This window comes from Corapipo altera, unplaced genomic scaffold, assembly GCF_003945725.1.
Source record: "Corapipo altera isolate COAL_440 unplaced genomic scaffold, ASM394572v1 61411, whole genome shotgun sequence".
Classification (NCBI taxonomy): domain Eukaryota; kingdom Metazoa; phylum Chordata; class Aves; order Passeriformes; family Pipridae; genus Corapipo; species Corapipo altera.
Genome location: NW_020884875.1, coordinates 27764989 through 27908210, shown reverse-complemented (window position 1 = coordinate 27908210; position 143222 = coordinate 27764989). Strand labels below are relative to the sequence as shown.

At 39.6% G+C, this 143222-nt stretch overlaps 4 protein-coding genes across 14 annotated transcripts; 3 read left to right on the top strand and 1 right to left on the bottom strand.

The window, feature by feature from the left end:
- The first annotated feature begins 4020 nt into the window (after positions 1-4020).
- On the top strand, positions 4021-47526 carry TUT7 (terminal uridylyl transferase 7). Of its 4 annotated transcripts, none has more exons than XM_027634582.1 (29): positions 4021-4120; positions 6024-6550; positions 12875-13050; positions 13569-13685; positions 14424-14601; positions 15108-15196; positions 16133-16184; positions 17737-17806; positions 18672-18798; positions 19541-19660; positions 29139-29270; positions 30036-30216; positions 30579-31717; positions 31844-31994; positions 32677-32763; positions 33098-33198; positions 33715-33772; positions 34492-34595; positions 36480-36569; positions 36658-36771; positions 36880-36957; positions 38170-38347; positions 39050-39097; positions 39215-39306; positions 39776-39891; positions 42559-42878; positions 44578-44654; positions 44805-44868; positions 46508-47526. In XM_027634582.1, exons 2-29 carry the CDS (start codon positions 6055-6057, stop codon positions 46573-46575), a joined length of 4623 nt encoding a protein of 1540 aa, XP_027490383.1. In that variant the 5' UTR covers positions 4021-4120; positions 6024-6054; the 3' UTR covers positions 46576-47526. The 4 variants fall into 4 exon arrangements, with proteins under 4 accessions (XP_027490383.1, XP_027490385.1, XP_027490384.1 ...); XM_027634584.1 differs by lacking the exon at positions 4021-4120 and adding an exon at positions 4687-4701; XM_027634583.1 differs by lacking the exon at positions 4021-4120 and adding an exon at positions 4697-4810.
- A 3351-nt stretch (positions 47527-50877) lies between these two features.
- Positions 50878-57851, top strand: ISCA1 (iron-sulfur cluster assembly 1). The gene is made up of 4 exons (XM_027635035.1): positions 50878-51026; positions 53116-53169; positions 54884-54989; positions 55443-57851. The coding sequence occupies exons 1-4, from the start codon at positions 50946-50948 to the stop codon at positions 55589-55591; spliced, it is 390 nt and encodes a 129-aa protein (XP_027490836.1). The 5' UTR covers positions 50878-50945; the 3' UTR covers positions 55592-57851.
- Positions 57852-75113: 17262 nt separating this feature from the next.
- GOLM1 (golgi membrane protein 1) lies at positions 75114-111154 on the top strand. Of its 4 annotated transcripts, XM_027635032.1 has the most exons (12): positions 75153-75214; positions 75491-75568; positions 81147-81247; positions 82093-82271; positions 86192-86371; positions 95544-95598; positions 96599-96701; positions 102271-102409; positions 104710-104839; positions 106087-106374; positions 108498-108611; positions 108968-111154. In XM_027635032.1, the coding sequence occupies exons 4-12, from the start codon at positions 82143-82145 to the stop codon at positions 109027-109029; spliced, it is 1200 nt and encodes a 399-aa protein (XP_027490833.1). In that variant the 5' UTR covers positions 75153-75214; positions 75491-75568; positions 81147-81247; positions 82093-82142; the 3' UTR covers positions 109030-111154. The 4 variants fall into 4 exon arrangements, with proteins under 4 accessions (XP_027490832.1, XP_027490834.1, XP_027490833.1 ...); XM_027635031.1 differs by lacking the exon at positions 75491-75568 and having other exon boundaries at positions 75114-75214; XM_027635033.1 differs by lacking the exons at positions 75491-75568; positions 81147-81247 and having other exon boundaries at positions 75115-75214.
- Positions 111155-112681: 1527 nt separating this feature from the next.
- On the bottom strand, positions 112682-136971 carry NAA35 (N(alpha)-acetyltransferase 35, NatC auxiliary subunit). 5 transcript variants are annotated; one of them, XM_027635026.1, is made up of 23 exons: positions 136844-136971; positions 135432-135575; positions 133781-133814; positions 131979-132093; positions 130847-130921; positions 129578-129745; positions 129111-129177; positions 128371-128414; positions 127728-127778; positions 126884-126967; positions 125978-126092; positions 125287-125465; positions 124140-124199; positions 122774-122880; positions 122478-122544; positions 121592-121690; positions 120140-120318; positions 118213-118349; positions 117090-117157; positions 116717-116857; positions 114961-115083; positions 113772-113852; positions 113047-113106 (listed from the first exon to the last, which is right to left on the bottom strand). In XM_027635026.1, the coding sequence occupies exons 2-23, from the start codon at positions 135553-135555 to the stop codon at positions 113047-113049; spliced, it is 2178 nt and encodes a 725-aa protein (XP_027490827.1). In that variant the 5' UTR covers positions 135556-135575; positions 136844-136971. The 5 variants fall into 5 exon arrangements, with proteins under 5 accessions (XP_027490830.1, XP_027490826.1, XP_027490827.1 ...); XM_027635028.1 differs by lacking the exon at positions 136844-136971 and adding an exon at positions 136674-136697; XM_027635027.1 differs by lacking the exon at positions 136844-136971 and adding an exon at positions 136281-136641.
- Positions 136972-143222: the final 6251 nt, after the last annotated feature.

The following is a 143222-nucleotide window of genomic DNA, read 5'->3' as shown; positions in this document are numbered from 1 at the left end:
GCAAGACACCTGGGTCACTGAGTACTCTGTTCTCCTGGCCAGAGTAAGGCGTGCTGTAGCCAAACACAGGCTCCAGAGGGTGTGGTGTGGGCAGGCTACCACGCAGGCCTTCCTTGATTGACAGCCCAGCCACATGGCACCCATGGCCATGTGAGCTGCAGGCCATGTGCTTGCCAGTCTGCCATGTGCTCTTAGCAGGCCTTATCATGTACCTGCAGGCCTCAGCCCAGCCCTCCTGCCCCATTAGCACAAGTATGGCAGGTTTTGGATCCCAAAGTGCCCCAGTTTATCTCACAAAATGACAGAAAAACACAATCTTTTATTTCTTGGTGGACAAGCTTCTGTAAAGGAAAACAGTATCTTTTGTATGACAACAATAAAACACACCAAAAGATATTTAAAAGATATACAAAATACTTGTTTGAGCTAAAAGAGCTCAAACTGGAGAAATTGGGAATGTAGTGACTTGCTCTAAGCTGGACCAAAAAGTCTGCAGCAGATTCAAGATCAGCACTCAAAAAATTCAAGAGACTACATCTCTTAAAAAATAAAATATGATTCCGTGATGCCCAATACTGTGATTTGTTCTTTAAGCTCAGTCTTATAATTTATATGCATCTGGCTACTCTTACTTGACTTAGTGAGTTGTAGTGTTTTACTATTTTTCAATTTCTCTCTGTTTTCTTTTATTACAGACAAATTTAGGAAGATTTGCTAGCTAGCTTTCCCATTTCAGTATATTTGTATATTAAGTATATTAAGTTTACTTTTTCTCATAAAAACTGACTAATTGCATCTTCATGCTACCTATTTAGAAAACAATCTCAGCTGATGAAAATCTGGATTTTCCAAGTACCAAGTGTGTTTAGGACATATGACACTCTTAGCTCACTTCCTCTTCTTTTGTCTGATCATAGAAAATGATAATATTTGAGTATATAATAATCCATCTAATGGAAATCTAAACAAGAATCTGTGAGTTTTATAAAAACTACAGGAATTTTAGTTTAATAAAAATTGCAGAAACTTTAGACAGTCTTCTATATGTGCACTAGTGAGGAGCTTCCATAAAACCAAAAACTGTTTCACTCACCACAGTTACTATGACATGAAACATGCTCAGCCTCCAACCACTCAACAGTGTTATGGAGAAAAGAGGCAAGACAGGGCTCAGAAACATTTTTGTGTTTGGTACCTGTGCTAGTTTTGGCTGGGGTAGAGTTAACTTTCTTCACAGTGACTAGTATGGGCTGTGTTTTGGATTTGTGCTGAACACAGGGTTGATAACATAGAAATATTTTTCTTATTGCTGAGCAGGGCTTACACAGAGCCAAGGCCTTTGCTGCGTTTCTTACTGCCTCACTGGCAAGGGGGCTGCGGGTACATGGGAGCTTGAGTGAAGACAGCCAGAACAGGTAAACACAGTCGACCAAAGGGATATTCCAGACCTTATGAAATCTTGCTCAGTATATAAAGCTGGGGGAAAGGAGGAAGAAGGGGACATTTGGACTGCTGGTGTTTGTCTTCCCAAGTAACTGTTACTCATGATAGGACCCTGCTCTCCTGGTGATGGCTAAACCTGCCCATGAGAAGCAGTGAATTAATTCTTTGTTTTTCTTTGCTTGTGTGTGTGGCATTTGCTTTCCCTATTAAACTATCTTTATCTCAACCCAAGAGTTCTCTGGCTTGTACCCTTACGATTCTTCCCCTGATCCTGCTGGTGAAGCAGCGAGCGAGCGGCTGCACGGGGCTTGGTTGCTGGCTGAGGTTAAATCATACCAGTCCCCCAGCCACATCTGCTCACAGTAATTGTTTTGGTAAGTTAAGGTGTTCTTCCATTACAGGCCCTCTCCAGAAATTGTCTTACCAGGAAAGGGTAACGGAAGGGAAGGCGAAAGTATCTTGCAAGTGTTAATACAAAGCACCAGGCTATAAACTCTTGTATGGAAAGGTGCCATAAATGATTTTTTGAAATCTCTGCTATTTACTTCCCTTCAAAACCTGTATACTGATAAGGGATGATCAAAATATAGAATGGTGATAAAAGATTGTAGCCTTAGATACTTACTAGAGTTAATTTTAGATAGAATACTGTTAAATTGCCTTGCTTGCTTGTGTTAAATCACAGACAGGATATAGTTAACTTTATAATGAGAACTCTAGCAGGAGCAGAAAACCTTGGAGTTTCAATAAGGAGCTTAGAGTCTTAAGAAGAGGGACCTTGAAGACTGATAAAGAGGGGTTCCTAGAGATGATACTGGTTTTGAGGTAATTGGACAATGCCAGCTGAGCAGTTCTTAGCAAAGGTGAAAAGTTTAGGGCAGAGGAAGACTGCTTACTTCATCCAAAAGACCCCCAAATGAAGATCCCGAAGGCGTGTTCTGAGGTGGAGTTGGAGGTGTGGTATATGTTAATGATTTCCTCTCCCAATTTTCAGGAATTTGCTGACACAGTTAATGCATATGAAACAAGCTAATGTATATGTAACACAACAATGCATATGTAACATTGTATCTCTTAAAAGGGGCTGCATGTTTGGCTAGATTACTCCCCATGCATCCCGGCCGCTGCAATAAACATACCTGCTTCAATACCCTTTGTGAGTTTTGGGGTTTGTTTCCTGCTAGTCAGTATATATGCACGTTTTGCTAGTGAAGTCTGAATTAGAATGGGAAGGTGAATTCTCATGAGGTTTGCTAAGAGCACCTCTTTTCCATAAAGATGAATACAAAAGAGCAGCAGGAAGAGACTTTCCTAAACCAGGCAGTAATTAGGTAATGAAGAGGGCATGCAGAAACAGGATGAAATTGTAGGAGGAAGAGGCTGAGCAAATGCAAGCAATATTCACAAAATGCACAGATCACTTAATCCAGTGAGAAGGGTAACTTAGTGCGACAGGCAGTAGAATTTTTTTTTTCCTACAAGAAACCAGGCATGTGTCCATTCCCGCACCTGCTCCGGGTTTTCCCAGTTCCTGTAATTTGTATTTATGTTTCTCATGGGTAGTTTGCTCTGAACATTAGCTGCTACAACTGGGGGTCTTGTTTGATGAGACACACATGCTGTATGACTGGGTTGGTTTCAGTACCTGGTGGTGCAGCAATGTTTTCAGTTCTCCCATGAAAGAGACAACAACATCACATTCAGAAACTATTAGGCAGTTCTTGATTACATTGTACTAGTTTTGTGACTGCTGTGCTAATCCATTTATTTTCCATTGCATTTCCTGGGAGATGAGTGCAATGCACACAATGCACCTCTTCAACACCCAGGAAGTGATCCTCCCTCTGTACTTGGCGCTGGTGAGGCCACATCTCAAGTACTGTGTCCAGTTCTGGGCCGTTCACTTCAAGAACATTGCTATGCTGGAGGGAGTCTAGAGAAGGGCAGTGAAGCTAGTGAAGGGTCTGGAACACAAGTCCTATGAGGAGCAGCTGAGGTAGATGGGGTTGTTTAGTCTGGAGAAGAGGAGGCTCAGGAGTGACCTTATCCCTCTCTACAACTACCTGAAAGGAGGCTGTAGCCAAGTGGGTATTGGTCTCTTCTCCCAGGCAACTAGCAGTAGAAAAAAAGGACATAGTCTTAAGTTGCAGGGAAGGTTTAGGTTGTACATCAAGAGAAATTTCTTCACAGAAAGGGTGATTGGGCTTTGGAATGGGCTGCCCAGGGAGGTGGTAGAGTCACCGCCCCGGAAGTGTTTAAAGAAAGACCAGACACGGCACTTAGTGCCATGTTCTAGTTGACAAGTTGGTGTTCAGTCACAAGTTGGACTCGATCACCTCAGAGGTCTTCTCCAACCTAATTTATTCTGTGATTCTGTGACTGGAGTTGGGTCCCGCAGAAAACGAAGTGGCGCGTTCGCCTGGCTGTCGGTATGACTTTCCCGCGCCCAGTCCCAGAGGAACCCTCGAACCCTCCCTCTTTATAGCTGCTTCCCGCCTCCTCCCTCTCCCTCCCTCCTCCTCTTCCCTCCCCGTCCCTGTCCCGCCCCGCCGGGCCGGAGGGCGGGCCCACGCAGCCGGAAGAGTCGCGCAGATCGGACGCGCCGAGGGCCCAGCGTTGCTTCCGCCGCGGCACAATGGCGAGCGCCGGGTGGCGGCCGGGCCAACGGTAGCGGGCGGTGAGTGCCCTTCTCTCAGCGGTCGGCGGCGGGGCGAGGCTTTTCCTAACGGCGGGCGGTGTTCCCCCAGCGTTCTGTCCTCCTTGCCCGCCCGTGCGCCTCTCTCCCTCCCTCCCTGGCCGGCCCGTCTCTGCCGCGGCCCCTCCGCCCGCGGGCTCTGTCCGGCTGAGGCGGCGCGGCCGGGTTGTTTGTCGCCACAGCCCCTGCACCGGGGTCAGGGCGGGCAGGAGGGGGTTGGGGGCCTTCGTCAGCCGATGTGAAGACGGGGAGAAGGGAGTCGGGAGCTGCGGCGTGGGAGCAAGGGAGTCCTGGCCCACGTAGCGTGTTTCGTGCGCCGGTATCGTAACGCCTCCGCCTGCGTCCCGCTGGCAGCTTGACCGGCGCTGCCTGGTGCTTCTGGCCCCGCAGGAGCCTTGTCGGGCCCATCTGTGATGCCGCTGACCCTCTAGGGCAGCCCCCCCTTCCCCCTGCCCGCACCAGGCTCGCACCTTCAGTCGTGGTTGGGAGCCGGAGACGAGCGCAAACTGACTTTTTGCTTCGTTCCAGTACAGGGAAGTGTCGTCATCCATCCTGGCGGCAACGTGTGCGCGTTGCTTCTGGGGATGACTCTAAAACAAGCTGGTTTTAGGTTGCTCTGAAATTCGGATTTGACAGGGGTTTCTTTCCTTAAATAGGAAGCAAGTACACTTTGTGCATTTGGAACTTTTCTTTCAGCACTTAGCCGTAGTAGCTTCAGTTTCATAGTTGTACATAACTGCCTAAGAATTGTGATCTTTAGGACAGGAATCCTACTTGTTTTGTTGCTTGTGTAGGAGCAAAAAAACTGCTTAAGAGGGGGATAGAACTGAAAGCCTCAGGCCTATAGCAAGCAGATACTGAGATGCCTAAGAGTTCCTTTGTGGCCTGCAGAACTTAAAAAAAAAGGTAAGAAAATCAGGTACCCTACTTCAATATTAAAGACAACAGAAGGGCATCTCCTGCTGCTTAAGTGCTTCTTGAAAATGCTCTACAGCTTTATCTGCATCTTTAAGCACCTGTGCATATTTTGGGAGAAAACCTTTTTTATTTGGTTGTAAATCATACAATATTCAGTGTTGATGAGACCACTGCTGCTTATGTGATTTATGCAGTCTCTTCCAGTAGTTCCCCTTTTCACAGTCCACATGGGTTTATGCCAGCATGGGAGTTACAGCTCCCTGGAAATGTTTCACAGTAAGAACAGGAATGTGGCTGGGGAAGGGGGTGGAGGTACACAAGCTAATCAGTAGCCCAGATGTTTTAGGCAATGCTAAAATAATGTGAACGTGAGTACTTAATACTGAGTGCTGTGAGACCTCACATTGATGGTCTGGGTAAAATGTGCAGAGTCCCCAGGGAGTGCATTGTTTCTAAATAATTGTATCATATTTGCCGGACAGCTAGATTGCAGCTCAGCTTCTTCATCTCTGTCTCCTCTGATCATCACAATTTTCATTCTGAACAGGGTGAACGGTTTCGAGGTGAACAGTTATGTAGAATGGCTTTGAGGCCATCCTTGTTGCCATCTCCTACGTTATCGACATGCCACAAAATTCCTTCAGTCATTCTTTCAAAACTTTCTGTACTGAGCTGAAACTCTGATGTACACTCGTGAAATTAACTATGTCTTTTAAAGGCATCTAGACCTTAATGCTGGAAAAGCCATAGGCTGCCTCTGCATTTTATGAACAACCTATAGGTCTTAGACATTTTAAGAGAAGAAACCTAGCTGAGTTTTGTACTGCCTTTTGTTTGTTTCTGCCAAGACTTGCTTGCCTTATTTCAGAGCCAGGGCTTTGACTGTTGAGATTTCTGGAACAAATAAGAGCTAGTGTTTATTGCTTGACTGTTTTTAAAATACAGCTTTTAACTTTTTGATTTCTAGGTAAGAATCACTAAGTTGAACAGCAATAACCATGGGAGATGCTGCAAAACCTTGCTTTGCCAAACAAAATAAGGAACAGGACATGTTGCATCAAGAAGAATTAAAAGGAAGTCCCTTACAGAAAGACTACCGAGCCATCGATGAATATGGAAATGGCCATAGCAGTAAAATAGATACCTGCCTGCAAAAGAGAAAGGGAACACCAGGTCGTTATGGAAGCAATCTGAGGCGAGGGCCACATAGTGTTTTGAGTAGCCCAAACTCACTTAAAAACACAACTTCCAGTCAAGCATCAAAGTTAAATGATACCCAAAGAGACCAGATGAAGAAGTGGGTATCTGATGACCACCATTGTGCTTTCGACACCTGGAGAGAGTACCGATCTGTTTCCCGGATTCCTGTGCATGGCAGGACAAGAAAGGGCTCTTTTCATGAGCTAGAAGGTGCTGGAAAAAGAAATGTAAGACCACAACTTCAGGAAGACTTAATGAGCGAAGATGTGCCAGATGTGCAGAAAGGAACTTCTGGTAATTGATATGTTTGTTTGTTTTTACATAGCTATCCAGTGAAGTAGCTTCCTACATGAGTTACTGAAAAGTAAAATTTCAAGAATTCACTGTTAAAGCAAAAAATTGTTTTGTCATATATTGCAAACTATTGATTGCACTGTACTGCAGCATTGTAAACAAATTGTTACAGCAGATGGTACAGAACTTGTTTTATAAATTGTGTTGTCCTTGTAAACTGGTTTGTAAGTGGTAGGAGTGAGTAGGTTGCAGCATCTGTGGTGTTCCTGTTTGCAGTTTTCCCTGTACAATTGAGTCGTCAAAGCTGGTAAGGGATGTTCCAATTAAGTCGATACAGTTGATACAGATTTTGGAGCTACTTCTAAGGTCTGTAATAGCGTGTCTTAATTAAGATTGAGAACAATGCCTTGTTAGTATTGTGAGGACTTAATACAGCAATAACACAAATCTAATTCTCCATATATATTGAACTTTCCTGTGCACAGTTGGTACTAATAATGAGAGTACAAGCCCAAAGCATTGAATTGCAAGGAAGGACAGGCTAAGGGAGTACAAAGTGATCAGTACTCTAACATCTTCATTTAATGCAAGTAAAGCAGAAAGAGGAAGCTCTAAAGAAGAGGCTAAGATTAGATAAAATAAGAAAGACTAAGAAAGACTAAGGCACAGATGAGGTGCTACTAGAACACCTATTGACAAGAAATCTGTATTGTTTTAGTTAAGACTGGGAGCCAAAGACAGCACTGATCTGACCCCCCTGCTCAGAGGAAAAGCTATGCTGGTTGATACCAGGGAGTCCAGGAATTAAATGTCCTTTCTGTTGATATTAACTGTCACTAAAAAGATAAACTGTGAGCAGGTGCCCAGTGTCTCATTAACAATAAAACCTCTACGCTGGACTTCCGGAGGGCAGATTTTGACCTATTCAGAAGTCTAGTCCAGAGCATACCCTGGGAAACAACCCTTAAAAACAAGGGGGTCCAGGAGGGATGGATGTGCTTCAAGCAGGAAGTTTTGAGTGCACAGGAACAGGCCGTACCAGTGTGCCGAAAGGCAAGTCGGCAGGGAAGACAACCAGCTTGGTTAAACAGGGAGATTCTGAAGGAAATCAGGGATAAAAAGAGAATTTACCGACTGTGGAAGAAAGGGCTGGCTACTTACGAAGAATTCAGGAAGACAGCTAGATCATGCAGAAAGAAAATCAGGGATAAAAAAGCGCAATTTGAAGTTAAATTAGCCACTTCTGTTAGGGATAACAAAAAGTCCTTCTATAAATACATTAATAACAAAAGGAGGAGCAAAGAAAACCTCCATTCTTTGAGGGACTTGGAGGGAAACATAGTTAATAGAGATGAGGAGAAGGCTGAGGTACTTAACACCTACTTTGCCTCAGTTTTTACCAGTAGGACAGGAGGCCCTCAAGGCAACCGGCCTCTGGAGCTGGTAGACAGAGATAGGAAACCAAATAGCCCCCTTGTATTCCAGGAGGAAATAGTTAGTGACTTACTGAGTCATCTGGATCCTCACAAGTCTATGGGACCAGATGGGATCCATCCTAGGGTAATGAGGGAGCTGGCAGAAGAGCTTGCCAAGCCGCTCTCCATCATCTTCCAACAATCCTGGCTCACTGGGGAGGTCCCATATGACTGGAAGTTGGCAAATATCACCCCAATCCATAAAAAAGGCTGCAAGGCTGACCCTTGTAACTACAGGCCTGTCAGCCTGACCTCAGTGCCTGGCAGAGTTATGGAGCAGATTATCCTGTGTGAAATCACACAGCAGCTACAGGATGGACAAGGGATCAGACCCAGCCAGGATGGGTTTAGGATGGGCAGGTCCTGTCTGACCAACCTGATCTCCTTTTACGATCAGGTGACCCACCTGGTGGATGAGGGAAAGGCTGTGGATGTGGTCTATCTAGACTTCAGCAAAGCCTTTGACACTGTCTCCCATAGCATACTCCTGGAAAAGCTGGCAGCCCATGGCTTGGACAGGGGCACTCTGTGCTGGGTCAGGAACTGGCTGGAGGGCCGGGCCCAGAGAGTGCTGGTGAATGGAGCTGCATCCAGCTGGCGGCTGGTCACCAGTGGTGTTCCCCAGGGGTCTGTGTTGGGTCCAGTCCTTTTTAACATCTTTATCGATGATTTAGATGAGGGGATTGAGTCCATCATCAGCAAATTTGCTGATGACACCAAATTGGGAGGGAGTGTCGACCTGCTGGAAGGCAGGAGGGCTCTGCAGAGGGATCTGGATAGACTGGAGAGATGGGCTGACTCCAATGGAATGAAGTTCAACAAGGCCAAGTGCCGGGTCCTGCACTTTGGCCACAACAACCCCCTGCAGCGCTACAGGCTGGGGACAGAGTGGCTGGAGAGCAGCCAGGCGGAAAGGGACCTGGGGGTGCTGATCGACAGGAGGCTGAACATGAGCCAGCAGTGTGCCCAGGTGGCCAAGAACACCAATGGCATCCTGGCCTGCATCAAGAACAGTGTGGCCAGCAGGAGCAGGGAAGTGATCCTTCCCCTGTACTCTGCGTTGGTGAGGCCACACCTTGAGTATTGTGTTCAGCTCTGGGCCCCTCATTTCAGGAAGGATACTGAGGTGCTGGAGCAGGTCCAGAGAAGAGCAACAAGGCTGGGGAAGGGACTGGAGCATAAGTCCTATGAGGAGAGGCTGAGGGAGCTGGGGTTGTTCAGTCTGGAGAAGAGAAGGCTCAGAGGCGACCTCATCACTCTCTTCAACTACCTGAAGGGAGGTTATAGCCAGGTGGGGGTTGGTCTCTTCTCCCAGGCAACCAACAATAGGACAAGGGGACATGGGCTCAAGCTCTGCCAGGGGAGGTTTAGGTTAGATGTTAGGAAGAAATTCTTTACAGAGAGGGTTATCAGGCATTGGAACGGCCTACCCAGAGAGGTGGTGGATTCACCATCCCTAGAGGTTTTTAAAAAGAGATTGGATGTGGCCCTTAGTGCCATGATATAGTAATTGGAGTTGGATCAGGGGTTGGACTTGATGATCTTGGAGGTCTTTTCCAACCCAATCTATTCTATGATTCTATGATTCCATGATTCATTGTTAGAAGTAAACTGCAGACAGTTCAACCTTGTATGAGGAGAGAACAAAATCAGAATGCTTTCACAAGTTTATTCTCAAACTTAGTGGATCTAATGAACTTTTTTCTGTGAAACTTCAGGAACTCACTGAAATACATTTTTGGAACCACTGACAATCATACTTAAGAACTTACGCAGGGGAAGTGAGCTACTAATATAGGGAAAGGGCAATTGTCTCTTAGAAGTGGAATTGAAAAAACTGGTATACAGCTTTAATCTTGAGAGTCTGTTTTGGAATGAATAAAGTAATCTATTTTAAGTATTTGAAAAGTAACAGAGATAAGTAGTAGTAAGTATGGATTTGTTAAGTAAAAGGTATGTCAGGTCCCAGTTTGTTTCTATAAAGTCCCTGTGGACATGGGAAAAGCAGTTGGTAGGTATTGCTGGTACTATATTGTACTACTTTAGATATTCCTATGTGACAGTTCTGTAAGTAAACTAGAGGAAAATTCTCTGAATTAAATTAATGTAAGAGACTTGCAGAGCTAATTAGATAACTATACTCAGAAAATAACTAAAGATTTTGTCAAAATTATAAGAAGTAGTGAGGGAACATCTAGTGAGTGAGGATTCTGTCCTACTCAGTGTTTATTATACTACTCTAATGATGAGCGAAGACTCCACGCTTATTAATTGTGTGCTGTTAAAATTGAGTATGCTGTGGAGCTGGTAGGAATGGAATGCAGAAAAGCAGGAAGGTCAATTAAAATAACTTTGCAGAATTGGAGAAATGACCTACATATAGGATGAAATACAAAGGACATAAATGCCATTGTTATAGTAGGTGTATCAACTGTACAAATAAAGGAGGAAAAGTTATTATAAGGCAGTACTTTTTCCAGAGAAGAATCTGAAATCATAGTGAATTGGAAGATGATAACAACTGAAGTGTCATGGTGTTGTGAGGCATGAAAAATACAGCCTCGAGTACCCCTTTTTCTAAAAGCTTTTTGTAAACTCAGTTGCAGTACTGTGTCCAGTTTTGGCACCCCAGTTGTATGAATAAAATGGAAACAGTTAAAAGAAGGGCAAGAAGATTGTGAAAACATACAGAAAACAGAAACTACTCAAAACTGTGAACAATGCCCAATCTTTCTGTGAAATGATAGGGTAGGGAGGCATGATTCTGCTGTCTAGGAAAGTAGTAAAAACCTGATGTAGTAATCTGTCTTGTTTCTTTCCAGTAGATGAGACACAAAACAGTGGGCCCAAAATTGAGCAAGAAAGATTCAGATGAGGAATAAAGGGAAAGTTTCCAATGGTAAAGCTAGGAAAAAGGTAGCTGAAGGCCTTTAAGAACTGGTTACCTGAGCATTGCTCAGGATTGACAAGGTTCCTTTCATCGTACTGTGAAACAGCTCACCTCTTGAGGTCCCTTCAGAAGCTCTACTTCTATGTCAACTAGCAAAGAATTATTAAAAATGCTTCTTTTACCATTTTCTTTTACTTGAAATATTTTTTGCAGTTGTCCTTTTCCATTACCTTCATGTCTTTTTACCGTAAGTAAGGAGTTTACAACATCTCTGAGGCACTGATTTTTTTGCTGGAGCTTTATCTTTAACTTACCTTTAGTACTTTATTTAATCATTAGCCTATAATTAGGTTGTCACTGTTGTAACTACCAAATATGAGATGTATTTATTTACTTTTAATTTTTTTTAAAGTTAATTAGTGGTTACAGAAATAATTGATAAGTAGGTAGTTGTCACAGTCTTTCGTGTAAAGATATTAATTTAATACACCTTTTTTTCAGTTTCTGTCTACACTGATCAGTTAAAAACATAGTCAAACAGCTGTGGAAGGTCTTAGAAATTTGAGCAGGAGAGTCAATGCAAAAATGGAAGGGTTGTGTAAAGTTCAGAAGCTCAGACTTCTGTTCTGCTCCTTGGAAGTTCCTTTGGAGTACTGCCCCTGCAACCTATTAAGCCTTAGTTCTGTTTATTCTTGCTTAAATGTATGCTGCTGCTGAAAGAAGTTATATTACCATTCTTGTCCTGGTCCTGTTTACGCTGCTAGCACATGCATGCTGTTTAGTGAACTGAATCAAATAACTGAAAGTACACAACCATGTTGTTTCTCTTTTGCCAATTATTAAAAACAAAAATTGTGGTCACAGAAAAGAAACTTTTTAAATGTATTTGGTAGAGCAGCTGGGTTTTATCTGGGAATTTTATTGGGTTTTTTTTTTAATTATTACAAATTAAAACTTCATGTTATAATAAAGATTTGGGAGTCTAAGGAAGTTACATAAACTTTCTTAGGAGAATGGAACTGTAGAAATTCCATGCATCTGGATATCCTGTATAGTTGTACAAGTGAAAGGTAAGATCTGCAGTCAGTGTGAAAATCTGACCTATGTGTATTCATTCCTGAGATGATTTTTACAGGTATGCTTTGGACCAATAGCAATTTCTGCTTCAAAATGATGACAAAAGCTGCTTAAAAGTAGATGTGGTATTTACATTAATTTGTTCAAGAACTTTTGCTGTAAACATAACAAGCTTTCTAAGCATTATTAATATGTTTTGCAGCTTTATTAAGCAATGTGTGCAAATACTTAACAAGTCTATTCTTTATTGATTTCAGTAGCCAACAGGGCTTCTTACTGTTTTCAGTTGTCTATTTAATAATGTGAAGGCAATATTAATGCATATACTGATTTAATTGAAAGGCAAATGACATTATCACCAGTAATAACCATTTGTTAATAAGTTGTTATATGTCATGTAAGCCATAGTGCTTTTAGCCTTTACAATTTATTCAATCTGTGATACTTGTAGTGGCCAGTGGGTCTAACTTATTCTTCTACCAAAGCCTGACCAGGCATCCTGAAATCTTTGGATATATTCTGCCTTATCGTTATGATGACATACAGGTACATTTCAGCTAGGCAGCGAAATCTATTGCACTGAGTTTTGATTTTTTGCCAGTTCTAACAGAGGTGTCTGAATAAGGTCATTGTTTTCAATGGGACAAATCAGTAGGGTTTTTTGTAGTTCATAACAAAGGTACTGTAGATTTTGAAACTAATATACACTCTTATTAGTATCAGACTTGCACAGAAGAGATTATGAAACCATACAGGGTAGATGAATTGTACCTTCTTTGATTTGCACATAAATAGAATGGTAATTAAGGAAAAATAAATTTAAAAATGCTGTGTGGTACTCTGCAGTTATTTGATATATTTACTCTCATAACTCTTTATAAGAAATGAAGAAACTTAGAAAACCAAGAAGATCAAGAAGAACTAGAAAAGATGAGTGTGATCAAGATGAATTGGATGGTCCAGTCATAGATGAATCTGGGCTGTCAGCAAAAGAACTTCTCGGGCTGCAGCAAGCTGAAGAACGATTGAAGCGAGACTGCATTTATAGGCTGAAGAAGGTGCCACTGTCTTTACTTGTATAGATCTCTCCTATTTTTTTTATTCTGTAAATACAATATAGAGAGTATGCTTTGAGCAATTTCTCTGATTGTAGCTAGAAAGTTTAGTTACAGAATTTTAGTAAAATAAAAATGGTTTCTGTTAATGAATGGTCAAGTGAGGTTATCCTTTTGGGTTTTTTACTACAATAAGTCTTTGACAACAATTTACTGGATGCTCCTTTAGTTCACGAATTAACACCAGATGTTAATTAAAATGCTGGAGCAGTTGTTTGTTTAGTTAGTATATTCTTTCATGGGCATTGGGTATTTTCTACTGTAAAACATAAGGTGATTGACACAGTAGCATCATTATTCTGGCATTATATTTGATATGCAAACTTTTTGACTGTAAATATGGAGTTAGGGAAGTTAGAGTGGTTCTGGATTTCAGAGTTAGTCATTCAACTTAGAAAGGCTATTGAACGAAGATAATATCTTTGTATATTTTAGGGTTTTTTTTATTATCTTTATTTTAGCAACCTCGGAGCTACCCATCAGCAAAATATACCTGCAAATTGTGTGATGTTTTGATTGAATCAGTGGCTTTTGCTCATAAGCATATTAAAGAGAAAAGACACAAGAAAAGCCTGAAGGTGAGTTAAGGACAAGAAAAAGTATAAAATGCATATTTATGATACCTTCCTTACCCCACTAATGACAATGAAACTGCACTGCTTTTGAAATAATTCCTCATTCAGTTTTTGCTATGTTTCAATCTTTTTAAAAACTATTACTTGGTGATACTGGTAAAAAGATTAAACTTTGGGACCTGGACTTTGGAATGAGCAGTAGCAATAAGGAAATGTAGTTGGTATGGCAGAATTCAAAATTATAACCTATATGTCAGAGTGAATATTTCAGTTCAGAAATACTATAAAAATTAAGAACTCATTGATTAAGAACTTGTTTATATTCGAAGAAAATTGGGTTTGTTTTGAACATAAGCATCAAAATAATTTCTAGCACAGTGTCAATTTTACTGGTTTTTTTAATGAAATATCTTCTGTTCCTTTTACTTTCTCCACTTGAAGTAGACAAAAATATGTCCTATGCAGGTTTTCTGTTTCTTCCTCTTTAACTCCTTCCTTTTCACACCTCATAGGTGAGGAAAGAATTAGTGATTTTTTTTTTTTAACATACCAAATACATGTATATATACCTCTGCACATTACTGAAGGCTCCTGGAGTATCAGATTCTTTATTGCTTCTGATTACCTACATTATCTGGAAAACCTCTGGTGGTGTTACTTGGGGTGAGATGTTGGTGTTCATTCTAGTACATTAAGCAACTCGAGGAAACCATTAAAATATCAGTCTTATTATCTCGAAAGGAAAAGCAAGAAGAACAGCTGCTGACCGCTCTGCCTCCTCCAACGCCTTCCCAGATACAAGCTATTGGTGTTGCTATTGAAAATGCAGTGCAGGAGTTTGGCTTAAATAATGAAGATCTAGAAGAAAGGCTCAACATTAAAACAGTGATGGAAAACTTACTGCGTCAAAAATTGCCAGGTATTATTTGCAATTCGTTCTAAGTGTTAGATATGCCAACTTAAAGACAAAACAATGACAACAAAAACTGAACAAACAAAAAAAAATCAACTAAAAGAACACAAACCCCAGACAGCTTGTAAAATGAAAACTGAATTAAAAATCTTAGCTAGCTAAACTCTAAAACAGTGTATTTAGTTACTAGTCTGTTGAATGACATGATGTAGAATGACATGAAACCATGTTTCAGAATTAAATTACAATGGTGCTCATGACCCAAACAGACCTGCAGTAAAAAGTGAAGATGAAAAGGACATGGGGATCATTTGACCTTCATGGTAAGCCTTTACTAGCAGCAGCGTGGAAGGCAGGATTTACTAACAGTTCTGGGTTTTTGGAAGACCTTCTTCTTTTCCTGGGGATATCAAAACCAGTTGTAGGTTTAAGATCTATTGACAATGCTGTGAAGTAGCTACAGACTTAGAATTAGGCATAGAGTAAATGCAGTATAATTCTTTTTGTTGCAGAGTGTTCATTAAGATTGTATGGCTCCTCCTATAGCAGATTTGGTTTCAAAACTTCAGACATAAACATAGATACCCAGTTTCCTGCCCATGTAAGTAAGGCTATTTTATTAAGTATGTCTAAGTAGTTTTAAATGTTTGTATCTTATTTAGATTGTAGTTTAAATATATCTTACAGTGTGGTAGTAACATTTTTTCTGAAAACCCAGTGAGTAAATAAAGCAGGTCTGGTCTTGGGATAGCATTCCTTTCTTCATATAAGAGTAGTGATCAGGCAATATAATACAACTTCGTGTTTTGTTGAGACTTCCTTCTGAAAAACTGAAAACATTTAAACATCTGTGCTCTAGCAGTCCTGTGAGACAGATCATTATTTATTTTCTCTTACATATGGATTAAATGGCACTTCTGTGATCTAGTTTCTGTTGTGATCTTGTTACTGTGCTGATGTATTCACATATATGCATGTGTTGACTACTAGGTTGTATTTGAACCATGAATCCATATTACGTGTTTTATAGGTAGACTAATTTAAAGTCTTAATTTGTCATGCTGCTTGTTTCTATACATCTTTGTGCTTGAACACTGAAAAGGAATTAAGGACTTGACTCCATACATAAACTTTCTCCTGCTGTAGTTGATCTGACAGTACCATTGTTAAAATTTAGCATTTCCTTTAGGAAACAAGGAATGATCCAAGTTCTTAAAGTGCATTTGATTTTAAAAAGTTGCGATTGCAGTCTGTGACCTGATGTAGATCCGCTATGTGAGAATGCAGTCATATTTAAGCATTGAAATAGTAGTTCTCATAGTGGTTTTTTCCCAAAACCAGGTCTTTGATAGAGGTAAAAATAACTTTACTTACAGTTGCTCAGAATTTTTTTTCCTTCAAAATAAGAAGAGTTCCTGTTCCTTTTGATACAACTTAATAATAGCCAAATACACCTAGAGGCAATGTTTTAAATTTGAATTGTAGAAAATCACCTTTTTGACAGCTATGAAAACAGCTTTATTCCTTTTATTGACAGATGACTCAACCAGATGTTCTCTTACTTGTGCAAGAAAGTCTCCAGAGCAGTGGTAAGAAAAAAGTTGCTGCCTTCTCAATTCCACTAAATTATTACTGCTTAGTATTGTTGAGTTTCATCTCTGTTGAACAGATGTGCCACATGCTATCCCTTTTTTAGAAAGATGTGAAACTGAAAAATACTGCAGGACAGAATACATTGGCAGAACTGCTTTTGATTTGCTATTCAGTGTTATGAGAGTTGAACTTCCACTAATTGTGCTGGTGTGAGAAATTCCTAGTAGGAAGCTTTCTTCTACATTGTAAGTGAAGATGTCATTACACATGAGGTAGACTGCTGCCTTTCTTTCCCCAGACTGCTCTATTAGCCATGCATAGTACAGAAAGTAGCCTAAGCTCCTTAGCATGTAACAGAAACTTGGTACTTTCACATGTGGTCTCTTTTCCTGTAATTGTGCACATGCCTGTTAGTGCAGTGAGGGCCATGTGGAAATGACTGCATACACACATATGGGGTTTTTTTCGGGTAATGAATGCAACTCTATGCATTAATACAGGGAAATGAAGTTTAAAATCTTTTTAAAAGAGTGCACTTACTCAAACCAACTCAAGCATATGCAGCCAAAAAAAATGAAAATATGCAGAAAAAAGTTCTGTACTTTTTAAATGCAAATTGCAAAAAGCTTCACTGCTTTTTTGCCCTGCTTTATGTCCGCAGTTGGGAAGTCAGACCATATCGTTCCGAACATGTATATTAAACATGCATGTATTTACTGATCTAGATTTTTCTCAGTGCCACCCCCACCGTTATTGTATGTACATTTTATTGTCTGGTCAAATGACCATTATGGAGAATTTTTCAGCCACCTTGTCATTTCAGAATTTTTGAGTTGAGTTTCTAGAATTGTTTCATAGTTTTCTCTCTTCCTGGCCCAGCGAAACAGTGAGGCATCAAAAAATGAGCCAAGTTTGAAGCAATAAACACTACTCAGAGAAAAGACTGCAGCAGGATTTGTACACTAACAGTGTTTAGATTAAAATGAAACTGAATTGTATTTGGAAAACTGTATAAAGAACAGGAGGAAAAAAGATTTTAAAAGCATAGCAAAAAGACATTGCATCATGTGGCAAGCCAGTTCTGTACTTATATTGAGCATCGTCAGATAACCAGGGAAAACAAACTTTGACTTTTTCTATATAGTACTGACTTAACACTCTGGATTTTTATTTTTCATGCTAGCATTGTTCCACAGGTGTCATTTGTCTGTATGTATGCCTAAATTATTGAAACCAGCTCTTAACCTAAATACACCTCCTTAATTACAGCTATTGTGTCTGTGTATATGTGAACTTTGAAAAGTTCCATTTTTCTTCAGTATTTTCTTAACAGTGCTTATTGTATAGACCATACTCTTCCCATCGCATGTGAAACAGTTAATCCAGTCATTCTTGTAAATCATCAGATATACTTTTTTGTTTTTCTCAAAATTAGTCATTGTATTAGGAGCTGAAATTCTAGCTGTACTCCTCTAGTTCCATCCAGTTCAACATATTTTTTTGTCAACACCATGCTTAACATGGCTTCTTTTTCTTTCTCCTATCTAGAATCTTTTACAGAAGTTGATGCAGATTTCCATGCTAGAGTACCAGTGGTGGTGTGCAGAGAAAAGCAAAGGTCTCAGTTGTCACTTTGTGTGTTCTAATAGTATATAGCAATGTAAATTATGTGTACCAACATCTGATAAATGACGTTTCTGTACTAAATTATTACAGTTCCATGGATCTTGAAACACAAACTAACACTCATGGGCAAGTCATTCCTAGCCTAGAATAAGAGGGTAAGGGTTGTTCTGTCGTCAGCTGTGTATTTCCCAATCCCTTCAACCATTATGGCTTCCAGCATGTACCCTTACCCTTCCATTTGGGATAATTGCTTAAGCAGAAACTTTCCTTTCTTATAGATAGCTTACATACCATATTAAATTATAGATTTCTGTAAGGACAAGATCAGTTCGCTTAGCTTTGCTAGTATTTTGAGAACAAGTGAAAGATATTTTATTTTGCCCATTTAATGGATATCAGTTAAGATTCATGAAACATTCTATAAACAGCTACTGATAAAAATATTACCTGTTATTTGCTGCTACCTTTATTTTTTCATGTTTGAAAATATTTAATGTGCTATGTAAACAGCACAGAAACTGTTTTCTGGTGGTTGTGGTATGGGGAGATATTTTGTTTCATGAAGGAAATTAATACTGTAACTTTTTCAGTTCAGTAAATTAATATCGTTAGAAAAAAATACTTAAATTTGAATTGTATTTTAAAACACTTTTACAGGAAATTATAATGCATATATCTTCAACCTAACCATAAATCAAATTAGTATTGCATGCTGCTTTTCATGCAGAGACACAGTCTTTGAGAGGTTTTCAGGTCTTACCTTATAGCCTTCTGCTACACTGTTCTGTGAGATATTATCTGGCCTACGGGTGTTGTTACAAAACCTTCAAGATCTTTTGTTTCTTTTTGGGTTTTAGTGGCCTTATTTGTAAAGTGAGTGCAGGGAATGAGAATGCTTGTCTGACAACAAACCATTTGGCTACACTTGGAAAGCTGGAACCTGCTGTCATACCTTTAGTGACTGCCTTCAGGTACTGGGCAAAGGTAAGAGTCATTTGTGTTCCCCCATCTGTGAATAAATATTGAATGAGTTTCTATGTTATGCTGGTAAGACTGTTGTTATAGTTGAGAAAACAATTGTTGAAACAGTCCTTGGAAAAAGAGTTGAAATAAGGGTATAGATTTTTATAAATTGTAAATTATGTAACTATCATTTGTCTGCAATAATGTTCTGCTAAATTTCAAAAGGAGAATTTTAAGCTTCATTCAGTAACATGCAGACTGTAAGAATCCTGCTTTTTTGCTAAAATAATCAGAGGAATGTATATGAAATGGAATTGCGAGTTCCCCATAAACTTAATCCATCGTGAAAAAAAATAAAGGAAAAAACTACTTTTCTCCATTGTAGATGAAAACCATCTTGTGAGTAAACAATGTATTCTAAAACTTTGTGTGCCCACCATTAAAATATTATTTAATTTAAAAAATTGAAAAACTTTTGTCTTGTACTGTAGCTACATAAAAGGAGTCATCATTTTCTGAAAATGGCAAACCAGACAGCATATAGCACAGTCTTCATTCTATGGCTCTTATACTGAAAATGTTACAGTAGTAACATATCTGCAGTAAATATACAGGCCTTGAGAACAAATTCCATCCATTAAAAGCTCAAAGATATCTGAATTTCTGTCAACATTTAATGTGTAATGCTTCTGAACCATAATTAAAAGAATATTTTTCATGGTATCACTTCAAAATCTAATGACTGCACAATTCGTTTTTGCAGCTGTGCTGTGTTGATCGTCCTGAAGAAGGAGGCTTGTCACCTTACGTGTTCGCTTTAATGGTTATTTTCTTCCTACAACAGAGGAAAGAGCCTTTACTACCTGTCTATTTGGGATCATGGGTATGTGTATTTATACAGTGAATAGTGTGAATGAGAGGACCAGTTGCTTGTGGTGCTTTGTAATCTGTCAGCTCTATGCTATTCTGAGCAAGCCATAAGCAAACCATTTCTGCAGGAATTAAGAACGTGAAGTCATCCAGACTACACCTAACCTTTCTATGCCTGGCTGTAAGATTGCATTTCATAACCTTAGCCATCAAATTAAGTGCTCTATTGCCCCTTTTGTGAATAAGGAGAGCTGGACATTAAATAATGCATTTTGCAACAATTTTTTTATTTTTTTTATTTTTGGCCCTTCTTCCAGACTCTTGTGAACTCAATCCACATAGCTACATCCCAAAACAGTATCTTGGAGTTTGACATCTAATTCTTCAAAACATAGACCATATTTGGGGAGCACTCTGGTGCTTAGAAGTTTAGAGCATGTATTTCTTGGTTTTAGAAACTGAAATGCTTCTTAATATCAAGAGTTGTATTATGGATGCAAATCCAGAATCCAGTTCTCCAGGACACCATTTAGGTGTTATATTCATGGCACCCATTTTTGTTCCTTTAATCTCGTTATATTAAGTGTGCATGTTCCAGTGTCTGTAACCAATTACATGGGCCTTGTAGTTAAGAATTTACTTCAGTACATTAGTGACTCATTCCAAAGCATCTCCACTCTCTGGATGAGAGAACTGGATGAGTAAAAACGTCCTATTGTATATGGTGATGTAAGTAAAAGATACATGTTTATGGTTGTCTAGTGTGCAAAGACAAGGTTGCATGATACAGAATCACAGAATGGGTCAGGTTGGAAGGGCACAGTGGGTCATCTGGTCCAACCTCCTGTCATGTGGGGTCTTTATATAATAAAGAAATGGAGTCAGCTCTCCGATGAGATGGTAATCAAAGAGAGTTTAATTCAAACCCGGCACTGTTTTTATCCCTTAAAACCATGTGACCTTGTGACCAGTGACAGTACATATTTCCACGCATGTCCCCTGGGCTTCCCTGCCCTGGGTGCTTCCTCTGCACCCTTGGACACACCTCCACATCACCCCCTTCTCAATTATTTAAGGCGGTCATGAAAACAGTGCAAAAACAACAATGCAAACAATAGAACAGTACATTATAAACTACCATAGCTTTGCAATGACCCAATACATCGCTTGCTTTGGCCTCTTATACATCTATTGTAAACCTTTTAAAGCCTTCTTATATTTCTAGGGGGTAGTGCAACTTGGAAAAACAACTTTATTAACCTAGGGACCTTAGCCCAACCGTGCGTAGACTTACAACTTTTATTAATCTGAGGGTTTAAATAACTGGGGAGTTCAACTTTATTTCTAAAACAGGGTAAACTTAGCAAAACTAAATTCTCTTAAAGTGACCATGTGGCGGAGGTAGTGTTATTTTTGTGAGGTGTTTGGTGTTTAAGGCACTTGTCCAGTCAAACAACTCTCTTATTTACTCACACATTCTCTGACGGCCGTCATTCCATTCATCATACACACACTCATGGATTTTGTATAGACTCTGCATTTTGCCACACTGGTCATCCTTATATGTAAACTTGAAACGTAAACATAACCTTTTTATAACTTCTGCGTTACTCTGGTTCTTGCTGCTGTGGTTGTGTACCTAGGTAGGGTCTATAACACAACTGGAAGGAATCCATTTCAGCTCCTTTCCTGTAGCCACACAGGCATAACCTCGCCCCCAAGTCACGAGGTCCATCGGTCCCATCCACTGCCCTGAAATCAGATCTCTACCATGGCTGGTGGTTTGGGAGAGGCAAAAGCTTGAGGCCTGTGCTGCCTTTTAGGCCTGCTTTTTTCAGCATTGTCACAGTTTAAAAAATTTATGACATATGTGGCTTTCCACAGGCGCTCTTGCAGACTGATTCCCCTCTTTTTTATTTTGTTAACATGTCTTTCAGTGTGTGATGTGCCCTTTCAACAATTGCTTGTCCAGTGGGTGAGTGTGGAATACCTGTGGTGTGAGAGATTCCCCAGTCTGATAGGAAGTTTCTTACCTTTTCTGAGATGAAAGCTGGTCCATTGTCGGTCTTAATCTGTTTTGGGGTACCAAGGGTCGCAAAACAACTGAGCCAGTGTCTTATTACATCCTTGGCCTTTTCCCCAGTGCGTGCTGTGGCAGTTATGTATTGTGAATGGGTGTCAACTGTTACATGTATGTATTTTAACGTACCAAATTCAGCTATGTGTGTGATATCTGTTTGCCAAATCTCATTTGCCATTAACCCTCTGGGGTTAATGCCTTTCTGAGATGGCATAGGTGTGATTGGCTGGCAGTCTGGGCATGACATGATTATGTCTTGAGCCTGATTGAGCATTATTTGAAATTGTCTCTTCAGTGAACGTGTGTTTTGGTGGAAAAACTAATGAGGTGATTTTGCTTGCTCTAAGACTCTAGGTACGGTGTTAAACATAGCTGCTTTGTCAGCCTCTCGGTTCCCATCAGCTATTGGTACTGGCATTTCTGTGTGTGACCTTGTGTGCATTATGTATGTCATGGTTTGAGAGCCCCAAAAATCCAATTTCCTAGTCCAAGCCCCCTCCCACATCTCAACCCAGTGTGAGATGGTTTTTTACAGACACTACACAAAATGGGGGAAAGGGAATATATTACAATGACTGTACAAATAAATACTACAATATATTATATACAATCTCAATTATCTCTACCATGACATAAAAGTATTTACAATGGATCAAATCTCTTCTCCCTTCCAAATAAAAGTCCAGGAGGGAAGAAGGAAAGATCCTTTCCACTTTCAGAGCAGCATTGTCTCTAAGGCAGCAGACATCTCTTCTTTCTTCCATTCAGCAGCTGTAGCGGGACTCTTGTAGATGGATCTCCTCCCCCCCCTCTCTTCCATGGACTGAGATATCAGGGACCAAGCTCGCGTCACCACATCATACCACGAAGTGCAGGGGCATCTTTGTGACGGTCTCTTTCCTCAGGGCATTCAAGCTCCCTTGCAGAGCTTCCATGCTCTGTCTCAGGCTGCTAGCTTAGCAGCAACAGCGGGGGGGGGGGGGGGGAGCCAAGGTCACCCATCCACATTCCATCTGGTCATCCCGGTTCAGTTTTCCAGGACTCCTGTGCTTCTCAGCTCCTCTCTGCAGTGCATGCTGCACTTCACCCCTCTCTTCTAGGAGGTGAGGGGTCTCCAAGGAATTTGGGGGTTTTTTGGTTTCAGTTCTTACCCAAACTTTCTCTCTGTAGAGCTTAACTCTGCTCTCTCTGCTGCTGGTTCTCGTTCTCTTCAGACAACTCTGTGTCTTTCTTGGCTGCATGCTGTTTGCTGTTCCTTATCTCTTCTGGCTCTCTGCCACTTTCTCCGGCCAGAGTTGGTTTTGCCGCTGCTTCTGCTGCTCATGGTGGAGAAAAAAAACTTCTAGCTTCTCAGTCACAGACCTCAGTCCAGTTTAACATTGTTCTAAGTCCCTGCAGCCCCCAGCTGGGGGCTGGGTGGGCCCAGCCCCCAGTGGGGCTGCTGCTGCTCCTCCTCGTGGCTCTACAACATGGCCACTTCTTCAACAACTACAACTACCTTCTCTTCCGTTCTGCTTGTGATATGTTTATATTTTGCAGAAGCACTCATTGGCTAAAACTTTCAAGGGTCACCACCCCCTGGGGTTTTACCATTTCATAACTTCAGGGGGAAAACTGTTTCCCTCCACCACAATGTAAAAATCAAACTTTCTGTGATTGACAAGAAACCATACAGAACGCATTTCAAACAACAGGTGAGGGTTAGCAACATCTCGAAGAAACGAACTCTCAAGACGGGACACTAACCCTACAGCATAACAGGAATCTGTGACAATAGTAACAGGTTGTTCAGAAAACTTTCCCAAGGCAATACATATGGCAGCCTGTTCCAGAACCTGTACAGAACCCTGGTTCATGGTCTGTACCTCTCGTTCCCATTGTCCTGTGTCAGGGTTTACCCATGCCACTGCAGCTTTTCGGGTCTGCCCAGATGCGTCTGTGAAGACCGTAAGGCCTTTCGCTGGTTCATGTTTGCATGTGGTTGTGGCTTTTAAAGGTAAATTACTGATTTATGCCCACAGTCTGTGTTTAGGGAGATGAATTGAAATGTCACTGTCAAAGCCTGCCAAGGCAGCCTGGAATCCTGCATCCTCCGCTAGCATCCAATCGAGGTTGTCCTTTGTAGCTGGGATGTAGATGGTTGCAGGATCTCTCCCATCCAGCTCCTGTAGTCGTTCTTTGCCTTTAATGATAAACTTGGCAAACATTTCATTAGTAGTCCACACAGTTTTAGGTGGTGTGTGGGGCAGAAACAGCCACTCTAGAATTACAGTGGGTCTTTTTCAGTCTGATCCCACTGAAACAAAACTGCGAATGGCTGGTACCTGCTGGGAACAAGGGCAAGGCAGATTTGTAGTTCAGGATTTCTCCTTCTGCCTTGCCTGCCTTCTATTGCCTTGGCACAAGTGTCTAACGCCTGCTTTGCCTCTGCTGTCAGAGACCAGCTAGATGTTAGGTCTGAGTCCCCCTTAAGCAGCTCAAATAGAGGGTGTAGCTCCTCTGTGGTTAGGCCCAAAATAGGCCTTAGCCAATTGATGGCCCCCAGAAGTTTTTGCAGCTTGTGTAAAGTTAATTGTCTTTTACCTCGAGCTGCAGTGGCTGTGGAGAAATTTCCTACTGCATGATTTTCCATCCAAGTTATGTCCAGGGTTGCGATTGCTGCATTTTTTCTGGAGTAGCCTGTAACTCGGCATCTTGGACAGCTTTGAGTAGAGCAGTAACAACAAATTGCAGTTCATTTTCTGTGGCCATGGTTATTAATATGTCATCTATATAATGGTGTATGATGGCTGTTTGATATCTTGTTGGGCTGTTTTGCATCCCCTGAGGAAGGACAACCCAGCAATACCTCTGCATGGGCTGTGCATTGTTCAAGGCAGGGATGGAAAAAGCAAACCCTGCTGCATCCTGAGGGTGTAGGAAGATGGTAAAAAAGCAGTCCTTTAAGTCAATTACCATTAGTGGCCACTTTACTGGAAGCATAGCAGGTGAGGGAAGTCCAGGCTGCAATGCTCCCATAAGTTCTATGACTGCATTTACTGCTCTTAAGTCTTGCAGCATTCTCCACCGGCCACTTTTCTTGGGGATGCAAAATACAGATGTATTCCAAGAACTGGTTGTTGGCACATTATGACTTGCCTCAAGCTGCTTCCTCTCTTGTTCGTGAAAGCGGGTGGCAAAGAGGAGGATGGCGAGCAGCACGATGGCAAGCAGTGCAGTGCCCATGGCACCCTTGGTACAACTTGGCCCATTCCCCACTGCTTAGGTACTTGTGGGGTGTTGCTGCTAAGGGTCTCCAAGGGCAATCCCTTTGAAAGTGGTCAGGGGCACCACATCTAAAGCAACTCGCTCTGAGTCTGGCCCCTTAGCTGGGCACTTAGGGCTATGGCTAAAGAGGCAGACTGGTGCTCCACAGAGCCAACTCCTTGGCAGGGTCAAACCAGCTCAGCAATGCTACAGCTTTCCTTTTTAGGAAGGGCCTGCAAAGCTCTTTTACAGTCTGGGTTTGCCTTCTCAAAAGCCAGTTGCCTATAAAGCATCTCTCTGACTTCATTGTACTCAACTTGCCTGTTTAAAGCAGATTGCAGCTGATCTAGGGATTGTGAATATGATTCAGTAGAACCTTGTAACACTTTTGTGGATGACGGGTTGCTATTCTGGTCTGTGGTGGGTAGCTTTCTCATGGCTTTCAGGGCTTGTTTGGCTATTACTTCGTACACCTCCCAGGGATAGGTTGACTGGGCATCTGCTGTGCAATTAACCTTCCCCGGTTAATTGGTTTGCAGTTATGCCTGCTTGGATGTTGGTTGCACATGTAGCACAATTCTCCAGGTAGTCAGTTAAGCAGACTATACGGAGTGTTGTTAAGAACTAATTTCATTAGGTTCTTCTAGTCATGTGGGGTGAAAAAATAGATGGAACTCGATGTCTCCCAATACGTGAAAGTATTGGTTAAGGACACGCCAGTACCTCTTACCAATTGCCTCAATTCCTTTGTCACCTCATATGGCAGAGGCTGGAATTGAGGGGGCTGACGTTGGCAAAAAACGACTGAGCATGCATGAATAACCTGCAGGTCTCCCACTCAAAATGCCTCCTCCTGACATTGTTCCCCCTTGTCAACTGACCTTTCCCCGTTTGCCTCCTCACTCCCTCCCCGTGGAACCATCCCTGGTCCCTCCTCCTCATCCCCCCATGTCCCTCCCCCCTGTGGCTCCAGTAAACCCGGTTCCCTGGGGAAGGGGGGGGGGGGGGGGGGGGGGGGGGGTTAGGGGGGGGGGGGGGGCCACCCCCCGCCGCGCCTCCTCGTGCCTATGGCTGGAGCAGGGCGGCGCTGGGGCTGGAAGAGACGGATCGACTTCCAATCCATTTGGTGTGGAATATGGTTGTGCCTGTGCCGGCGCACATAGTCGCTGATCATCTACAGCGTGGGGTGGCAAATAGGCTGGGTTCCCCCCCTCATTGCTGCAACAGAGCCCCCTGCATGCGGGGCTGGGATCCCACATTACAGGCTCTGTTCCCTCCCAGCGCCCCGTGTTCCTGTGGCTATCAGCACCCAATCCGTAACTTAACTCACGAGCAGTTCCCTCCCCTCCCAGTAAACCCTGTGCGTTTGTGTTTCTACTCATATGTTTTGGGCTGCGACTAGCAGTGTGGGTGGGGGGTGGTGTGTTGGTGTTGGATGCTTTTACTGTCCGCTTGTGGGCTCTGTGTGGTGCAGACATTATGACTTGCCAGGCATTGCCTGAAATGGCATTGTTAGCTTGGGGGTCTCCCCCCTGAGCTTTCAGTTTCATGAGGTTTCTTATCTTGTCCCATATTTCTATGTGCAGAGCTTCTACCAGTGGCAGCTCTGGGACTGCTGCTTTACTGAAACGTAAAAGCTCTGTTAATTCAGCCCTTGTGGCTTGTATATGGTAAGGTCTTAGCAGGATAGATAATGCGTCTGTTTTTTGTGAAATCTTGGTGGAGAAAAAACTTCCCATGTTTTTTACCTTATTCTTGCCGCTGTCGATGCACGTGTGTGGAGGGGTCCTTTGTTTTGCAGCTCCTGAGTTTTACTTTTGGTTTCTGGATTGGCTGTTCCTTCAATGCTTTTTTTCTTTTCGGCGTCTCCATTGGCGTCCAGTGCTGTCTGGGTGTCGGCTGCTGCTCTGGTGGCTTGGGGGCGGCGGCGGAGGACCTCCCAGCGCGGTGCGTCGGTCGCGGTGGCAGCGGCGGCGGTGGTCGCCGCGGCGCATGAGGTTCCCTTACAGTCTGCGGCGCTCCCAGCGGCTGGTTCAGCGGCGTGGAGGCTGTTTGCGGCGGCTGTAGGCACGCACGGGCTGCCAGAAGGCGGCTACCAGCTCCCACAGTCCGCTGGGCAGGGTGGGGGCTCAGGCGCTGCGGTGGGCTCATGGTGCGGCTGCTTCGGGTCCCGTGCTGCTTTTAGTGTGGGCACGGGGCTCGCAGAGGCGGCGGGCGAGTGCGGGTGGGCAGGGGGCTGCACGGAGCAGCGGCGCTTCTCCACTTGGCGGAAAAGCGTGCTAGTGCGGGGTTCGTGGGGTCTCACAGGTGAGCTGGCGGTGTTCAAGCAGCAGCAGCGCTGCTTTCGCGCTCGGTGCTTAGTGCCCGGCAAGCAGTGGGCGGCAGGAGTCCCGACGGGGTTCTGCGTGCTCCGCCACTTCGGTTTCTGAGCTGTGGGCTCACAGCTGCTCAGGGAGCAGCCCTGGCCACGGTGTTGGTTGCTGGCGCTGTTTTTCAGCTCACTCACCGCTCAGGTGGTTAGTCGACCCCGCTCCGCTCTCTCCACAGGTGCTGTCCCAGTTTCTCCACTTTTTCTTTTTCTCTATTCCTGTGCACTTTCCCTAATCTTTTTTTGAGCTCTCTGTACTACCTGTGTTTCTCAGTATCAGCTGAGACAACAGCTTAAAGACGTCTGATTTTTTTTCGGTGAAAAATTCCCATATTCTAAAAATGAATACGATAACCGGAATTTACCGATATTCCCCTGATTCAGGGATTTCTATTCTGGCCTAACGTAGGTTCTAAGCCCCAAGTTCGGGCGCCACATGTCGCATGGGGTCTTTATATAATAAAGAAATGGAGTCAGCTTCCCAATGAGATGGTAATCAAAGAGAGTTTGGTTCAAACCTGGCGCTGTTTTTATCCCTTAAAACCATGTGACCTTGTGACCAATGAGGGTACATGCCTCCTACAACCTCCCTGCTCAGGCAGCGTCATCCTAGAGCATGTGGCACAGGATTGCATCCAGACAACTCCTGAATATCCCCAGAGAGAATACACAACCTCTCTGGGCAACCTGTTCCACTGCACAGTCACCTACACAGTAAAGAAGTTCTTCATGTTCAGGTAGAACTTCCTGTTCATCTTTTTCTGCCCCATCTTGTCCTGTTGATTGGCACTACTGAGAAGAGCGTAGCTGTGTCCTCTTGCACCCTCCCTGCAGATGCTTGTATACATTGATGGGATTCCCCTCTCAGCTGTCTCTTCTTGAGGCTGAACAGGCCCAGCTCTCTCAGCCTTTCTTCGCAAGGTGATCCAGTCCTTTAATCAACTTTGTAGCCCTCTGCTGGACCTGCTCCAGGAGGTCCATGTCTCTCTTGTCCTAAGGAACCCTGAACTGGGTACAGCACTCCAAACGTGGCCTCACTAGGGATGAGTAGAGTGGCAGGATCACCCCCTCAGCCTGCTGGCAATGCTCTTCCTAATGCACCCCACAATACCATTGGCCTTCTTGGCCACACGAACACACTGCGGGCTCATGGACAGCTTATTGTCCAGCAGGTCCTTCCCCAAAGAGCTGCTTTCCAGCAGGTCAGTCCCCAGCCTGTGCTGGTACCTGAGATTATTATTCCTCCCCAAGTCGGGACCCTGCACTTGCCTTTGCTGAATTTCAGACAGTTTCTCCCTGCCCATCTCTCCGACCTGTTGCGGTCCTTCTGAAGGGCTGCACAGCACTGTGGGGTATCGGTCACTCCTCCCAGCTTTGTGTCATCAGTGACCTTGCTGAGGAGGCATCTGTCCTTTCATCCAAGTCATTGATGAAAAAGTTAAATAGCAGTGGACCCAGTATTGAACCCTGGGGACACCACCAGTGACAGGCCTCCAACTGGACCCTGTGACACTGGTTATGAACCTCTTGGGATCTGCCATTCAGCCAGATCTCAATCCACCTCACATTTGTCCACATTTCTGGAGTGCGTAGTCTTCCAAAAGCATCGAGCTCTAGCGAGCTTTTTATAGAGAAGTATGTGGAGAAGAGAGAAAAAGATTGGGCCATATTTGAGACCTGTAACAGCTATTTTTAAACTTTGCTCTGTTCTCATTTGGCTTACTGTCATAGGGAGTGGCAGTAAGATTTAAAGTTCGTATGATGCTTAGCTATATGTTTCTTTTTCTGGTTCTTTAGATTGGAGGATTCTCATTAAACAAATTAACTAATTTTCATCTGAAAGAAGTCAAGAGTGATGCTGTGGTTTGGGAGCATAACCCTACTGATGATTCTGATTTGCCACAAGAAACTTCTCCTAGAAGAGGCAAGGTTGGAACTTTTAAATTTATTTCTGTAGTAGTCTAGCAATTGGTTTTGTTCACAAAAAAGAACCATCTTCTATTTTAGTTTTGTATTTGTTTCAAAACCATGAGCTGAACTAAGCAATTGCATGACTGCTTGCCTTGCTATCCTTACCTATTGGTAAGGATATACCTATAGGATATCCTTACCTATTGGCTAAGAAGCTGGCAGGCAAATAGATGTTATTTCAAACTCTTTGATAAGACCCTGGGTTTTAATCTGTCATGGGAGAATAGTTTATACAGTTGGAGCAGTTTTATCTGAGAAGTAGGTACAGCATATGGAAAATATTTCCTCTTTGCTTTGAACTCTTCCTTATTTCTACTATGACAACTTTGTAAGAAACGGTATCACTATATGATTGCATGTTATGCAAGTTAACAGTACAGCCTAGGGTTTGCTAAAAAATGAGCTTTATAATCCATTCTGTCCTGTTAGATGAGATATGCTACTTTCCTGGAAATTTATAAATTATGGCATAAAAACTTAAAGAAGCAATTGTTATCATTGATGCTATTCTTTACCATTGCTGGAGTCTTTAATTTTGAAGTTTCATAATCTGATTTTATACTATGCCTTCCAATTTTTTAATTGCAGTTATATTGCAATTGCAGGAGTATAGTAGCAGTGATAAATTCTGTCATACTACATTGCAGATGAAATACGAGGCAGCGTAACAGTTGAACAGCTGTGGACTAAATATTATTTAAGATTTTCTTCTGTAATTGACAGGTTCCCTTAGTATTTAATTTAGGTCAGCAGTGTTCAGCACCTGTTGGTCAGCTCTGGCTTGAACTGCTTCGTTTCTATGCCTTGGAGTTCAATATGGCTGATTTGGTGATTAGCATACGACTCAAAGAAACAGTGTCTCGTGAATCAAAGGACTGGCCTAAAAAGCGCATTGCTGTGGAAGGTATCTTAACAAACTTCAAAGAACTGTTGTTTTAATTTTGTAGAGTACTGACTTCGCTATTGACATTGCGTGTTATAACTTGGAAATTTTCAATATTGACTTGTGCTTTCCAATATACTAGAATATGTCTTGAAAAGAATCAATTTAAGTAGTATTTCTCTTGCATATTATTTTCAACATTATCAGAAGTAATTAAGTGAACTTAAAAATTGTCTTCAGCACAATTCGTAGATCATATGTCCTTACACAGTGTTTAAGAGTAACTTAACAGTAGTATATTCAAATTCTGTAAAGCTTTAAGTGTATTCTTTTTTTTAAAAAGTGAACTCCTTCACTGCTGACTCACTTCTTCTTTTTACTAGACCCATATTCAGTCAAAAGGAACGTGGCGAGAACTCTGAACAGCCAGCTAATGTATGAGTATATTCTTCACTGCCTGAGAGCAACTTACAAGTATTTTGCCTTGCCTCATAAAAGAAGTGCAAAATTGAGCAAAAGACCCTCTTCAAATGCCAGTGAGGAGAAATCCCAAATGCCAAACCATGGGAAAGGTGCTATAAAGCACGAAGATTCTGACTTGCAAAACTTGGATGGCAGAACAAACACAGCAGTAGTGGAAGACTGTGTAAAAGAGACTACATGCACTCCCAAGGAACATAAAATTGGTCCTTCAAAACTGTGTGATGGCTCAGAAAGTTTCACAGAAGAAGAATTGGCTGATGATATAAGTCATTTGGGAATTACCCATGAAGACTCAGACTGTATAATTGAGGAAATTATTTCTCAAGATAATGAGGATTTTAAACCAAGTTGTGAAGAGACAGAGAGTGGAAATGAAGATGAAGAAGAGGAGGAAGAAGAGGAACATGAACAATCAAAAAGACAATGGAATAATATTTTGTCTGCTGAGCAGAGAATAGATGAAGACAGTGACAGTGGAGATTTCCTAGTTACAGTGAACGAGCATGATGTGGAGACATGTAGTACTTCAGACTTAGAAGGTTTTCAGTATGCTGCACTTACAGAGAATGATGGGTTTGGCTTAGAGTGCAGTGGTATAATGGATGACAAGATTGACATCGATGAGGATAGCAGTGAAGGTACTGATGAACTGGATGAATCCCCAAAAAAATTCATATGTTCAGCATGGAGTCAAATATCCCAAATTATTGACTCAGATGATGAAGAGGAAGAGGAAGAAGCACCAAGCCTTCAGAGAGAATGCAGTGTTACCATAAGAGCTGGAGATGAACTAGATAACACATACACTGGATCTGGAGAGGATGATGCACTGTCAGAGGTAGAAGGTGGTTTTTCCATCCTAAGTAAATATGAGAATAAACATTTCAAAGAAAATGTAGATGGATCTCTGCGGGTTAATTTGAGTCAAGAAGATCTTAATGAGAAGAAAAGCCATCTTGAAGACAACACAGCAACAGAGCAGTGCTTAGAATCTGAACTTTTTTATGAATTCAGTAAACAAGCTTTTACAAAGGGCAAGGTAAGCAAGCTGTATCAGAACATAAACATATTGCTTATGTTCTATTAGAAGTTATATGAAAGTGTTGCTCAAATTTATTAAAGGACTATAGTTTTTAAAACCGGTCTTTGCTTTCTGTTCATGCAGTCTCCTACAGTAGTATGTAGCTTGTGCAAACGGGAAGGTCATCTAAAGAGTGATTGTCCAGAAGACTTCAAGAAAATAGAGCTTGACCCATTGCCAGCACTGACACCCAAATTTTCAGTTATTCTAGATCAAGTTTGTGTCCAATGTTACCGTAAGTTTTTTCCTTTGAATATTGTTGTGTCATAAAAAAAAGAATCAGAAAAAATAATGAAATAACCACAGGCTAATGGCATTACAAAGGGTGACCATTTATTTGCTACACAGCCTCCAACTCTTAGACACAATTCTAAGATTTGTAACAGCTTATTAGGACTACTGAGTAGTTTGTATCTAGAGAAACAGAAAGTGTTTAGACTTGCCTTCCACGGAGTGGCTGGCTGATTACTCATATAGACAAATAAATTTAATTTCTGAGAATCTGATTTTGGGTGGGGTTTTTGACTGATGCTTTTACATTTGTCTGCTTTGAATTTTGTTAGTTACTTAACTTGTGGTTTTTAGTAAACAAAGACTTAAGTGTTCTAGGAAAAAACAGTCAAAATACAGTTTTGTAATACTTCTCCACTTTTGTTCTTTTCAGAGTGACCCAACTTTCCTCCTTTCTCTCTCGCCATTTCTGACCAGACAAAATGCATTATTTGTCTAATTAATGTTTTTCTTTGAACAGGTATTTTTCTCCTACATCCTTGCTTTCTTTCCTTCATATGTGAATCTTCTCTTGCTTCTTCTCTTTCCCCTCCCCTGCCCTACTGTAAACCCCTCACTATTTTCATTTGAATCTTTGCTGTTCGCTCTTTCTACAGATGTCTAAATTGTTGTCTTTTGTTTTTAAGATGATTTTGCTCCAAATATAGTAGAGGATCAAGCTCGGGAACATATAAGACAAAACTTGGAAATCTTCATTAGACAGGATTTCCCAGGTAAAAAGGCCCATTCTAACTTCATATTTATACTTTTGACTGTTCATACTTGAGTGTTTTCCAAGAAAACATAATTTCAGCATAATAAACACTTTAGTTTTGAACATTTAACATATAAATGTTGCATTTATACCAGCATTGCCATGTTTCATTACATTAATTTCTGTTCTAAGTCTTTTAAGGGTTTCATTTAAATTTGGGGGGGTTTATGTATTCATATCTAGAACACAGTAGGAAAGAACAATGGCAAGTTAAGGAAAAAAACAATCAAAGCAGCAGAGAGTAGTTTTGTAATAATTATTTTAACTTGATTTATACATCACATTTCTTATAGGAACCAAGCTGGATTTGTTTGGCTCCTCAAAAAATGGCTTTGGCTTCAAACAAAGTGACCTCGATATCTGTATGACCATAGATGGACTGCAAACAGCTGAGGTAGTTTGAAAGTATTTTGATTTTGTTGTTAAAAAAATGCAAAATTTTACTGTTATGTTGTATATCTAGTGTAACAAATTTATTATTTTATAGAAGCTTTTCATGTTAGAAGAAGGTGCCACAAAGTCAGATTATTTTTAAGGTTTTTGCTGTTGATCTAAGCATTAGTTTAAGAATAACTTTCAGTAGCCAGTTTTCTTCTGAATTCTGCACTTCTAGTTTTATCTGTGCGGATAAATAACATGCTTTGTAGTATAAACAACTAGGAATGGTAAACAGTGGAAGGGCACATCACTCTCCTTTCATGCCTAATATCAGTTTTTTTAAAAGCTTACATTAATATATTGTCTACTGTTGATACATGCTATTTTGAAACAATTTCTGGTATTCAGACATATACGCATTTTGTATAACACGAAACGTTCAGTTATACAGCTTTAACCTTAATGGCACATAATAAAAGGTTTGCTAAAATAGAGCAGATAAATCTTTCAACTTTTTTTCTTAATGTCTTAGGGACTTGATTGCATCAGAATCATTGAAGATTTAGCAAAAGTTCTCAAGAAACAGTCAGGTAACTTTCTGGAAAATTAAAATAAGTGATTCTGTTTATGTGACTTCACTTGATGTATTGAGAATGTTCTAGGGCACTGTAGATGAAAATCCTTAAGATAAAATTAGATCGAAGGGAATAGTAGTAAGAGTGAGATTAAATATTGTGAACATTTGGATGTTTTTATTTCTTTGCATATATGGGTCTAGAAGTTATAATAGGTCTGCATCTGAATTGGACAGATATTTATAACCTACATCTATAAGAACAAACAATTTAAGATTTGAGGCTTCAAGTTAGTAGTTATGTTGTATTTGTATGTTCAGTGAGTAGTAAGTTGATAGTCAAAGATATTCTGATACAAGTTTGCAATGAGAATTCTGTTTTTTCTGCAAGAAATCATTGACTTTCTTAGTCCTTGTTTTGGTGGATCTCAAGTTAATTTTGTGTAATTAGAGTGAACTGTCAATTCTCTCTTAAGCTTATTTCTCTATAAAGAAATTATATTCTCTCTTATTTAGACTGATTTTGGTTTTTTGAGGGGGCTAAATGTATAAATTATATTTAGTAGATTGATCATGTTTGACACATATCTAAAATCACTGTTAAAGCATAACTGACCAACATAAGTTTAGTATCAACTAAGATTTTATTCTGTAGCCTTTTTGCTACAGTCAGAAGTTATTTGATACTATTAGGACCGTTCTGTAGTCATTCAGTAATAAAACATTTTGTCCTAGGTTTAAGAAATGTCTTGCCTATAACAACTGCAAAAGTCCCCATTGTCAAATTTTTCCATGTCAGAAGTGGTCTTGAAGTAGACATCAGTTTATATAATACTCTGGTAAGGTTATCTCCTTTTCTTATTTTATGTCTTATAGCAAAAAACTGCAGATCTATTTTGTTATCTGGTATAGTCATGACAATCAGTTTAAGGTTGCCAAGCCCTTCCCACATGACTTGAGAAGAATCTGATTCTGTAGTTAGAAGAAATTCTTGAGTATGTATTCAAGGCCAATCCCAAATTAGAGTAAGAGAATAAACATCCCACATGCTTAAGATGTTCTCTTTGAAGAGAGGCCAGGGCATTGGTAGTGTCCACCTCCCATTGGAGAGCACATGATCTCCTTAATCCCCAGTTATCAAATGGATCTAGTTCATTGTGTTGCTGATCACAAAATCCTGACAGCCCAGGCTGTAATGCTCCTCTGTGGAAATGAAGGTTGACTTTATCTGTCCTTTTAATTTTTTTGCTATAGTCATATCCATCTTCTCATTGCTTCCTGTGTTTTAGCAAGTGGGAGACATATAATGCAGAACATCCATTGCTTGTGAGAATAAACATGTGATAAACATCTGCATCTGCAATATCTTTTACAATAAAGAGGTTTAAGTAAGCCTTTTCACTTGAAGAGTATTTAACCAAAATCTTAGTTAGCAAGGTTTGTTTGGATGGAATGTGAATAAGATGGAAGTTGCCGCTTTTTTCACCAACCACTAGGAATTGTTTTTCTTGACACATACCAACTACATCCAGATTAGTATCAAACTGAACGTGGAGCAGAAGAGGCAGCCTGGTGCTGTCCGGCAGTGCCACTGATCTGTCAACAACAACTACAACGCTGCCATCCCTTGAGCTGCATCCTTGGAGCTATGAGTTAACAGAGACCTTTTCTGAAGATGTGATTTGCTGCAGTGTATCCACCTGGTACAATGCAGTGCCACATTCCTGTCCCAAACCCACAGGGAGCTGCACATTCCCTGTGTCATCACTGACCAGGAGCTCAGTGTCATTCCATATCTTCACCAGTAACACGTCATGCCCTCAGTGCCCCCTGATCCCCTCACGACACCCCCTCTCCTCTTCTTGAGGTTGAAGTGATTGACTGTTTCCAATTAGCTATTGCAGTTTTATATTTAAAAAAAACTTTTTTTACTTGACTATTAGTGGAGTCAGCTGCACAATTGCGACTTTGGAGTTGTCACTTTTCTAAGAAAATCTGTTAGTTCTTCACTAAGAGTAAGAAATAGTGGTTTAAGTGTCTTGCTGTAAATGAGAGAAAATATTGTAACCTCAGCCTTTTTACACTCCACTTCCCATCATGGCTCTTGCCTAGCCTTGAGACCTGAAGTAGTGATTTTGAACCCAGCTTGCCTGAACTATAACATATTTTTGGCCAAATATTTTTAAACCAGGTTTTGTTTATTTCAATATCTCTAAATTTTGAAAGCCAGTTCCTTGAAACAAAGCAAAGTTAAATCTCAAAGCCAATTCTTAAGCTTTCTGAAGATTTTGTATGAGTTCAAGAGCAGTCTTAGGAATACACCTCAACCACTAAGTCTGAAAATTTTCTTGAAGTTATGCATCCATATGGGTCCGTTGGTAGCTCTCACGTTTCTGGACTGACTCTTGGTTCAAGAAGTTACCTTCTACCAAATATTAAGCTGCAGTAGTAGATCAACACTTCTTGTTTTGAAATACTGTTCTGTGAGTGCTGCTTGGTACCACGTCCACAGAGATTAAGGAAGTTGATTGGCTTTTTAACAGAGCAGGTGATAACCTCATGGTGGAATGCTTCCTTTCTTAATCTATGTTCCTACTCTGCAGGCTTCACATCTGCATTTCTTGAGGACACAACTTAGAGTTTTTGTTTTTTGTGTTTTCAGCTTATTTCCTTAATGTCTTCAGAACTCTGGTGATTTCTGTATGACTTTCTTATTTTTGTAGGCCTTGCATAACACAAGACTTCTGTCATCTTATGCAGCTATTGATCCTAGAGTAAAATATCTGTGTTACACAATGAAAGTCTTCACAAAAGTAAGTATATTTCAGACATTTGAAAGCAGTAGTGCCTGCAGCAAGGAGTGATAACCATGAAAGATACAAATCATATTTCTTTTTCTAGATGTGTGACATTGGAGATGCATCTCGAGGTAGCCTGTCATCTTATGCATACACTCTTATGGTGCTTTATTTTCTTCAACAGAGAAATCCACCTGTCATCCCTGTTCTTCAAGAGGTACAGTATATTGGAAAGAAACGCATATCTGTACACAGTATTGACCAGAAGAATGTCAGTGCTGAATATGAGGGGCTCTTCTAATGAGTTTTAATATTATACTTTCAGATCTACAAAGAACCAAAAAAGCCTGAAATTTTAGTTGATGGCTGGAACATATATTTCTTTGATAAGATAGAGGAGTTGGTAAGTAAATCAGGCTAATTGGAAATGCTGTTACCTGTAGCTGGGCAAATGAAATTTCTTTTAAAGACATTGTTCCCAAATATAGTGGTTGAGTATTGTAGTTTAACCCCAGCTAGCAACTAAGTACCACACAGCCAATCTCTCATTCCCCCCACCCTCTCCCAGTAGGAAGGAGACTCAAAAGAAAAAAAACCTGTGGATTGAAATAAGAACAGTTTGTTAATTGAAACAATATAAAATACTCATAATACTTACAATACTACCACTACTATTAATAATAATAGTAATTAAAAAAGAGAGGAATAAAACCAAAGAGAAACAAGAGATGCACAGTACAATTTTCAGCACCCGCTGACCAGTGCCCAGCCCATCCCCCAGCAACCATGGGGCTCTCCTGGCCAGTTCCTCCCCGTTTATATACTGAGCATGGTGTTCTGTGGTACGGAATGTCCCTTTGGCCAGTTCGGATCAGTTGTCCTGGCTGTGCTCCCTCCCAGCTTCTTGTGCACCTGCTGGTTGGCAGAGCATGGGAAACTGGAAAGTTCTTGACTCAGGGTAAGCACTACTTGGCAACAACTAAAACATCAGCGTGTTGTCAATATTATTCTCATACTAAATCCAAAATGCAGCACTGTACCAGCTACAAAGAAGAAAACTAACTCTATCACAACTGAAAAAACAACAAATATAGGAATGGAAGTAAAGGAACTTCTGCTTGGAAATCCCAGTTTTGTGCTGTAAAGCTTTTAGAATATGGTTGGTTGTAATTCATCTGTGAAAATATAATCTCCAAAATCTGAAAAAATAGATCAAAAAGGTGTTCATGATGATTAGTCGCTCTGTATGTCTCACTGATTGGAGATAACTCTTAAAAATACCCTCTGTATATCTGGTCATAGCTAGTTAATCCTGTTGAATAATTTTATTTTATAATATAGATACATAAAGTGAATTAATAAATTATTTTTTATACAGGCAAAACCTAATGCTAGAAGTTTTATTAGTTGTCCACTTTTGTTTTTAATAAATTAAAAAATATACCATTTAAAATCACTATTGGATTATTAATGCCAATTATGAAAGGAAGTATTCTGGTATAACTCAGTTGTGTTTCTTTATAAAATAAGACTTATATTGTTTGAGTTTGGAAATTATGGAAATTATTCTGCTTAATGTAAATACTGGACATAAAAATATTTCTGTCATTTTCAGTCAGTTGTTTGGCCAGACTATGGCAAAAACACTGAATCTGTTGGGCAACTGTGGCTGGGACTTCTCCGGTTCTACACAGAAGAATTTGATTTTAAAGAGCATGTAATCTGCATTAGGAGAAAAAATCTGCTCACAACTTTCAAGAAGCAGTGGACTTCAAAATATATTGTAATTGAAGGTAAAAGCATATGGAGTATGTGAATATACGAATTTCTTTAATGCCCACTTGAAAATTCTGGTTTTCTCATAAGGCTTATTTATTTTGCTGTTACTAGATTATAAGTTATTTGCCCCTGTTTTGAAATCATCTCAAAATTGCGATTCAGTTTTGGTAGTGCTTAAGGGGTTTTTTTGCTACTGAAAAGAAGTTGCATAGCAGACTTCATACTTTTCATTATGACAGTAACTGACAGAAAAATAGATTTAAGGAAATGCTTTGATAAAGCAATTAATTGTAATGCAGTTGAGGTTTTCTCAAAAATACTAAGTTTAGCTGAGCCCATATTTACATTACTTATTTAACCCTGTGTATGATTACACTGTTAAGTATTACACTATGGTCTCTGACAAGAAAATGCAGTGACACATTTTAGACGTGTTCTGTAAATCATTTTCTGGCCCATTTCACTTTCATGGAAAGAATTTCTATTCTCTTGCTTGCACGTTCAGCTTACTCTTTTACAATAATTCAGTTGGTTCATAGCTGGACAGCTGTGATCCTTTGTCCATGGACTTAATTTATTCCCAGTAGATTTGTGAACAGATCGATTTCACTGTCTTAATTCTGCATCTGGAATAGTTGCCTTGGGTTGTTCATATGTATATATGCCTTACCGATCTTGCCCTGGACTTAGTAATGCCTGTTGTGTTTTTTCTACAGATCCCTTTGATTTGAACCACAATCTTGGAGCTGGATTGTCAAGAAAAAGTAAGTCTTCTGTTAACAATTTCGGTTACAAAGTGAAGATCTTGTCTTAGATGTCATTTTACTTTCTGGTTTGATATTTAGATGAGTATTTCAGTTTGTTTTTTTTTTCTTCCCCAGTGACAAATTTTATAATGAAGGCTTTTATCAATGGCAGAAGGGTGTTCGGTACCCCTATAAAAATATTTCCTAAAGAATACCCATCAAAAATGGTAAGTTCTTCTAAGAGGAGTATGTGTGTGCTCTTTGGCGTGTAACTTACTGTTAGCAGGAGTATGGTTACTTTAAACTATTTCTCTTACATTTCCACAGTACTCTGAAAACCTTTATGTGAGTTATTGATGAGTACTGTTTTAATGTTATTTGCATGTAAAATATGTTGGTAAGCAGAATGCTAGTCAAGTCACAGTTTCATTGTACAGACTTACATATTTTAATCCAGATCAAAACCACCATTTCTTAAAACTGCAGTTTTATAAAAGAGCATGCAGACCTGGTTGCTAGGCTGCCTTTCAAATAAGAGGTCAGTGGCCAGTTAACTTACCAAGTCTTTCAGGGTTCAGCAGCAGACACCAAGTTTACTCTTTTCTGTAACTCTTACTATTGTTTTAACACTCTACATATCTGTCTTTATTCCCAAGTGTATGGATTTTCATTTTAAATGCGTGATCTCTTCTACAGGAGTACTTTTTTGATCCCGAGGTACTAACAGAAGGAGAATTGGCACCAAATGATAGATGCTGCAGAACTTGTGGTAAAATTGGCCATTTCATGAAAGATTGTCCCATGAGACGAAAGTGAGTATACTATTGGTGTCTGTGTGTAACTTTTTTCCCTTAGGTTTATTTAAGAAAGATTAGAATAGTAATGCTAAAGCAAAACTTGTACATACTGCAGATTATTTCCTTCACTGCTGAAATTAAGAAGTATCAGTACCAATTTTGGCAGTGGTGGATGGTATTGCTGCAGAACTGTTTAGCTTAAGGTAGCAATGCTGACTCTGCACTTCATCGTATAGGAAAGGAGTAGTCAAAGACAAAAGCAGAGCTCAATAACTGTGTTCTGTGAAAAGCATTCATGGATGCATTTTATACTTTTTTTATTCAATAGCATCTACTACCAGAACTCTGCGCTCCCAGCAAGACGCAATTTTATCATGTTCACAGAATCCTGTAATTCATGTCAAAAAGCAAGACAAAAATGCATTATTTTTTGTAAGCACACACATATGAGAACAGTGTTCTGTTTTACATCCAAGAGAATGTTTCCTGACCCTGAACAATCACATGTCAAATATTCAACAATTTTCTTTTTGCAACAAATAAATTGGCTATATGGCTTTTGTTGCTCTTCCTGTTATGAAATGTCTAAACTTGAAACTGATCGTTTCATTTTGTTTTCTAGTTTAGACAAATCTCTTTAAAGACTTCATGTCTATAAAATAGTGAAAACTGACAAATAAAACTTAAAAAGAATGAAATCTTGAAAAAGCCTTTATGCTCACTTGTAAGATGGATGGCAAAATCTAACCATTGTTTAAAGTCTTATCTATGTTAAAAGCTGTAACTAAAAATCACTTGTGCTTTTATATAACTAAATAAAAAAATACATTGGTTTGAATGAAGTAGCTGTTCTACTCCACATCAGAGAATTGTGAACTTATATTGTTGAGACCGTTAATTTGGACATTTACTCAACTTCAGCAAATGCAAGTACAGTAGCTGATGATAGTTTGAAATTAAAGAGTGCTGAAGGTGGTGTGAAATGTCTAAACTACTGTCTCACATGGATGTTTAATCTTGCATTCTAAAGTGAAACACTAGTTCGTTGCACATACTCAGCTATGTTCAACAAAACATTAGAGGGAAAGTAAGTGGGATTATGCATCTAAGAACAGAAATGCCTTAGGGGGTAAAACCACTGATACATTTGAGTCCTCTGTCCATTCATTGCAATAGGGGTGCTGTCTATGGAATGCAAACTAGTTGTGTGTTTTCTGTAGTCTCTTCTTACTTACTCCCTCAGCATCTGCAGTTGCTGTATAACAGATGTTAGAGCATATACATGCCCTGGTCTGGTAATACTCATTTGTGGACTGGATTTGTTTTATGATTTCGTCCTTTTAGTTGTTTGTTTGGTTTTTTTTTCCTGAACCTGATTGTCCTGGTTTCCTTAACAGTCTTTTGTGGCAACCGGTTCCATAAGAGTTCTGACTGATGTGTAAAGTAATACTTTCTTGTATCTGTTTGAAGCCAGTCTCTTTTTAGTCATCCATTAACTTGCTATGTTCCTAATAAGGATGTTAAATAATATTGGTCCAAATACAGATCTTTAGGAACACCACCCATAGCTAGTCTTCACATGGACACCAGGCTATTGATCACAATGCTTGGAGTGCAGCTATCCAGCCAGTTCCTTATCCAGTGAGTGGTCCATCTGTCAAGTCCAGGTCTTTCCATTTTAGAGACAAGGATGTTGTGTGGGACAGTGCTAAATGCTTTGGACAAGTCCAGGTAGATGATATCAGCCACTCTTCCCTTACCCACCAACTCTGTAGCCCTCTTATAGAAAGCTACCAAATTTGTCAGGCATAATTTGCCCTTAGTGAAGGTGTATTGGCTGTCACCATTTGCCTCTCTGTTTTCCACATGCCTTAGCAATAGGTTCTAGGAGGATCTGCTCCATGATCTTACCAGGCAGAGGTGAGACTAAACAGCCCCAGGTCTTCCTTTTTGCTTTTTTTTTAAAAAAAGAAGCTCACCTTGAAGCTCATGCCATTCTTTTGCCTGTTCATGCCATTCTTTTGCCCATTCATTCAGTTTTGTGAAGTATTTTCAAGTTGCTTGCAATTAGCACTGCATCTCATGACCAGAGGAGCCTAGTAACAGACTTGGAGGTTTCACTGATGTCTCCTTCTCTAGGTCATGTATAAAGATGTTAGATGAAACAAGTCTGGCAGCAGTAGCTGTTTCCCCTCTGCTAGATCTTTAAGTTACATAGAATGTTAGAAGCTTCTCCCAATAGGAGAGACTTTTAGAGTGAATATGCACAGGTTCAGAAGGAAGGAACTGAGTTTTGATCAAATTGTACAAATAGAAAAAAAATAGAACAGCCCTGTTTTTTTAGACTTTGCTGGCATTTTGCTTCGTGTGTCTTTTCTTCCACTGTCTGCAACTTGAGCACTCAGATTTTCAGTCATGTTTATACTTTTCGAGTTATAACTATTAGAATTTAGGACTGTATTGTCATCTAATTGTAAAGTTAAGTTATTAAATATATGTTACATCAGTGTAGCACTGTTTGGTAAGAGAGTCAAAGGGAAAGGTACATGAATTTACTTTATTTAACCCACTGAAGAACTGCTGTTGTCTGTGGACAGCATGTGGTTTTTCATTCTGGTTTTTTTTGACTCTGTGTATGAACGTAAGGCCTGTGAACTCTGCAGCATTTCTCTGCTTCTGCAGACTAAGACGGCGTCGTGATTATGAAGGTACACAGAGGTATGCTGAAGTCAAGGAGAACAGAAGCAAAGAGGACAAAGAAATGCATAATAAATCAACAGAAAAGGAGAGCTCAATCAAGGAAGGGAAGTTGCATGTATGTACACCTCAGAAGAGGAAATTAGCAAGGGTAATAGTGGAAACTGGAAGAGAGAAAACTCCCAGGCAATCAGCAGAGAAATGGAAGCGCCTGGAAGACAGAGACTTAAGAGAAAAACGTTGTTTTATCTGTGGAAGAGAAGGTCATATTAAGAAGGAATGCCCACACTATAAAGGAGTTGCAGGTATGAAACAGATCAGGCTGAGTAGTTTAAACAGTGTTTATAGGTTTTTGGTAATTTTTTGAGGATCGACTAACAGGTAAGGTTTTTACCTTGAAAGGCATCATGTAAATGCTATCTTTTTTTATTTAAATGCAGTCACATTTAACCTCTTTTTCCCTCATCTTCACCTTTCATTCAGAAATTTGCTGTATCCCAAGGGATCTGGTATGGTTTCCCTTAGCAGATAAGATATTTGTAATGAAAAGGGTATGAGTATCAGTTATGTTGAAATTGCTTCCGGTGTTGTCACAATATATGAGCTTGCTAACATTTCAGATTACAGCTTCTATTCCAATACATCATAATTGCAACAAAAGCTAGCATTATAGAGCTCTTCACATCACCTAAACCAGAATTATTCCATATGAACCTGAAGTCAGTATGAAAGTATACAGATTGCTCAGATAGAATACTGTGAATTAAATAAAATAAAGAATATTTCTGCCAATTCAGCAGTTGGAGGGATACAGCAGTCCGTCTTACAGATCCTGACTGACAGACCTGAATGAAAAAATGAAATACTTCTGCTTAGCAGTATCTAAGTCATCCTTTAAATAATTTGGATGTTGTGAAGGAATATCTTTCTTAGATAAAATTGAGGCTTAAGACAATAGATAGTACTTGTGGTTAGGTTCCAAAGGAACACTGTGTCACAGTTCCCTGTAGGTAAACCTAAGTGCATTTAAATTCAGGCTGGAATTACAGATTACTCATGACTTGACCTCTAAAAGGAACAGATAGGAATCTTGTGTATAAACATTTTTCAAACCACCTTTTCTCTACTAGCAAAAATATTCTGTCTGGCTTAGGTCAGGAGACCCTTCATAGTCAGATGTATTCAGTGAAAGAGGGCATAAGACTGTTAAAATACTGGAAGAGGGAGAAAAGTGGTACAAATGTATTCAGAACTGTGAAGGTATTTAGAAGGATTCCTAGTTTGATAGACAACTAGAAGTATTGGATGGACAGAAAAGATGTTTAAAAATTGAAGCCATGCTTCATTCAGCCTCTGACCTTTTGAAGGTGTATGTCAAGTCTAAATTTAACTTTTGAGTTTGTTTATCTTTGACCTTGTCTCGTTCAGCTTTTCTTTCTGCCATTCTGTTTGCCATGATACTGAGTTTGCTAAGGTGGAGGGGAATATGCCTGACTTGTAGTTAATGGTTTTTAGCATTCATCATAGGGGAACTGTGCTTAGGCTGTACAGTATATATGTCTAAAATAATAAATTCTGGAGTAGGCGTTTTTGTCTGTTACCTGAATTTTGGGAATTTCTGTATTTGAATTTGAAAGGAATTGCTATGGGTTGGGCTTTGTCTTATATTGCTTGCTTAGTGCCTGAAGTGTTCTCTCTAGTTGAATAAAGTACTATGAACAAATGAACCTTTGATCTTTGATCTGCTACATTTTGTAAGACTACGGAAAATTCACTTATCACCATATCTTCATTCATTCTAAGTTCCCTGGTTCTGGGTGGGTTCCTGACTTAGATGCATGTCACTTCTGTCAGTTTTCCGTGTTATAAAATTGAGGAAATTTACACTGTCTTACCTTCTATTTTCTGTGATTCTAGATTGCAAATATTTTGATATTCTTCTCTTATGATATCTGAAATGGAAACTAGTTTCAAGTTAGCAACTCATTGTTATGACTTCTTCAGGTGGCTCAAAACCAGAAGTGTCATGTGGATCCCCTTCTTTGCCCAGTGCTGTCAAACATGCTGGTAGATTAAATCAGGTAAACACCAAGTGTCTCTTTTGTTTGATCTTTTGTTTTTTATATGGTTTAAAGTCCATGTAAAGTAATTAAGAATGACTTTCAGGGAAAACCTTTTATGTTGTGGAATGACATATTTCAATTTTGTTGATATGTGTGTGTTTTTTATAGGGAGTGCTTATACATGAAGAAAAAAAGAAACAAAAAGGAAAAGTGTTTTTGAGTCCCCAGTCAGGTTTGTATCTCTTCATTTCAATTTAGAAACTGTGTAAAAGCAGTGTGGCCAGCAGGTTGAGGGCAGTGCTCTGCTCTGGTGAGAACTCACCTGGAGCACTGCATCCAGCTCTGGGGTCCCCAGCGCAGGAAGGACATCAACCTGTTGAAGCGATTCTGGAAGAGGGACACAAAAATGATTAGAGGGATGGAGCACCTCTCCTATGAACAGGCTGAGTAGGTTGGGGTTGTTCAGCCTGGAGAAGAGAGGGCTCCAGGAAAACTTTATTTTGCCCTTTCAGTTATAGAAAGGGGCCTGTAAGAAAGGTGGGGACAAACTTCTTAGCAGGAATTGTTGCGATAGGACATGGGGTAACAGTTTAAAACTGAGAGTCAACTTTAAGGTCAGATTAAAGGAAGAAGTTCTTCACAATGAGGGTGGTAAAACACTGGCACAGGTTGCCCAGAGAGGTGGTGAATGCCGAATCCCGGGGAACATTCAAAGTCAGGTTGGGTGTGGCTCTGAGCAGCCTGACCTAGTTAAAGATGTCCCTGCTCATGGTAGGGCAGTTGGACTAGATGACCCTTAGAGGTCCCTTCCAACTCAAACTATTCTATAATTATATGATTCTCCATCACTCCATAATTTGCTGAACTCTGCCTAATTTGCTGAACATAGTGGCAGTCTGGATAGATTGAAGACACCCTTTTTTTTTTTTTTTCAGCTGGAAACATGTACAATTTTTAAGTTTTGTTTTGGAAGCAAAACTTGGGCATAAAAATTTTGTGCACTTATTTTATTGTGAAGGATATGGTGGGTTTTTATCAATATCTCTTTTCCTGTTTTGGCACAGATGGGGTTCTTTGGTTGTTCAGGGACAAAACATGTAGTGCTTTCTTGGGCATCTTCCTCAGAGTAATTGTCTAGAATTATACATGATAAAATAACTTAGGAGAGACAATCAAACTACATCCTTGGTCTGAGCTGCCAAAATACAAACAAGTTAGAATTACATTTAAAAGTAGTAGTGAGATTATATTATAAAGGCCTTTATGTATTCTTTCTGGATCAGAGATGTTTTGCTTCAGATGCATGATTACAAATGTAGCTTCCTTACAGTAATTTCACATACTTATTAACAGGTACAATGAAGATCTTAAAAACAACTGGTTTTTTTCAATTATTTTGAGTTTCTAGTACAACTCTGCAAACCTTTTAGCAGCTTGGGTTTATAATATACAAATCTCTACTGAGGCAGCTGAAGGGAGACCTAATTAGTTTTCCAAAGATTGTAAAGACTTTACTGCAATTAACTATCTCAGATTATCAGTTTTGTTGGGAAGACACAGTGGATTTTGTCTTCACTGCAAGGCTTTTTCAAATCTATGTTTGGGGATTTTTAACACAAAGTGATCTGTCATTAGGTGTTTAGTTGAAAAAAATGCTGATTTTCAATTTTGTATTTTAATATTTCTTACTGTCCTTCAGCAGGTAATGATCTAAAATTGATCTGTGTGTCCTTTCATTATAGTTTGACTTAACAGTAATTTTCTCCTTTCTGATTCTTTCAGTTGGTTTATGCCTTGTCTTTTTTAAAAAAAAGAAAGAAAGAAAAAAACAATACCTTTAAAGTGTGATGCTTTCTTCCTCCCAATCTTAGGCAGCCTTTCCAATAAATACATGACTCAGGGAAAAGCCTCACAGAAGAAGACCCAACAAGAATCATGAGGGTTATTAAGCACTGGTAAATTGCAGTACAGGCCCATCATTCATTTAAAAGAAATGTCCTTGGCTAAAGCATCTGGATTCACAGGACAGCAGCACAGACAACATTCGACTTAAGTTTTATTTTAGATTGCTAGTACAAGCAACTGTGGATTCTAATATGGAACCCTGCTCTTAAATAGATTGTTTAAACATTTTAATAGAAAGCCGTGATGTTTTGTATTTGTTTACTAGGTAAATCATCTAGAAAAGGGCAGGTACTAAAATGAACTGTTTTCAAGGTTTTGCTGTTCCACCTGACCATCTTAAACTGCACTAAAATTGTGTGCAAGCCAAATAAATTATATTTTCTTCAAAAATTAATTTTTTTGAAGGAGCAAATTATATTTATTAATGTTAATTGTTTACTGAATCCTTGTGTAAGTGTTTGAAATGTTTGTAGATTGGTACATTATCTTTAATTTCTGTAGAGAACTGAAAACATAGACACTAGTAAACATATGTAAAACAATCCCTGGCCAAGGAGTGCCGTTGAGATTTTGTGAGGTTTTTTTCTGTTCTGTGACTTCATGGGAGTTCATTTGCTGCTGTGCTTGTGTTCAAGCAGAAAAAAAGACTAAGAAACAGGTCTGTCCTGTTTTGTTGCTGCTAAGAATCTTTTTCAAGGCCTTGGGGATACAGACAAAAGGAATAGAAGTATTTTAAGGAATAGAGCTATTATATTTGGCAAATGGGGAAAAACACACATCCTTTTTCATAGAATGTGAAGAGAATCCTTGTACCAGTCAAGAATTTACATTCATTAGTAGTATGAACTTGAGCTTTACTTGAAGTCCTTCCAGAGCTGGTAATGTACCATTTTATCTTGTTCAGGAAAGAATAAATTACATGTTAAAATGGAAACCACTGTTAATTTATGAATCTGAAATAAATTCTAAAAAAAATCAGATTTAAGATCTTGTAATTTTTCTTAGGTTGTAGTTTTCAATGTTCCTGACATAAATGTAGAATTAATGATGAGTTATTAGAATTATCTTGTTTTAGAAATATCATGTTCAATTTTATTTTCCTTGTCCATCTATTTTTATTAAAGTTGAAAACTAGAATTGCCAAACTGGTCTTAAGGAACTGGGATCCTAACTCGTGCTTTGGTTTTCATCCATCTGAAATTAGCTATCTGTGAACTTCTAGATGTGCTATTTCACAAGGAATTTGTTCTGTGTACTTTTCTAAACATAATTTCAAGCAAAACATAAGTCAGCAACAAAGAGAAAATAATTCCAACTTTGTCTTCTATACCATATTTCATCATCTGAAATAAAGTCAGTTCTTCCCTCAAAAATAAATTAATTATTGTAGTTTTTCACTCATATATATATAAAAAAAGGCTGACATGAATTCTGTGTGTTTTATTTAACCCTCTGTTCAGAGTTCCAGTTTTGCTGATGAGAATGAATTGTGTAAACCTCTAGGGGACTATGGCTTAATCTCAAAGACAGAAGTTATTTTTAAAAGAAAAACGTAATCAGATTTATGTATACTCACCCTTTTCTCTTTGTGATACTTTGTAGTTCAGTGGTGACATTTTCAACAGTGAAATTTCTAAACTTGCATCTGGATAAAAACTCATTCTGCAGATCCACGAGTCTTCTCATTTGAAGATGCTGTTTCCTTATGCAACTACTATATAGTTGCTAATCTCATAGCCCTGAAGTGAAATGCCCAGACTTGGGATATATATTACAGACATTAAACTATTAAGCAATCCTTTGTTTGCTTAAAAAGTTTTTAAATACCACAGTCATAATTTACAGGATGTGTGACATAGAAGAAATGCAGTTGAGGAGGCATAGGATATATATCTGCTGGATTAAGTTGTAAAGTATAGGAGATTGATTGAAAATTAAAACTGGAGACCTGTAAGTTCTTCATAACAATTCTTGACATAGAAGATACCCTGTTTTCCTTATGAGAGTATGTTCTCAAGGGAGCAGCTTTGCACATAGACACACTACATTGGTAAAAAGTTTCTAGAAAAGGAATTATATTAAAGGTAACAGTAATAAAATAATAGTTTACAACTAAATTCATACTAATAAAATGTAGTAATAAATACTAATAAACAAATAGTTTTAGAAGACCTCTTTTGAGCCACGTGCATACTCTGTCCCTTTATGCCTGCATGGTAGACTGTGAGTGATTATACTGGGTTTGGCTGAGCTGGAGTTCATTTCCCCTCAGTAGCCCTCACAGTGCTGTGCTTTGCATTGGTAGCTAGAAGGGTGTCGATAACACACCACTGTTTTGGCTACTGCTGAGCACAGCATCAGCACTGTAACATTGCTTCCTCAGTTGAGGGCAAGATCCTTGGAGGGGACCCAAGTAGGCCAACTAACAAAAAGGGATATTCCATACCATATGATGTCAGCTCAGATATAAAAGCTAAGGCAAGGAGCAGGAAGGCAGGCAGTCATTGTCTAATGGCTGCCTGCTGAGGAACTGTCATGTATGCTGAAGCCCTGCTGCGCTGCTCGGGAGTGGCCGACCATGACTGCTCATGGGAAGTAGAGAAAAAACCCTGCTATCTTTTGCTTCGCTTCACTTTTGTGCACGTAAGCTTACAGTTTGCTTTTTGCTTTAAATAAACTGCCTTATCCCAACCCAAAGTGCACACAGAGGTATCTTTGCTACAGCTGATTACAGCATTACACGATTATTAATTTTTGTTCTCTGTGTTCCTGTTACATATTATGACATATCCCAACACTTATTAGCATATATCCTTATAAGATCTCTGAGTGGCTTCACCAGGGGTCTCTGGTGGTCATTTCTGTCTGGAGCCCCCAAAGTTCTAAGTGACTGCCTTATGTACATCTTTAAGATAATATAGCTGGTTACAGAGTAAATGGGTGTTGCCCACCTGGCTGTTTTGGTCCCATTCTTCATTGTTTATTTACTTTGCTTGGCTAGTTTCTTTAAATTGCTTGGCTCAGCTATAGGTAATTTTCCATGGTACATTCTCTTGTACTAGTCCTGTTACACTTCAAAACTCTAGTATCAGGACTAAATGGTATGTGGAGCAGAACGGAGACACTGTAAGCCATGCTCCCTTGCACACGAGGGAATTTGGTGGTACTTTCTAGCTGATAAGCTGCACAGCAGCTGAAAACCAAGAGAGATAAAGGAAGACATTCCACTGTTGAATCAGCAACCATGCTGAAATCATTCTCCTTGGACTGATGCATTTCCCATCCCAAGGTTATTTTAGGTACTAACTGAGATATCCACCCCCAGGGTATGACCACTGCTCACTGAGTAAGATGTATGATTGGAGTCACTCAAGCTCTACCTAAACGTAAGGAAATAATACAAAAGTGAGTAAAAAATAGGAGGAAATTAGGGAAGACTCCATCATAATTTTTGGGTCAGTCAACAGGCTGAACCCATCTTTTCCCCCATAGGGATGCCTATCAGGTAAAAACAGTGTTCTATGCACACTGAATTACTATCTTCAGCTAGCTTTTCTTTGGGATTAGAGCTCGTTAATAGGTTGCTTTGAATTACTATATTGCTTTGAATACGTTTTTGCAGTCAGATATTATCACCAGCAACCACTGAATTCTAACCCTGTTAGAATCCTGGGCTGCATCAAAAGCAGCATAGCCAGCAGGCTGAGGGAGATAATCCTGCCTCTCTTCTCTGGTGAGACCTCACCCGGAGTGCTGTGTACAGTTCTGGTGTCCCCAGCTTAAGAGCATGGAATTGTTGGAGCAAGTCCAGAGAAGGGCAACGAAGTTATTAAGAGTACTGAAGCATCTCCCCTTCCAAGACAGAATGAGAAAGGCGAGGCTGTTCAGCCTGGAGAAGAGAAGGTTGTGTGGAAAACTGAGTGACCTTCCAGTATTTAAAGGAGGTTTACAGGGAAGCCAGAGAGGGACTCTGTCAGGAACTGTAATGACAGAACAAGGGGGTAAATTTAGGGGGGATACCAGGGCTGGATTATCTTTAAGGTCCATTCCAACCCCTTAACGTTCTGTATCAATAAAGACTGTTATTCCATAATCAGTTAATGTGAGTCCTTCAGGGGCGCCAACAGACTAATCAAACATTAAAGGATTCGAGAAAAACCTTCCCTTTCCACGTGACACCCGGACAGCTGTTTCGCTGGGTCCTCCGCGGACGCACCCTAAAGAATAAGGCGTCCGAGCCGCCCGGGCCTTTTATCGCAGCGCGCAGCCCCGCTGCCTGCGGGGCTCCGCCGGGGGCCTGGGGCGGAGCCGCCGCTCGTCAGAGCCGGGCCCGGCGGGGCGGTGCCGTGCGTGGTGGCGTCAGTGCGGGCGGGCGGCGCTGCTCATGGCCGAGGGCGGCGGGCCATGGCCTCGTCCGTGGTGCGCGCCACGGTGCGCGCCGTCAGCAAGCGCAGGATCCAGGCGACCCGCGCTGCTCTCACCCTGGTTAGTGCCGCGGGTGGGCAGCGGGGGGGGCCCGGGGCCGAGGCTCCTCACGGGTGCGGGAGCTGCGCCACGGCCTCCCGCCCCCGGCCCGGGGAGCGCGGCCGCCCCTGGCGACAGCGGGTGGGGACGAGGACGGGGCCGGGCCGCCCCGCCGGGCTGCTTGGGCGGGCAGCGCCGGGCCGGGATCGGCGGGGCCGAAGCCTCCACGGGGCGGCTGTGGCGGGCGATGCTCGGAGGAGAGCGCTGCGAGCGGCCGGGGGGGGCTGTCCTTCCCCCTTCGAGTTCAGAGGCTGCTTCTCCTCGCTGATCCCGCTGAGAGAAGGTCCCCCGCGCCGGCTGGGGAACAGCAGAGTCCCAGGGCGGCACCAGAGCGGCCCTTCGTGCACGGGGCCTTGTTGCACAGGCACCCCAGGAAGTGTATTTTATGCATTTATTTAAATTTTTTTATAAAAGGAAATGCATTACCTACCAAAGCTGACGAATAGGTTGTTTCCACGAAGGCTTTAATATCCTGTTGTTAATAATAAAGGAAGTGCATTCTGTACTAGCGGCCGTACTGGGGAGGCCACTTGGTGTTGAAAACTTGGTGTTCGGTCGTGGGTTGGACTCGATGATCTCAGATGTCTTTTCCAGCCTAATTGATCGCGAGAGGGGTCAGTGCAGAGGAGAGTACAGTCAGTTCCCTCCAGGAGCAGGGGCAGATTGTGTGCACACACAGTTCAGTCGTTTGTCAGAGCAAGTAGTTCCTTTTCAGTAGTGGTTCTGTAACAAACGAAGAGTGGTAGCAGTAATTAGAAAAAATTTTCTACTGCAAGGCTAGTGGTTTGCTTTGAATGTTTAAGCTGGCTCAGTGTAAGAACTACTTCATCTTACTAATGCTTTTGCTTTTCTCAGTGTCTTAGAAACTTGTAGGCATGTGATGGAAATTTTAATGTTTGTGTTGTATTCTTGAATTTCTGCAACAACTAGATTTGCATGAACAGTGAATTTTATCTGCTGTAAAGTCACCCTCTAGGATAATGGGAAGAGAGAAGTAGGCCATAAGCCCTCCTGTGCCTAATTGAGAAGCTTCGCGGGTGCTGGTGGATGAGAAGCTGGACATGACCCAGCAATGTGCACTTGCAGACCAGAAAGTCAGTCATATCCTGGGCTCATCAAAAGCAGTGTGGCCAGCAGGGTGAAAGAGATGATTCTACCCTTCTACTCTGCTCTGGTGAGACCCCACCGAAGTACTGCATTCAGCTCTAGTGCCCCCAACACAAAACAGACATGGAACTGTTGGAGCAGGTCCAGAGGAGGGCATGAAGTTGATAACGGGAGCGGAGCACCTCCCCTACCAACACAGGCCGAGAAAGTTGGGGCTGTTCTGCCTGAAGAAGAGAAGGTTACATGCAGACCTCATGGCAGCCTTCCAGTATCCAGAGGGGGCCTGCAGGGAAGCCACAGAGGGACTCTTTGTCAGGAACTGCAGTGATAGGACAAGGAATAGAGGGTTCAGACTGAAAGAGGGGAATTTAGGTTAGATTTATGGAAGAAATTCTTCCTTGTGAGGTGTTGAGGCACTGGAACAGATTGCCCAGCAAAGCTGTGAATGCTCCATCCCTGGCAATGTTCAAGACCACATTGAATGGGGCATTGAGTGGCGTGGTCTAGTGGAAGGTTCCCTGCACACAGCAGGTGGGTTGGAACGAGGTGATCTTTAGGGTCCCTTCCAACCCAAACTATTCTATGATTGTAACAACCAAACCCCCTACTTTTAAGCACTTGAGGTGGGTGAGGAGGCAAGTGAAGAGTTACTGTGTTCTATATGGATTAGTTTCAACATCTGTTTTACAGCAGAGTGTGTATCTTCAGAACAGGCATCAGTTTCAAGTAGAACACAGAATAGTCAATACTGATAGGTGGCTGATGCTGAAGGGGAACTTTGCAGATAGAAGACAAATGTAAACTAAGAAAATCTGAGTACACGGAGTTGGAATAAAATTTTTTTACAGTGAAATTCAGTACACTGCACACTTTAATACATCCAAACACAGCAAATAAACAAACAGAATAATTTCAAGTTTATGTGTATGGTTCTGTCTTTCAGACCCCATCTGCTGTTCAGAAGATAAAAGAGCTTCTGAAAGATAAACCTGAGCATGTAAGTATAGATAGACAGAGTCAGCCTGTACATTGTGCTAAGGTATTAGCACAGCTCAGCTCATGATTGCAGACGATTTCTGGCTAACTTAGAAGTTTGAAATAAACACAGAGGTGTTCATTAGCGATACTGACATCTTTTTTTTGGAGGGGAATGCATAAGATTGTTTCTCTGTCAAGCTTCATTTTGTTATAAAATGAAATGCAGGAATTAAATGAAATGCAGGAAATAACCAACTGTAATGACATTTCACTGCACAGTTACTGTTCAGATTAAAAACACTGAAGAAGTTTTAAGCTTCAGATATTTTTGAGCTACATTTTAATGAAGCCTTTTAGTATGGCACAGTGGTGACTTCTGGAGGGGAAAGAGATCTTCAGCTGTTGATATTAAGAAGTAATTTAAGTTCTTTTAGAAATTCTCACTGTGAAGTATGCAATAAAGTTATATTCATGCATTAGAAAACATCTAATTCTTAGGAAACCTGCCAGACAATGTATTTTTCATGTAATCAGTGTTTCCCCAAATAACTAATTGAGCTTGTCATCTTTTCTTCTTCAGCAAAAGACACACAGAGTCTTTTTTTATAGCCATTGTAAAAAAAAAAGCATTAGATTTTCTTTACTGTAAGTATTACTATTACAAGAAGAATTATTTCTCTTTTCTTTTTCCTACAAGGCCCATTGTTTGTTTTGCTCCCTGCACATCTGCAACTCATTAGACTATTTGTTCTAATGTTTTAAACCATCCTGAGGAGGCCTTGAGCCTACAAGTTGCATGGTCAGTCATTCCCTTGCTGTGAATGGTGTTTACATTTTCCAGCCCATTACTGGTAGCAGTTCCTGTAGAGAAAGGTATTTAGTCTGAAAGGATCAGATGTAGTTTGTCTGAGAGCCCATTTGATGGCAGGTGATATGTTTTGATACATTTTTATCATAACATTGATTACAGAGATAGATAACAAAATTTGCCTCTTCAGTTATGAAGCACTGGTGTGTGGAAGGTGATACAGATACTTCTGAAAGATTGTTGTGCACAGATAGTTTTCGATTTCGTTGAAACCTTTTCTCAGCGCTTTCCTTACAGATGTGCTCTTTTTGTCAGACTTGTTGAATGCCGTGTTACAAACATTGACTAGGTTAGCTTTTAAGGTCAATTAAAACAGTAAGCAAATATACACACTTGAAGGGATTGCTTTTTAGGTGAAACTGGCAATAAAGGTAGTGACAAAATCAAAGTTTTTTCAGAACTGCGGTTTGAATTAAATTTTCTGATGGCGTCATTACAAGAGTTCTGTGAAAATCTATTAACTGCCCTTGTCTGGTCTCACAGCTTTATAATTATGTTACCATCAGTAATCTTCAACTTAAAGTCACAAAAATACTGTCTTTGAAATTTGACTGTCTTTATGAGACCCGGTACCTACCAGGATGCCAACAATGTGTTATTTCAAAACTTTAACATCCTTTAAGGCTTGATCCACAGCAGCAAGTATCTGATGTTTTCTTTTACCTTGGCAGTCAAATCTGTAAAAGGAAAAACATGTTACCTCTTAATCCATTAAGGTAATTCACTTTTCTGTTAAGGCAGTGAAGAAAAATAAATGTCAGCATTTTGTTGTTCTGCATACTTTTTAACTTGATGTTCCACAATAGGTTTTAAAAGAGAAGTCATGCATGTCATGGTGGCTTTTTGTTGTCTTTTCTTTTTTTAGGTGGGTGTGAAAGTGGGTGTTCGTACAAGGGGATGCAATGGACTTTCTTACACATTAGAGTATACAAAATCAAAAGGAGACTCTGATGAAGAAGTAGTTCAAGATGGTGAGTTTCTGGTGCAGCAGAAAAACATTGAGAGGGGGCAAAAACCAATCATTCTGAGAGAAGAACATTTGTTTTTTCAAAGTTTTGGGTCATCTTGTTGGATTCACAGACTTTAAGAAGGGTATGAAATGGTTTACTGTCTGTAATGCATGGGAATTGTGTACTGAAGCTGAGACTCATTCACAGGTTCTACAGCTTATTTTCCTCAGTATCATTATTTGTTGTCCCCCATCACAATACAGACATGCATGTCCACACACAAGTAACGGTTCTAGACTGTTGCCAAACTTCTGTGTAGAGTGAAAACAGTGATGAAATTAGACCAGGGAAACCAAGTTATACTGGTAGTCTTCTTATTTAGCTCCTTTTTTTTAATCACCTGGCAAAAGAGAATTTCAAAGTGAATGCCGGTTTTGCTGTATGTAATTCCTCTTTTTTTCTGTTATCTTCAAGGAGTTAGAGTGTTTATTGAGAAGAAGGCACAGCTGACCCTTCTAGGAACTGAAATGGACTATGTAGAAGATAAGCTGTCCAGTGAATTTGTTTTCAATAATCCAAACATCAAAGGAACATGTGGCTGTGGAGAAAGCTTTAACATCTGAAATCTCAGGACTACTTCTTTGACTTTGAACAGCCCAAAACACATACTATTATGACATTCAGAAGCAGATGTGTTTCCTTCAGGTTCGTAGCCTGTGTAAAGTGGGGATACTATTAAGAAAAATAAATAATTTTGAAAATGTAAGTTGTGTGGTAAATTCCACCACTGATGTAGTTATCCTGTAATTTGTGATGAGTTGGGATCTAAAAGGTAAGAACAGTAAGTGCTGCAAGTAACATCTCTGTACTTCCACTTGCCAAGGAAATAAAATCTTCCTTTGTCATTTTCTTTATCCATCTTACTCATACTTGCCCATCCAAAACCCATTTGAAAGAATACACTGTGTTCTGCTTTGATTCGAAGAAAACAAACAAACAAATTAACAAAAAAACCCAACCATTTGTGTGTGTGTTTATAGAAATTTATATATACAGGCACACAGTCCTTGCTTGCTTTCTAGTTTTCTGATGCTTTCATCCTTTTACAAGTGCGTTTCTGATGGTTTATTTGCCCTTAAATTCAGGGAAATAGAAGTGTTGTTCATGTATTAATATAGTGGTTACACTGCTTGCAGAAATGCTTCGAAGAGGGCTAGCCTAAATTTAGTTTTTTTCATTTCCTTGTTGAAAGCACAGTCTCTGCTGTACTTGGTCATTTTCAAAACAAGAAATATTTAGGCACTGGAGGACTAAATCACGATACATGTGGGCCTTGTTTTTCACACTTCTGTTGTCTGTTGTTCCTCAATTAAATTGCAAAGTTGGTAAAACAGCCTCCACATTCTGATTCCCCATGTTCACAAGATGTGTTCTCTGTGTGCACCAAAAGCTATAAATGCTTTTTTTGAGAGACAAATTTTAGATTTCTCACTACTTTTTTTTTTCTTTTGTAGTCATGCCTGCTACTAATTTTGTTACGGTCTGAACTCTTCTTTGTAACTCTCTAGGTATAGGATTTTTTCACCAAAGCTTATGGTAACTTCTGTTTAACTCCTGTCTTGAGGTTAACTTGGTAACAGGAGAAAATGTGTTTATAATTTTTAAAAAATTAGTAGTTCATAATAGTTTTAATCTAGACAGTAATTAAAATAGTACAAGAGGCCATTTTTTTCTTTGGAATTTAAATGTACTGAATCAGAATTTGGTTTTTTTAAACAAGTGTTTTTCGAGCTTATATGGTCTTCAGCACTTTTTCACTGGTGCTGAGGTGGAAGTGTAAATATCTCTCCAGATGTTCGCAAAACCTGTTATGAGAGAGGAACTGTTCTGCCCATTTATGTCCTGATTATCCAAAGATGACATTGTGCAGCTAAGATGCTCACTTGTGCAGCTGCCTGGGCAACTGATTGGAACAGGTGGTGAAATGGATGCAAATAAAAAGTAGGGGGCAACAGGGCTCTTGCAGTCAAGAACAAGAAGGTCTTGAGATGGGAGTGAACTGAGAGTATTAAGGCTGCATGTTGACAATCTGGAGGTCATCTTGATCTGGACAGTTGTGCCCATATGCCTGTCACCAACTGCTGTAGATGTAGAATTGCAGCTATAGTTTGGTTCTTCCCTCTATACTTTCCCCAGGCCAGAGGGAAGAATAAAAATTGAAAAATGAAATGATGCTTCATCTGCTTTATGTAGTGCACAGGAACAGAAAGTCAGAATTACCCATAGTCTAACACTAAGTACTTGAATTTTGGTTGTATGTCACTTTTTGAAATAAAAACACTGTTTCCTTCAATAGTCAAGTATTCTACACAGTTACTTTATGTAGTAATTCAGACATCACTGGTAATATACTGGCTAAGTGCTTCTGTAGTGCTGTAAGTCTTTCAATCTTGCCAAACAAAAACATAACATAGCTGCATTACACCTAAAACTCCAATCAAAGGACATTTCTTCAAATAAGATTTCAAATGTGGTAACACTGGTGGTTGCTAAGAGTGCTGGTACTTACTCATTTAACTTGTTTTGGTGTGGGAGGGATCGATTTGAGGTTTATTTTAAACCTGTGGCATGTATAGCAATCCTTTTCATGTGTTTGTGTGTATGCGCTGAGTGAAAGTTTGCACTGTTGTATTCCCATGAAATAAATCTATGTTGTCACCTTACTAAGACAACTAATGCACAACATGTTAAACTTCTGCTAAAGTGCTATTTACAGTTGCATATGAACATGATTTTGTTGATTGATCTATTATAATTTTATGCAACTATATGTGTAGAGTCCACAGTTATAATAATAAATATTGCCTGTTGATAACCATGAAATATTCCTATCTTGAACAATTTTTTAAAGTACTAAAGCATGGGGAGAGAACAGGTTTGTGTGCTGGGATTACAAAGTAGATGCAATACTATTGTTACCTGAGTTAATATTTCTCAAAAATATTAAACATTTCCAGATACTATTATATTCCAACATTGAAAGAGCATAGAAACATATGGGGGAAAAAAATTAGTTAACTACGTATGTGAGGTATTTACACATACCCAGAAGGGTGAGTAAATGCACAGACTTCTATTAAACTTCCCAACACAGCGTTCTCAGGGAAAAAATTCTGGCAGGCAAGATCAATATATCTTGAATGCTTTTATGTACCAAAAAGTCATTGTGGTATGTTTTAATGCAGGATAATGATGTTGACCAAAGTAACTGTTGACATAAAACTTTTTCTTAACTGGTGAGATAGTTTGAGTGTGAGAGTCAAAGGGCATTCCTGGCCATTCCACTTAAGCGCTGTACCATGGCACTAATAGTGTACGATGCTCATGACACACTTGGGGTTTTCTCATAGTATAGTCTTTCCATCTCTAAAGTTAGGGTTCCTTTTCCTGTTACATGAAGATTCTGAACAGTAGGAGGTGAAGTAATAAATTCTGGAAAAATGTGAGAGATCATTGATACAATTCCATACTCATGATGCTGGAGAGAGAGAAACAAATCCTTCATCCGGTCAGGAGCCTGGAAAGGCAACAGTTACTTTTCTGTTGGAGCTCTTACAGAACCTACAGAAACAACTTGCTTGCGTGACAAGGTCAGTATCCCTGTTTTTATAGCTCTTTTTGAACGGCTCAAGAAGAGTTGTTTATGAAAACATTGAACAGTTCAATATGCAAGTCATCTGCAAAACAGGTAATGGGACAAAAAGAATAGGAACTATAAAATAAGTGAGATGCAGGAAATAAGACTGATTTTTTCATGTAAAAGAAACATAATTATTTTTTTTTTTAGTTAAATCCTATATTCTGTAGGCTGCTGCTGTTGGGTTTTGGGTTTGCTTTTTTCTTTTTATTGTAATTACTATTCCCATTTATTTAAACTACCACCTTTAGTAGTGGAAGAAATCTCCAGCCAGACCAATATTATTGTGCTTACACTGGCTGCCTGGCCATTTATTAGTCAAATTTTATGATGCTAAAATTTTGCAGTTTTTTCTTACAGAAGAATTCCATAGTTGTCTGATGTGGCAGGGTATGCACCTCTGTCTTCATCCCAAAGGAACCCTCAAAAGAGTACTCAAATTTTAAAATAAAACAATACTTTAAAATTACTTTTTGTCATGACCAGTCCATTTTTTACCTATAGAGTGATCTGCCAGTGAGCAGTATGAGCTGCCATGCATTTTACTGCCACTTCTAACATATAAGAGATATGCTGCTTCCATATGGTGTCAAAAATGTAAGTACTTAATGGAATTCCACATGCATTTGGGCTTGAACAGCATTTGAATGGCAATTTTTGTTTGCAATGTCTGGCATTTTTCGTGAAGAGAGGTACAGCAAGGGAAGAATAACTGCTCAATTTTAGCGGGGTCTTCACCCTCACCGTTTACATCCCTTTCAGTGGGCTGTTCTTCATCCTGTGTGTGCCTTAGCTGGCAGCAGTGCGCTCCAGGCTCTTTTCGAAGGGAACCCCGGAGTTCCAGACCGTTCATGGGAACAGATACCTACTGACACTGGGTGGCATCAAGTTTCCAGTTCACACCTTTCAAAAGGCAAATCGCCTTTCCCAATGCCAGTGTTCTAAGCTTCCTATTGGATTTACCAAATATCAAAGCACTTTTGCTTATACTAGTGGAAACTATTGTTTGTCCTTCCTGCATTCTGTTCTGTGCTTTTTATCTGGTCCTGAGAACGGGCAAATGATTGCAGAAATCCAAAATGCCAAACCACTTCCAAGCTTCTGATGCAAAAAGAAAGAGAGAAGCTTTTTGATGAGCTCTGACTTTTCAAGAATTGGGTTTTTCTCACCATTCTTCCTCGTTTTCACAACTTCCTAGTAAGAGATTGACTGGCATTTGGCTGGCATTGGGTGCTAGACATAAACTCAGCAGAGGTATACCCACTTCCTTAGGTTAGGTTCGTTAGAGGTTACAGCTTCCTTAGGTTCACTTTCTCCCTCCTAGTGATCTGTTTTATTCAAATGTCATAACACAGTGTTCAGAAAAATTACATTTTTTAACTACTTTTGGACAATTCTATTAATCAAGGCATGAAGAGGAAAATTAGAGGGTTGTGTTTTTTTCGTGGAGCAGTTGATTTCTACAGTCTGTTATAAACATTATAGAAGATAAGCATAATATTACATATCAATCCAAAGGGAATGTACTCTGTCATTATTGTGGGAGAATTGAGAATAGAGTTCATTGTCTCTTATGTGATAATGCTTTTATCTTCATACTTGGCCTGTGATTACTTCTTATACTGTGTTTAGATTGTAAGGTTTTTGTACCAAGGATGATTTTTTTGCATTGTATGAAGTTCAATGGCTACCAAACTGTGACTCTTGTCACTGCACCATTATTGTGAAAATTTTCCTATATGCTTTTCAGGTATTGTCATCTCTCACAAATAAGAAAAATGAGCAGTAAAAGTACCCATGTTTTCTGGAGCAAGCACACATCTCTCATTTTTTCTATGCTGTTAGCGGTAACATCTAACAACTGGGATGCTACAGCATGCAAATAAACACAGCTTTCTTTCTAATGAGTCTGTTAGTAGCAGTTGTTCGCAAATAGATGTTGAAATGCACAATGCTGAATCACCGAGAACAGGAATGAGAATCCCAGACATATCTTCATATCTTAAGATGTAAAACAGTTCTCTAAATCAAAGTAAAAAATATCTGTTGCTGGAGGGCACAAAGAAGCTGGTGTGTGACCCATGGCAAAAACTTATACTCCCTTATGTGATTTTGCCAGGTTTTTTGATCCAAGACAAATACTCTGGGGAGAGGGAAGGGGAAGAGATATATGCAAGATACACTACTTCAGGAAAAAGACACCAGTGAACATTCAAGACTTCCCTGATTTCTACAGTTCTTATAGCAAGCAGTCTGTACTGATAATTATTTATAGAAGTCTTGGAGTACTACAAATGGGATTTTTCAGGAACAACAGAACAAAAATTAAACAAAAAAATAAAAGAAGGAAAAACCTGAATTCTAAGAGCCAGCTCCTGGATATAAGAATTAGGACATTACACTCTGAAATAATTTGTAAATAATAGAAGCATGAATATCTTGGACATAAAAAAGATGTTTTTCAAAGCAAAAGTAGACAAATAATAATAATCTGCTGCATTTATTTACACCAAAGCCCAAGTCCCAGTCCTTCTCTGGATCCCACAAGTGGTACAGAAGTCCCAGACCCCAAGATTATGTATCCTCAGGTTCAGGCAGGAATGCCCAGCACCTCCCTCAGGGTGGGGAGTTCCACAATGGGTGTGAGGACAGGAGCATCCTCCTATCTCACAGGCCTCTAACACCCAGCTTATAACCTGAGGGCTCAGGCGTGCTCTGGGCAGCTGCTGTAAATGGTTTATTGTTAACAGTTTCTGGGCAATGGCATGGAAGGGTATAGAATACACAGTTTGGGTTACACCCACACAGTGATGAGCTGGTCCCAGCTGTTCTAGCTAAGACAGCTTAGTATCAATTTTTTATGTATTATCCTGGGTGTGTGGGGGGGGGTGTGTGCATGCACGTCTAAGTGAAACACTGTGGGTCTGAGTGGCCTTCCTGCATAACTTGGGAAAAATTAAGGTGATTGTTTAACTTTTGCATTCTCAGATATAATATCAAATCTTCCAGGAACAGTTTGGTGGAGGCTAATTGTTTTCTGCTGTTACAATACTTTTGGGTAGGTGAGTTTGTACCTGAAAACTGCCACACCACAGTCTTCCTTATGCCGCTTAAGAAGCTTACAACTATTCATGCAGACAGTTTCAATTGGTTCTCATAGTGTCTCTGCCAAGATGTTCCTCAGAGGCCAACAGTGCAAAATCCACACCCCGAAGACAAAGGAGGCTTTAACATGGGGACAGAAGAAACAGACTGAAATAAGATCTGTTTTTTGCTTAAAATGATGCAACATAGGCAGTGTCAGTACAAGGCTGTCTTCCTATTATCTTTCCAGCAATCCATACTTGTAAGAGTGTGCAGTTCTTAAGTGTTGACATCTAGCTGTTTTTGGCTTAGTGACTGACACTGGCAATACGAGTGTCAAATAGTGATGGTATGTGAATTATTTTTCCTCTTGACCTTGTAATCAGTAAAAATCTCTCTATTCACCTCCGTGAAAGCAGGACTAGGCCTACTCCTTTCTTTTTCTTTCTTTCTTTTTCTCTTTCTTTCTTTTTCTCTTTCTTTCTTTTTCTCTTTCTTTCTTTCCCTCTTTCTTTCTTTCCCTCTTTCTTTCTTTCCCTCTTTCTTCATATCTTTATTTCTTTATTCCATTCTTCCTTTCTTTCCTTTCTTCCCATTCATTCCTTTCTCTTCTTCTTTCCTTCCTTCCTCCCTTCCTCCTCCTCTCTCTTCCCCTCTTCCACCCTTAACCTCCCCTCCCCTTCCCTTCCCAAACCTTCCCTTCCCAAACCTTCCCAAACCTTCTCTTCTCAAACCTTCCCTTCCCTTCCCAAACCTTCCCTTCCCAAACCTTCCCTTCCCTTTCCAAACCTTCCCAAGAGAGAAAACAAATAAAACTGTAAAAGTTGTAGGCAAGTTAAAAAGTAATCATTATTTTTAATTACTCTTCACATCATAATAGTAGCTTGAAATTGAGCATAGAGCTTGACCTCTTCATGCTGTATAATCACAGCTGAATAATATGATCCTTCCTAATGTTTCAGTGTTCCTCAGGTGTGGAGCAGCTGGAGAGAAGCATAAGCCTTCAGAAAAACAAGATACATGTATTTCTTTGTCTCTACAGGAACATAATGAATTATTGTTTATAAAACAAGTAGTATGTCTTTTTCTGTTCAATGTAATTCCCAGTCTAGAGAGTTTGGCTCGAATGACCACTGTCTGAGATATCCCCAGATCAGATGTTGTCCTGAGAGTAGGCATATTCTAAGTTAACCATCCAATTTAACTAACCAGGTCATGCTCAGGCCAGACTAAGGAACTCAATCTGTCCATCCTCCTCTCTCATCCTTTAATTTCTTGCTCTCTCTCCTTACTTTTGTATACCCATCTCTCCCTATGTATTTCACTGTTGTCTTCTACTCTCTTTCCAGACAATGTCTTGGTCTTTTTTCAGTCACTTTTTCTTTCATAGTCTTCCCTTATTGGTCACGAAGGAGTCCTTGCTTCCAAATGTCCAGGGAACAGCCCCTCTCTCAGTTTGTTTTTCTTCAGGGACAGATTTCCCAGCTGTATTCCTCCTGTCTCCTCAATTCTCCTTTGATCCATGAGAGTCTCCTGTTTTGTGACAGAATTCCCTCAGTCCTGATTGCAAAGGAGATGTCTCTGTCCCACCCACAACCCTGCCTTCAAGTGTTAGCAACAACTTTGGTTTGCCTTGTTATCACTGCTAATCAATTTGTACAGTGGTGTTTCCTCAACATAAACTCCCTTTTTTCTAGGTGCCCAGAACAGGCACAATCATTCTCTTCAGGCTACTGAGAGGCTGATCCATCACTGGGAGCTGCCTGGTAACTGTGGTCTTTATTTGTCTTTACCATGCAAATAAGTTATTCCTTGTAGGTAGACATGACTGTTCAATCCAGTGATGAAAACAGTCATTTCACTGGCAGGTGTTTATTTTTTACCTGAGCAATGAATGCTGCCACCATTAGCTGTTCTCTCAGAAATCGCACTGGGTGAGAGCTGTGTAAGAATTTCTCCAGAGAATGACTCTAAAGCTGTAAAGTATTCTTCTAGGATGCATAAATAGTGTGGTAAAGAGCAGAGTGAAAACCTCATCTGGTTTCTACTTTGCTCAGCTTTAATTGTATCCTCCCACAGAGCCTGACATCTAGGTGATGAAGTACTTACTGCTTTGTGGTTTTGTGCATTTAGTTAGTTTCGGATTTTGGTTGGTTTTTTTGTTTTGTTTTTTTTTTTTTAATGCTCAGATCTGAAACCCATCAAAGTTAATGAAAACCCTTAGGCTTCAGTGAACTTTGGATTAGGACAATGAAGCGTGAAATGGATTCCTTCTGACATAAGAAAGATAACTATTCAGTGAGTATTCTGGCCATTTTCTGGTAATAGCTGTTCTTGCTCTAGAATTTTAGTTTGAAAAGACACATAGCTTCATTCCCCAGACATGTGCAATCCCCATGCATAAGGAGCTTCATCTGAAAAACCATGTGCAAAAGGGTTCTAGCTGAAGGAGAATAATACAAATTTGTGGTGGAAATTATTAACTTTAAAAAAGGAGATGTTTTAATGCTGCCCAAAGGCAAGACTGTGCCTTAGCTCCTGCGGACTCTTGCGTCTCACTCTGATGCTGGTGTAACACTAGAAAAACCTTCCCTCACAAAGTGATCTACAGAATCACAAAGCAGATCGTGTACCTCTGATTCCTTCTGCACATAAAAACACACTCAAAACATGAATCTTACCTCTGTTTAGATGAGTTCATACTAATGGAGAAAAATACGTAATACAAATTAAAGCTTGTTTAGATCCTTGAACAAATGCCTATAAAACAAAAGGAAACTGGTGCTTGTATTTCAGTGTTTTATTTATTTAGTGTGTAATTTGCAGGAAAGATTTCCTAGTATAAAACAAAGATTAAGTAATTTCCAGGAAGTCAACTTAGGCTATCTTTATTCATGATGTTTAAGATTCAGACAAGCTAAACCAAGCAAAGAGGCTTTGGAGAAATCCATGGAGAGAAAGCAAATGAGAATGAGGAATGCACTCTAATCTGTGTTCTGTATCAATGCTTTTACTGATGTAGTAGTTCTTACGCTGATGAATTTAATACAAATTATTATAACATCTTTACTGAAACCGAGTAACTAAAAGTTATGTAGCAGAAATACAGCCTATTTTTCCATATTTTCAGTATCTACTACACTTATTGAGGAGCAATTGGAACTATTACCCATCGTCTGTAGTTACCTTTATTAAAAGATGTGAAAGTCAAACTTTCAGTGATGGTTGTGATGTTCAGTGTTTAGTTCTGAAGCACTTTATTCCACACAGGTTGTTGCAGCTGGCTCGCTGCACTCTTCACTGCAGGGGAAACCTCACTGTCTAACGAGGGTCTTTGGATTCTGCTGTGCAGCAAGACAATTAAAATTATATCTTAAACCTCTCCTCTCTCTTCCGTCTCTTCCCAAAATCACTCCAGCGAAGTTTCCCCTAGTTCTCTGACATTTCAGACTTATAAACACAGTGTGGATTCTCATGAAACAATCAGAATCCATAAAAAAAAAAGGGTTTCTTCTGTTCATTTATGGCTGCTGCCAGCTCTGGTCAAACAGTACAGTCACACCAGTTTTATTAGCTTTTTGTACAGTTACAGCTTGAGTTATCAGAAATGGCTGGGTTTCACTGGGTGGTTTTTCTCTTATCTGAAGCAGAGGTTCACTGTACGATTAGCATAGAGGGAACAGAAGACCAGGCTATTTGTGGATTATATGTAAAATGTAAAGAATCATGGACATGTGGAAAGAAGTGATCCATTCCCACCAGAACTTCATAATCCTTGCTAAAACCTTTCTTTATATTTTAAGAGTAACATGCAGCAGTGGTATGCAGCAGCTGGTGTTTCACTCTGCCCAGAGAAGAGCAATGAAGCTGCTGAAGGGTCTGGAGCACAGGTCCTATGAGGAGAGGCTGAGGGAGCTGTGATTGTTTAGCCTGGAGAAAAGGATGTTCAGGGGTGACCTTATTACTCTACAGCTACCTGAAAGGAGGCTGTACCCAGGTAGGGGATGGCTTCTTCTCCCAGGAAACTCGTGACAACACCAGAGGAAGTAGCCTCTAGCTATGCCAGTGGATGTTTAGGTGAGACATCCGGAGGAATTTCTTCATGGACAGGATTGTTAAACATTGGAATGGCTGCCCAGGGATGTGGTGGAGTCCCTGGAAATGTTCAAGAAATGCCTGGACATGGCACTTTGTGTCATGGTCTAATTGATGAGCTGGTGATCAGTCAAAGGTTGGACTCGATCTTAGAGGTCTTTTTCACCTTAAATGATTCTGTGTTTTGTTACATGGTGGAGTAATTATTACAGTTTGCTACAATGTATATCAAGTTAAAATATGCAACAATTTGTTCAATGTGTACCAAGTTCCACTGTTTGTTAGTTTATGTGACTTTCTTAGGTAAGACTACGCTGTGGCAGTGCCTGACCTTCTGCATTCATGCACTGACTTAGAAATCTCAGTGTAGGTTTGTCAGAGACTGAAACGGTTAATGATTTATGTATTCTAGGATTGCCAGGAGACTTTTGCAGGCTTTTGCAGGACTTTTGCATTATACCTCTGATGGACAACTGAGTCCCCCTCCCTGTCCAGTGCTGCTGAAGGTGTCAAGAAAAGGCAAGAAGAGCTGTGTTTACCATGCCCTCCACATGAACTCTGTGCTGGGCTGTCCGAGATGCTGGAGCTTCACGGCATGGCCCATCAAAGCCCATCCCGCTGCCAATCTTGAAAGGCGGGAAAACCGCTTTTACCACGCCCCTCACAGGAACTCTGTGCAGCCCTAGCAGATGCTGGAGGTTCATGGAATGGCCCAGGAAACTATCCATGGATATAATAACTCATAACTTCTTTGAGTGTGTGGGCTTTCTTCCTTCACCCCCAGCAGATCAAGGCCACCACTTCAACTGACAGACACGGAATCTGCAACTACCAAGTTTCATCGCTGGACCCTGTGGGTGGCAACTATATACACCTTTCCACTCTCATCTTTTCTTTCCCTTACTCTCCCTCACCCTTATCCTGTCTTTTCTTACTCTCCCTTATGCATTTTCCCTAAAGGTTATCTTTATGCCATATTGCTATATATGATAGATATAGGTGATAACACCCAAAATGCTAACATACCTGCTTACCTTTGAAACAAAATCACTCTAAAATAAACCCTACATTTACATGTTTTCAAACATCGATTATTCAGCATCATTTCACTCTAATCCACCGCAAGGGATTTGTTAATAAGAACCTGGGTTACTCCCCCACCCTTTCTGGGGTGGGTTGTAACAAGGTTTCACTGGATGTCCCCATGATTTCAGAAACAGGCACTTAGTGACTCAAACTGTGAGCATGGACAGGGAAGAGTAAGAAAAAGTTTCAAAAACTTTCACGTAGTAATATCCTTTTTATTTTCTTTTTTCGCATTGTACAAGTAAATATTCTTGTCTCGCTAGTTTTATCTTGTTAATGTACTTGGTTTTTTTTCTATAGTCTAGATGTTTCTGTTGTGTTATGTGCATGATGCACATACACATACTGGACAACCACCAACTTATGAGCCTTAGAGCACCTCTAAGATACAAACACATGCATTGAAAATTAAAATTTGTATCTCCCCTCCCAAGGTCATACAGACAAAGTATCACAGCTGGAAATAATATTCAAGAGCTGTTATCACAGTTCACGATTATAAATTCTTTGTAATGCAGGTGCAAGACCCTGACTACGGTTTCTTCAGTTACTGCAGAGAAAAAACTCAGAAGTTGCAGGCTTTTGAAAAAAAGTGTGAAGCATGTCAAGAGTTGGCGATGTGGCACAAATTGCAGAAGATGCACTGAGATTTGCAAAACCACAACTTCTAGGCCCTGCTTCAAATTGCTTTTTGGGTTGCCTTCTGTATAGAGAAGTTGAAAGACTAAATTTGAATGAAGACACCTCAAGACAGCCTGGATCCTCTTTCCCTCCTGAAATGGCAATGACTCAGAAAGCTGGCATAGAAAAATATTATGGGTCTAGCTAGGAAATCCTTTTTTTCTCTGGGGGACTTTTTTTCCCCTGTCAAGGTGGTTTTGTTATTAGGGCAATTTTGAAAATTTCCTTCTTTGTGAGATGGCAGAGTAATATTAGCGGGGTGAGTGGCACACAGATCATGACCAACAGTAGGTCTGCAGACTTGGAGTGCTGCTGAGCAGCCACTGGGGAAAAAAAAAGCGAGAAGGTTTTTGTGCTCTCCCTATGTCCTGGAGTATTCTGGGGCAGGCAAAATTCTGTTGGCAGCAACAGCCTGGAAAATGGTTCTGAGGCCTGTAATTTCTTGCACATGCAGCTGATCCCAGGGTCTTAAAAATTGTATTCCAACAATCAGGGAAGAGAAACGCTGTATGCAATTAGTCCCTGCTTGCAGCTCTCGGGTAAGAAGAGAGACGGTCTGTACTGAGCCAAGCTACAGTGGGTTGTCACATTGTTGTTTAGAGTATATTATTTCAAACACATTTCTTTTAGAGCCTTCAAGTCTATAATGGTCTATGGATGTTGGATCAGGACCAGGTCTGACTGCACTGCTAAAAGTGGTGGCCACAAAGAGCTATTCAGGGTAGTGCAGCGGGTGACATGCAGATCTGGTCTATATTGGGCCAGCTGTGTTTTTCAGTGCTGCAGGGCTGCCAGCTCATGAAAGGTGCTTGTGTGCAATTTATTGTTGGACCTAAGGCAGCCTATGGCTGTGCAGAAGAGTATGAATTTACTTCACAAAGTAGCCTTAGTGTGCCATAAGCAGGCAAAACGATAGCAGAGCCCCTATACATAGATGTGTTTCAACTGCTGCACAGGTTCCTCTTCCATGATACAGCAGCAGGATCACATCACTGTGCCATGTGTGATGTATTTGTCACTGCTGTTCCGAATAGTCTTTTGCCATCTTTTTTCTATACAGATTCAATTATAAGATTAGCACTGTTAGCATTATACTTTCCACCACTGCTACTGTCTATATCATTAGTCCCCATGAAATAATTTAATCTTCTAGAGACATGACAGAACATAATACTAAATAGTACCTCTTCTCAAGGAAAACTGAAGTCACTGGTGAAGTGGACAGGTGCAGATATGCATTAACTTCTGTCATCACAAGGAAGGTGGTAGAAGCAGGAGCAATGGATTATCTGTAGTAAAGTCTACACCTTTCCAATTTCCACTACTACGAATCCCTGTTCAGAAAACAACAAAGAAATCTAGTCAGAGCGTTATTTCATGTAGAAACTTTGATGGCATCTTGTAATGGAGGATGTATACTTCCACAACAGCTCTGCTGGCTGCCAGTATAGTATTAAGGGAAGAGGTACAGATGAGATCCAAAGGAGCATGAGGATCAAAAAGAACTTTGAGACAGCCAATTTGCACCAATTTGCCCATATATATAGACTCCTAAAGTCTGTATTTTGCATACTTTAAAAGAAAAGGATTCAAAATTATATCTCAGGACAAAAAATGTTAGTCTTTGAGAGGCATGAGTCACTCAAAAAGCAAAGCAATATTGACATCCTTTGTGCAGAGGTGAAAATGACATTGTGAGTTCTTCAAAATCCATCATCTTCTTTTCTGTCAGTATCTCAGCTCCTAAGCCAGAAAGTTCTAGAAGCAAAATAGCAGTAATTCTTGTGGTGGTGATGGCATAGGATTCCAGTGCTGGCTTTGGGGTTAATTGTCTTTTTGTTTGTTTTGGCTTTTGTTTATTGGTTTGGGGTTTTGTTTAATTTTGTTTTGTTTTGGGTTGTTTTTTTCATTTGCTTCTTTGTTTGTTTTCCCAGCTGGTGGTGATAACCTTAGCAGATGTGAGCTTTGGCACTTCACCCAGAAACAAAGGGTAAAGGAAGCTCCCAGAAGGCCTCATGCACTCTCCCCTACTTACACACTTTGGAAAGCCTTGTTTCCTAAATGTTATGCTGTTCTAATGTCTGGGGAATCTGTGACTACAGAAGTATGATACAGTCCCTGTAGCTGTGTGAATCAGGGTCAGCATAAATATAATGAACTATAATGTTTGATTAGGAGTTTAGTATTTACTGATCAGTGAGAAAGGACAGATTTTCATGTTTGCCTAGAACAGTCTAGACCCCACTGCTGCTTTGATTAACAGATGGTATTAACATAGAACAATAGATGAATAGCCTGAAAAAGGTTCTTCCACTGTATATCGTTAAATTCTACAGCATTTATGCAGAAGCTGTCAAGCAGCAGAGTTTAATAAGCACCAGATTCTTCTTGACTTTAAACTGAGGATAAAATTTGACAATGCAACAACCAGTTGTCTGAAGACTGCTGTCACTCATGCTGCTCAGTTTTGCAATCATCCTAATTATGTCTCACCTGTTTGTCAGAAGGAACATGAAGGATATGTTCTGCTAACAGTAGCAAAGTGATCATTAAGAATGTAACTCATTGGTGGTTTTTTGATGTAGAAAATTCTGAGCAGTTGTCCACAATTTATGTAGCTTTTTTACAGATCAGCCTGTTGAGCTCACATGTTTAAACATGTGCATGAGTGTTCTTGGTTTCAAGAAATCCAGTATAATTGAGAAAATTCAACAGATATCCATACTGTGCGATTGCTACCATCTGGTGGCTATCTCCACACTGTAGTTTTATTTGTTAATTATTTCTGTCTCTTCAAATAACAGTGATGCAAAATTAATTTATTTTTAATGTGCCTGCTGTACAGTCAGAATTTTTTCAGGTTTGCAGATGCAAAAGACTGGCACAGAGGCTGTGTTTAATCTGAACCTTCAGAATACGCTGTGGTACCTGTATTTTTAGGGTGCAAAAGCTGTAAATACTGTTGATGTGTCTGGGAACAAGATGAGTTACTCTGCACCTGACTTTAGTTAATCAGAATCAAAAGGGAGGAGTGACCTTGGCTAAGTGCTTTGAGAGAGAGAATGTTATTTCACGAAGTGGAAAACCACCTTAAACAGCCTGCATGATAAACATGTGTTTTTCTCTGGTGGCTGAACACAGCCACCACATGACGCTAGTGCAACGTGTGGGATCAGGGCATTGGTTTGGGACAATCCCGGAAATTCCAGTTAACTAAAAGAAAAACACCAAGTGCTGTTCACAAGACAATATGAATAAAAGGGAAACGCTGAAAAGTGTTGGTGGACAAGTCCCGAAATCAAACTCCGTGTGTGCAGCCTCATTTTCTCTTTCAGTGGTCACAGATGCGATGTGTTTCAGAAGTGATGCATTTTTTTCCTGCTGTTGTGTTGGAAGTGTAGAAACATAATTTTCTCAATTACAGTGGCATCCTGTACATACCATCTTTGAACTGCTGACAGGAGATTTGAGTCGTAGCAGTGAGTTAATGCTGGCAGCAGTCTCAGCCCAGGTGTGGACAATTAGCTAACAGCCCCAGTGGAAATACTTTGCTTTGTCTTGATGCTAAATCACTGGTAAGACCGTCACTCTCTATTAGCTCCCTGTTGTGACCCAAATCTGATTCACACACAGACCTTGTGCCTCTCAGACACCAGTCCCAGAAAACATAGCATTACCTTCACATAAACAAACACCACTGTATGAATCTTATGCCTTGAACCGCTGTAAATTCAAGAGAAAATACTTCTTCCTTTGCTTTACTACCTCTGTATAGGTAGACTGCCTTGCTAGATATCCCTCCATTTCCCATCTGCATTTCCAAAATACTTCTAGCATTTCCCATATGACCTTATAATTGTTTCCTTTTTTGCCCTGTACCTGCATATGTAGTACATGTATTGCGTACAAAGTAGTGCAGAATCCATGTTAAGAGGTGTAAATCAGCCTGTGCTTTATAGACCCAGAGCTCTTGGTGTACCAAGGTGCACCACTGGAGCTAAAATACTGTGGCTCTCAAGAGCCAGCCAGTTTCACAGACAGTCTATCATACATTATTACCATAACCTGTTACCTAGTGTGAGCCCTGGCACCAAGAAGTGATAAAATGATCCTTATATGGTCTACCTTCCTTTAAGCTAAGTGAGACGTTAGCCAAAACTGTACTTAGCTACCATGTCAGTTACCACTGCCCTTCCCTGTAGAATTGCAATTTTGTGCCACTGACAGTTTTTCTAAAAACTATGAATTGAGACCATTTTTTCCTGGTTAGACATTCAAGGCCTGGAGCAGCTTTTGAACATTTTAAATCCTGTTTTATGTATTTATATTGGGCTAGCCATGCACTCTGCCCAGTAAATTAAGCCTCTCAGTGCATTAGGTGAAAACAGCATTATTATTCTGACTTACTGGGAAACAGGGAAAACTGATTTGTACTGTAATTACACAACAGAGGTCAGGCTAGATCGTTCTCAGTCAGAATTTCAGTCAAATAGACATAAGCTTTCCAAATATCAGTCCATGTTCTAGGAAAACCAGGTTCAGCCTGTGACCTGTGCATGTGACTGCATACATATGCACAAGATTGTATCGAATGCTTGTGAATCTGCCATCCTTCATTGCATGTGCAACTGATATTACAGAAAGGTGTCCCTCTATATAACACCCACAAAAAATAATGGGTTCCATTCATCTTACTGGCTTACACATATGGAAGCTAAAAAAGGTTGAAAATAAGGGTCTCAATCTTTTAAGTATAATTTTGTAAGAGAAAAGAATTACTTAATTCTGGCTCCACAGGCATCCGAGTTGAAACATCAAGAGTGAATATAGCCATTGACTGCAGGTAATACTTTTCCCAAGAAAATGGCATCAACCAACACAGAAGAGTAACAGCAATCCATAAACCTTCTAAAGCAAACTTTAGAGGCATCCTATGAATGAAAAACCTATTTCCCAGAGTAGGACAGGGTAGCTGCCAAAATACCAAAATCAGAGATGTAACATGAAGAAGTCAAGCAGTGAGCTTACAGTTAATCTGGGAAGGATCATGGACAGGGATATCCAGCAGTATACATGCTAGAGTTTTCTCACTTCATAAGAGAATGTCAAAGCTTATGTAGATTCATTAGTTTGTAAAAGGGTTAGTTTTTATTCAGTGTTTCAGCCTGCACTCATTTTATTTGAAGATATTTTGGATATATATTTTCAAGGCCAAATAATATCACTATGCTGTATATCCTGCAAAATGAAGGCTACAGTTTGACTTCCAGTAGGTGGATAGCCTGTTTGGGTTTTTTGGTGAAAGATCAGATCCTGAATGTGCATATAAATCACTATGCACTTACTAAAAATAATATATGCACATGTATTGTGCAGAAGAAAATAAATAATTCATATTACTTTTTGTCTGCTATTGAGAAAGGTGTTGCTAATGTGCTCTTTCATATCCTGTAATATGCTCAGCACTTCTGAAGCATGTAACGTGGATTTAAGATGTTCTTCCTTGAGAGCAGGAGGCAGAGGAGATCATCCATCTCCCAGTGGTTGACTTCAGCATCTCAGTCCTCTCTAGTTTTGGCGTTTAGCTCTTACGTAATTAAATAAACAAACAAATGAGTAAATAAATAAATAAGATACTTTGTTGTGGTTTCATGATAGTTCTTTTTTGTAATTTCACAAGCCTTTTCAATGCTGTGTGACACTGGACCAGTTATCATTAGTACTTTTATATGGGTCAGAGTCAACCCAATTTTGTTTGGTGGTGTGAAGAAGCTGTTGGTCCCTGCAGTGAGGGCCAGGCCTGCAGTCTCACAGGAGCCATGTGGCAGCCCTGGGCCCACGGAATGCACATGGTAGAGCTGTCAGTCAAAAGGTCTGCCTGGTAGCCTACCCACACCATGTCCCTGGAGCCTCTGACTGGCCTGTAGGGCACTGAGTGGGCAGTGAGCCAGAAGAGCCTCCTGGGAGGGGTGGACACAGTAGCCAGGCCACATAAATACACCAGCACATGGGCTTCATCTTGCAGTTCTTTGTGGATCTACTATTGTCATGGAAGCCTTGGACTTCCATAGGATTTTTTGCTGGTAGCTATTTAATTCTGTTATTCTAATATCTTCTTCCTTCTTTCTTTACTCTTTTAATTTCTCTCACTTTCTTTACTCTTTCTTAATCTCTTTTGGGTAACTTAAAGCTAATGGGTTGTATTTTACTAAGGTGAGTACTGGGTGCTTTGTGCTGAGTGTTATTGTGGAGTGCCTTTGCCTTGGTTGTATGTTATCCTTGTAAAACTTTTCTCAGAATGTTTATTTTCCCATGAAACTAAAAAAAAAAATCTCTTGGAAAATGCATGTAGTGTGTTCTCTTTATGTGACTTCAAGGTATGAAAGAACTAAAAGGCTTTGCAAAAGTTTGGTGGGAACTTTTGGACTCTTAAATATAAGTAATACCCCCAGTAAAGCTTGAAGCCTCGGGACATGGGTATTACAGATGCTTAGACTACAATAGTAAAAAACTGCATTTCATCCACTTAGGTCAGATGTTCAAGAGAGTCACATCTTCAAAGGTAGGATCCTCAAACTCTACAATGCATGATATTGCATGGATAAGACTTTTCCAGAATAGACAGAGATGTCTGGCAATGTAAGTTACTGGTATATGGGAAAAAAAGGAATGTTTTAAACATTGAATTTCATTGTGTGCTGTGGGAAGTAAGACTGCTATTGCTTGGGATCTTTAGAAGTAATAGTGTAGTAAAGCAGCTGACCTTACTCTCACCAATGCATGTTTAACGCCTTTCTTGAACAGTTTGAATTTTTATCCCTCTGCTGTCTGATAACGATCTTCTGATATTACTTTCACTAGAAGTATCCAGAGGGTGATCTTGTAACTGCAGAAGCCAAACTAGAGACATAGTGCAAATTGATGTTTGGCTTCCTGGGTGGTGCCATCGAGACAGTTTTGGCTTTGGTGGCAATAGGTTGTACTTTAATGATTGTAGCCTGTCAGGGAAGGATGAGATCCACCTGTGTAAAAAACGTAAGAAAATCTTTGGTAGCAGACTGGCTAATTTGGTGAGGTGGGCTTTAAATTGAAGGACTGGAGAGGCGGGGTTCAAAGTGGCAATGCTTATGCCATTGCTTCCTCCTGGGGAGTAGGCCATTCCAACTAGTGCAGCGACAGATGCTCTTTGGCTGCCTCTCAAGATGAGAATCATAGGGCTGGCAACATCCGTCTCTGACTTCGGACGTTCAGCTTCTCCTACGCGTCGCTTTCCAGAAACTCAAGCGCCTGTGGTCAGGCGTAGAAATGTGGAGCTCAGCTGGAGCGCTGCTGAAGGGCTCTGCCCGAGCCGCTCGGGCGGGCAGCGCAGGGCAGGGCAGGGCAGGGCAGGGCAGAACCCGCTCTACCGCGGTGGGGGACGCGCACAGGCGGCTCCGCGCAGCCCGGGGAACCCCTTGGGCGGGGGCTCCGCCGGACGGGGAGGGGCTGGGCGGGGGCTGCCCTTCCTGCCCTCCCTGCCCTCCCGCCAGCCGCCGTCCTTACTTGCCGGGGGCCGCGGGAGGCGCAGCGCTGGTGTTGCCCTCCTGCTCGGCTGCACGGAGAGGTGAGGCGGCCGGGCCGGGCGGCGGCGGGGTGTGAGGGTCCTCGGGCCGCGGCTCTGCCCCGGCGGGGGATCGGTGGCTCCCTCGCGGGGTGTGCGGGGGGCGCCGCTGGCGCTGATGCCGGCGAGGGGCGGCCCGGGCGGGCTCCGTCCCGCGGGAAATTCCCTCTCGCCGCCGGTTTTGCCTGCGGAGGTGCTGGGCCAGCTTGCCGAGGCTTAGCTGGCGTGCGTACCTGACACTGATAGCATTTAATTATACTGCATTTCTTGTTTCTTCAGCCAGCCTTCCCTCTTCAGTCCTTTTCTGTATCGAGAAGCGTCTCGCGCCAGAAACATCTCTGAATGCTGGCAGCGGAGGTAGAAATAGCAATGTCAGAAAGGGCGCAACAATGCAGGTGTGCGATAATCGTCTCCCGGCTGCCCTTCCCGGGGAGCGTCGGACTCGGTGGACTTCTGCGGTCTCTCGCAGCCAGGGCTGTGACCTGGGACTGTTCACCCTTGTCCGCCGAGGTAGCCCTGCAGTAGCCTGCTCACCGCTTTCTCTCCCCCTGGGCAGAGCTGTGGAGATCTTACCCCTGCTTGTGGGGACTGACGGCTTTTCACAAGTTCGTGCCTCCAGAAGCCTTCCTGCTTTTGCTTGAAAAAGTGTTACTCTCACCTCCTCAGAAATGTTGGGTTGACTGTTGGGTACACAGTGAAGGTTCGTTTGTCTTCTGCACCCAGGAGACCCTTGCTTTGCTTTATTGGATCCTTTGTCAACTTGAAGATGGGAGGAGTTGATCAGGTTTTTAGTTAATCTTGCTCTTTAGTTGATTCTTTTTGAAGAGCCTTACATCTTAACAGCACTTTGCTCTTGAAGAACTATTTGTAATGTTGATAAGTTTTTTCTCCTGGGGGAGATCTAAATTTTTTACAGTGAAACCATATGTGTAGTATTGCTGTGGTGGGGAAATGGTAGCAATTGAGTGGGTTTCCTAATCTTTGTTTAAGATAAGTGGGTGTCCTATTAATTGTGATACTAAGATCCCAAGATAGTTCATGTTGTATGGAAAAAATACTGGCAACAAAATATTTTCCTAAAAAGAATTAAACAGTCTGACTAACTGTTGAGATAGTTCTGGTGTATAAGTTTGTTTTCATACACAATATTTTCAGGTGGTGGTACTGTTTTTTACAGGTACACATAGGCAGCATGTCCAGAAACTTTGTGTGGGTATTTTAGAAGATTTTGTCAAGTTATCTTTGGCTACCTAATCTCTGTCATTAGAATAGATACCTACCTTAAACCTCTAGCATCTGTTTTGCCGCACACCTGTTTGAGAACTCCCTTTAATCAGATAAAGGGCATTGAGGGTGTTTGGTTATTAATTTCTTTGTAAAGTAGTCATTTGAAAGAAGAGATACTTCTTGAGCTGAAAAATAATTAGTGGACAAGTGGTAACAGTCACCCCCTTTGAAAGGATAGTGCTTTTTTAGTGTTTTCATAGTTTTCTGATCTGTTACTTCTAGTTTAAAACATATTAGAAAAGGGAGACATAAGATCTGAATTGATTATCAAATGGTTATTTGTAAGCAGGATGAGAGTGCAGTTGCTGAAAGTGTTGTGGTGAAAATGCCCTTCCTTTCCTGTGAAAAGTGTGACTGATAATTTTGGTAAACAGTAAAATAGTAATTCTGTGGCATCCTCGTTTAAATTTTTTTTTTTTTGTCTTGGTGGTTGACACTTTAAAGTGAGCCAGTTATCCAAAGTATGGGAGTTTGATTAGTGGCTGTTACTGAATGTTTCAGGGTGTGGTTTTTTTTTTCCCCTGCAGTTTGTAAGTCCCTGTGAAAGGCTTGAGTTCAGTACACAAACTTTAAATCTCCATTGGAAAAACAGTGTTGCTGTAGAGGATGTAAGACGTCCATATGCTGTGTTTTGTGACAGTGTGTGCAACATTGGAAGCATAAACGTTGCTGCTAGCTGTTAACTGGTTCTCACCATGTGGCTGTGAATAGTGGTACTTGGGAGTAAGATCCCCTTGTGAGTGAGAACCAATAACTGTATTTCTCTTCCGAGGATAATAACTACTGTGTTTTAACCATTTATAAAACTAAAGTGAAAGGGTTTTGGCTGATTTTTTTCACCACTCTGTTTCCACCCACCCGCAAACCGTCATCTTTTTTTTTTTTTTTTTCTTTGGAAGACTGGGCAGCCAAATGTTTACTCTCCAATTTACTTTTTAAAGAATTTTTTATTTTTACAGTTTTATTTCACTTTTTTTTTCCTTAATAAAACCCAGTTTGTAGTACCTTGTAGTCTGATTTAGCTGTGTCTCGGTGTAACTAAGTTGTTAATGGAAGAGATTTTGATTAACTTGCTTGGTTAATCCAGTATATTTTTATCCAAACAGTCAAACATAGGAATTTTATGACAATATGTGAAAAAAGGCAATTTCTTCCAGAATGTCACTGGGAAATTGGAGAGGAACCTGTAAAAGATGGGAACTGCATCATTAGATAGCACCATGTGGAGGGCCCTTAATGAGAGGAGGTTTCCCCATCCTGGGTTGATCTGGTCAGGATGGGGTTGTATGTCCTCTGTTGCCGTCGGATTTATGGTGCTGAAAAAATCTCCAGAGCAGTTAATTAGGGGTGAGATAAGAAAGGGTTTATTTGCCAAGGCAGTAGATGTTACAAGACGCGCGCCCCCGTGCCCGAGAGGTTACATTTTATAACATCATCCATCCAATCCCAGATGTATCCACCCTGTGGCCTTTACTCTGGACCGCCCCAGGGTCCACCCCCTTAAAATGGGTCTGGGGTGCATTTCGGGACCACCTACTTCATCACCTTCACCATCATCAGAGCACAAAGGGTACATAGTTACCTAATTCTTGACCATATTCTGTGGTTTAGGCCCTGATATGCTGTTCTGTCAACCATCTAGGCCTTGCCTTGACAGAAGACTAAACATTTCTGGTGTATTCAGAAGTAGGATTGATTATGGGGAGCATAGAATGGGGTAAGAGGGTTAAGGAATGTATAAACAAGGGTACTGGAGAAAGGGAAAGGGACAAGGGACAAAGAAGGGAGGGTTTCTGCTTTTAAAACCTACTTATAAAACTTACAAGTCTTACCAATATTAGAAAAATAAAAAAAAAAACCATTAAGGGCTTAAGGCATCACCTCTGTGCTGTGTGTTAGCCCCATTAGCCTGCAGGTCATTGTTGTTTGGGGGGTTTTTTCTTCCCCCCCCCCTCTGGTTATGGCCCTGCCTTTCCAAAGGGCTTTTTCTAAGGCTTTTTCCTTCTTCAGAGTTCCAAGTACTCAGATCTCCAAGAAGGTGTGTCTTTACTTTTCAGTGGCCGCTTCAGCTGCGGTTGGTCTTTAGATGCTGCCCTGGCTTACGGTGGCTTTGTACCATGAAATGACTGGGTGGTGGAGGAGGAGGTTGGTAGGCAGGTCCGCTGGTAAGGGATAAGGGACCCCTTTTGCTTCCCTGCTCACAGTGTGCGTATTGAATTTTTCATCTTTTCCAGTTGTTGCTTGGCAGGTCTTACAGAAGTACACAGAGCTGGACCCTGTAGCAGAGACTTGGCTTTTCATCTTGGAGCCTGAAATGCACCATTTTGCTCTGTCTTTACTTCTAAAGCCTTAGTCTTGAGACTTGTTCAACGAGGTTGTTACTTATCTGTAGTGGAAGACTGCTCAATATCAGCTGTTGTACTTCAGCTGAGTCCGGTAAATGAAGGAATTGCTCAGACTGATAGTGTATTAGTGTGGGAAGTAAAAGTATGCTATGTGTTAATTTGCTTGAATATCTTAGAGTCTAAAATATATCCCTCTTGATGAAGGATAACTATGTTGGCAAAGCAGGATGAAATCTGCTGTTCAGAAGTCAGGAATCTTGTGCATGTACTCATTTTTATATCTGTTGTGGACATTGGTGAAAGATGGATTCCTTCATGTTCAGTAAAATTACTTTTTTACCCATAAAATCAGAAACTTATTTTAATTTCAACTGAAATAACTGTGCCACGCCAGACGTTTCCTGGAAAACAGCATGTGCTAACGCATTTTCATGTAAATGTACTTACTGAGCTGATTTGCTTATCTCTTCTCCAAAATACATGGGTGCAGGTATCCATGACAGAAAGTTAAACAGTTTTTATTTTAAGCTGATGATAGAAGGAATATCAGTATTGCAACTGAGGTGAAGTTTTGGGTCTGTTATTCAAATGGAAGATCCTTCTGTGTGTTTCATCTCTTTCCTCTTCCTTTTGCCTTTCCTTCTGTTCAGTATAAAAATGTATTCCTAATTAGCATAAATTATTTAAAGACAAACAACACTGGATTTTCTAGAAAGAGCAAAGTCAAAAATGCTTTAGTGAAATCAGCACTTTCTTGCCTGTTTGTTTTTAATAGCTGAAAACAGCAGAAAAGGTGCTGATGCTGCCAGAATTGTGTACTCTCTAGGTGTATTGACATTTCTTTAATGTAGTTTTGTACCTGTGCCTTAAGCTGCATGGTGAACAAATTATTCTTCCTTTGAACAGTATAGTTGCTTTACCTCTGAAAATTTTCAGGTAAACAACTAGTCCCATATATTTATCCAGTAGATAAATTCCAGTGCATGTTGTTACTGCTGATAATGTAGACTACTTTCTCTATTTCTGTCAGCAGTAAGGAATATTCCAATTATGTTATTCAAGGAATATTTGGAATGGTGCATTATGTCTTGCAGTGCTGTGTTTAGTAATTTTTCTGTGTTCTCAAATATACCAACTAATACTCTTACAGCAAAGAACAGGATACAAATGATTTCATGACAGGTTCTGATATACCTTTTTTGAAATATAGTATTTTATTCTGGTTATGCAGAGGCAAATCAGTTCTCTTGTTCTTAGCTAATGTGATGGTGCTGATCATCCTCTTTGTCCACCTCTCTTTCTGCTCTGGAGATCTATGGTTCTTGGTTTTCAGAGATCCTGTGTAAGGCAAGATGGCTTTGTACTTCTCAGGCACTCATCTTAGGAAGGCACAGCAGGAGAATAGTCCATGCAAGATGTATGTGTTTCTGCAGTTCTTGACTTTCTGTTGAAAACTTGTGCATATCTCTGCGTGTTTGTTTTACTCTGCTGCATCTGTATTTTTTTCTTTACAAAAAAAACCCCACATGGTTCTTTCGCATGCCTTTGCTTTTTAGCGTTGACCTTACCTCATCTCTGTGTGGACCTGTGGGTGTCCACTGGAGCTGTGCTGCATGTGTCTGTTACCTCCTTGGCTGAGGTTTCCTTAGGCAAGAAACTCAAGTCTGGGGTGTCAGACCTTTGCAGCTATGCATACTTTTTTTGGATTGTTTTGTGGGGTGTTTGTGTGATTGCTTGTGTGTATACAAAGACAACATTCTCAGGAACCTGCATTTTACTGTTATAACTCTCTGTATTCTTCATCCCCAAATACAAATTCACAGACTTTTCAAATGAACACGTAGTTTTGAAACTCTTTTGAGTCTGGCAGTATTGTGCACTTTGTACCGAGAAAAGAGGAGAAAATAGATTATATCTTGAATGCAAGAGGCAATTTTGCAGGATATGCATATGCATGCTTAGGTATATGTGAGCTGTTGAAGGACTTAAATGCTGGAAATACAGTAAAATCAGCATTTCTGGTACCTGCTAACTGCTGGCATCACATTCTTCCCCTGTGTTCACAGTGCATGTCCACATGTAAATCTTTTGAGAGTTGCTACCATTTAATAACTTTTAACTGAAACCTGTGCATTGCGTCTGTAGGGAAAAAGTTGGTTTGCTTTAGAGCATTGCCTTGAGAGACTGTGCAATATGTTAGTAATAGATGTACCCATTTTATATTTAACTACTGTCTCGTGATGCATCTGTATTTGCTGTCTGTCTGATCTTCTGTGCTCATTTTTGCTGGCTTTTGTCTGCAGGAATGCAGAAAGAAAAAAAGTTAATCTCAGTTTACAAGGGAGCAATCTACTAGAAGCTGTGACTGAGTTTCCCGGTGGAGTTTTAGGATTCATTGATCTAGGTGCCATTATGCTTACTAGGACCAGGTTTTACCACATAATAAAATGCGTATGGCCTATTAGTACAGAGAATTGCAATTGCCCTTTTCCCCTGCTTATCTTTGAAGATGTGCTGTTTCGTAGGAATAACATGTCTCAATAGCAACCAGTAGTACCCCTGGTACTGCTCATTCATTAAAGCAGGTTATTTATTTTCAGAAAGGTTATTTATTTTGTGGTAGAAACAAAGCAAGCAGCTGAGGATCAAAACAGAGAACACTTAATACAATTTAGCATTGAAATCAATGCCGTGTCTGCTAATATTTTTATTTATTTTTATTTTTAGATAATCCTTAAAATAATTTAGTTCAATCTGACTTATTTATTTACAAGCTTGGAGCAAAGAAGTTAAAATGGTGTTATCAGATGAAGTAACTTGACACTGCCTAATTCTAGGAAGCAAAGTGCAAATTACTTCTCAAACAGAAAAACTAAGTTGATTTTCTCTCTAAATTAGGTAATAAGGAATCTGTCCTCTTTCTGTAGACCAGTGTTGTCTAATTAACTTTTTGGGTGGAATATATGATAAAAGAAAGGCTGGTTTGTTCTGTTTATTGCAGATTTTCATTATATTGTTAGGTGTATTCAAGACATTCCCCTCAAGACTTGTGAAGCTTTATGTACAAGCTAATAGCGTGTGATGGCCTTTCTTTGTCTTTCAGATGGAAATACTTAGATAGTATGCCTTCCTTGCTGGGTGTATACCCATCAGCTGAGAGCTATTGCATTATTGCTAAGAAAATTTTTTTGTGTATATGAAATGGCTGTAGTGGAGGATGTAATATAATGTGTCATTTTTAATTTGCAGATTTCCACGCTGTTGTGGTTCTTTGGATTTGTTTTTTTTTTTTCTTGGAAATGGTAGGTCTAGGAAGCAGCTGCCGAGGGATGAAGTCTTCGCCTCTCCTCATGGCTGCACTTGTGGCATGCATCATTGTTTTGGGTTTCAATTACTGGATTGCAAGTTCTCGCAGCATGGATCTGCAGGTAATTTTCCTTTTGCTCTGCATGTTGTTTTGTACTTTCATAGTTAATGAGCATAGTTCACAAGAAGGATGCTTCCCTTGCATATGGCAAGCCAGGAGCTTCAGGTTGTTTTAGGAACTTTCACAAATATTGTATTTGTTGCTTATTAGTAGTGGGAGATGGGGGTAATGGGATGAATGCCTATTTGTAGGTGAGAAGGACGCAAAATTTGAAGACCTGCATGTGTATTACTTCTGCTCACACAAAGCATTCGGCTATCTTATGCTGTTTCAGTTTAAAGATATGGCAAATGCCATCCTCTGTTTTTTTTTTTTCTTAACTGTACATTGAGACTGGCAGTCTGTTTTTAATGGGAATGGGTTTTTGCAATTTGCTCAGCTGTCCTGGTTTCACTGCAGTTGGTAATGAAGCCCCATGCAGCTCATCACTCCCCCAGCACCAGGATCAGGAGGAGAATCAGAAGGGTATAAGCTGGAGAACTTGTGGCCTGAGATAAAGACAGTTTAATAGGGAAAGCAAAAGCCACACATGCAAACAGACCAAAACAAAGAATTAATCCACTGCTTCCCCACGTCAGGCAGGGTTTCAGCCATCTCCAGGAGAGCAGGGCCTCATCACGTGTAACAGTTACCTGGGAAGACAAATACCATCACTCCAAATGTTCACCCCCACCTTCCTTCTTCTTCTTCCCCACACTCTATATACCGTGCATGATGTCAGTGGTCTGGAATATCCCTTTGGTCAGTTTGGGTCACCTGTCCCAGCTGTATGTTCTCCTAGCCTCCCACGTACCCCCAGCTTCCTCGCCAGTGAGGCAGTATGAAAAGCAGAAAAGGCCTTGGCTCTGTGTAAGCCCTGCTCAGCAATAACAGAAACATCAACCCTGTGTTCAGCACAAATACAAAACATAGCCCCATACTACCCACTGTGAAGAAAGTTAACTCTATCCCAACCAAAACTAGCACACCTGTCTCCCTAGATTTGTTCTCTGACATGACCTGTAAGATTGTATGTGTACTTTCCCACGAAATACAAGAAAATCTAGGTTGTTCAGTGTCTAAAAATCTGTATTTGTGTTTCTTAGTAGCCCTTCTAAAGGATGACACAAAACTCACATGGAATAATTACCTGCTATTTTTCTAATGGTAACTATAGTTTTTGTGGTTGTTGAGCTTGTGTTTTAATCTTTTCTAGAGCATTTATTCTGAAGTAGGCTGTGTGAATCAAGTTTCTGTTTTGTGGCAATTTGTGCAGGATGGATTTTTTTTTCCTTTGTTTTTAGCAATCAAACCTAAAAGGGAACAACCTGGTATCATAGGTTTACTTGTTCTAGAAAAAACAAGTGGAATTTTTTTTTTTTTCCACTTCATCCTTATGAAGTGGGATGTTGAACGAGGGAGTGGGAGGTTGGTTCTTTTGGCTGGGGTGATTGACACACACAAAAGAACTAACTAGCAGGCCTGCATTCCAAGCTCATGGCCCTCCTAAGACTGTGGGGCAGGGTGATGAGTTTTTTTTTCTTCTCGGAAACGGGAGGCACTTCACTTTTCCTTAACTCAGGCAAGGTGTGTGTTGGAGTGGTCCAAGGTTCGCTTTGTTTTCCGGCCTGGTCATCTGGCTGTTTTCTGGCCTCGGCTTGCCTCCGTTTTTCCTGCGCCCTGTTCTGCCCACAGCCCAGATCTGCTCGGATTTCATTGGAGAGGCTTGACCCATCTGCAGTGGAACTTTCTGGGGAGGATATCGCCATTCCTTCCTCTGGTCCCGTGTTTGGCAGCAGCTTTTGCCCATTAATGAGGGGCAGGAAATCCTGGCCACAGCCTGCGTGAGTTCTGTGGGAAGAACCCCCTTTTTCCCCTTTCCTCTTCCCCTTCTCTGTGTGGGGGGAGATCTCTGTGTGGGGCTTCTCCCACACATCGGGCCCCACATGGCAACCGCAAGAGCCCAACAGCGCCCCCTGCCGACCAACACGGAGCACTGCGGGCTCTGCTCCTCCAGGGATCCAACAGCGCCCCCCCCTGACCGTGGTTAGAATTGTGCCAAAAGGCGGAAAGTACTGAACTGTTTCCTTTTTGAAGGGGGTTTTTGGGTACAGGGTTATTGTTTGGTTGTTTTTGTGTTCTTTTGTTGTTCTGCCAATACACATATATCCTTTAATAAAGGGCTGTTATTTTTCCTTTCTCCATACTTCCTCAATTGGAGCCTCTTAATTTTGAATTTACAATTGCTTAGAGGGAGGAGTTGGGTCTTACTCATAACTCATCCTCCTTAGCAAAACGCTTCAGTCTCATTAAACTGAGACTGAAGTAATGACTGATGAGAGCTCCTCCCAGATTTTACCAGTGAATTTGTATCCTGTTTGTAACTGAGCTGAATTTTAGTACTGAGGTGACAGCTGAAGGAGTTAAACTCTTGTTTCACCTCAGAGTGGGCACTGTTAAACAACCACTTGTCTCTGGCTATGCAGTTAAGGGTGTGTCTTGGCCCTTCCTTGTTGTGACTTCTGAGACTCTGGTCATCCCTTGCTTTCCCTTTAGTCATTGGCCTCAGGATGGTGGCTACCAGCAGGTAGTGACTGTGTCAGTACCACTGAAGCTTTGCTGCACAGCTGTGAGGCAGCTGAGACTGATAAAAATAGGCCACCATCCTTGTTTAATCTTGGTCTCAATAACCTAGAGACATAAGGTCTTTTTTGATGTTACTGATGTACTGTACTATCCTGTACATTTCTCCAAAGTTAGCCTGAAAATCATTTTGGCATGGTCACGCACTCCAAATGGAATAAAAGCATAGCTGAGGGCATGGATGGAGCTTCTAAAGCACTCTGTCGATCCATTTGCTTGTTGGCAAGACTTTGCAGCTATTATGACTAAAATAGAATAAGTGCTTTTCTTTGCTCTTCCAACTAAACTGCAAGTCTTTTTTCTTATTTTTTTTCTCTACCTCCTCTCCCTTCTCTTGCTTTCTGTGGCAGAGAAGCAGAGTAGGTGGACCACAATATGGAGCATTACTGTGGTGTAAGAAGATTTTTTTTGAAGTCTTGGAACATGCACAGTTTCTATACTATCTAATTTTTAGTCCACCTGGAATCATCAGGCCTTTTTGTCTGGGTAGATTCTGTTGATGTCCTCACCCTCCTGCACATCTTTGTACTCCTCATTGTTGCAGAAAAACAATTTTAACCCAAAATGTTTAGAAACTGTCCTGCAAAACTAAATTGGTGCTTAAAAAAATAGAAGAGGAAGAAAAAAAAAGGAGCTCTGTTAACACCAGGCTTGATTCCTCATCTTATGTCTCTGTGTTCGTATGTGAACTGTGTTCGTAGTATTGAATTTTCTTCTGATTGTCTCTGTTCTTTGAGCAGTCATGAAGAATTGATGATTTTCTGTTTCTAAACTGAGTTTTTCTCATATGTGTATTTTGTGTAATAGCCATATGTCAGTTGTTCATGTGAAAATTGGGCACTGTTGTCATCTCTCTGCTCTTTCATAGGTCTTCCAGGAAAACAGATTGATTTGAGAGATGAGTTTTCACTTTGAGTTGGTTTAGTATCAACACTGGGAAGTGTGGAGATGTCAGAATTGTGTGGATTGAATTAAAATAATTGTTTGGCCTTGTATATCAGAAGGATTGTGAACTGTAATCTTTTTTTTTTTTCTTAAGCTCAAGTACTGAGGCAGCTTTCCATTTTTATCTTTAACTGAAATTTTGATAGTCTCTACAAAATATACTATACTGTTAATTTATGTGAAACTGGGGAGATGTGTGTCCGTGTGTATGGAAGGTATCCCTGGCTAACATAGTACTTCAATTACATGAATGTTGTTAGAGCTGTGAATTTTGCTATTCCTTGAATATATTGGAGGAGAGTCTGGCAAGGGGGAAGCATTTCTGTTGGCTTTGGCTAATCTGCTTTTCCTCAGGGTCGAGTCATGGATCTGGAAGGTAAAGTCCGGAAGGCAGCAGCAGAGAGGGGTGCTGTGGAGCTCAAAAAGAATGAATTCCAAGGGGAGTTAGAGAAGCAGCGACAGCAGATTTACAAAATCCAGTCCTTGCACAGCTTTCAGATGGAAAATGCCGAGAGAGCACGTCAGGAAGAGAAGGTAGGGTTTCTTCTAGCCAGTTTTCTGTGAGACTGTGAATTACCAAGACAATCTCTGCAACAGAAAATGTTTCTCACGTGTTCCAACTGATGGGCATACGGTCAGTGTTGGTATGCCAAAACATTTATCTGTCATTTTATGATATTTAGAAAATGGACATTGAATGCATGTTACAGCATTTGCTGTGTAATATATGAAATACTAGAAGCTGCAAGTAATGGCACTTTGACTAAAACCCCTACCCCCTTTGTAAATCGTGGTTACCAATCTTGGATTGGCTTCTGGCTTTCTTTCCTGTGTACTAATTAAAGAAAAGAGGCAAACGCATCAATATATATATTTGTATTCCCAAACGTGTTTGTAAGCATAAATGGTTGACGTTCATTTCTAAACGCGTTACAAATTTTGTGGGACCTTGGCCTTTTGCCTCCAAAACTCAGTAGTGCTGGGAAGACATGAAAAGTTTAGACTTTCATGGCAGAGCTCCTGACTGTACAGTGTTGCCAGAGATGGATGTCCTTTGTGAAGAATGTGAACTTAGCTAGTTAAATAGCAGTGTGTACAATTGCTGCTGTGTAGTGTCTTGCAAACCATTTTGTTGTGTATTTTCCTTCTGTTGCTGATACCATTTTTAATGTGGTAATGTGGTTGTTAGTCATTGATATCACTTTTCTCCCTGTTAGTAGAAATATTTAGTTGAAAGTGTTCAGTTGCTTCTCCTGTAGAGTCTTTTGACTGAAGTTTATAGATCAGCTTTCCAGGACTATTACTTCCAGCAGGCTGAACAGACACAACACATGATAGTAGTAGGTGTTCTTCAGGTAGTGGGTTCACCATGAGGGGATGGTTTGCTATTCAAAACTTGTGGTGACTGAGCAAAATATCACCAGAATAATCTTTGAAGGATTTAGAGGAACAGAAGTTGAGTAAAAATAGAAGGTGGAGTATGCACATCAGTGGTATATGTCTTTATTTTGAAATAATCTTTACCCAAAGTCTTAAAAGAAATACTAAACCAATTCTTTTTACTTCTTTTGAGACAAATATGTTTCTTTGATAATGTCTCTCTTCTCTTTGGGTTCAGTCTTTGCATATACTTAAAAAAAGATGAGGTATAGTTTGTCTATTTATTTTTTAATGTATGTGTATATTAAAACAATATCCCAGGATAGTCAGACAGCATTTGAGTGGGTAATCAATCTTCTTGTCGCTTCTACCTTGTAGTATTGGGTGTTGCTGCTGAGTGTTGTGGTGTTGTTTTGCGTTCTACTTTTGTCTTGTAAGGAGTGAGAACACATGCATGAGTGGGGAAAAAAACCCCAAAACCAAAAGATTCGAAGGTAAGAAAAGGGCAAATGTAAGAGAGTATTATGCTTCCTTTTCATAAGCAGATATAGCCAAAGTTATTAAAAGGCACTGGAAGTGTAAGTGCTGGCCACAGAGTTTACAGCACAGACTAGCCAGATGGGTGGATGTTGAGAGATTGACAGGAGCTCATCTGGCATCTATGCCAGGAAAAGTGGTGAAAAGTATTTTACAAAACCAGAACTGCTGTTGGATGTGGGGGAGAATGTGGTAGCCTGGGGAAGATTCAAAGCAGCTTCTGGCAAAGAAAGTCTTCTGAAGTCTCTTGGAGTTTTTTCTGAGTGAATCAGTGACAAGGATGAGGGAGACAAATGAAAACATTCACACCTGAAATTGCAAAAGTCAATATGTGCATAGTTTGTAGAGATACTAAGCAGCCATGCAGTAACACAGCACTATCTCAGGGGTGAATGATAAGGCAAAAGTTACAAAGCAGCTTAGAAATACACTGGGTTAGTTTTTGTACTGTGGGAAGGTTACCAGTGGAATTCTGGAGTGCTGGGAAAGGCACACAGAGGAGAACAAGGAGGATAACCAAAGCTGTGCTGTAGTTTTTCTGCAGGAATCCACAGTGTAGGTTACAGGCTGGACAGGAATCGGTGGAGTTGTCACAGTCATCTCCAGGATACTAAATGGAGCAGAAAATGTTTGTGGTTAGGAGAGACACTGATGGCCTTCAAAGGCCGTCATCAAGTTGTAGTTCAGACTGGGCAGAAGGTAGTGCTCTTCATGCAGTAGATGTTGAAGCTGCAGTTGTGTGACACCATAATATGCAGTTGCAGTGGGTCTGTGTAGGTTAAAAAACAATTGGATAACCTGGGACAAGCACCTGCCCCACCACCCAATACCAAGGTGTTAATTCTGTTTTGAAACATTCCTCAGCTGCTGCTTGGAAAATACTGTGCTTTGTGGCTGCCATGGAATTAATTTGGCATTCCAGTGTTAGAGATGGGATGCTGGGAAAGGTGGATTTTGGGGCCAATCTTAGTAGCCCATCCTTCTTCAGTGCTTTTCCCTCCATCACTATAAAATACAGTTGTTCAGTAACGGAACAGTCTTTGAAGCTTTCTTTGAAACCCCAGGAGCTGATGCTTTAGGAAGCATAACATGAAAGTGATGCAATGGACTAATTTCCTGTTTTCTGTGTTTTGTGCCTGGAGAAGTGCATGTCTGAGGAGCCTGAAGTGGTAGGACGAGTGTGTATGTGCCTGTGCACCATCATGTGTCAAATTCAAAATTTGCTTTTGTTTCAGCACATGAGCAAATATCCTGCACAGGTGCTGTTTGTTTTCCAACTCTTAATTTAACAGTAGAGAGGGTTGTGTTACTGGGAACCTGTGTATGTGTCAAAGTTGCCATCAGCCAAGTTCTCATGGATTTATCCATTGTAATTTAGGAATTCCTCTGATATGGTGGCAGGGAAGAGAGGGAAAGTTTAGTTCTCCTCACTAATGGCCTTTATCTGAAGAAGCTGTCTAGGTTCAGAGGTTATTCTGCAGAGGGATGTGGAATATAAGGAAAGATGGTTTCTGAGTGCTTTTTTGTTTGTGCGTATCTGTATCTATGTATAAGTGTGCCTGAAATATCTGGTTTTCGGCTCCATGGATTTCAGTGGAATCTGGGATTCCTGGGAGGCGAGTAATGAATTCAATCTTTCTGGTTATGGGAAGCTTGCTCCTTGAACTGAGCTTTATTTACTCGGTAAAGATTAGCAGCAAGTATTTACCTATTCAGGAAGAATGAATGCAAATCCAAATCCTGAGTCTCTCAACTTGTTTTACAAGTGATACAAACTGTATAACTAACTGGAGAGGTCTTTGAGTCATAACTGAGATTTGCTTAGTTCTTGTTGTTATTCATAAAGAAAAATGAAAATGCTTTCAGCAGATGTGTAGGAATGAATGGTCTCTCTCAAACCCTCCAAGTTTTCAGGGAGAAATGGTGGTTTTTCTGGTTATAGACGAAATTTGTATGCAAGGAGACTCTCACAATCTGGTCGTCTTAGGAAAAGCAACTTCAATGTAATATTTGAGACCCATCTTAATTGCAGTTCATCTCTGCTCACTGTGTCTTATTACTCTGCTGATAAAATACAGAATAATTATGCCACTAATTTAGTTTCATACCAAACTGATACACCAATCAGGTACTTACCCTGTTAAAGTCATTGTCGGTGGCAGTGCAGTAATCACTTTGAGTTAAATCTGCCTTCTTTTGAAGTAGAACTGTCTCTGGCTACTTAAAGGATGAGGGCATAAAAAGTAGGAGGTAATCTGAGCTGGAAATACCCTGTGGGCTCACCTTTCACTGAAGCAATGTAATTCTGGAAAACTGCGGTTGTAATTATTCTCTTAGGTCTGAGTATGTATAAAACACTACTGTCATCAGTTTGTTTTTAAAAAACCTACTTGAAATTTTAAGGAATAGTGTAGATTTAGGAAATGGCTTTGGGAAAGCTCTACAGAAATAGAATGAAGAGATCAAGAAATCTTACCTGAACACTTGATAACAACAGAGTGCAAAAGGGTTGTTTACAATCTGTAAGCAATTTTCTAAAGAAGAATATTCTCTGTGGTTGTTATTTGGGACTTGTAGCTAATGGGATGTACACAGCCACAGCTCTCTTTGAAGAGCGTATCAGGACAACAATATATGTAATATCTCTTACCTTTAACTGAAAGAACATGCTTTTACAGTTGATAATTTTCTTTGAATTTACAAAATTCTTCCCCAGCCCGTATCTTGTTTTACTGAGGAGAGGGGCCAAGGTATGTATGTTCTTTGTGAAGCACGTCACTGTCTTGTTGCTCAGTGTTTTTTAACACAGGCCATAGCTTCTCTCTGGTCCCCTCCCTCTGGGAAAATTTCAATTCCCAGCACAGTCTTCTGAGACAAAATACCTATTGGTATGCAAGGAGTCAACTCCACTGAAAAGGAATTACAGTAAATCAGCAGGGAGTGAGAAGAAAGCCTTGTGTGAAAAGGAAAAGGTACCTATGTGTATTTGTTTTTTGTGGTTTTTTTTTTTTTTCAAACCAAACAATCTTGCATATTCTAGTTTTGGAAAGGCTTTGAGGAACATTCCATACTTGCCATAACATGATCTTACTAAATTAGCAAAAGAAATCAGTCTGATTACTCATAACTGTTCAAAATGTATCTTCCACATGGTGGGGAGAAGCAAAATCATCATCCGAGACTTGCTGCACTGTAGGCACCCTGAGAGTAGGAATTTAGAGTATGTGTAGTTTAAGAGTTAACTAGTGGAATGTTTCTACCTCTTCATAACAAAATGAATGGACAAAAAGAAACGCAGAAGGTACCTTAGATGTATCTGTACAAGTTTTATATTAAGATTCTCATATCATAGGTTTTCGTTTTTCTTACACTGCCTATAATTTGGCAGTGTAAGTATATTTAGTTAAATATAACAATATCTTGAAATTCCTGTAGCTCTACAGGGCTTATTTTCTCCAATCCATTTGCTAGTGCACTGCACCCCTAAAAGTAATTTCTTTTTATATAAGTTAACTTCCCCTCTCTTCTGCTGAGAGCGTAAGAAATTATTAATCTTGTAATTTTGGTGGTTTCTGCAGTTTTGAGGGCTGAACTACACCGTGTCATGGTGCACATGTCTTTCGTGACAAAAAAGGAGAGTCTAAATTGCTTGGAGCTTAGGATGTGAAACAAGTTTGAGTCTCTGACCTTTGCCGTGATTACTCTTTAAGAAGAGAGCTGGTTTTTTGGGTTTGGGTTTTGTTGGCTGGGTGGGTTGTTCGTTTCTTTGGTTGGTTGGTTTTTTTGCTTGTTTGGAATTTTTTTTGTTGGTTTGGTGGGATTTTTTTATGTTTATTGAGGATGAGAAAAAGTCTGCAATTTTTGAATGGAATTCAATTCAGTGAAATACAGATTTACATGAACAATGTCTCCTCCATTTTGGGCTTGAAATTTGTTTTAAGTCTTGCTTCAATTGATGTGCCTCCACTAAAAGTATACATGAGTGTGCAGCACACAGGCCAGCCTAAAGGAGAAATATTTCTTAGGAATCTTATTTATGAACTTTTTTTCCCACATACTAATATGTAGTTAGCCATTAATATCGTGGCCTAGAATGAAAAAGCCTTGTTGTGGCTCGTTGTCATGGTTTAACCCCAGCTGGCAACTAAATACTGTGCAGTCACTTACTCAGTCCCCACACCTCTCCCTAGATTTTTGAAGAAAACACATGGCTTGAGATAAGAACAGTTTAGTAACTGAATCAAAATGAAATAATGATAGTAATGAAAAGGAGAGAGAGAGGAATAAAACCCAAGAGAAACAAGAGATGCACAATACAATTGCTCAGCACCAGCTGACAAATGCCCATCCCATCCCCCAGCAGTGATCAGTGCCTCCCGACCAACCCCCTCAGTTTATAAACTGGATATGACATTCTATGGTGTGGAGTATCTCTTTGGCCAGCTGTCCTGGCTGTGCTCCCTCCTGGCTTCTTATGCACCTGCTCACTGGCAGAGCATGGGAAACTGGCAAGTCGTTGACTCAGGGTAAGCACTACTTGGCAACAACTAAAACATCTGTGTGTTACCAACATTATTTTCATGCTAATACCAGCATGGTGTTGGGGAGCAGTGGGAACATGTGAGATGGGTCTACTCTTTTTCTTTGCAGTAAGGACTTTAATCACTTTGAGTTAATTATACCCTGCTTCTCCCTGATTAATTATAGATGTCTGTTTCTGCATGTATAAATCTTAGCCTCCCATCTTACTTTATTCCCAGTTGGTTTTGTTCTTAGCAGGTGAGTTACTGATCCTGTGGCTCATCTTTGTCTCCTTTGTGCTATATTTGTAAATTCAAAGCCCTTTTTTAATTAGGTGTTAGTTTTAAAATCAGTGTTTACGCTCATCAGGTTCTTTGCTGTTTTAATTCTTTTTCTTGTTGCAATATCTCATGCTTCTATATACAGCACCTACAATCAGTGTTAGAAAACACGTCAGTTCAGTGTACTTGGATTAGCTTGATTTATGATTGTAGCAAATGCTGAAGGAGTAATTGTAGTAATTCCTCCAAGGCATATATCTATGGAGAATACTGTGTAAGGTGGTAGTTGGATCAAATGCATGTACATAGTCCAGAGCATGTGCTCAAAACATAGGTTTTGAAATAATCTCCCTCACGTGTGTTTCTGCATTATGTTTTTGGGTTTTTTTAAACAGTAACTTTATCTTTGTGTTTCTTAAGTGGAATGTGACTAGTGTAGACATGTTCTATGGTGAATAATAATGACAAAATCTCTGTCAGTTGTCATTAAAAAATTTGCCATACAGCTGGAGCAAGATTTTTCCCTCACTGCTGGTGGAAGTGTGACTTTTGATTTTTTGGTTTCTGAAGACTTGCTGTCCACAGCATTGTCTTCAGTCAGGAGACTGATTTTTATCTCTGTGGCAGTCACAGGGACTTTTGTGCAAGACATATTTGCAAATATAAGAAGCTGGTTCTATGTTTCAGAGTCACTCTGTCACAGAACATGAGATTTTGATGTGGTGATACAGTTATTTTCCAAAAGCTGGATTTCCTGGGGATGATAGCTATTGTTTTGTGGGCTAAATGAAGTTTAAAATGTGAGTTGCTTTCTAGAACTGAGTATTGCCATATGTCTGGTCAGTGCTTGCCAGCAGTTTTCTTTCTTGACCTGCATAAAAACCCAAAAGAAAACAATGTTTGCTTAATTCACAACCTTGATGTGAAGATTACTTAACACTGGAACCACAGTCAGATTGGAAGCTGGCAGTTGCAATATGGTCCTATAAATTATTAAACAGTATTTCCTGCTCAAGTTAAACAGCTAACCAGATTTTTATTACTTTTTTCTTGGACTCTTGCCCACACATTCAGAGATAGGTGTGGCATTGCCAAAAGAAAGTTTTATACGCAATCCAGAAAGACTAAGGCGCACTTTTTTCCCCTGTTGTGATTCAAAGAGCAAATACATGGCAAATAATCCTACTCACTTCAGCTAATCACAGTTATTATTGTCCAGATGTGCAAAATATTTGACACTTGTCTGTTTTGCTGTCACATAAGCGCTCCTGGTATTTGGGAGTTTCATTTTAAGAAAAAAACTCCACAACCAACAAAGCTCCACTCCAATAAAACCCCAACCAACCAACCAAAAAAAAACCCAAAACCCAACAAACCAAAAAAACCAAAGCACAACAAACCATAGGAACATAAAATTGCTACATCCTACTGATTTTTCTGGTCCATTGACATTTTCTAGTAGTGGCCAATGCTGTATACCCTGAAGATGATAATCGTGGAACAACCTGGCTACATGGTTCATGCATTAACAAAACTTGGAATTCCATTGAAATATTAGCTTCCTTTCTCCAATAAACCATTGAAAGCAAATTCATTTTTTGTTTACCTGTAGGAAAGGAGACGGAGATATATTAAACATGTATGGTGTTATTAGTGTTACTTGGTTTTCATTTTCCTTTTTAACGAATGAGCAAGACCTTTACTCTTGAGTTTTCACAGTGGTTTTCACACACCAGCTGTACATACAGAATGGTGTAGAAATACTTTGGCAACAGGTAAATGACTGCCTCTTTGGAGTGGGACTCTTTAAAGGGTCAACCAGAGACAAATCCACTTTTCTGCTGGATGCTAGCCTGCCCACTCAGATTGAACGCTGCATTTCAGCTAATCAACTCTTATTACTGTAGTCTGTGTGAAAAAAGGCACTGATGATGTTGTCAGTGTTTCAGGGTGACTTGGGCAGACAGAATGGATGCTGCTGTTTCTTCGCAATTGCGTGGTGTGGACATACATACACATCAGTACTAGAGCAGAAACTTTGGGAAACTGGGGACTTGGCATATCCTGATCTGGGACCCTTGAACACTGAGGTTTCCCAGGATAAGAATAATGAGGAAATAGGCACTGAATCCTAAGAAATATTCTCCTAAGACTGTACTGGATTGTTTCTGAAGAATAGGTGGGTTTCTTTCTTTTTGTAATCTTAAGAACTCTTCTACACCACACTTGCTAAATGCTAAATATGAATTTGAGTTATCCTGGTATCTTGCTCACAGCAGTTAATTTCATTTAGTCTTGATTTGGTGCTGTCAGTTTTCAGGTGTTGTGGGGCATGCGTCTATATGAAATGGTAGATGAAGGTTGATGAAAGAATGGACAAAACATATTCCTATGTTGACTACCTCTTCAGAATGAGAGAGAGAGAGCAAAATGAGGGAATGGAAGAAGACCACTCCAGCACAAAAGCAGTGGAGATGATAGTTAGAAAAGGGATACAATACAAGGGCTTCACATTGCTTTTGTGAAGTTCCTTTATGCTCAATCATTAATGCTTTCATAGCTCATCTTTGCATGCCTGAATGCAGGTGTATTGATTCCTGAGTGAGAGGGTAATTGATAGTGAGCTGTACTGTGCTGTATTCTTCTTCAAGAGATAAATACAGTAAATTTGACTGTGACTGCAGTCGATTAAAGTACAATAAAGCAGCAAGCAATTTTAGTATCTTTAATTTTTAGATGCTTCCTCTTTGCATCTATGCAGTGGTACATTCCTCATGCCCCCTTTAGTGGGGAATCTGGGTTAAAATGAGTGTTTGCTGTTTGCAATAGTAGATCTGTAAAACAGCTGAAAGTTTTTGTTTGACTGTAACACAGCACTTCACAGAAAACAGATCGTTACAAGTGCTTTGGTAGGTGTTGTTTATAATATTAATGGTAATACAAGTCCTTTGCAGTTAAAACACTGTTTTTTGTTTTGCTTCTTTCAGGCAATACTGCTGAGAAACATCACAGTAAATGATCGACTGATTCAGAATCTACGAGGTATGTTGTAATATCCCTGTGCATCTCTCTCATACTGTTTTTTAGGCCCTCTGTTTTTAAGCCTTGCATCTTTCTGGGGTCATCTGAGAATGCTGCCTTTCTTCAAGTCATGACTTAGATACTTCTGCATAGTTCCAGTTAAGTGAGAACCATAGTTCCAGTGTGAGAATAATCTACCTCAACGGTAGAAGGATTTGTCCATGTAGTACTTCTGACTCTTACTGTATAAAATAATACAGAATAAAACTAGATTAATGTATTTATTCTCTATTCTACCTTTTGCAGCATATTCTTGCATTTTTCCCTAGACTGTTGGGTTGTGCATTTTAGCTCTGGAGGAATTCACAAACGCCTATATTAAATAAGAAAACTCAGTCTAATTCATTTCTATTCATGTTGGTACTTCAGAGTTGTTACTAGCAATGTATTCCTCAGGAGGTCTGGGAAATGAATTCTAAATCCTGTAAACAAGTAAATATGTTGTGTGCTGCCTGCTGGTGCCCTCATGCAGAGCTTTCTGTCAGGAAGAAAACTGTAAATTATAGGTGCCTCTGTTTCTGTTTCTTATACAGGAACATAGCTGTAAATTGCGTATTATTCAGGGAGGCGTTGTAAGCTTGTCTGTAGATGCCGATAAACATGAATACTGTTTCTTGCTGTGTTCTGATTATGATTTTGTAGACCTAAAGATTTTCTGGGCTGAAACTTAGCAGGGTTTGCAAATCAGAATATTCCTGATGAAGAAAAGTAGGTAAAAAGATATGTTACACTGTTTTTGCTAATATATTTTGCTGAAAGGCTATTTTTGCCCAACCTTGAGAATCCTTGTTGAATAAATTCAACAATCAACTATGCGTTTGTATGCAAAATGTAGTTAGCATGACAGATGAATTAATTTAGTGTGCTTACTATTGATTTGTTGAGATTTCTATTGTTGTATGTGTAGGTACATGTTTGTTTGGGTGTATTTTACTATGTATTTTAATCCTGTTTTGATCAGAACACTTGAAAGAGTTACAGACAGAATATGGAAAGCTGCAGTTGGATGTTTATTGGTTTCAAAAGAACCAGACTAACCTTCAGAGGAAGTTCTCATATGACCTGTAAGTATGTGCTTTATAAAAGATGACTTCCCAAGTTGTAGGTGACTTGGTTATAACCTAGAGTATTCTTGTGTTAGCTATAGTACTGTTGGTAAATGTACGTTTTTAAGGAGAAAGTAACATCTGACACATCTTCTGAAATTGCTCACAGTTGTGAGAAGAGTATAAACCGTGCAATGCTTGGCATCTCAGTATCCACAGGCTTCTCCCACACTTTTTGATGTTCCTTCTGTTGCAGGAGGTCTAAGGTAGGAGTATAATCACCTAAGAGTTGGGGGGAAAACTAAAACATGAAGAGGCTAAACTCTGAAGAAGTTTGAATTCAGATAGGGGAATACCTGATGAGAAGCTGTACTTCACTGAGCTGCTGGAGATCTTGGGAGATTTCTGGCACCATACTGATCAGACCATGTATTCTGCATTACAGTTCATACCTAATCACATGTTTTTCTTGAGACATCCCACTGAATTATAAAGCATGGATAACTGAAAAAAAAGTACTTACCAGTATCCTTACCCTAAATACACATTTCTGGTATTTCTATGAATTTCTCCTGGGTTCTTTCTGTTCAATAATATTCTTGTTCCCTCTCCCTACCTTCACATTCTATTGTCTCTCTCCTCTGGTATATAGACAAAAAAAGCAATAGAATTTGCTGTTTGCATGTTCTCATAATGATTTTCCATCAAGAATATAACTGTTTTAGTGATAGGTATTTTTCCATTGTTTAGCCAGATTTTGTAGGAATTATGACTAAAAGCTGAACATGACAATCAAAGAACTTGAATTCTGCAGGCTAAACTTGAAGTACCTATTTTCTTCCTTTTTTTCCCCCCCCTTAGAATGAAGGATTATTATTAGTTCTTTTGCAATACTTACTGATTACCAGTTGGTTGTGACTTTTTTTTTTGTTATTACTCATTTAATAATGATGGCCCAGATGGATTGTATTAACAGACTTGTAATTTAAGACTTCTAACAGAAGAGTAGAAGGAAGTTGGAAACTTCAGTTTGTACCAACCTTCCATTAAGCCACATTGCCTATGTGTCTGTTAAGGTGCTTTTTCCTCTCTACACTTGTTGCGTACCACGCTTGTTAAGCACCATCTGTTTGCTGTTTAGTTAAATGACAGACCTGAGACTCATGGAACCTCAGGTGCTAGTCAGTGAATCTGTTTGCTGGTGTCTTCCTTTTAAGTCTGAGATCAGCAAGAATGAATGGATCCTTAGGTACCTGTATGTGCTGTACAGTGATGCTCCACATGACAGGTACATCTATGAAGCAATGTATTGATAACATGTGCAGAGAAGTGATACAAAGCAAATGTAGTGAGTCTGGCTTCTGATAACTCATTTATTACCTGTATCTGATGAAATGTTTTCATTGGTGAAATGTGTTCAGCTTTGTTGAGGAAGTCACTGACAGAGCATCCCTGCTAGTGGTAGTGTACTAAAGGGAATCCCTCTTCATTTAATGGAAGGTCAGGGCTGGCTCAAGGTGAAGAGCTAAGCATGTTACAATGGTAAAGATGACTTTGCTTTTGTCAGGGTAGGTGTAGAGACAGGCGTGATAAATCAGCCATGTGGGAGCTGCACAGGGACTTAGCTAACTGCCTCCGATTGGTCCTGAGGCAGATGCACCATTTCCTGCAGTGTCTCCATGGAAGTCCATAAAGGCAGTTATCTCAGTCAAGGAGCTATGCTTTCTTCACTAGCTTTGCTGAATAATACCTAAATGTTTGTTTTCTGTTTCTAGATGTTTATTGTAACTATACAAGTGAGGAAAATAAACTTCGCACTCAAATTTTTGTGAAGTAATGTATAATTTGGATACTGTGCAGCATTCACACAGTTCTGTTAGGAACATATATAAATGTATTTTTAAGATGTTACTTGTTGTGTGCCTTTAGGGAGGATGTTGGAACATTAATATTTCATTGTTGTGTTTACTAGAATAAATAACTTTACATTGTGTTCTGGTAGTTGTAGAAATGGATATTCGATTGTACTTTGTTACGTATGTTCTTCTTTGCTAAATGCTCACTTAATGGTGTCACTTTAAATGCTTAGAAACAAGCTTTTCCCAATGCAATTATAGGCCTAGAAAAATAAAAATTATTAGATTCCAAATGTTAGTTTTAATCTGTCTGCCTTCCTCCCGTCAGCATTAGAAATAAACCGATATGTTGCCTCTCTGTTCATCTGCCTTGCCAGGAGTGGGCATTAGACCTGATTATGTGCTTCTTTCTTTTACCTGGATTTGTACGGATGAAGGTTTTGCACCTTATGTATCAAGTACAGTTTACCCAGTGCAAAAGTGAAGAGATAGTATTATTTGTATAATTGAAAGTGTTATAAAAAGATGACAGAAGTCAAATGCCTTTTTTTAACTGTACACATTGTGGATCACTCTTTTTCAACATTCAGATACTACTCTGTAGAAGGTAGTGGTAAAAACAGTTGTACATGTGGAACGCATAGGAACAAAGTCTATGAACTTAGAAAAAAAAAATCATTGTTTTTTCTTGTACCCAAGTCTTGAAGTTTCATCTTAGCATTTTTTTTGAGCAAGCTTAGTGTTTTCCATAAAGAAGTCAGCAGGAGCTATGTGAACTTACTGGTGTTATGTGCAAAAAGAGTGCACTTTCCTCAGCAGTCAACTTCATGGGATAGCCTTGGTGCACACTGTGTGCCAAGTGCTGTCTGCTCAGCAAAGGCCGACTGGCACATTGACTCTTCTCTCCTGCTGCAACCAGAAAGAAACACTGGACTGATCTTTTAAATACATTTCAATGTTCAGATGCATTTTGATTCCCAAGAGCTTTGTTTTTTATGTAATTACTTCTTTGGAAATTTTGCTATGTGTAAAAAATCTGATTAATTAGTTTGGTATTTGCAGACCTGACAAGTGCAAGAGCGTGAGTGCATGAGCAATCTTTCTTGGCAGGGATGAAAGGAGCTAATGATATATGCTCCTGAAGAACAAAGGTACTCTGTTTCTCATGCTGGGGTTTGGCAAATCCAGCAGACCAGGAGGGGAGAGGCTGCACATCTGTCCCCGTGTGTGCAGAGCACGTCTGTACACGCCAGGTATGCAGGTTAACACAGACACATGAAGTATGAGCACAGACAACACCAGTAGCTGCATTCCTCTCCCCTGAGAGTGGCTGTCCACTAGTACAAAATGTGCTGTGGGGGTGGTCTGGTCAGGCTGTCAGATCTGAGTCTGTAGTTTAGGCTGTCTCCACCTTTGTGCCTCTGTGCTCCTTTGAGCTCATGGAGGTGGGTCTTGAATGGGCTGATGTCTCCTGTGATGGTCCTGGGAGCAGCTGGGGAGGGTATTACTTGGGCTCCTTTCTGTGTGTGCAGGTGATCTCTTTCACCCAGAAATTTACTCTATGTAATCTTCTGAGGGAGAAAACATGCCACAGAAACTGAATTTAAGAGCATTGGTTTTGCACATTTGAAATATGTCATGTTGATTGGATGAGACAGAAACTAGTGCTGTCCCTGTACTACAGTTGTTTTTGTATTCACATCTCCAGAAATCCCTTTTAAAAGAAGTGATTTCTGTTGCAGATAATAGATTTTAAACAGTGAGTATTTGTCACAGATGTTAAATGAACTTCATTTTCATTTGCAATGTGGGATGAAGGAGCATTTGTGGAAGGCTGCATTATCGCCAACTGTAGGTTGTCTGTATAGTGCATCTTTCTTAAGCTTGCAGAGAGGTACAGGTAATTCTGATGTCCTTTAATTTCCTAGAAATTAATGAATGTGTGCGTTACTCAAGCCTGTGTTGTTTTATTGTTTCTGATGTTCACCAACTTGGGAAGCACTGCTTGTTTTGATGATTCTTTGCATTAGCAAAATCAAACTTTTGAACAATGTCTAGTGAAGAAGAAATGGTAATAAGGGTAATTAATTCGTCGGTTCATAGTGTAGCCATCTGCTGCTGTTCTTCCTTTCTGGGTGTGAACTACAGAAGGGATCTTTTGTTTTTGAAAAACAGGAGTGGAGAAGGGTGAGAGTGCAATAAAAATGAGTGCATGTACCCTGAGAATTCCATTGGATTAGTTAGTAGCTTATTTGCAGCTTGAGAAACTGGAATGTGCCCGTCTGAGCCAGCTGCTGCTACACTGGGGGTATTAACACTTGCAATAACACTGGTTAGGGCCAGAATCAGAAGACATTTACCCGCCTTCTGTCCAAGTGAAAGGGAGGAGAAACTTCCAGTGTGTGTTGACCATGGTGTGGTAAAAAGGATGTTGAGAGAGATTTTGGATGCAGAAAGATGTGTTTGCAGGGTCTTAAGCTGACATAGTTACTTTTGAGTGGAAAAAACAAAGGAGAGAGAGAAAGGAAAAAAGGTTTAAAGCCTGCAATGAACTCTTTTGCTGCTACAACCAGCGGGGAAAAGAAACAGTGTGGTCCCCAGCCAAAACTCTTGATTGGGTAGGCTTTCCAGGGCAGTGGGTACTGACAATGATGGTGCTTTTTCACCACATTTGCCTCTAATGTGATGCACTTCTCAGTGGGATCCACTTGATCACACTACTGCTCATTCCTGTTTGCAGTGGGATCAAAGCCTACTTGGGGTCATATGATGGATAGTTTATAAGCTTTCTGTTTGTGTGTTACAGGGTAATACTTATCTGCTTTGTTACTCACTAGGTCTTGGTCTTGTTCTTCCTCATATAAATGGAAAGTTACAAGTAATGAAGAGAGCGGGGGAGAAAGGGTGGTCTTACTCCAGTTGCAGGACTTCCCCTGAGACACTGACATAGACAACACTCCTGGGCTTTGCACAGAATCTCCGGCACAACCACAGCAAGGGAAAAGACTGCCCTGGCAGCTTTAGGAAAAACACTGCAGCAACAGCCTAAGACTTACCTTGGAGTTATGGAGCTGTAAGGGAAGGGCAGGATGCAGAAATGCAGACAGAAGACCCCTGCTGTCACAAAGGATAAGATGTTAATGGCACTGTGTAAATATTAAAAGTATGTAAAAGATACATTGTGCTTGCATCTTTAGGGAATATCCTTTTGGAGCTTGTATTAGCTACTGATGAACTCCATTTCTGTAATGTATGTCTTGCAGTGGTGCGCTTTGCTGAAATATTGAGAAAGGGTGTTCAGTTTGCTAACAGTAGATCAACAACCTGTTTTTTATTTCAATCAGTACTTCGCTGTTTCCTCTTCTTGGCTAAAATGAAAGTATGAATTTCCGTTATCATACTAGAAATGCTTCAAGGATCAAAATTACTTTAACTTAACTGAAATTGAGTGGTTCATGGAAGATACACACACACACACAAAAATCATGTAGCTTGTTGAGCTGGTCAGACAAAAACTGTTTAAATTAATTTCTCCCAATAGAACTTGGACCACCTGCACTATGAGTTTGTCCTTAGGACTTAGGTTAATACTTTTCCCTACTGACTTCTCAAATGTAAGCCTAGATAATAGAACTAAGGAAATAACATGTTTAAAAAAAGTATAATTTTACAAAAGAACATTTCAGAAGAGTGTGGATGAAAGTTAACTGTCTTATTCATGTTTTCTGCAGGTCACAGTGCATCAACCAGATGAAAGAATTAAAAGAACAATGTGAAGAAAGGATAGATGAACTTACAAAAAAGGGTAGTGATGTACCACAAATCAAAGAAAACAAAGAATTCTCAGAAGATTCAAAAAAATATAGCCAGGTATTGTTTGGATAATTTCTTGAAAATATTTTTCTTAGCAATTCTTAAGTATTTCTCCAGCTTTCTGCTGTCTCCAACTAACATTAGCCGAGCTCATTAAGTTTTGCTCTGCTTCAACATTTGTTGAATCTTTATGATGTATCGGAAATAGTGTGATTCCAAGGACAGCCCTTTAGTGAAGAAATTTTTCCTAATATCCAATCTGAACTTCCTCTGGTGCAAATTGGGGCCATTTCCTGTGGTCCTGTCACTTGTTGCCTGGGAGAAGCCACCTCCCACCTTAGTGCAGCCTCCTTTCAGGAAGTTGTAGAGAGTGATGATGGAAGTGCAGCAGCGAGCTGATGATGGTTGAGAGAGCATCAGATTCCCATGACCATGGAAGTAAGCAGATATCAGTTTGGACCAATCAACTGTGGCTTCTTTGTCCCACTGAATTTACTGATGCAGAGCTGCCAGGCAGGTAACCTCAAGCAGGCCTCATCATATCTGAGCTTAACTTTTCGTTTTCCTTCTTTTTCGTCTCAAGTCTTTCTCTCTGATCATTCTCATAAATTCCTCTACAAACAACTCCACTCTGCTCTTTCCCCACTGGCCCTGGCTTTGCACCCTCATTTAGTGTTTCTGAGACGACATTAGGAGAAGAATAACCCTGTATGTCAGTGCAAGTGGGGTCCTGACTGCTTGAGCAGTGACTGTGGAGAGCCTGGGTGCTACAAGGGATGCCACATGAGCCAGTGGTGCAAGGTCAGCTGTGTATGGGGTTGCATTAGGAGTACCATGGCCATTCCATCTTTTTAAACCTCTTCAATCTCCATTCAACCCTAGAAATGTGCTGTAGCTGGACAATCACCCTTCTCTACAGGCAGCTCCAGGTTCCCTTCATAGAGGATGGGTGTTTTCAAAGCCCTGGGTACATCCCTCAGTTCATCTTTCCTTTTCACCAGGAACTAATGGTGAATTGTTAGTCAAATCCTGTGTTTCTCAAGAGGTCTGAGCTTTTCAGTCCTGAACACATGGAGGAAACGAAATTTCAGTGCTGCAGTTTCTCAAGCCTCTTTGGAGGAAGAGCTCAGGCTGAAGGTGATGCACTGGGGAGATCCTGTTTTATTACAGAGATCCTTCTGAGCCAGTGTTAGACACACAACAGAGCATTAGGGTAGGAGGTGACAGAAGGATGATGCATGACTCAAAGGTAGTGAAGCAAATGCAAAAATTTAATAATTAATAAAAAACTTAATAACCATTAATGACAACAACCAAAGCAATAATGATAATTATAATGATATTGAAACAAACAAATGTAATACAAACAAACAAATTCCCCTCCCTCAGCCCCCCTACCAAAATACTTAATTCAGATAATCTGGGAGTCATTTACGGAGAGAGGTGGTAATCTTATTGCTGTGAAAACATATGAGGACTCACTTTCTTAATGGCATCCTCAAGCTCCCTGTTCCCTATGCTGTAGATAAGGGGATCCACTGATGAAGACACCACCAAGCACAGGAATGTCAGCCACGAGATCTAGGGGATGGGGAGGAGATGGAAGGGGGCCTCAGGTATGCAAACAGGCCACCACTGACATACAGGGAGACCATGGCCATGTGAGGAAGGCCAATGCCAATGTGAGTAAAAGCAGTACATGGAATTTTAATTGCTAAATTGGAAGATCTTCAAGATCATGTATATGTTAGCCTTAATCTTTAAGTGGGTCAGATGCTGAGAGCAGTCTACTGCCAGAACTTAATACATTCTTAAGTAAGCTCTATCATATTAAACAGGTACTATTGCCTAGGTGGTAATTTATGTTTTCTTTTCTTAATCCTGCATTCAGCATAGTTACGGACCAGTTCCCATACAAGCCTTACGTAACTGAAGTCTTATTATGTCCAAATGCAGTTTTCCTGCCCAACAGATTACTAATAGTAGTTAATGCCATCTGTTTTTTTGCTCTGCTGACCCTGAGGCAGTAGCAGGGTAACAGTGGATAAATGTGGGGTGTTACAGTTCTGTGACGCTCAGAGAATAATCGACAGCAGTGAGCTCATTCTTACCCGCAGTTAAAGGAGGCCTGTTAAAATTCTCCTAATTTGTCATGCTGTTACATAGAAACATTACTGCATATTTAAAATTGTATGGTACTTCCATCACCAATAAAAAATTTCAGTGCAAATATTTCCAAGTGTGTTAGGATTTTTTTTTTCCCCCCTACTGAATTCTTACCTCTGTTCCATTTACCCTTCCAAATCCAGGAGCAGTTACATAGACCAATGCTTATCTTGTGTGCATTCACTTTATAGGTCAATATTCAGCTGCCAGCCTTGAAGCAAACTGAGTTCAAGCACACTGACTTGGAACAGCAGAAACCCACTGAAGATGTACCTAAAGCAGTACCCACACTAAGACAAACAGACTTGATGAAGGCTAAAGGTGAGATGGAAATCACTGTCTTACTAACAACTGGTTAAGAACAGTTGTAATTTAACTGAACATTTAAAAACATTTTTGTACACAAGATCAAGATGGAAAAAAGTGACACCAAGAGTCTGAACTTTTTAAGTAGTTTTCCAGCCTTGGAGAGGCACTGCTGAAGCATTTTTATTACTAGCATTTCTACTGGTTCAGTTTTGTTGTAATTGACATGTTGCATATAAAGGAAAATACAAATATTTACAATTCTGGAGTCATATTTATCATTTAATATGGAGAAAATACCCTACACTTTTGGAAGGCATGATTTTCAAGCACACTTAAAATCTGCCTGCTTAGGAAGTTTGACACATCCAGCCTGCTACTCCTCCCTAAGGAATAGCTGAAAGTTAGGCTTAAAACGAACACACATACATGCTTCTCACTTGTCACTGAGCAAAATGCAAATACAGAGGAGATCTGATTAGTTAACTTAATGGTTTAGTTAATGGTTTAGTGATTGCTTTTGGTACTAAATTTTGGAAACTGTTAATTTGAGTGGACCTTGTGTGTCCATCTTGCACAGTAGTGTGATAGAATTTTGATTCCCTCTTTAGTTATTCATATTTGCTATCTTAAATTACAATCTTGTCCACATGCAACTCTCATTTTAGAGAGCTAGCAATTGAAGACAACATCTACATATAGTTTATTTGGGCAAATTTTATTTTTTTTAGTTACAAATGCAGATACATGGGGAAAAAGATAAGTTAATGTCTGCCAAAAATGATAGGACTCCTGTACTTCCTCTTCATATTTAAAAATAAGAACAGCTGTGGTTTACCTGCAAAGCTGCCTATGTGACTGCTTTGTCCTGAGCTACTTTTAAATACAGAGTCAATTTTATTGTTTGTAACAAAATGTAGTACACAGAAACCTGATGTTTATATAGCACACCACAATTTTTATTTAAACTGTTTTATTTCACTTGCCCAAGTTATTAACCACACACCCCAAAATTTTACAGGATGTAGAAGCATGAATCTGATGATGGTAAACAAAGTCTCCTCCTTTAGCTGTTCCCAGTAGGAAAAACATGAATTATCTTCTTTTTATCTTTGGAACTGAGGCGGTTGAAAGATATTATTTCAGAGGAAAAACAAGAATTGAATGAGAAATATAAAGCATTATTTATTAAAGGTTTTTAACTTGTGCCACGACTGAAAGGCATTATTTTTTTCACTCAGAATAATTTTTATTGTTTTCAGAAAGAATAGATGGCCAAGCTGACATCAGAAAACAGGAGCCTAAGGCAGAAGAGGAGCAGCTTTTTAGTCAGTTGAAAAAACCACAAGATCCCCTCAAGGCTGCTGCAGGTCACAAGGAGATGCTACCTGAATCAGAGAAGGAGCCAAATCCATCTGGAAATGAAAAACACGTAGCTGGGCAAGATGTGTTACAGCCAGCACCAGAGCAGGCTGCCAGTGAGGAAGTTGAGAGGGAACAGCTCCTAAACTACGATGCTAAGCAGGACGACTTGTCCCTGGGAAAGGCCGGTTCGTAGCATGTTAAGAACAGTATTGTTAAGAACAGTAAAGAAATGAAACTGGAATAGGGCATGATTTCTGCAACAGCAGTGGCAGCTGTCCAGATTTGAGTACAAGTTTTCACAAAGGTCAGTGTGATATGGGAAAGGTGTCAGTCAACAGCAGTCTTCTGCAGTCCATGGGTAAAGACGGAGGCTTCTGTTTGTGCAACATGGAGCTACCAGGCTGGGTTCCTCTGCATCACCACAGCAGCCTTACTGGCTTTCTCTCCATTAGGCTATACAAGGCATTTGGGGAAATTAGCCCCAAAATGTTTTGGTACTGGGGCTTTTTAAGAATAGGATGCATTTGAAAAGGATGAGATGTTAACTATTCAAAGCACTGATGGATGAGTAGAGAGTTTCTTATGCATGTTTTGCAGTTAGCATTACCATTGACACTGTAAAAAGACTAGCTATCAGTATTTCAAAATAAGATACATGACTAAAACCTCTTAGGACTTCAGGTACCTGAAGTTTATTATTGTGAGTCTGCAAAAACACGTATCAGATGTTGTACAGGTGCTGGTTTCAGGCATCTACCATGTGGCCTTGAACCACATCTCCATGGCACGGAGCAGCACAGTATTGATGTATCTAAACCTGACCAGTATCTAGACATCCCTCTGTCTTTCTTGAGGGATTTGGTCTCAGGTGGACTCAGTAGCCCAGAGTAATCAAAAGACAAAACCTTATAGCAGTCAGAGCAGGAATTGATGCCCACAAAAAATGCTGTGTATGGTTTTCTAGTAAAGACATTCTTAGAATCATGAGTTATGAGTTGTCTGAGTGTTAACATTGTTGCTAACTTGGCAGGGATAAATAATCCCTGATAAACTAACAGCATTGATAAACTAGTATTTTTCCAACTGCTCCAAAAAGATGCTGGCCAGAGCAGGCTGTACCCCAAAGAGATGTAATTAAAAGTTACCTAAAATGCTGCCATTTTAACAGAAAAAAAATAGCAAAAAGATTAGGTTAAAAAAATCATCCAACAATTAGAGCAAAGAAAAGCTCTGCCATGCAGCCTGTGAAAAGTCTGCATTTCTGTGAGCAAAAAAGACTAGTGGTATGTTCTTCAGGCTGATTGTTCAACAAAAATACCATAATTACTGCAGAGGTTCTTTGTAGCCAAAGGAGCCCTAAGGTAGAAATACTTCTTCAGTATTCTCTGCGTATCCTCTGTCTTTCAGGAAGAGCTGCTTCTGAAAGTTAGACAGCTTTAGGTCTGTAACTATAAAAATCTATTTGATGTGGTGGTCTGAATATGGACAACATACAGCTTAAAGCTTAAATTTTCAAGCCTGTTTCTAAGCCACTTACTAACTGGAGGGCTTGGCTTAAGAATATTTTGAACCAGAAGCTCTAATCTATCTTGAGTGGAGTATGTTTATACCTCTTGTGGGATATGCTTATACCTCTCTGCTGTTATGTTTTTTTCTGGCTGATCATTTGAAAAATAAAGACAGTCGTTTGGCAGTCAGAAATAATGTTTCCATTTACTTTTGAGCTCTCTATCTAAAGAAATCTTAAGATAGTCAATAAAAGTTGCTTGAGATGAGTTAATGACTGAGTGAAGAAAATGTCTTCTAGGAAAGTACTTTTGTGTCAGGTTAGCACATCAAACTACTCTTTTTTTTATGCTGTATTCACAGCTTTTCCCTTGTGGGACAAACTAAAACAAGAAGGGCAGAAGCTGAGACGTTTTGGTGGTAGTGGCAGTACATTTAAAAGCAATATCACAGTCAAGTTTTCAGCATTGGTTTCAGCTTTTGCTCTTCCTTGGGCTGTCCTTTAGTGTATTCTGAAATTGTTCAATGCTTTTTCTTTCTGTCCATCTGAGTGTTGGCTGAATTTTATCGGACTTTCCAAATCCCAAAAGATTCTGGCTTTTATCTGGTTCTTTAGACAAGATTTACAGCAAAAGTTGCTCTGAAATTTAACACTTAAAATGAAAAATAATATGAAAACCTACTCTGAACAGCAATTCATTCAGCAGCAAAGTAAATACATGGAAGATGATTACAGTCACTGTTTCTCTGTGCAATGACCCTATGGTATAGCATAAAACTACTTCATTTTAAATCTTTTCAGAAAAACAGGAACATGAAGCAATGAACCAGGACAAGGATGTTGATTACAATTTAGATGAGAATGAAGCTGAATCAGAAACAGACAAGCAAGCAGCACTTGCAGGGATTGAAAATGGTAAAAAAGAAAAAAAAAAAAAAACACCAAAAACCATTTAAAGCCAAATACCATGTGCTGAAAATTTTAAGATGGTATTTTGCATGGTATTCTGTAGTAAGATATACCGAGCTAATTTCTGTTTTCTCTTTGAGCTTTCCCTCATGTTGATAGTGTGATTTATTTTCTGTATAGCATCACTGAAGCTACTCTTTAATGGGGGGCATGAGGGTGTGGTACCTGTGACTTAACTATACAGTATTTAATAGTCTTTACAAAATTTCTCCTGTAGTTTTCTACACAGAAGAACTTTCTTTATGAAAAACTATCACTTCTGCCTGTTAAAGAGATTTCTTTACCTTTTTTATCCTCATTAGTTCAAAACCCTGAAGATATGAAGAACCAGTTATCTGACCATGGTGAAGGAGGACAGTTGTGAACAAAGGAGGTTCATGACGCAACTTAGTCACCTCTTCATCTATATGCAGCAATGATGAGAGCAAAGTGATCTGAGAATGTTTTGATTACCTTCTTGAGGCTTGAATAAGGGCCCAAATGAAGTACTATCTTCCTGTGAAGTTTTGGTACTGTTTCAGTGGGGGAAAAAAGCAATCTGAAATCTCTGGAGGCTTGTTAAAACAGATGACATCTGCACTGACTCTCTCCTTCCTACTGATTATAAAACTGAAATCAGCAAGCAATAAATGTAGTAACTTTGAAGTTGGCTATAGTCATACTACAGTAATGGTATATGTGGATTGTTGGTACATGAGCAACAGTCCTCTGCCAAGGATGGATCTCTCTCCGGAGCAACGCACAACGAAGAAATACCCAGCCTAGTTTCAAGAACTTAAGAGGAGCTAAGCCACCGAACATGGGAAGGATGAAAAACAGTCCATGCTGCAATCTACCCTTGTGCCCCTGGCACTTTTTTACTGCAACATAAATACACTCAGAAAACAGAATGATATATTTCACCTGGGCCTTCTGAATTAAGTTTCTAGTTTACACTGTCTGGATGAGTTCTTAGCTTCAAGGTTAAAAAAAAAAATCAAAACAATTCTGATAATAGTGCCTTCTTTTTAAGAGATTAGGCAGGAAGATTTTTCTGAAAGCTTTGTTGGACTCTAGTTCACAAGTTCAGTAATACAGTATGATTCAGTTACCACTAACTTGCACAAGTTTAGCATAAAAATTCAAACTCACAAACTTTTTGTGACAGAAGCCCTCTGAAATGGTGTGCTACCCTTTACTCCACCCAACCACTATCTTCTGGTAAAATGTAGGAAGGCAAACGCTTGCTTTGTTAGAACAGCAATCATCCTAGTTGTTCAGTGTGAATATTCCTCTCTGCTGGACTTTTGAAGGAGGTAAACCAGACTAAGCATTTAGAAGACATGGCAGTGACTCCTACAGGTGAAGCTGTAGTCGTTGTGAAGTCCTGTGTTTATCACAATCTATCATCTTGTTAATTTTCTGTAGTCTTCTCTTTTCTGTAACTTGTTCAATGTAAACTAGAAACTAGTTTACTTGCAGTAACCTAGAAATATCCTCTACTTACCACTAGGGCACCCTTTATTGCAGTCCAACCTCCATGTCTGTAGCCAGCTGTTTTGCAGAATTTTTGTATTTGTGTCTGTTCCCAAGACTGACATCTGTGTTTAGAGCAATCTTTGTGAGTATGAACCAACCTCTGTTTAGACAGCAGACAGCTGTGCCTAACTTGCCAACGAGCAATTCCATTTAAGAAAATATAAATTTGTCTTTACTTTCCCTTTCATTTTGTAACTAACTCCTTTTGTGATGTCAGTCCTCAGTGTACTACTTTACAACTCCTGAACCTTAAGATACCTAAATATGCAAGTGGAAGGTTGGCTCTTTTGTGTATGAAAAAAGTCTTAGTTCTCATCAAGTGAAGGTCAGAGCTTAAGTCAAATGGTGCCTATTAAGCCCAAACACAGAAACACTTTTACTGATAGTTTTTCACCATCTAAGTCAGACTTAGGTCTAGGCCACTACAGTCAACACAGCAGGGAAAAACAAATGCTTGTAAGCAGAAGAGAAGAGTTTTGAGCATCTGTTCTGGTATTGGGAAACTTGGATTATTGGCTTTTTTTTTTTTTTTTTTTTTTTTGCAAATAATGGCATGTTTTAACATCAAAATGTTTACCCATATTCTGGATGATAAAATTATTTACCCATCTTCTCAGCATTTTCATAGAACTTTATCTGTAAACAGTTATGCCTCTCAGATTAAGTTGATCAGCAATTTAATATTGACTGCTAAAGAGCATATGTTCTACAAGTATAAAAGACACAGTGAAACACTGTATTCAAGTTGAATTAATAGCTTTACCATTATCAAGTTCAGAATCCCAAAGAAAAACTACTTAATTAGTATATTGCCAGAGAGCTCTTTTTTTAAAACTGTTTTGGCTGTATTTCTGTACATCTTTGGGTTTCTCTGAGCCACCTGGACACTGTCCTCCATAAACAAGACCATCTTTGTACAAGGCACACTTGTAGACCTCTGAAAACCTGCATAAAAGCAATGTTCAAAAGCATGAAGGACTACAGTTTTATTTGCAATGGCTTCAAGTGCTACAGGAATATAACTAGGGTGATATTACTTCTTTTCTGTGATCATCTTGGTGTTAAATTAACATATCCTTGATTTTTTTTTTCTTAACTAAGCCTGAGCCCTTTTAAGTAAGCATTTTAAAATCAATATAATCTTGTCTAGTGAGTATTTGCCTTATTCTGTACAGTTCATGCACTTCTAATTTTAGTGAAAATGGGAAAGATGATTGTTACTTTTTTCTTAGTTCCATATGTGATGTAGTTCTCCTTTAACGGCTCCTTGCTTTGGAGAAATATCAAAAGCTGTCCTTGAGCTACTGTCTTGTAGTTCAAGAAAAATTTTTGTGATGGCCAGATGAATTCTCAGTGCTATTTTACATCTACATATTTTAGGCTTTGTATTCCTTTGGCAGCTACACAGAAGTATTCAGGTATATTAACCATAATGATAAGCAAACAAGTAATGTGATATGCAATCTCCTTAGCAGAGAAATTGGGGAAAATCATGTCTTCAGGGCAGTACTTCTGCTTATTTCAAGAAGCTGCAAATTGCTGGCAGAGAAGTGGGTGTTCCTCATTCTTTTCAAGCTCTGCCTCAGCAGTGCTGCTGCTCAGGATATGCAGCTGCACTGATATTACTCTACAGTAAAATTAGGTGATAGAGCAAACACAGAAAAGGGTCTTGCATGGTCAAGAAGGAATTAAAAGCTCAGCCCTACAGCGGAAGTAATTTTACACCAAAATAAGAATTGTCCTGTCCAACAAAGGATTTGCTTATATAGCCTAAGTATGGTTTGGCCTTTAGTAGGGGGTTTATCAAAGAACAAGTCACCTTTTTGAACATTTTTTTCCCCTCTTGTAGTAGGAGGTTGCTCAACACAACAGCTTGCCTCTGTTATTTCTGAAAGCACAGGAGGCAGAACTATTCTAGGAAGGAAAGGGGAGGTTTGAGGCCTCTCCTGTTTTGGATATCTATCTGTCTATCACTGCAGAACACAGTAGGATCCAGCAGCCCCACTAGAGTCAAAGCGGGAAAAAAGGTAATTTAAGAACTGAGTGATGTAACAAAGTAGCAATCCCTCCTTTCCAAGGCAAGCAGCATGATTGAAACAAAGTTGCAGAGTAAAAATACCCCTCAATACTAGTGCTATTGCCAGTGACTATGGCAGTGTTTGCTGGGCAGATTCTCCACTACCGTGAGAATAAAGACAAAGGAACAAACTCCAACTAGGAATCACTCCGTTTCTCACTGTCTTCAAAGGCTTCTTCTACATTTCAGACAAAACCCCTCTGAGAAAACTGACTTTGGTAAAACAAAACAAAAAAAAAAATCACTGAATTCAGTGCAGTAGGAGCTAAATGCCTAGTTTTCATCTGCCCTTGATTTCTGTAAAGATTGTTTTAGTTTGCAGGATGTGGGGAAAAAAAACCCAAACGTTCTCTCTACTTGCAAAGTGAGCAATTTTGATACAATTTAGACAAAAATATGGAAACTCACAATCTCTCTTAAGTGACTTTGCTGAATGGAGAATTTTGCATGATTTTTATTTAGTCCCTAAGCCACCATTTTCTCTCAGATCACATTAATAACATTATGATTAACTCTGTAATAAAATCAATTAAGGTATGGCATTCTTCAACAATACAGTTGATTAAAATCAGCTTCACACATAAAATGCATTAAACTTTATGATAAACCAGTTTCAAACAGCAGTTGTCAGATCAGATAAAGGCAGCAGACTGCACATATTCCACATAACAGTACTTGTATCCTGGAGGTCCCTTGCAGTCTGAGTGCAAGCCTAGATATTCCCTCTTATAGCTGGTATCTGCTACACAGGTATCTTCAGGTATTCTAACAATAATTTCTTGTCCTTCAAACAAGCTTCACAACTGGGAAGTATTTATGAGGAGAGAAATCAAATTCTGGAGGAACCTAGAAAGAAAAGATTTAAACATTGCACAGCAGTACTACTGCATTTGATACTCATAATGAGAATACCCTGCAGACAGAAAAAAAAAAACCCTAACAGCAGAAGACAGATAATAATTTAAAGAGCTAGGACTACTTGTTTTTCAGAAAAATACTCCAACCCATTTCTGGATATGTCACTCATTATTCAGCAGTGATGGCAACAAAGTTTTAGAATGCTGGCGTGCCTCTTAGGTGTGTTTCCTTCATCCTTCTGTGCCTCTGACCCATGCAGTGGCACTCACTAATCCTGACAGCCAGCACTCTCACAATTTTGTTCACACAAGCTGCTGATACACATGATTCTTGTTCCTGCTCTTGAAGAATATCCATATTTTTCTGTATTGTCCCACATGCTTATCCCAGTTTTTCTTCCTCAAAACATTTAGAGATGCGAGTTTTCCATATTTAAATAACTACAACAAACTATTTCCAAGGGGAAAATGAATTAAGTTTCTTTTCCCTGTTCTTTTAACAGTTAGAGTAACTATGGCTTGAATCTGTTCATTTGGCTCCCGAGAGACCTGTGGTGGCTTCGCATAGAATTACAGGTTGGAAAAGATCATTGAGTTTAACGTTAATGTGTATAATACTATATTTTACATTCAATTCAGCTGGCATTTCCTTACCTTAGAGTCTTTCTTGTGGCCTCCTGCCAGAAGCTTCATGACCACAATATTGGGTTTTGCAACTTTTAGAATTCGACTGACCTAAACACAAAACAGCAAGAAGTCTTCAACTGAAAGCATATGACTAATTTCAAACTATTTCAAAGATAAAACTCTAATGTTTATATACTTTAACACTACAACATTTCTCTTACAAGACCAATTTAACAGATATCACAGTGTTTTGGATTTGCTGGAATAAGCAAAAAAACGGAATAATTAAATTTAATGAAAGGTGCATTTATTTTCAGTCACTTTTTATTAAATTCAACAAATCATAGAAACCACTGCTTTAAAAATTCTGGAACATAAAACATGGAAACTATGGCAGGTTTTGTGGCACTCTCACAAATAAGGTATAGATAGACTCTAGGCATCTATCTTCAACATTACAGCACCCTGAGAATGGTAAAGTCGAGTATGAAACTGGTGGCTTTTTGCATGGAAATGCTCTTGACATCCTCAAAACTATCTCTGAACTATCTTGGTTAGCCACAAGTAGACAGCTTATGTGTGAATACCATCAGGATCCAGAGAACAGGAATTGATTCCTAAATGCTCAGGAGGACCTAATACTGTAACTATTCTTAACCTGCTCAGATGTGACAGAAAAAGCGTCCTCCTTCCTCCAAAATATAGTCACAGACACTTAAGCTTTTAAGTATGGACAAAGATGGAAAAATTCTTATCCATGTTTATAGCTCAGTGCTGAGAACACTGCTCCAGGGAACACGTGTGAGACTTAAAGCTCTTTTCATCCTGATGATATTCCAACCTATTTTTCCCACCTTTCAGGAGTCTATTTGAATTAGTAGATTCCAGATAAGTGGGGTGGGCACGTATCAGTTAAACAACTATTAGAAAGAGGTTAGAAGTCAATATGGAAGAAGGAAATATGTTGCTATCCAGTGTCTAAGATCCTCAGCAAAGAGAGGTTTGGGAGCAGTGGGCACAACCTTGATTATGTTGTCTGATGTACTGAAACAGATCACTGTGCAAGATGCCACCATTCTTCTCTGTCTGCTCTTTAATCAAAGCACTCAGCTTTGTTCAGCATTTTGATGAAGTACATTTTGGATCTCAAGCAGATCGAGCTGAAAACAAACACTAGTTTGAGCAAATGCTCCTTTTCTCAGTATTTCAGTCTTACCTCATTGTCTGGATTCGGAATATTCTCAAGAATCATTTTAGCTTGCTGGTAGTGTTTGCTAGCTGCCATGTAGAGATCTGATGACTGGGGAGGTGGGCTATACTTATTTAAATCAGACATTTCCTAGTGTGTTATAGAAATATATAAATATATATTAAAATCAGTTGCCAGAAAATTTTATTTTCATCACCTGAAATGAAAGCAAATTACTATATTCAAGAAAATTTATGTCAACTAAATACTATTTTAAGAATAAAAACTGAAGTTGAAAACATTTATATGAAATGGCAGAACCCAAGCAGCAATGCAGTGCTCAATGACTACTTTCTAGTGCTACAAAATGCAATGAAATTCTTATATTATTTATAAAAAACCCCTTCTCTTCTACAACTTGTCATTCATTTGCTTTAATAGTGCCATGCAGCAGGGTATGAAATTACAGGAAAAAAATAGGAGAAAAAAAAAGTATATTGTTTACTCAAATCAAGGTTACCACAAGCAAAGTGCTGAAACTGTTCAGAACTTCATTTTATATAATTTTAATTCTTTCAACGTTTTGGTTTTTTGACTAGGGATAAAAAAAACGCACCAAACTTCAGTGACAAGGAGGAAGTCATGATAGTCTTAATTTCCACTACAGCTGTTCATAACATTAAACTGGGAAGAGTGACTGGCATACAAAATAGCACTGTTTCAGTTCAGACTAACCCCCCAAATAATAGAGGCTAATAACCAGGTGGGTGAGCAGCAGCGTTATTGCAAACACCAACTTGAATACAAGCCAACAAGGTGCTCTTATTACAAATCAAACAAGCCTTGTTTAGGAATAAACAAGCAGGAGTATGGCCAGCAGATCAAGGAAGGTTATCATCCTATACTCCATATTTGTGTTGTAATATTTGAAATGCTGCATCTGGGGCTGGATCCACTCAGTTCAAGAAAGACATTGAGATATGGAGGTGGCTGGGGGATTACAGCATATGAGCCACAAGGAGAGATCAATGGACCTGGACTTTCTCAGTTAGGCAAAAAGGATGCTAATGGGTCATCTTAATTGCAGCCTACAACTACCTGAAAGACAGTTATAAAGTTGGCAGAAGGCAAAGGCTCCTTGTTAATAATGGTAGACAATATAACATGAGAGGCCACAGGTTGTGGTTTGGGTAATTCAGACTGGACATTAGGAAAAAAGGAGAATAGTACAGCCCTCAATCAGGTTATCCAAAGACTTAATGGAACAGAAAAAGTAACTGTATCGGGTTAATCAAAAAAGTTAGAAAATCTCCAACCTTTGATTTTTTCAGACAAAGATAGAGCTAATGTGACCTATTATGCTACTTCAGGGAAGAGACCGGACAAAACAAGCCTCCACTGGTCCCTTCCAACACTCAGTATTACTTTCAGTTTTTCCATTTGCTTGCTGCACTAATAAAAACATGCTGCCATAATTAACCACAGCCAAAAAGTCTGTCAATGGACTTCCAAGAGATTTTATTTTCATGCAAACCAACACCAGCATCTCAGACTGCCACATCAGACCAATTTTAAAAAATCTAAGCATCTAAGTTTAGTAAGAATTCAAAGCAATGTATCTTCCTTGCACATAACCAAGCTAGAACTCCTTGCCATTTGGACTTAGCTTTAGTATGAACTTTAGGACATTAAAGCTCTTTTTACAATGACAACAATGTCTAAAGCAGGTGAGTAAATGACTTCTATAAAAGCATGGACAGCACCACATTTTAAGATTACTCACTTTAAATTGCAGGTAGTGCACTGGGGGTGGCGTTATAACACTGTTGAATGGAGCAAACCTGTGCTCATATCGAACTTGTTCACTATCCAGTTCAAACTTAGGTTTTCTTACTTTGCCATCCATATCAAATGCGATCATTGTCTACAAGAAAAGGATAAATACAGTAAGAAGTGTTAGCTTTATGTCATATTTTGCTGCAAGCAAGATCAAAGTTATGATTTAGCTATACTGGGAAGGACAAAAAACCAGCATAGAATTTACCATATCAAATTATAAACTTGAACCTAATTTCCAAACCCACTAAAAACAAAGGCATGCAATGCATACGTGATCCCTATTACAAAAAAATTGGAACAAATAGAATACAAGTTACCTTGTACATCCCAGCGCACATATTTTGGTATGCCTGACTCATGGTGATCTCCCTGCTGAGAGGACGAACTGCAAATTTCACATAAAAAGTTTAGTTCAATTTTAGTTCAGTTTAGTTCAATATATTAATTTCAGATCAAAACAGTTTTTCCAAGTCTCCAGAAAGTGGTAAAACACTCAACTATATTTTAAAATAACTGAAGCATCCAAAGCATGGACATGCATTTTTGCTCACCTGGCTCCTAATTACACAAAATACCTCAAGATATACTTAACATGAACACCATACTACTTTCAATGAAATAAATTGGTCAATGGTTTTTGTACAACACAACACCAAACAGCCTCGAACTTACAGTCTCTAGCTGAGAGGCCTGTTTGCTTAGTTCATTGATTTCTTTTGGCTTCTAAAGACTAAAAGGTTAAAGCATATTTTTATTCTAATAAGAAAAACTTTATCCTGATAATATTCTTGTAGGTTTCCTTTTTGCTTCCAGTGCTTAACTACTGCCAAACTGCCCAACATTTGGCACCTAACTTAATAAAGTACAGTAGTAATTTTCTGCATTTCTAGAGACAAAGGAATTCAGTGGATATGATCCTGAGCTGTTCATATCCCATTGTTTGCTCCCCTTGGAAAGAAAGCAAGGAAAAGAATGGGCAACTCACTGCTGTAAAATTAAGAAACATGCTTTAGGACCTTCTGAAGTCAAATAGAAATTACAGAAACACACTGAAAATTTAGTGTTTGAATCTAGCTACAGTCAAAAAAAGCACAGTACTGCAGGAATTATAGAAGGTAGAAAGGAAGTATTTTTCAAAGATAATAGCCCTGGAACTGTTAATTACATTTCACACGATCCAGCACATTAACACAACTGATGAAGCTGTAAATATGAGTGAGTTGGGTTTTTCTGAAAGACCTATTTTAAAAGAAAATAACTAGGAAGTTCTTATGCAACAACTGACTTCTTAACTAAAAAAGTTTTACATTCAGCCTTTAAACTTTAGGACATTTTTTCTACTCATATCAGTGCTGAATCTGTAAATTTTTAATTTTAATTCTACATGGCTGCATAAAAGGGGAAAAAATAAGTCTCGAGTTACACTCTAGACCTAAGTACCTTTCTTCTTTTTCTTTGTTTTCTTACTGCTACGTCCTTTCTGTTGCTCCTCCATTATTCTTTCCTCTGTCATTTGAGCACTGTCAGCGCGGCTCAGTGTTGACATCAACCAGGCATAGAGGAACTCTGACAGGTACCTAGAGTGAAAATGGTATGGAGTGTTATATACTGCAGTGCAGAATGTACTCATAATGCACATACACCTGCTCAGTGCCAAGTCATTTGCTCCAAGATGTAAAGCACCTGTCCTAGTAAAGGACAGGTTTACGGGCAATTAAAACTCTTTGTTTTGCATGGCTGAAATCAACAGATCAGTCTAGGTTCCTGTTCTGGTTTGTGTTTTTTTCTATTTTAAACAAGACTTCGTACACATTCTACCACAGACAGCTCAAAGTACGCAAGTTTCTTACATATTTACTAAGTGAAGGCTAAGCTTATTATTTCAACACCTATTTAAGATCAAATTTTTCTAGAACTCTTCCTTCTCCCAGCAAATGAAGTATTTTTTAAAAAAATACTATGTTAATACCCTTTCTACTTTTGTTATGCATTATTTCGAGAAACAAGATTACTCCTGATTTTTCTTCAGGCATTAAAAAGCCATGAATTATTACATAAAGAGGCCAAGCCCACAGAAACACAACATCCACATGCAATTCTTTCAGATTTAAGACACATCTTTAAGAGCAATAGTGGAAGCTGATTCAATAAATATCTTGATTGACTTCAAAAGGAATAAGGGGGGAAAAAGAGAGTAGAAAAAAATACAGATTTGGATCACAATGAAAAATAAGTAATAGTTCATAAGAAGTCACAATTCAGAAGAAAAATTACTGAGAAATTTGAGTTTCATTTGCACATTTCCCCTCTGAAATTTCTTCTACTTTTTGTTCTTTGCTTACATTAAAGAGATAAAGCAGCTGACATGACAATTCAAATTAAAAGGGACTTTATTGAAATGGTAAGGGAAATTCAGGCAGGTATAACAAATATTGTCTCACAAAAAATTTGGCATTACTTATTGAGGTATTACCTAAAGAATATTGCCATCTTCTGGTAACTAGTATTAATGTTCTCATTTAATACTTAATCCACTACTGAAACAACATAGAAACATAATGAAATGCACTGAAGCTTATGTAATTTCAACTATTTTAATCTCTCAATAAGAAGGCTTGCAGCTTACAAAGGATTCTTTCGGTAGCTTTTCAGAAAAAAAAAAAAGGAACTCAAACAAATTAGAGCAAAAAACAAACCACCAAAGTGTAGAAACACTTTAGCAGAGGAAGGTTCATCATCAGATTTTTAATGCTAATTCAAAAATGAACCATCTGAAAATGATTTATCTTTTGGACCAAGCAATCAACTATGACAAATAATTAATGTGAATGAAAGTGGAAAAGTAAAAAGTATTTTGTCTCCATGTAGTGCAATCATTTTCACTAAAGGCAGATGTCTCTTCAAATATATTCACAGAATAAGATGTTACCTAACTAGTCAATTTTCAAATTACAGTCATAACTTAAAACTGGAGACCTTTTCAAAAATACTAGAGATCAACAAGACTAGTGATCTTGGTACTATAACAACATAAAAGAATAAAAGAAATCGCTTTTCTCCTGCATGCTCTTGTCTGCCAAAAGTCAACATATTTTTCATTCATTGTCTATACAAGGCACTGTTTTAAAAAGCTAAAGAGAGAGTCAATTACTATTTCAGGAAAAAAAATACACTACTTAGTAAGCCTAGAAAAGAGACTAACGACATTTTTTTCTCCTTCTGTAATATTATAAATAGGTAAACCAAACAGTGTTGAGCAACCTTGCGATTATAAAATCATATTTGGAGTCCCTTCTTCAAATATTTGCAATTATAGCTCTGCGGGAGCATCCCTCCTTGAACAGCTGTCAATAAAGAATCTTCTTACCAATATATGTAGTAATATTCATGCATACTGTAAAGTTCCAACTCAAAGCCACTGAGAAGATACTGTATCATAATACGAAGGTTATGATATAGGACCCAGGTGCCCAAGCAAGCCAAATGTTGTCTTTGTGGTTCCTGCTTCAGTAACATACTATGAAGCGCTGCATCTACTTTCTCTGCCTATCAATAAAAAGACAGCAAGGTAACAGACGGGGAGGAAGAACATTTGACTGAAACAATATCCAGGTTCTGCCAGAAATAAAATCCTAACAAAATCTGAATACAACTTGGGTCAGTAAAGTCATGCTCCAGATTACAAGACTGAAATATGTCTTTACAGATACTGCCACTTTCTATAGTCTAGAACTGTCAGAAAACTGGAAAGATATTCACATAATTAAATTCTGCTGCACAGAATAACAATATTCAAATAGTAGTGTAGCAAGAACATTAGGTATTTTAAATTTCAAATTTTTAAAGTATTGGTATCTAGATCATTAGCAGTCACGTGAGCACTGAACCCATTACACACTTGTTTATTTTTCTATATTGGCAATAATTACTTCTCTCCTTTTTTTTTTTTTTTTGGCCTAGCTGCATTGAAACATTAAATTTATTTGTAAGCTTAACATACAAGAAACACGATGTGTCCCATCAGATTAACTAAAATATTGCTAAGACCAATTTTGTCTTAATTGTATGGAAGACATGAAGTCTCCCACAGTTGGAACATTAACAGTAGTCCTGAACAGAACAATTCATGTAACTGGCTACAAAATGAAAAAACAGTGTCTCAGCTGCAGTACTGTAACAAACTCAATCAAACTATCTTGAGAAAAGCTGGAGCACACAAAATCTCATCCCCATCTCCAAAGGTCCTCAATTGTTCTCCTTACTGTGCATATCTTGGGAAATATTTAATTATTTTATGACTCTCGCTGCTGGAGAAAAATTTCCAGCAAGTGAAAATATATTTTTAACTCATGATTCCTTCTCATTCTTCAGAAATGTTCAAAATCAGTCAGAGCACGTATTTTGAAGGGTTATTTTTTACTTTTGCAGTTTACATCTGACATAGCTATAAGGCTAAATTTTCAAAGGTATATTGTCAGCATGGCTTGTCTATCTCCCCCTGGTTATATCTTCCAGACTGACAGTCACAAGCAGGATAGAGACTAAAAGCAGTGGAGTTACCATCAGATTACATCACAACAGGTTTCCCTGAAGTCTACGTACTGGACAAAGTTAATCTCAAAAAATACAATGTTTTTGTTAACAGATCTAACAGAAATCCTACTGATTTCTTGGGCTAAATTTTAGGAATCCTTGTCCTAAAGATTTTAGGACAAACAGAGGACTTGCTTCATGCAGCTAGGATCTAATACCACATGCTTCACTCCAGTAGGAATATATCTGGAAAGAAACTTTGCTGGCCTGCTGCCTAGGACATTACCTCATCCTGGAGGGTGGCAAATTCCTCAAGAATGTGACCCAGTTTATCTCTCTGACGAGCTCTATTGTGTCCATGGATTTGAATGAGACTACAGAATGGCTGAAAGAAGCAAAGCATCATTTTAAATTATCAACACAACTTTGAAAGTAAAGGAGGAGTACTATGATGTCTATTTAGACACCTGCTCTATATATCTGTATCAGGAGGTGTGTTACTTAACGCTCCCTACGAGCGCAAGCAGCAGGAAAGCAAGGTCTCTGGAGGGATGCAAGAACCCATTTCTCTGTACACAAGTCAACGTGAGATTGAGTGAGCATCCTTTAGGAATGTGATCAGAACAAGATGCCTGGTGTAAATGAGATATTTCTTATGCCTAAATCCATCCACCTAAGTAGTCAATGGCACTTGGTGACATGGTTTAGTGGTGGACTTGGCAGTGCTGGGTTAGACTTGATGATCTTAAGAAGTCTTTTCCAACCTAAATAATTCTATGATTTTCTTGAGATTTTTACTGTGCTATATTCAACAACTGAATCTTTTAAAACAATTTTTTAAAAAAATTAAATTTGAGAGAAGGCAAAAATAACTTTGTTTTTACACATGCTATGCATTTGTTTTGTTACATGAAACTACCTTGTAAAGAGGTAGAAGGTGCAGATTTTTAACAAAGTAAAATGTTAAATAAAAGTCTAGAAGAAGAACACAGGAAAAACCATCAATAATTAGGCTGGCTTTTTAAAAAGTGTTACCATTTTAAAATGGCCAACTTCTGCAATTTTGCCATCATGTCAGGTGTCTAATTTAATTGGTCTCATGTTCAAATGTATGCAAATCTTCAAAGTGTTCATATACACATAAACATGCTGTAACTGGAATGATCACTTACCCGAACACAATGTGTCACAAAGGAATCAATGTAGTCCTTTGCCTGATGATTATTATAAAGACAACATCTAAAAGAGAAATATCCATGTACATACATATTTTTATAAATGCCACCAGTCTAAGTAGTACAAAATTAAAAAAGGAACAGCAATAGTTGCAGCAACAGCAACTGACTCCTTCATACATAATCACTAAATACAAAATTAATATTTTTTGTGCATTTGTCCTTGCTCTTGTAAGCAGAAATATTTTTTTAACAGAGATGTAAACAAATGTGTAAACTGAAGATCCACTTACTTTGGAGAAAGGACTGGAGGACTGACAAAAGACCTTAAAGCATCTTTCACCATGTCTTGCATGAGGTGAGTGCCAAATACCTTCTTATTATCTACCAGGAAAGTTGTCTGAAAGTAAAAATGTGTTTTTAGGAATGTATTTTAAGTCAAAAGTAATGCACTAGGAATTACTAATAGAAAGCTCCTACAGAATATATTAAATATAAGAAACTTGTAAGATTCCTTTTAGAATTGAAATGGTTCAACTAGGTCCAAGGCTACAGACTCAGAAATAGAGACATATTGAGATCTGACACTTCTATGGTATTCCCAGGACAAAAAATACAGCTCTGCTACTTGCATAAGACAATGCACGCAAAATTATTTTATTTCTTCCACTTTGAAGATGATAAATCAGACAGATATTTCTGAAAACTGGCATGAAATAGATTATGTGCCTTCTCTGGAGGCAGATAAAAATAAATCTACAGACTACTGCAGACTTTTTTCTACCCCAATGGATACTACTGCTTTCATTGGTCATGTCTGATCCTTACTTAACTTCTCTCCACAAGCGCTGTGCCCCTTTCTTACATGGTTCTTCAGCAGCTGGAGATAAATCTCTGCACCCACAAGGACCGCACAAACTCATGTGGCAGAAAGGCAGAACACACACACTATGAAAACATTCTACTTGCCAATAGTTATATTCCACTGGCTCTATACATGGCTTAATAGGGATCAAATGTAAAGAAGTTCTGACATCAAGGGACACCCTACTATAATCAAAACCTCCTATAAGGAATTATTTATTCAGAACTGAGGAATGCACTTTTAAGGTAAGTAAAGCAGTGAGAAGTTCTGGCACTAGCCATCAGGTTTATACTGTTGTAGCAATAGAGGCCATCTGTACATTAAATTTTGTCCAAACGGTGATGAATACAAACACTAGCCCCGAACTGAGACAGTATATGGAGAACAGCATAAAAATGTGTGTACAGGCACAGCATTATGGCAGTGAAAAATTTTAACACTTCCTGTTTTAAATTAGCATGTGTTAAAATGATCTAAGCAACAGTATTTAAAAATGTTTTAAAATATTAGATCAGATCATATGCCTCCATGTATATAATCAGAGAATGCTTTGCATTGGAAGGGACCTTAAATATCCCCTAGTTCCAACTCCCCTGCCATGGGCAGGGACACCTTCCTGGCCCTGAACACTTGATGGGGCATCCACAACTTCTTTAGACAACCTGTTCCAACTCTTCATCATCCTCACAACAAAGGATTCCTTCCATAATACCTAATACTTAAACATCACCAGAAAATCCATATTTATAATGAATGCAAAAGTATTTTATTCAAAGACATAGATTAGGACTTGCCTGTAACAGGGATCTTGAAAGAACACATGGTGATTGCTCACTAAACTCACAGAAGAAGTCCTAATTTATATGTAGGAAAAAAAAAAGACAATTCATGTTAATATGTCAATTTAGCTATGTATATATAAACACACAGAGTGACATTTTTATACACACACACATTTGCATCTCTTATAAACACACATATGTAACATGTAAAATATAGGTGTAGATACACCTATATTTTGTATAAAGTACATGCAAACATAACATAGCTTGTAATATAACTTGTAAAAAAGTGAATAATTTGAACAGAACAGATTATGAAGATAAAATCCATTTTTTTCTGCAATTACTTGTTATTTAACAGAACAAAAAGGTTTCTGAATTTTCAAATGTAACAACTGGAAAGATGATTATAGTACAGAAAAAACCGCTGTGAGACCTTTAAGATCTTGACATGACCAAACCAGGTACTGAACAAAACTGTAATGTTTAACGGATACTAGATGCTTCATGCAAGCACTTCTTTAATTAATTTAACAGGAAATAGGAAGACAAAAGATCTTTTTTGATCTTTGAACTGATTTAACTGTGTCTGTTTTCTCAGTCAGTGACCACACATATAGTAAAAAATATTTCAAGCATTCAAGTGTCTTCTCATAATTGTAGGCAGTAACTGAGAGTAACATCGCTTACTCAAGAAAAAACATAAGCAGGTGCTTAACTTTATGCCTATCTAGGAAATTACACACTTAAACAAGTGTGTATTAAGTGCTCTCATGTTGTAAGCACATACGCAGAGTATGCTTAATCAATCTGAAAAAATCAGGCATATAGCAAAGAATTATATTCTGATGCTATAAATGCAGCTCTTCAACCAAAGAAACTTGCTTGGCCTCTACCACTAACATGTATAATTACCTCATAAATTACAGGAAAAGTGGGAGGTTTGAGAGGAGAAAAGGTCTTTGTCAAAAAAAGAAAAATATTAAATATCAGGAAAGACAGTAAACTTTGGAATTGTACACTACGAGAAACACCAAATACAGATATAGCATTCAGTTTTCTCTCCAGTGAGCAACACCATGCATATATGAAATGATTTTTTGCAAGTTACATTTTCAGATCTTATATTTGGCAATAAATAAGAAATATTAATGCTTACCAGTATACAGTGCAAATTAGTTAAGTTGACTACTTCACATACAGTTTTTATTCGGTCTATTAGTTTGGAAAAATAACTGACCATTTCTTCCCTTTTAATTATTTTTGCATATCGAGGAAAAGTTGGTGGCAGCAATCTCTGATTAACTAGGGGTTCAAAGCCCATCATAATAGGATGATCTAATGAAGGAGAAGGGGATAGAGACAAAGAAAAGGTGCACGTAAGTCATATGTTTTCAGAACTTACTTCAAACTTGCAAGTATAATACAAATAATTCAACTGGCCAAAATGAAGTTTTTATCTGTGAGTTAACTTACAGAGACTCTAACTACCCAATTAAGACACTGATTACTATTTAAAAAAAACCCTCAACCCTCCACACATACCTGTAGAAACAGTGAGGTGCTGTTCCCTATTTTAAAATAACATATGCATTGATTTGAAGTGCAATGCACTTAATCAAAAGTTCACATTATCTCTGGCTATGAATTGACAGTATTGCTTTCAGGAGAACCACCATTTAGTGAAATAAAATTAAAATCAAAGAATGCAAATCTGTAACAACTTGTATAATGAGTGTTATTATTTCAAAGTAAACAGTGATTTTAACTTCTTTTAAATACAGAAAGATATTTACATTTATGAAGAGAGCATATTTAAGAAAGGAAAAAATGGTATATTTGATACATACCTCCTTTAGTGGTATCGTTCTGTGCCTGCATACCATGATGCAATGAATTGTGGATAGCAGAAAGCAAGTCAGCTGCCTGAGTCATTAGTTTCTGAGCTTCCGCAACTGCACTCATCTGAAAGGCAGGAAACAATTATTCACATTATGAGCCAACATATTTTGACTATATAACTAATGCTAGTATAAGAAAAAAGAATATTAGGGTTCTGATGTTCTTATACAACCAATTCTGAACAATAAATCCAACATTTCTGTGCAATAACGTTCTTTCTATTTTACATATCTATACATACATTCAATACTGTATAAGACTTTACAATAATTACAACTGAAAGTCTTGTATACACTATGTGAAAGACTACTCTTTGGGAGCACGTGATTCTATCCCTTTGCCTTAACTCATAAAGTTCCTTCCACTTTCAGCAATAAGGAAATCATATATTCAAAAAAATAGGCAAATTTCATGGAATGCTATTTTAATTCTTCTTCTCAGACCAAAGACGTCTAGATACAAATTCAGTATCGCATGCAAGGAAAAGCTAATAGTTCTTTAGAGATGGGCAAAACACTATTCAATGTCAGGTAACTCCATAGGAGGGGACTGAAATCAAGTAAGAAAAGTTTTGTTCATGTGTGTGAAAAGCATAATTTGAAATCCATAAATATTTTTAAGTGTTTTATAATGAATACTCTGTCTTTCTGCAAGGCCATAATAATGTCAGCTACTAGCCTTCCCTGTGTTTGAACAAAAACTGAATGTTTGCCGCCATAAGGCCTTTTTGAACACTTTACCTGCACCCACATCAATTCAAATCTCCTTAATCTAGAGAATAATTGCCTGATCTTCACGAAAATGATTATTTCACAAGATCACAATGTGAACACAGAAACACCAAATGAACATACCTCTTTTTTTGTAAATGCTATTAGAACAGTCAGTAGTACCCGGGTAAACTTGACTCTGCTGAACACAGCTAAACATTGTTGATGCTGTAATAAAATTATACTGCTAATTACTAAGCAATAGGCATTAAATCTAGAATCATAGAATATCCTGAATTGAAAGGGACCCGCAAGGATCAGCCAGCCCAACTCCTGGCCCTGCACAGGACCACCCAAACAATGACACCACGTGTCTGAATATTGTCCAAACACTTCTTGAACTCTGTCAGACTTGGTGCTGTGACTTCCCTAAGGAGCTTGCTGCAGTACCCAACTACCCTCTGCATGAAAAGTCATTTCCTAATATCCAGCCAAAACTTCCCTGACCCAGCTTCAGGCCATTCCCTCAGGTCCTGTCACTGACCACTATGGAGAAGAGATCAGTGCCTGCCCCTCCTCTTCCCCTCACAAGGAAGTTGTAGACTGCAATGAGGTCTCCCCTCAGTCTCCTCTTCTCCAGGCTGAGCAGACTAAGTGACCTCAGCTGCTCCTCATATGGCTTCCCCTCAAGGCCCTTCACCATCTTCAATGCCCTCCTTTGGATGCTTTCTAAGAGCTTTATAACCTTTTTATATTGTGGCACTCAAAACTGCCCAGAGGACTCCTGCCCTCCCTGCATGAACTGTCACAAAAACTGCCTCAGCGTGCCCTGGCTAATGTGCCCTGCTCTGTTTGCCAGCTCTTCCACATGTTACTGGTTGATCACACTCCCCAAGCTGCTTTTTATATGCAGGGGTGTGGTTATATCACATTTAGATCTCCCATTTACATCCAAGAAATCCAGGGAAAAAAGCAAACAATTAATTACTTCAAGTTCAACTTCTGGATCTCTCTCTTCTCCTTGTCGACTTCGAGTGCTCTAGAAGGTAAAGAAATTTCAAACAATTTATCAAGAATTGCAAAGGCAACCTACTGATAAAATCCCTTTACCCTCTCCAGAACGTCCATCTGTTAAATAAGCCAAAAATCAGTTCTCAAGTTCAAAATTCCTTAATGTATAGTCCAGGTATTTGAATGACTCTCCTATAGTAATGAGATGTATCTCAGTAAACTCTGCAAATAAGCAAGGAAAGTGCATGAACATTTTATAGTGTAAACTGTGGTAAAGGAAAATTACATAACTTCTTTAACATTACATAATATATCTGCCTAGAAACCAGAAGTTACATTCATCCTTTCTGTGCCCCAGCCCAGTGTTATCTTCTACATCATGATTCCACCTTCTACTAGTGAAGCAACTACTAAAGAGTACAGAAAAGTCTGAAGACTTCACCATCTTTAGCTAAAAGTCAAACTAAAAGCATGTTACACAAACTATTATGGCAGTTCTTCAAAAACCCCACCATTTAATGACACAAACCTCCTGCATTCCTCATAATCCAACTCCCTCTCCAAAACCTATGTTAAGTACACTTGAAATGTAATTGACAAGGCGAATGTGAAAACAATACCTTCACTCGTCTTTGCATGTCCTCTTCTACATCTTTCAGCATACCTGGAAAAAGTCACAGAAGAATTAAAAGCTGAGAAGCACTCCCAGGCACACCTACATCACTCAGAGGAAAAAAATTTTGAGGGGAAAGTCAAGTTTAGGAGTGCTTTACATTAACCAGAGACTAGACATAAAATATTTTTGTAGGGATAGGTAGGGATGTCATGCAACAACTGAAAAATCAGAGTATAGACCAACTGATTCAAAGCTAAAGTGTTCACAAATTTCTCAAAAATAAATCAACAGCAAACTAATGTAGGTATGAAAAAAGGTGCATCAAAAGACTAAAATACATACTTAAGTACCTAATAACATACGTATTTATAGTTGTAGAACTACTAGATTGCACTTTATTCTAAAGCAACCTGTTTTGAAGACAACAAATTGTAAGGCAAAAAAGCAGAATTCAAGCAGTGCACTTTACAGTCACGTGTATCCATCTCATGATGAGCTCATGCCCAGTCACTTTGTCATTGTATCTAAAAGCACTTCTTTTTCTCATAACAATTAGACAGCTGAAACTTTTCTTCAAGGAAAAATAATTTGATCTCTTTTTACCTAGTCAGCAATTTCCACATGACTAACAGAAAAACTTAACAGCTGAGACTCATACCAATTCATCAGGTGTGGCTGAAAGTAACCAGATGCTCAAAAGAGAAAGCAACTGATGGACAGATACGCAGAAAGCACAAACTGTACCTGTAACTCTAAGATCTGTCACACTGTTGGCCATTTTAAATCCATAAGTCATTGACTGAAAATCTTCCTGAAAAAAAATAATCAAGGAAAATACGTAGTGAAATATAAAAAATTGTAGCTACATTATCAGGTTAGGATTTGGGATTGTCTTTTTGTTTGTTTTGGGTTTTGGTAGGTTGTTTTCCTCTTGGGTTTTGGGTCTTTTGTTGGGTTTTCTTTTTTGGGGGGATGGGTCGGTGTGTGCACAGGGTGTGTTTTTGTTTAACTCCATCAAGTATAAATGTCCAGTTTTATTCTATGCAACTGAATATACTCAATGGCTTGGGTGACTTTCTTGCCCAAATCCAGCTTGAGGTAACTATTTTCTGCATAAATCCTTATTACCAATATGCCTTTCATATTTTCATCAAGTGACATCCTACCAGACTGTTTATATACTTAACCATAGGAGATACTAAAACACATACCTCCTCAAAAACAGCTGCTTTGTTAACCTTTTCTCTGGCAATATCACAGATTTTTAGGATCCCAAGAGCAAAAGCCTTCATAGCAGGATCTTCTATGAAGTCTGGATTATGAATATAAAGGCAAGTGAATACTGTCTGTGCCAAGGAATGTCCTTCTAACCATGTTATCTAGAGAAAAGAAAATTAGGTGGTTTACTCATGACAGTCAAGTCCTCATTTTTATAGATCCATTCTTTTTCCATCTTACTATGCTTCAAAGACTCATTAAAGAACTCCTTACTATGGCAACTTTCCATCTACTAAGAAAGGGCAAGCGAAGGTGTTTTAACCTTTATCCATCTGATGGCTATGGCAGATAATAAGTTACTAAAGCCTATAACAAGCCTAAAATTCTAGTGTTCGATTCTATAAAGTTCAGGTCTGCAATCTATACATGACATTAAGTTAAGAGATCATCAGATTTACAAGCTTTTTCCATACGAATACTGAACAAAGAAATGCAAGTGGCTATGAAACAACTCACTAATATTCTGCATGTTCTTTCTCTTCTGTGACTTAGAGCTTCTTTCACAATCCCCCCTCTCTACTTTCACATTGCTTTAAGCTACAGGGAGAGTTTCTGTAATCTAAATTTAAATTTAAATTTCTAAAGTGGGACCATATTTTTAATATGATCACTTTCAAAAAAAGTGCGCTTTGGGGACTAGGGACAGAAGACAAATTACATTACACCATATCAGATGTACAGTCATCCTTAGATGTCTTTTGGACTAAACTGATTTGAAATGTTTTAAAAAACAAAGTAATGTTATGGATATAATTTTAAAGAGTAACTGAAAATTAGTATCATTTACTGAGGTAATTAAAACACATACCTAGGGAAAAAAATTCACAATTAGCAAGTAAGCGATACTTTACTTGTTTTTTCTAAACGGATTTATTTTCTTTCTTCAAAATGCCCCTGTAAGCTCAGCCAATTATGGCTGTACAGAAAGGAGCAACAAAGTGCTACAAGTTACCGCACACTTGGCTTCCAACACAAATACCAAAACACAGCAGGCAATCGGATAACACACATTCATAAAACAAGAAACTATAAAACCTTTTTTAAATCATTCAAAATTATTCATATTTCCTATAGTAAAACAACAAGAAATCAGTATTATGCCTTTTATAATAGCCAATGCAAATAACTAAGTGGAAATTAAAATAAACTGCATATATTTTCTAAGCCTAACCACCTAATTTGAAGAAAAGAGAAATGCTTACCAAACAACAAAAACACGTATCCATTATTCCCACCAGCTCAGGTGAAGTGAGATCCTTTATTTTAATGGTGCCATCCTTAAAAAACAAGGAAAAAACCCTAAACACTATGGAAGCATATAGGCAAAATACAACTTATTTGTACAGCCAAAAATTAAAATTTTCTTAAGATTTCAGAGTAATTGTATGTCACTAGCTTTACTGATCAGCTTCACAATGTCTCAAATTCTGAAAAACTTTGCCTTCCTGTCATTGTGTTAAACACTGAACAAACATAAAGCTACTCAGAGAATGCTGAAGTACCATTTCTGACTTATAAGCAGACAATAGAAGTTTAAAACCAGTTAAATGTCAACACTAAAATCATAAAATAGTCAGTATAATCATAATAAAGATTGAACAAGGACCAATTCTTTGAAAACTGCTTTTTAAACTGCAAACACTTGTACAGTTTTACTGTCAGGACCAAAAAGGCTGCAGCTGTACTCTGATCATTTTATTTGTCCAATGCATACAATCCTGCATACATTCTAAGTTCTCAGTCCATTTGAAACAAAGTCCACCATAAAAAATACTTTTGCCTTTGAGTGCATTTTTTTTTCCAAAATAACAGAAAGTCTTTCAATCTGCCCTAAACCAATTTATCCTGACCATAAATCAAAAGTTAATCATTACTGTCAATGTTGTCAAATTACCCAGCTTGTGTTCAATGCTAATAAACTGATAATATCATGAAGTGTTAATTCTGACTTTTGTAAGGAAGCTGGCTTCCATTCAGCTAAATAGGGGCTAACAAATACATCTTCACATAAAAGACACATTTTGGGAATGCACAGAGTGACTTGCAAAACCATTTCTAAAATATATTTACTTGAGGTATCAATACACAACAACTTCACACTACTTTTCACTGAAGAGTTAGCATCATGATAATGCAGGAAACAAAATTAAAAAAAGAAAAAGTAAACATCACAAGCTATTTCTTACTTTATTTTTTTATTACCCAAAATTAAAATAAAAAAACAAGTAAAGATTGAAAACATTAATTATGCTGAATTGTGCTAAACTGTATTTTGATAAAACTGTATCACATTTTCACAGACAGGGTAGGCAAAACTAGGAAATTCACACGAACCTTAATAGCTTGCTCAAAGTTAAGAACCTTTCTGTTAACTTGGTTTCCAATCATACCAGCATCCATCTTGGGATCCATCATTTCAATGGCAGACATGGCTTCAAAGAGACCAAAACTAAGAACACAGATTAAAAAAAAACATGCTGAATGTAACTGTTTTATACAAAACAGTCTTCAAAAAGTAATGTAAAAGCATATGATGACAAACTGAGTACACTAGATTCTGACCACAGACAATAAGGTAAGTGAACTTTAGTACTGATCTTCAGAGATCGTGGTTTTCAGATCATCACAGGTTGAGGATCTCTCAACAAGTCAGTAGGAAAACAGATGGCTGAAAGTAGAAGAAAACTATTTGCCTTTCTTTAAAGCTGAAAACCACTCCTGAGCTAAATATCCCACTACTACATCTATGCAGGGGACCCCTGGTGGTCTAGTGGTTAGGATGCAGCACTCTCACCACCACAGCCCAGGTTCGATCCCCCGGGCAGATGGAGCTCATCAGCCCTGTAAGGCCATCCATCTAAGAGAAGGTCACTCTAATCAAACCTACATCCTGAGGACCTCGCTGCCACTGTCCAAGCTCGCTCGGCCCCAGCAGATGAACCTTAGGATTAAAGGGTGGGCTCAGCTCAGCGCACACTGTGTCTCACTAAAAAATCCACTGCGCAGGCTGGAAGGGTAAAGACCTTTCCCAAATCTTCATTCATGAAGACTGGCAATACTTATACTTACATCTATGCATACTTGTTTCTATACACCTCATAATGACAGCACCTTTTTAAAGATCACCAAACATAATAAACTAGTATTAACTGAACAAGCTGTCTTTATCACACCACATCCAAAAAACCAAATAAGATACGTCCGCCACAAACTATTGCCAATATATATCTGACACAGGCTAGCATATTCAGCAGTATATTGAACTTGCAGTCAGGGCATAGAAGCTTGCAGAAGAACCGCATCAAATAAAGACAACTATAGAAGAAGGGGTACAGTGTCTCGCTTCTGGTACATATGACATTTATCAGAACTGCTGCACCAGTCTTTATAACATAAAAAGATTATTGCATGTGGCACACTTAAATTCCGAGAAGTGAATTTGCTCTGAAATGCTCTTATGTATAAAATTAAAACTGAAAATGTGCTTTAATTCTACAGAGCATGGTGATATCCTTGCACATATTTTTGAACACGTTTTGATTTAATAGTGTGCTTCTGTTTTCTGAGCTATTAGTCTAAATAAGCACTTTTGCTTTATGCAGGTGAATAGATTTGTGTGGCTAAACAATTTCATGTTTTCTTTAATGAATTCAGCAAGCCTTTCGCACATGCTTTTTTTTGAAATATACTTTTTCCTCAATCTGTAGAGTTCTCACTTTCTGTTTTAGCATGTCATTTAAGTTACATTAAAGCATATGGATTGTTCATACTAAACTTGATAATGACATCTAAGGCAACCAAATTAAAAGTATTAAAGTCTTTCCGGCATTTTTTTATAAAAGCACGTCCACATAAAATAGTTCAGCAGGTTCAGTAGAGTCATCACCACTGATCATAAGATGTGCAATGAACTTCTAAAATATATTGATTCATTGAAAATGTCATGTTATACTGACACCATGAGAATTGTTCAGCATTCATACATGTGCAGCTTATACATACTACTGAGGATAAATAATACTCTGAATACTTCAAATATTTTATTTGAAGTTTAAAACAGATTAGTTATCAGGAAATATTAACATACTTGAACTGATCCTACCTAAAAATGAAAAGTATCCCCCATGCATACTTACAGCTTGTCATGAAGCAGTTCTCCTAACTTCAGTTCTATAAAGGAACAGGACAGAATAAACAGTTACAATCATCCTGCTAGCATAACTTTTCCAGCATAGTCTTGTCACTCACCAAACCCTCTGATGCTAAGAAACAAGGTTTGGGAAGCAGATCAGACATTTCTATTCGACCCTCGTTTGCTTCTACTTAAAAAGCACTTTCAAGATTGAAAGACTATAGGAAACCCAGTGGTTCAGAGTCTACCCTCATTTCTCTCTGTAATTCTAATAGTTAAAAGAGGGTTTAGAATTACTAAACACCCTGTGCAGTTGCAGTCCAGAAACCCGATATCCTGGGCTGCATCAAAAGCAGCATGGCCAGCAGGTAGAGGGAAATGATTCTGTCTCTCTGCTCTGCTCTCATGAGACCTCACCTGGAGTGCTGCGTCTAGGTCTGGGGTCCCCAGCACAGAACACCAGGGACCTGTTGAGTGACTTCACATGAGAATAACAAAAATTACTTGAGGGCTGGAGCACCTTTCCTATGAAGACAGGCTGAAAGAACTGGGGCTGCTCAGCCTGGAGAAAAGACAGCTCCAGGGAGATGTTCTAACAGCCTTACAGTACCTGAAAGAGGGCTACAAGAGAGCTGAAGGGACTTTTTACAAGGGCATGCAGTGATAGGACAAGGAGGAATGCTTTTAAACTAAAAGAGTTTTAGATATTTGAAGAAATTCTTCACTGTGAGAGTGGTGACGTATTGCAACAGGTTGCCCAGAAGAGTTGTGAATGCCCCACCCCTGCAAGCATTTAAGATGAGGCTGGATGAAGCTTTGAACAACATGTTCTGGTAGGCAATGCTCCTGTTCATGGCAGGGAATTTGTAAGAAGATGGTCCCTTCCAACCCAAACCATTCTATGATGATTATTCTATGAAATAGCTGCATGAGCTGTTTCCTGTGCTCCTTTGTGCAGGTGTCTTAATCTTTTCCAGGGGAGATTACTGAAAGGCTTGCTTTTCCTCATTACTTTTAAAGAATTCTTTAGATACATTTGATAAGTATACAGATATAAGCAATATACAGAAATTATCTGATGGCATACAGAAATTGTGTTTATCATCATGTAACAATGCATGTGGTAAAGTGCAGTTTTATATTTACTTTTCACTAATGTCATCATAAAATCAGTTGAAGAACTGTAAACTAGCAGTAGCATCTAATAACAATAAAGGCACTTCCCTGTTACTGGGATGCATTACATCATCTCAGAAACTCAGCCTTGCTTCAGAGATGACAAGATGAATTAAATGAATTCTTGGACCCTACAGATCCAAAAATATACAGGAAAGAAAAAAGTCTTGATTCCGCATGCATGCATGATATTTCCACTTGGCAGAAGAGACAAGAAGAAATCTTTGCAAAGGAAAAAAAGCAGGTGAGAAAATGTGTAAGACAAAAAGTGAATTAAAAAGATATTTATGTAATCTGAAAAAAGGAGCAAGGTGGGGTGGTTCTGGCATTTCTATCCTCACAGTTAAGACAGAACCAGTGTAGCTCATTCATCTGAGGCTTGAATCTGGGTCAAACTATAGACTAGAAGACCTCAAATCACTATGCCTGGTACTCCAAAGGATTCCAAGTTTTCTCAGAACATAAGGAATACAACTCACCTCTACAAGCTTCTTCAAAATCCTGGGTTATATCTATCCAGCTTGTATTACTCTTTTCCATCTTGTCAGGCATACCGAGTTCCCATCCTGAATCATCATCTTCTACTGAAGCTTTCATAACCATGATGCTGCACCTTTAAATCCCTACCAGAGACACCATACATTTGTACAAATTAGAGAAAGTTCTTCATGGGAATATCTTTTTTCCTTTTCAAGAACTGGGTGAGAAAGAGATACTTACTAACTTGATTTTATTTAAACAGCTACTGTCACATAAAACCAACAAATCCAACCTTATTAATAAAAGAATATTTTAAAAAATCATTTTCTTATTCATCATTTCTCTACAACTAGCTTGTAGGCTGTGAAACGTCAAAACCTAAGGACACCAAAACATCAGCTGTACAGAGCCACATAGTGTACTGTCAAATTAGAAACAAAATGGGAAGCATAAAGAAGTCCTCCCTTACAACAGATGCAGATATCACAGAGATTTTTTTGTTCTTTTATGCTATTAAACTATACATCCTCCTACTGTTCTGCAAAACGAATTAAAAAGAGGGAACTGTAAAACTGATCACAAGCGAGTGTTATTCATATGAAGTGTATTCAAACGAATTTGTGAAAGAGGGTTTATTTCCTCTGATTTCTTCAGCAGAAAGCAGTATCAAAATTACGGCACGAATGTTAAGCAACTTCAGAGTGGAACATATGTCTTAAAAGTCTGCCGATCAGTTATTTCGAACTAGTTTTGTGCTTTCTCAACCCCCCAGCACGCGGGGCAGCCCCGAGGAATTTCATGCTTTCCCGATCAGCCTGCCTGTGAGACACCAGCAACGCTGAACTCACCTCATGCGTCTCGCAAGAGACAACTGGGAGCAAGGCAAGCTCTGAACAGTTTAATCACAGCCGCCACGGAAGCTTTGAACAAAGGCCTCCGTTGCAGGAGACCGCCCGGGCATGGGGAATTAACACAAACAAACGGGGAGCGGGGGCATCGAAAGGCCTTTGAACACCAGCCCAGGGGTCCCCTCGCCCCAGCTCCCCGCCAGGGGCGTCAGGATGGCATCAGTTCTCAAGAGACCGCAGGGACTGCCAGGCTCAGCAGGCTGGGATGAGGAAATACGTGGGAAAACAATTAAAATAAGTTAAATTAAATTCCTGCCTGAATTTCGGGACATGAGCTCTCCTCTTCCCGCAGGTCCTCCGAACTCTGGCCGCTGCCAGCACCGCGCAGCTCACCAGGGGCACCGGGAACTGCCGCCCGGCCGCACGGTTCCCTCTGCCCGGCCGCACGGGAAGGGCCGCCCCGGGGCACCGGCACCGCCGCCGCGGACTGACTCCCTCCCTCCGTCCCTCCGCGGGTCTGGTTCTGCCTGCGCTCCCCACCCCGCGCCCTCCCCGGGCCTCACCCGCTGTGTGCCGTTCCGCCGACAGCCGGACGCGCCTGCCTGGGCCGCCCGCCTGGGCCGCCGCACACGCGCAGACCCACGGTCGCCGCCACCACCCCCCGCGGCCAGGCCCCAGCGCCCTGCGCAGCCGCACACGTGGGCGGCGGGCGGGGCAAGAGCGGCCGGCGCGCCGATGATCAGCGCCTGCTGCGGGGGCGGCGCACCGCGGGCGCGGGGTGGGGAGAGCAGTGCCGGCTCCACCCCGTTCGGTGTCGGCCCGGGCTCCCTGAGGCCGCGGTGGTGTGGGAGGCGGCGGGGGGAGGGCTGGTAAGGGGCTGAGGGCGTGCGGAGGCCGCCAGGGGGCGAGTGCTGTGCTCAGCTGCTCAGCGAGTGCGGGGCTTCAGTCTCCGGGTCTGTTGCGAACTCTGTATAAATATCTACAGGGGGAGGGACAAGAGGATGGAGCTAGGTTCTGTTCGGTGGCGCCAGGCAACAGGACAAGAGGCAACGGGCAGCAAGTGATGCACAGGAAGTTTCACCTGGACACGAGGAAGAACTTCCCTACTGTGCAGTTGACTGAGCACTGAACAGATTACCCAGAGAGGTTGTGGAGTCTCCCTCGCTGGAGATGTCCAAGAACCGTCTGGACGCAATCCTGTGTCATGTGCTCTGGAATGACCCTGCTTGAGCAGGGGGGTTGGACCAGATGACCCACGGTGGTTCCTTCCAACTTTACCCGTTCTATGTTTCTGTGAGCCGCTGCCGACAGAGGCGCGGCGCCGCCCCTGCGGTGCCCAGTCCAAGCCGGGCTCCGGTGCCGGCCGACGCCCACCCAGTGCGGGTCAGGGCGCGGGGTCGGGGCGGAGCGGCCGGCGCGGGTCTCGTTCCGGCAGTTTGCTGAACTGGAAGCAGACTCGAAGCGTTTTGGGTTTTTTTTTTTGGGTTGGTTGATTGGTTTTTTTCCTATGTCAGACGTTCCCTCTCTTTCCTTTTACCCTCTCCCTTACGTTCTCTGCTAGAGATTACCTGTGTGTTTTCTGTAGGGTTTACCGAGATGTGCTGTTTATCTCTTGTCGGGAGGGAAGCCAGATGACGTGAGATGATGTTTTAGGGAACTGCGGTTTTAGAACATAGACTGAATGCTTACAGAGTTTCTGGCCAAAATCACCAATGTAAAAGCAGCTTTACTCACCAAGTACGGGCTGCCTTAAGTAGATTTTATTTCCAAGGTTTTGCAAAAGGAGTTAGATTTTAAAATAAAAACTAACTTTATCCATCACCCTTTCTATTCAACATGCATCAAGTACAGAACATTTGTCCTTAGTGGAAAGCATGAGCAGAAATCTTAGTGAGAGCTTCTGTTAAACCAATGACAGCACCTACTTTTATCTGAAAGAAATGTCCTCAGCTGGATGGCTGTTGAAATGTCTGGTGGTTCACCGTTGCACTCATAAGTAATTCAAGGGGTGATATGCAACACTATATAGCAGACATCTTGTAATGATCCTAATGTTACGGTAGCAAAGAACAGATCATTATTATTAAACCTGATAGTGGTTAAAACATTTGTAAATGAAAGCTAGCTGTCTTTGATAGAGCAGACCGTGATACCTTGACCGGCACTCTGTTCTGTAGAAAGATAGTTGATTTTTTTGGTGAATTCCATTTTTAATTTCAAGAGAGAAGGGCTGTAGTCCATATAATCTCTAATAATCATTTAACAATGAAATTTTTTTTAAAAACCCCAATATTTTACAAAAATTACTTTCTGAAAAAGTAGTTTGTTTGAAGTTTGTCACGGATGCTTCCATTAAAAATTATCTATTCGTGGTTCTGTGCAGACTAAGTGGTTGCAATTATAAGCTGATTTTTATGAAGTCATCATGGCAATGGATCCATTGTAAATAAATGTAAGGAATTACCACTTCTCTTGGCAAAAATACCAGACATCAAACATGAACAGCAGCTTGTTTATATCTGTGTGAAAGGACTATAGCGGTTAAAAAAGTTAACACATGCTCACTGCAGTAACCCTTAAGTTGAGATGCGTTGCTTTGAGAATATAAAAGCACTTCAACCTGAAATGATACAATGAAGCACACTGACAGAATTCTGTGTAGGACTGATGTAACTTCTGGCACATGTGATAGGTGCATGGGAACATCCAGAAAAATAAAATCGCTTTTTAGTTCTTTTTAGATTACACACACAATTTTTTTTTTGTGGGGATGGTTTACAAAAGTCACTAGTATTTAAAATGCCTTGGAGTTTATTACAAAAGTATCTCTTGTTTTCTTAGTCAAGCACATATGTGTAAGCTCCACAAAGTAGTTCTCAACATTAAGCAAAACAGAGAAGAAGAGCAACCTCCAGATGATGCTTTGTAGTGTGACCAAAACATGTTTTTTGCTTCCTTCTTGTTGAAATGGGAGTAGGTTAAGAATTATAAGGAACTTGCTTCAGTATTACTTATGGAGTACCTTTGTTCCTGTAATACAGTAAGAACATGCCATCATGTATTTGACTTAAATAGGCTGCTTTGTTTAAGAATACTTCAGCTAACCATGTACCAGTTTAGGGTATAGTCAGTTGACTGCCTGCTATTTTTGTCTTTCCAGAATGATATTACATTAATGTTGAAGCTAGTGATGTATTTTGTATGAGTTTGTAATACAGGATGCCTATTTTTACACTGCAGAAACTCATACTAAAGCATTATGAATTTTTAAAGAATACTTAAGACAAGAAATGAGCAAACTTGTCCTCTACTGTGTCTTAAAAACAAAAAATCCCGTAAAAGGAATTTTGACTGGCATAAGCAAAAAGGCATCTGCAGCCTTTGAAGTACTGTTTGCGCAAAGGTCAATTAAATCAAATGAAAAAAACATGATTTATGAGTAAGTTCTATTAATAATGTCTCCTCATGCTCTGGATGCTGTTCTTAAAGCATGCTAAATGAAAGCAGATTTAAGAGATAAGTTTCCCTAGTTTACTCTAAAGATCAAGAAATCTGAAGCATGTAGAATTACTTATTGACCTGTTTGTACAAAATTACATCATTTGTTTATCATTTTATGAATAACACAGAGAACCCTTCTCTCCCTCAAGAAGTCCATTGTGGAAATGGTCATCTGCTGCAAGATATCCTTACAGCTTTCCCCCAAGAAGAAGGTATTTCATAGTCATTTCTGAAAATTATTCTTTATCTTTTGCCTTGCTTAAAGTATGACTGATTTTTCAGGAACTTATCATTGCTTTGGATCTCCTTGTTAATGGAAGCAATTGGTGCAGAGAGATAAGGAAAAGGGAGCTGCCTCACAGTAAGCAAATACTTTCCTAAATAGAAAGAAGGTAACCTTCAGATAGGCTAAAAATGATACACATAATTTTTTTTTTTTTTTTATACTGTGAGTACTGACATTCTTGTTTAACTGAAACAGATGAGATTCACTCTTGAGTTTGGCTGGGTCATTGTGGGTTTGTTAACATCCTACACATATACATTAAATGTGATTGTCACTGGGCATATGGAAAAAAAAGTGGCTGACTTGGTATGAACCTGTGAAACACAGTGCATCACTTTAGAAACCTGTCTCCTTCCTGCCCTGAAAAACCCACTCTTTCTGACCCCCACTCTCCACAACACTTAGATGAACATTATCCATCAGGATACAAACCTATACATTCTGAATTCTGTATGAAGAATATTGGTAGGTTATCTCATTTTCAGCATTACAAAAGAAAAGTAGCTGAATGAACCACAGATATGGAGTTGAACTGAAATGCTTTTGTATGCATTGAAATACACCTGTAATAGAGTACAAAAGATCTCAAAGGTGAAAAAGAACAGAGCCAATGCTGGAGAAGTACCAAGTTGTAATGGTTAGCAAGGAATGAGAAATCTAGAGATAAAGAGCCAAAAACAAATTCTCCAGTGTGTATGTAGACAAATGCTGGCTCCCACATGAAGGTGTGATTGGTTTTCAGAGTTAAGGAGAGCTGTTAGCAGTATTCATTATCTGGAACTGACTGCATATGTTGAGTACATGGAAGTATAGCAACAGGCAAGGTAGATTTAACTAACAGAGGTTAAGTTTTAATAGGAAACAATGATTAGCCAGTTGATAATTTGAAAGGAACAGGATAGGATCTAAAAATGCTTATATGCTGCAACCTATTAAATTATTTAGCAGAGCTTTTTTTTATACTACTTGCTTTTATCCTAGAATCAGAGAATTATTAAAGCTGGAAAAATACTTCAAGTCCAGCTATCAACTAATTTAGCACCACTGCTGTGCTTATCATTACACCGTGTCCTCAAGTGCCATATCCACATGTTTTTGAACACTTCCAGAGATGATGGCTCCACCTCTTCCATGGTCAGTCTGTTCTAATGCTTTACATCCCTTTCCTGCTCCCAGGGGGGATAACTATTAACTCTTGAAATTACTTGTGATTATTTAGCTGTATGTCTGATTCTGAAAGTCATACTGTATTGCTTACTTCGTAGTAAATGTTTTTTAACAGATTATAAACATGCCGTTGTGAGTGAGAAGCCCGTTCTTGTCTGAAAACTTGTGTCTCTGCAAAATGTCACTTAATTCATTGCTTGTATTGCCTTGTCACTAATACTAAATGAATGCAATGTGATTTATGTAAAAATGTAAGCTGCCTTTTTATCTTATGAAAGCTCTAATGTCCTTGTCTTTCCACATAGAGTGTAGATTGGCATATATTTTTTAATTCTTTCCTAAGTGCTTAGGTTGTTCCATTAAAAGTATATTCCTATGACCAAATGCTCTAGAATCATTGACGCTCTAGAATCATCTATGACCAAATCATAGAATCATTGACGTTAGAAAAGACCTCCAGGTCCAACCTTTGACCAAACACTACCATGCCAACTAAACCCTAGTACTAAGTTCCATGTCCAGTCATTTATTGAACACTTCCTGGGATAGTGAGTCCACCACCTCCCTGGGAAGCTGGTTCCAATGCTTAACTACCCTTTCAGTGAAAAAATCCTTCCTGATGTTCCAGCCTGAACTTCCCCTGGCACAGCTTGAGGCTGTGTCCTTTTGTCCTGTTGCTACTTGCCTGGGAGTAGAGCAAGTTACACCCTACTTTTAGGTAGTTGTAGAGAGTGATTAGGTCACCACTGAGCCTTGTTTTCTCCACGCTAAAAAACTCCAGCTCCCTCAGCCACTGCTCATAGGACATGTGCTCCAGATCCTTTCCCAGCTCCCTTGCCTTTCTCTGTACAAGCTCCAGCACCCCAATGTCCTTCCTGAAGTGAGGGGCCCAGTACCAAACACAGGATTCGAGGTGCAGCCTCACAGTACACACTGAGTACAGAGGGACCATCTCTTCCCTAGTCCTGTCCTGCTGGCCACACTATTTCTGATAAAAGCCAGTACGCCATTGGCCTCCTTGGCCAGCTGGGCACACTGCTGCCTCATTCAGCTGGCTGGTAACTGGAAGGTTCTTTTCTGCTGGGCAGCTTTGCAGCCACTCTTCCCCAAGCCTGTAGTGCTGCCTGGGGCTGTTTTGATGCAAAGGCAGGATGCAGCACTTTGCTTTTTTGAACCTCAAACTCTAGTTCTCAGCCCATGGATCCAGCCTATCCAGATCCCTCTTGCAGAGCCTTCTTGCCCTCCAGCAGATGAACACTCCCACCCAACTTGGTGTCATCTGCAAACTGAGGGGGGACTTGATCCCCTCATCTAAATAATTGGTAAAGATATTAAACAGGACTGGCCCAGCACTGAGCCCTGGAGAACACCCCTAGTGACCAGCCACCACCTGGAAGTTACTCCATTCACCACCACTCTCAGCCCAGCCATCCAGCCATTTTTTAACCCAGGAAACTGCACCTGTGCACTCCATGAGCAGGCAGTTTCTCCAAGAGAATTCTGTGGGAGAGAGTATCAAAGGCCCAGGTAGACTACCTCTACAGCCTTTCCCTCATCCCCTAGATGGGTCACTTGGTCAAACCTAGAGACTTAATTTTGTGTGAAGTTCTGCTCCACAATACAGTATTACTGTTGCTGCTGTTTTCAGAGATGCATGCCTGGCTCCCCATCAAACGTTTACTTAATGGCTGTATAATTTGCAATCACTTTTTTCAAAACACCACAGATTTATGATCTGCTCTAAGTAAAGATGTAAATTGTTTGCAGTAGTTTTGTTTGCCTGTCCTAGTTAGGACAGCTGAGACCAGTTCATCACTGGATGGGTGTAACCCAAAACTGTGTATTCTATAGCCTTCCATGCCATTTCCCAGAAGCTGTTCTCAATAGACTATTTACACCCTCTTCCCAGAGCAGCCTGATTCCTCAGGCTACAGAGTAGGTGTTAAGAGGCCTGCGATATGGAGGGGTGCCTCCCTGTTCCTCACACT

Bases quoted from the DNA above. Each gene is read 5' to 3' on its own strand.
- TUT7 (XM_027634582.1), top strand. From the start codon at position 6,055: ATGGGAGATGCTGCAAAACCTTGCTTTGCCAAACAAAATAAGGAACAG. The intron at 36,772-36,879 runs GTACAGTATATT...TTATACTTTCAG, and splicing joins TCATCCCTGTTCTTCAAGAG to ATCTACAAAGAACCAAAAAA. The intron at 39,307-39,775 runs GTAAGTTCTTCT...TCTCTTCTACAG, and splicing joins AAGAATACCCATCAAAAATG to GAGTACTTTTTTGATCCCGA.
- ISCA1 (XM_027635035.1), top strand. From the start codon at position 50,946: ATGGCCTCGTCCGTGGTGCGCGCCACGGTGCGCGCCGTCAGCAAGCGC. The intron at 51,027-53,115 runs GTTAGTGCCGCG...TCTGTCTTTCAG, and splicing joins CCCGCGCTGCTCTCACCCTG to ACCCCATCTGCTGTTCAGAA. The intron at 53,170-54,883 runs GTAAGTATAGAT...TTCTTTTTTTAG, and splicing joins TGAAAGATAAACCTGAGCAT to GTGGGTGTGAAAGTGGGTGT.
- GOLM1 (XM_027635031.1), top strand. From the start codon at position 82,143: ATGGTAGGTCTAGGAAGCAGCTGCCGAGGGATGAAGTCTTCGCCTCTC. The intron at 95,599-96,598 runs GTATGTTGTAAT...TGTTTTGATCAG, and splicing joins ACTGATTCAGAATCTACGAG to AACACTTGAAAGAGTTACAG. The intron at 96,702-102,270 runs GTAAGTATGTGC...TGTTTTCTGCAG, and splicing joins AGGAAGTTCTCATATGACCT to GTCACAGTGCATCAACCAGA.
- NAA35 (XM_027635026.1), bottom strand. From the start codon at position 135,555: ATGGTTATGAAAGCTTCAGTAGAAGATGATGATTCAGGATGGGAACTC. The intron at 127,779-128,370 runs GTATTGTTTTCA...TTTACCTTCTAG, and splicing joins ACATGCAAAGACGAGTGAAG to AGCACTCGAAGTCGACAAGG. The intron at 126,968-127,727 runs GTAATTAATTGT...ATTTTATTACAG, and splicing joins ATCCAGAAGTTGAACTTGAA to CATCAACAATGTTTAGCTGT.